This window comes from Bemisia tabaci, chromosome 1 (genome assembly GCF_918797505.1).
Source record: "Bemisia tabaci chromosome 1, PGI_BMITA_v3".
NCBI classification, from domain to species: domain Eukaryota; kingdom Metazoa; phylum Arthropoda; class Insecta; order Hemiptera; family Aleyrodidae; genus Bemisia; species Bemisia tabaci.
Window position 1 is genome coordinate 4797103 of NC_092793.1, and position 141478 is coordinate 4938580.

Below are 141478 nucleotides of genomic sequence, written 5' to 3' on the forward strand. Positions count from 1 at the left end.
GCATGGTCTTCGATGCGCTACCTCCCTCCGCTTTACCGCTTTCCTACTTTTGTGGCTGCAGCTATCTGTCTGCTTACTGTCTCTCTCTCTCTTTCTGTTTTTTATGCAATTTACTTACTAGTACATTTTATCAATAATATTTGCTACAATTTAAAACATGTGATAGGTGTAATTTTCCTCTTCTTCTGAAATATTTGGGCAAGCAGTGCTTGCCTTATACATATCCGGACCGCACGCCACTGACAACCCCCCCCCCCCCCCCCTCATTTTGTGTCATCATATATATTAGCATAGGTTTGGTCATTAATTAATGAATGTTTCGATCCAAATACCATTAGTTTGCGAAGTTTCAACACGAAAGTCTACCAGAACGAGTACAATCCATCGTCGAGTACCTTATTTTCATTTTACCCCCGAGATCATTTGTTTGTGTCAACAAATCAACAAAGGTAAGGTCAAAAATGAATTATCCAATCCAAAGTCCCTCAAAATACCGAGTTTCAATACGAAATGCCCACAAGAACGAGTAAAATTTATCTTTGAGTAGTTATACTAATATTTTTATGTTCCTACGAAAAGTTTGAAAGAACGCTTATAATTGTGTATTTGCGTCATTAGATTCAGAAAAGTAAGGTCAAAAATGAATTCTACGATCAAAATAACCAAGGAATCATCATTAATATAAACTTCGAAGGATTCAGACTTTCAGCGATTCTACCTTTTTCTATTTCACTCGAGAGGTTGTCAGATTGTGCGATAAATATGAATATTTTACATGGATTGGAATTGGAAAAAGTGTTAAAAAAGCAACTTATCTGGCAACAATAGAGTCCGGGAGGGACGAGAGGCTGCTTTCCTGGAAAACCCATGATTTAGCCGGAAATGTCATTAAAACAATTGATTCCGTTCGAAGCATCAATTGTATACTAGGAGAAAGCTATTTTAAAATAATAATTGTAAATGAATACAGATGCTACAGAAAGGGAAAAAGGAAAGGGAAAGGAAATGAAATGAGGATATGATTACCTACTAATATGCAATCAGAGAGAATAAAACAAAACCATTGCATCAGAGAAATTTATATGCGATGAAAGTATAAGAAAAAAACACGAGTGGAATCATTGCGATTCGGAACTGGACTGGAACTATAGTATCGTTGAGCAGTTTTTAGACCCCTTCCCCACCGCTAATCTTCTTAAGAGGTAATATAAAGTTGAACTTTAGCTACTTCAGCAAGTCAAATCGCGGAAGGAGATCCATGCATTGTCTTTTTCCGCGCCACCCGATGGGATGACGTCCCAGTCAAATGCGTTTTTGAAGAAATGATCGATCCATATCATCGCCTTATCTCCACACATCTACCTATTCATGTGCAAATGATGGCACGCTCCGGCAACAAGGTTCTGTGAATATTATTTTTTCGAAAATTTTGTGTAATGAACCGATAGGAAATTTTACGGCCGTTATTATGAGTCCTATAACATTTTCCTCTAAAACTGAAAGTTTAAAAGTAAAATGAGGAGAAAGGTCGCTGATCATAAGAATTTTTGCCTGCGCCCTTTTTAAAACCCTTATTTTTGGTCATGAATATTATTTTTTCGAAAATTTTGTGTAATGAACCGATAGGAAATTTTACGGTCGTTATTTCGGGTCCTATGACATTTTCCTCTAAGATTGAAAGTTTAAAAGTAAAACGAGGAGAAAGGTCGCTGATCATATGAATTTTTGCCTGCGCCCTTTTTAAAACCCTTATTTTTGGTCACGAAAATTATTTTTTCGAAAATTTTGTGTAATGAACCGATAGGAAATTTTGAGGTCGTTATTTCGGGTCCTATGACATTTTCCTCTAAGATTGAAAGTTTTAAAGTAATATGAGGACAAAGGTCGCTGATCGTAAGAATTCTAGCCGCGGCCTCTCTCCACAGTGAGCCGGTGCGAGAAAAAGGGAATCCAGTGGTTGAGGTTGAGGCGGATTTCTTGGCAAACTTCGTGAACGATCGACTATAGCTGTGTCCCCGTAAGAAGCTATGGTAAAGAATCGATAGTGCGATAATCGAACAATCGCATTCGATACGATATTCGATATTAAATTCGTCCACCTGTTTGAAGAATGCAACATGGCGGCCCGACCATGCATTTTCCTACTCAATCACGAATTCACGACCGGACCCCAGATCGCGCGTTCAATTAATTTTAATTTATTGAATCATTTGCCGTTAAAACTGTCATCTTCTCTGCTCATTTAGAAGTATTTCATCAATTCGAGACGAAGCTTTAACCCCAGGGCCAACGAGAATCAAGAAGAAGCCATGGGAAGTGCGGAGGAACCGATATTCAGAGTGGATCTTTACAGGTACGAGTCGTTTTTCTTGTATGTATTCCCTTCCATCGCTTCTCCCTACCAAAGCGCGGAAGCTTATACTACTGATTCTTCTATGAGAACGTAGTAAAGTTCCCACATCTTACGATGTTACGACAGAGTTGTCATCAGACTCCTGTGAAGGAACATGTCTTTTTGTCTGTCTCTGTCACTGGACTTGTCTTGGGGACTCCGCTATGGACCAAGATCAAGAGGCATCTCTTTACCTCCTCGTACCTTATCTAGTCAATCAATGAATACAGACCGGTTCTTGAAACTCAGTTCGCACGCCAGGACAAGATAAGGAATGTGTGAGCTTTGCGCCTGGAAGTCCTTGGTCCCCTCGGCCTAGGCGTGCTGAGAAGAGTTTCAACGATCGATTCCTGTGTGTGAGACTGAAGCTAACTTTAAAGAAGGAACCTCTGAGCACAGTGAAGAGTGTTTTACAGGTTTTGTTTCCCAATCCCTTGCAAATGGCACGAACTGTGAATACTGTAGCTACACCTTATGTGATCATCCTAGTTCGGACTCCATTGCCAGGTATTTCCCTCCTAAATTTCCTCCTCAAGAATTGTAACTTCCTCATTCCCTAAACGTCCTCTAACTCTCTCCTTCTTTCACTTTCACGTTGTTTAATCTCTGAAGGAAAGAGTTGGTTTGTCTGCATGTAGTCTTGCTGTGATAATGAGGCTAACTTCATCATTTTGAAAGCTCACCCAGACCATCTCTTCCCTGCAAATCGATAGCTTAGCCTCTGTTTCACCCTCTCATTTCTCTTTTTTAATTCAACGGGCCAGTTGCACTGGTAACAGAATCATGTTTTGATGCTTGTCTCTAGTTGATTAGCTCTAAATAGAAAGATCTGTCCCAACAGCAACTCTCTACCTTGAATATTAACCGAGATATCTTGCCCTGAAGAACTCCATTTATGACGTCATCCACTGCTGTAGTGCATAACATGATACGTCCTACTGCGGTGGATGACATCATACAACGAGTTTTTCTAGGCGAGATACCTTGGTTAATATTCAACGTAGGAATTTGCTGTTTGGCCAGATCTTATCATTTTTAGTTGATCTGCAAGAATTAAGTATCATAACACGATTCTGAGACCAGCACAACTGACCCATTCTTCCACTCCTATGTTTTATTTCCATTGTTTCCAGTCTAAATTTTTCGCAATTACCTGTTTACTCTGCTCACTAGAGGTGTTGTCAGCTAAGTAGGCACTTGTTTACATTCCACTTGGAAACAATAGACGCCGTTAGTGGCGATGTCATCATATGGATTCTCCATTATATCAAATTGGATCCAAACAATAACATTGGAGTAACCTCTTTCAATGCTACTAATGCGTATAAATCGATAAATATCGCTTTTTTGTGATGTGCCACCAATAGCGTCTATTGCGATGCAATTGTCCAACAGCAATAGGGGATTGACGGCAGCCTGACGAGCATTCATTGAGGCTTAATCGACACCGGTTTTGGTCATTTTAAAAATTCAGAGCTTTGTCATGTTGTGAATTTGAAGTTGTCAATCTACTAATCCTGTAAAATATCCATTTGTAATGCTCCAGAATAAACTGTTGGAAGATGGCTTGGAACATGCGGTCATGCTGTACACGTGGCGATGTTGCTCTGGAGCCATACCGCAATCAAAGTCCAATGAGCAGCCGAACTGGGTGGAAATCTATGAAAAGACTGTTGAAGTATTAGCTCCTGAAGTGAACAAGCTGCTTAATATCATGTATTTTTAGGTGAGCATTCTAATTTTGTTAGTTTTCGACATTCAGTAGGCAATTGGAGTGGTGTATTACAGGTGAAAACTTGCATCACGTTCTCTACCAATGTGTCTAAGATGTGTAACTGATCTTGCCGGGCCAGAAAAACATGCAAGAAAAAAAGGGATATTTGAATGCTTCAAACCACAATTTCCACTTATTGCCACAATGCTAGAACTTGGTTTAGGTTACCCACCTGACACCTGTAGTCTCTAGTTATATAATTAAAAGACAAGTAATTAAACGAAAGTATATCAATTACACTGATAAAATGATTAAATTAATTTTCTTTGTCTTTAATATTAAAAATTTTAATAAAAATATTTACTTAATTAACTAAAATTACTTCCCTCTGCTTTTTAGGTCCGTGCAAAAACTGGTGATGGTGTCTATATTGCACAACTGTGTGATCTTTTATTTATTTAGTATGAATTGGTACAATTGAAACAATGAAAATTGTTATAGTACATGCCAAATACCGGTCACGGTCCCTGAAATTACCTGGCGCATTTAGCAAGAAAACGGTCTTGGCTGTGGACTTGTCAAAGGTCTTAGTCTTTTTGATTTTCATTCAGTTTTTCCGTCTATTGACTTCCATCTTATTTTTGCCAATATTCATGGGAAAATTTCATTTTTTCTAGGATTTATGCCACAGGGTTAGATCTCAATTGATTATACAATGATAAATTCTCGCTTGCCAAATGAGAATTACTTTTTTGAACTATTGCCCTGAGAGACGTTTCATGCTTTCAGAGAGGAAACTATCGTGTGAATCTTCTGAAAATTTTCATCTAGAGAAATATAAAATCATGAAGAATATTCAGTCGGAGTTTCAGCGAATTACATACATTTGCTTGATCATAATGGATGAAAAATTGGTGAAGATTCTGAAACACTACAACTGAAGAGTGTCCTTTCTGTGCTTTGATTTTCTCAAAAATTGGAATTACTTAATAAATCCTAATAATGAATTTGAACTTCACTCCATCACTCTCTCCATACTTTACTTTGATTATTCCTCAATTTATTTACTCCTATCAAACCATACATGACATCTAGAAAAGTCTTACTTTCTACTTACAAACCATGTTTTACGCTCAGTCCGCATTTCAGCAGCTTCTGTGGTCACAATCATCAGTTGATTGTCAATGTTGATGGCGGCTAGGAGGGTAGTCACTACAGCGCATACTGATCATGAAAAACGTAGGTGATAGAGTTTTCTAAGTTTGGTGCACATTTTAATCACATAACTTTTACTGTCAAGGAATAAATCAATTTAGTGAGATCATTAATTTTATATTTAACTCCAATTATTTCTTTCACAGCGAAAAGCTATTGAAAGGTTTTGTGCAGAGGTAAAAAGGCTGTGCCATGCTGAAAAGAGGAAGGATTGCGTCGGAAGCCTACTTGCTCACCCTAGGAAAATTTATCAGTATGATTGCGGTGCTAGATAAACTGAAAAACATGAAATCATGTGTGAAAAATGATTATTCTACCTAGTGTCGGTAAGTTTATGTCTGTAAAGTAGTAAAAGATTTCTCCATTTTAAAGTTTTCTCCTGTGTACTTGAATGGAGATTATTTTTAAAAAATTATGGTACAGAAGTAATATCGCAAAAGTCTCTACAAGAGCTGTCCGAAAATAAATAATTAAGTCTTACGTTTTAATTAGAGTTTATTAGGACTGGGGAAAGAAAAGAAGAGTCAAAAGTCACATCAGTCTGAATGCATCAATCATCAGTGGGTCCATTGGTTAGCATGTAAGTATCTGTTGAATGGTGCAATTTTTGGATGTGACATTTGTCTCTTCTTTTCTTTCCCTAGTTCTATGTCTTTCAGCCATCTGGCATATCTTCAATTGTCAAGAAATTTTACCCAAATTAGTCAGGAAAATTCCTTTTCTAAACTCTGTGGCAACCCTGTGTTGCATTGTGGAGAGTTAAGTCCTTTGTCCTTGACATCGAACAGTTTTCTCCCTTCCTTCCGATTCATATCAAACCTCCGTTGTAGCTCAGAAGTATCAAGACAAGTCTCTACACCATTGCCTCTTTTTTCAGTGCCGCCCAGTTCTCGAAAGTTATGGCAGATTCACACACCCTGCAAGAGTCGCAGAATTCATCCATGTTTCTCGCTTCACAGAACAAAATTCGAGACACGGTGAAAGAGAATTTGGAAAAAATAATCGGTTACAAAGAGCTTCTGTCCGATGTTGTCAAACTGTGTGTGCACATGTTCGAAACAAAGATGTACCTGACACCCACCGAAAAGCACATGCTGGTTAAAGTGAGTATCATGGCATCCCATCTTCACGATTCGTTCTACCTTCGTAAGGGATTGGTTCTGACTTTTTTTTCAAGGCCTTGGAAGTGCTTGAATTCTTCTCTACTGATAAGAGTCAGCAGTTAATTTAAAGAAATAAAGAAACATTTTTTGATATTTCGTTGAATGTAAGAAAACATCTTGTTTACAAACGAAATCGCTGTCTTTCTGAAACGAGAATCCAAAATTGTGAACTCAAGCTCTTATCACAGGGAAATTACTGTGTTTTTGAAAAAATTTGGAAAAAAAGTGAATTGTTGTTCCAGTCATAAGCCAGTTAAGACTCTGAAGATCTCAAAATTGAAGTTTTAACACTACTCTCAGAAAAGTGTTTTTTAAAAATTCTCGCTGCCATTAATGTTCTTAGATTTTATACTAAACTTTTTAATTCAAGAAATGTAACTGAAGTTCAGGCGATTCGTGAACTTTTAATAAGATTTTGTATTTTGGCCATGTGTCTCATTGTCAGTCCGTCTGCGCTGTTCTTGACTCCATAGCAAGACGGTTCTAAGTTAATCAGTATTTTTTTCTCAGGTTTCACAATTATTTGAAATCTGCCAGATGTAAGTATTACCACTTATCTCTACGGTCACTAAATATTTTTTCATGCCCTTTTAAGACTATCGTAGGTGAAGAATCTTACGGTGCAAACCAGGTATGGAAAGCAATGAAACACCAGGGGATTGTAACATTAACTGTCCGAAGGGTAACAGTTGATCTAAGTATATGACCAGGGGCTTGATTCTGTGTTGCTCTCAGGCAATGTCATAGGCATGAGGTACGCACCCATTGCACTGTTACACATCTTCTCTTTCCATGTGATGGTGAGAGATCGTCAGACTAGAATGTAATTAAAATGCTGCCTTCAATTTTGTTGATTAGAGGTGAGATTGTTTGGCGAAATATTGAGAATTTGTTTTTCACGACCCTCTGCAAGCACCCTCTTAATGTTTTGGAATGTGACATGTGAGGCAAAACTTTTGTTGCCTATTTGTTATTAATTTTCTTCACGTCTAAAAATGTTCATCTTGAAGAGTTTTTAGTTTATACCGGAATTGGTGGGCAGTGGCTGATAGCAAGAGCAATTACTACTAGCTAATACTACAAGTCGGGAATGACGAAGAAAAACTCTTAAGATGAGTGAAGAAACTTAAAAATTTATTATCTTAATTTTTAAGCCTTCCTCACCCACCCATCATTCAAATTTTTCATTCACTCCCTTTACCCCATTTCCAGCTATCGAGTCCACCATATGAGTAACTAAATTTCAATGTTAGTACCTCTTTGATACCTGTCTCTAAAATCTCTCACTCCTCTTGAGTGCTTGGAAATTGAGGAACTGACAAAAAGTGTTCTTCGATTCGTCTCTCCATGATGCATCATCTAAATGAAGGAGAAGTGATGATTTTAAATCTAAAGGGGTATCCTCTGGAACTTCAGTAACCAGTGAAAAACTGCAGCATCAAATAGTTGGCGTTGCTTAGATGACAGTAGAAGCTTCAGGATAATTAATGAGCCTCCTGCTCGGTGAATGATGATCATTTTTTGTCTGTCTTCAGCACCATTTGCAATAAATGTCTGCTTTGATTTCTAAAGGAACCTTGATTTGCTCCCTTTCTTCTCTTCTTAGATGAGAGAATACGCAGCACAATGTTCTGACACCTTTATGACGCAGTTCCATGTGGGGGTTACAAGTACTGTCTCATATTTTGTAGTTTTACTAATGGTTTTAATGTTTGATTTTAGGTTGTCGGAAAATCGGAAGCTACATTTCGTTCGTGCGTTAGTTATTCGCTTGGTTTTTGTCTGTTTTACTAACTTAATAAATTGGAAGATGCAAATATCCAGTTGGACGCGAATATTAAGTGTGAGTTATGTATTATATATTTTTCAGATGGTTTTTCATATTTTCTTGAGACGGAATTTCTCTAAGTTGTAGCTGAATAAAGTCAACAAGTGAGAATATGAAAATGATAGCATTTTGTGCAACTAAGACTTCTCACACACACACGGCTGCTGATGTGTCAGTTCTTATAACCCTTCAAAACATTTTTCCTTCATCATTTTTCTATTTTTTAGTCAATTTTCTGGATTGTTATTTCGAATGATGAAGTAAAAGTTCAGCGGTAAACGCCATTCACTACAACATCAAACTGCCGATCCAACAGTGGTTCAAACAATAACATTAAGAAATTCAAAACATGTACTGTGCATGAAGTGTGAAGTTAACCTTTAACGTAGCACTATATATTAAAGTGTTGTTTACTCCCTTTACTATAATTGAATTGATGTTTGATTTTATCACCTGGGAACAAAGTCTTCTCATCTGAGGGGAAAAAGTCCTCCAGGCGAGGACATGTGGGGAGGTTCGTGTGATGGAAATGTGAAAATAATCAGAGCTAGATTATTTCTGAAAATGGAACAACTCTTATAAATCATACAACACAACAGGTGATTAACCCAAAGAACACCATTATTTCTCTGAAGGATGGAAAGCAACCATTGAAGGATGTACAGTCTGATATGATATTGCTTCCAAATCAGTCAATCACAGAAGGAACGATATTGATTGATGTATTAGGGTTCTAAGTGCGGTCACGAAAAAGTTTTTACTTTCTGGCGCCACCATCTCTATCCCTTTCCAACTGTCCGAAGTCTCTAAATTTGTAATTCTAAATTTGAGATTTATTAGGATTTCAAATTAATTGATACTCATCAGGAAATGATTTTTGAAATATGAAATTTTCCAACTTTTTCCTTGGAGGAGGAAGGAGGTTGGATTTAATGAATATCATCAATTAAGGTGAATCCAGGGTTCGATTAGGGATAATTCAAGATTAGAGATAGCGCCACCAGTCCCCACTGAGAATTTCACTTTCCTTCGACGATAACTGAAATAATATTTCTCGAATTACCAAAAGCAGATCCACAAGATATAGATTAATTTTTGCTTGATTTTTTGAGCCAAACATTTTGGCACTTAGAATTACAAGCGCAGAGAAAGTACGGCTGAAACTTGAGAAAGTACGGCTGAAACTTTCAAGTCAGAGGCGGTGGCCGAGCGCAGAACGGAATCCCTCATCAGGTGTCTAGCGACCGGGAAAGTCAGGGAAGAAAAACGCAAAACCGGGGGAGAAGCGAACTCCCGTCGAAGATCGCGATTTTTTGCATAACTTTATGGCGCTTCGATACGTTGTGCAACAAAAAAAATGACAAAAATGTCTCCCGGACGAGATAAGGTGATAACTATGTATTTTGAGGCGCTGAATCCGAATATGACCTCCGTTTTTTCCCATCACCCTCCAGTTTTCCGAAAAAGTCAATTTTACCCGGAAAAATGGCCATTTTGGGGCATTTTTGGTGTTTTTGCGACTATTCCCCCCTGCAGAATGTAGGTAAAATTTTTCTCTGGTACAAAAAACGGCTATTACGATGTATTTTGAGCCGCTGAGTCCGAAAGTGACCTTCATTTTTCCCTGTCACCCCTCAGTTTTCCGGGAAAGCGACTTTGCCCTGGAAAATGAGCAAATTTGAAGTATATTTTTCATGCATGCCATTTATTTGTATAAATTTTCCTTGACCCGTGGTACAGTCATTCTTATGTGTTTTAAGCCGCTGGATCCGAATATGACCTCGGTTTTTTTCCATCACCCCCGAATTTTTCGGTAATGTCGATCTTTCAGAGCCTAAATTTGTGTATAAGCTTTCCCGGACTCAAAGAGGATCAAAAATGTATTTTAAACATGTCTGCCACGTGTGATACGTCGATTCGCTAAACCCGAATATGATCTTGGATTTTTCCGATCACCCACGATTTTCCTTAGAAAACTAACTTTCTAGGTGTTTTTTGGACGATTTTCCTGTTGCGAGGAGTCTAAGAAATTTTCTGAGATCCTCTCTAGATCCCTCCTGCTGTACCTATTAAGAGCAGCTGAATCCAAATTTGATCTCTATTCATCTCTGACAACCCCCCGTTTTCTGGAAAGTCCGATTTTTCCGGGAAAAAAGCTTTTCCGAACCGTCCCCACCTCCAGGGAAATTTGAAAAATTTTCTGCATGTGTGATACATCGATTATTATGTAATTTGAGCTGGAAAACCCGAATTTGACCTCAGAAATTTGTAATCACCCACCATTTTTATGGAAAACTCGATTTTTTGGAAAAAATGGTCATTTTTGATCATTTACGGTGTTTTTGCGACTGTTACACCTTGTGGAATGTGCGTAAGATTTTTCTTGGCTACAAATTAGATTATGCATTAGGTATTGTGAGTCCCTGAGTCCGGAAATGGCTTCTATTTTTCTCTATGAGCCCTCAGTTTTGTAGAAAATACACTTTTTGCAGGGAGATTGAGTTAAATTGACTCATTTTAGTCGGGCATGAAAGTCTTATTTAAATAATTATCCTGGATCCGTGAAGGGGAGATTCCTATGTAGTTTTAAATGCTGAATCAGAATATGACCTCCAATTTTTCCTATCACCCTCCATTTTGTCGGAAAAGTAGATTTTTCTTGGAGAACGTGTTTTTTGGTATATTTACAAAATTTTCCCAGAAAATCGAGTTTTCCGTAAAAATGGTGGGTGATAATGAATTTCTGAGGTCAAATTCGGGTTTTCCAGCTCAAATTACATAATAATCGATGTATCACACATGCGGAAAATTTTTCAAATTTCCCTGGAGGTGGGGACGGTTCGGAAAAGCTTTTTTCCCGGAAAAATCGGACTTTCCAGAAAATGGGGGGTTGTCAGAGATGAATAGAGATCAAATTTGGATTCAGCTGCTCTTAATATAGCAGGAGAGATCCAGAGAGGATCTCAGAAAATTTCTTAGACTCCTCACAACAGGAAAATCGTCCAAAAAACACCTAGAAAGTTAGTTTTCTAAGGAAAATCGTGGGTGATCGGAAAAATCCAAGATCATATTCGGGTTTAGCGAGTCAAAATACATGGGAATCGACGTATCACACGTGGCAGACATGTTTAAAATACATTTTTGATCCCCTTGGAGTCCAGGAAAGCTTATACATAAATTTAGGCTCTGAAAGATCGACATTACCGAAAAATTCGGGGGTGATGGAAAAAAACCGAGGTCATATTCGGATCCAGCGGCTTAAAACACATAAGAATGACTGTACCACGGGTCCAGGAAAATTTATACAAATAAATGGCATGCATGAAAAATATACTTCAAATTTGCTCATTTTCCGGGGCAAAGTCGCTTTCCCGGAAAACTGAGAGGTGACAGGGAAAAATGAAGGTCATTTTCGGACTCAGCGGCTCAAAATACATCGGAATTGTTGGTGATCATACGTGGTAGACTTGGTAGATAACACGGTGATGAATGAGGAAGTAACTGAAAGAAACTCATATTTCCAATCACACGGTGTATTTTGCAGTTTTTTTTGGCACAAAGGGATGCGCTTCAGTGGAAAGGCAGTAACTAATAGAAAACAGTGGCGTGGCGTGACTATATCCGGTGGGCGTTCGGTAGGAGTGTTAACTTTAGGGGGGGGGGGGTGTCAGAAAGGTTCACTCCCCTTCCTTAAAGGGGGGTTCGGGGGGCCTCCCCCGGAAACTTTTTAAAAAATGAAGCCGCAAGAACACGATTTTAACCCTTTCTGGTGAAAATTTTGTCGGTAAATTGTCATTGAAATTTTGTTCTTTTTACCGATCGGTTTCCTGTAATTTATTTTGTTAAATGATAACGTATTTTTGCAACACGCACCTGCAGAGAGAGGTGGGAGAGGGAGACTGGGAAACTGGGAGATGCGGCCCGCAGGCGCAAGGGGGGAGGCGGAGGGCGAATCGCGGCATAGAGGAAATTCGGCGGTTCGCAAACCCCTGCGGACCACTGCTATAGGAAACAGCTGGACTGATGAGCGGCTCTCCTCTCTCGTTCTTTTCCCCTCCCTTTTCTCTCTGCTGTGTTCCTTCCGCGAGCACGGTCCGCACTTGTCTCCGAACCCAATGCTCACGCTCCGCTCTGCGCCGCGCGCCGGTGCCTCTCCTTTCTCGTGTACCCTTTGCCCCTTCATCATTGCACCTAGGTTCTCTGTCCTCACCGTACGCAGATCATCCAGGTTCGGTAGCCGGTGCGGACCACGCGTCAAAGGATTTTCTCTCTCCGCCGCGCCACATGCCGCTGTCGGAAGCCAAGCGTTCGATACTTATTTGCGATCTACTATTCTGTATTCCTCGAGTTATTATATATTGCTTCCCACATTCTTAGCCATAATTTATTGTTTCAAAATATTTTAGGGTGTTCGGCGAACACTGCGAACCTATGGACGCCACGCCACTGATAGAAAAGCATGAAGGGGGAAATGACGTTGACACAACTTGAGACGGAATGCATAGTCACTCCTTCAAAATATTCTCTTTCAAGGAAGTACCCAATTTGTGGTTGACTATGGGATCGCGATATTTCTGAGGATTTCTTAGAAAAGGAAGGTTGTAAAAAAATGCTTGAACTGTACATCCTTCAATTCTGATGAAGAAGAGGATAATTCTGGTTTGTCATCATTAACAATCATCTGATAGTAATTAGTGTCCTAAGCAAGTAAATAATTAGTTGAAAGGTTATGTTATTTAAAGTAGATAATTTTCCAGTTGCCTCCAACTTCGTAAAAAACATGAAAGTGTATTAGTCGTTCACTGTAGGAAAAATAGGCAGTATTGGGAAGTTATTTCTGGTCCTCCAAAGTGCTTTTATTGTTTCAATTTATTTATGAAAACTCATCTTTTGATCAACTATTGGATTCTCTCTTTCAGACATTCCAATGCGTGGGAGGAGGACAAGCTGGGGCCGTGGGCATGTAGGACCACCCACCGAAATAATTGCTCCACAACCTGCACAGCAACCTCCACTGCAGCCTCTACCACAACCTCCACTGCAACCAGCACCTGCATCGATTCCTCCACAGGAGCCATGATGTCTGGGTAAGACATCTTTTTAATATTATTGTGGAAATTACTCACAGTGTTAATATTTCCCATTCCTGAGGGGGAAGCTAGGGTTAGGAATTAAAATTTGCACCGTAGATAACACATTCCGTATCACAAGGTTGGTTTAGACTTGGTCGGAACAGTGGAACTGTTGCAGGAACAAGTTGATGAAGAAAAATGTTACAACGGTGAATGAAACCTTCAATGTTAATGCTAAGTAAATATAAATGGTATGTGAATCCAAAGTAAATGCTAGAAAGAAAAAATTTGGATACTTGAGGCTTCTGACGTAGAAAGATTTGTTTACAGTTAAAACATTTTTGTTCATCACCTCTTTCCTGCAACTATCAGGGTCTGTTCTCTGAGTCGGCCAAGGCTCATGGTCAATAGGGTGAAATAGTAGAACAAACTTGAATGCAAAACCACTATACTTCTCCCAGAAGTTTAGGAGTGGTAATTTTAAAGAAATTAAAAAAGGGGCAGATTTCAAATAGAAGAGACTTCCAAAAGTAAGTATCTTTTTGCTGAAACTTCTACACTACTGCATTAAATTAAAATCTGTAAGAAACCGCTTATTGGTCATAATGTCAGCTTTTTAACGAGCTATAGTATTTTAAATTTTGTTCAGTAGAATGGCAGAAAAGTTATTTTTTTGTGAACCCACCTCACCACCAAACGGGTTTAAAATTCCATGTTGGTACATTGGCGCAACAACTACTCAGTGTCAAAGTGCAATCACGATTTTGTAACATCAGACAGCCACAATTCTTAGCTAAAGGTTCCTTTTTTATAAGATCACCAAAAATGCACCACAATGTGGACATCAGCGCGGTATTAGTTGTATTTCAGCTACTTTTTGTGAAATTGCTTCACAAGCTAGGGGGCTTTTGTATCAAATCATGGTGTTACCCAAAAATCTCGTTCATCTATAAGGAGTTGTATGCTGAGGGGATTAATAAGCTTGTCCAACATTACATTTTATCTCACGTCTTGTTTAAATTTCGGACGGACTGGTAGCGTGAAATTTTGGACCCATGTGGTCCGGAGGTGAGTTCACAAAAACAACTTTTTTGACATTCTGCTGAACCAAATTTTAAAGGAAAAATAAAACCTTGCAAGAAAGGGGACATCATGACCAATGAACAGTTTTTTTCAGACCTTTATTTCATGCAGTAGTAAAGAAGTTACGGCAAAAAGATACTTTTATTTGGAACGACCCTCGTACATAAGTAAAGTTGCAATGGTTACAGTCGAAAAAAAATTACAAGTGAAATAGGATGTGCACTTCATATTCCTATTTTCATATGTTGGAATGTAGTAGGTCCAATTCATAGCAGTTCAAAAAACAAATCTCAGTTAAAGAGGCTGGCAATTTGTCAACGATTATGATGTACTTGAGGGGAGGTAAGGAAAGACTCAATACATCTAGACTATCCACAGCACAAAGGCTGCCATAACTTGGCTTAGAACCTCATTTTCTCTCCCTCTCCTGATATTTTCTGAGAACCAGACAATGATACATGTTTTAGGGGTATTTAAGAAAGGCAGTTCAACGTCTACTTTTTTGATTGGTGGCATTTTCCATCGTGAATTGTCATGATAAGCAATCATAGTTGGCAACAGGGGAAGAACTTTGATAATTCAGGTGCCCTTTTCATCGTCGCCGTTAGGGAATGATGCACGTCTGTTTTCTAAAAGGGAAAAGAGAATGTCTTTAATTTATTCTCTCGTAAGAGGAACTGTAGGATCAACATTCCTCTGTCAGAGAATTAACACTGTTTAGCAGTTGCAAGGATAACATTTTAATTACAAAACTACAAGGAGTTTTGCCAGACCATTACTTCAAGAGGAAAATTGACGTGAAGTTTCTTTATCTGAGTTCAATGAAGCAGGACATTTTGGGGTGTAAGCTCCTCCATCTTGTGGCATTTTTGTCGAGGAACCTTTGAGCATTTTCAGAGGGGGTTAAATATTAGTCTCCTTCAGGTGCTTTCAGAGGATTAAGAAATCACTTTGTTCTTTAAGGAAACTGAAAATAGGGTTATATTTGATCTTCAAAATAAATATGTATAGGAGGAAAAAAAAATAAATGATGCAGTAGATTTGCAGCTGATAATTAAGTTTAATTGTTTGCACAGTCTCCTAAGTCATTGTTATTGGACTGTGTCCAATTGATCTTGTCCATTGTCTTTTGGAAGGAAAAATCACAAGAAAAATTGTAATTTTAAGCAGGCGTTGGTTCCAGAATTAGGTTTGGCAATTGAGACGAAGAATTTTTACCTCCAACAAATCCGTTATCTAAGTTTTCGAACTTGTTATCAAAATTTATCAGTATTTTGGGAATCTCGCCCCTTTTTGTTTTTCATCTAATCAAATTTTATCTGAGAAAAGTTGTTCAACTTAGCGGAAAATCAAAGTTTTTTTTCAAAGTTGGTCCAGGAAGAGCTGAGTGTGTTTCGGCATTCTTTTTTCATGAGTGTACACTCCCTACCAAATGAGGTTATGTTGTTAAACAGGATTACTGTTTTTAGGGGTTATTGTAATTTTTTTAGTAAAGGTTCCTTCTTTTAATTATACTATTGAAAATTCGTGTTGCAGGAGAAATAACAATCAGTTCCGAAGAGGAGCCGCCATCCGCAGACACATTGAGAACTGGTAAGTGAAAGTATTTACAACATCGGAACTTGGCAACCATAAAAATACAGATTTTATCACTATTTTATCAGATGAATAAAGGAAAGAAAGGCACAGTAATTAATTTCAAGGTGTATTTGTTTGGATCCAAATTGTTGATGGGTTGCAGAAACACAGAATTTTCAGAGGACAGTAGACCAATTGCAAGTCTCTGATAGCGTATCTGCTAGATGAACCAAGCTCAAATTGGTTGTATCAAAAAGAGAAAAAAGTCATTACAAGAAGGAATGTAATTTTCTAGGTGTATTTTTAGGGCTGATCTCGAAACTTACGTTGGGTTTTCTGGATCCTCACGGTATGCTTGGAAAAATCAAATTTTGCATGTACTCCAAAAAAAAATCGCAGTTTACCACAGGAAATTCAGTTGTTTGGGAACTGAGTAAATAATACAGGACAGGGGAAAGGAAAGAAGAGCCAATCATCGCATCAACCTGAGTGGATCAGTTATCATTTTGTTACCATCTAAATTTATGTTGAATTGTGTGATTCTCGGATGTGACATATGTGTCTTCTTTTCTTTCCCCAATTGGAAGTAGGTGATTGTCAAATGCACCTTTTCAAAATCATTGCGAAAAACCCACCTAGAATCAGTGACAAATTTTAGGCGATCCGAAGTGTCTGTTGACCAGTAGCCTGATTATTGATGCTCATGTCAGCACAAAAAGACTTAAAAAATCGATCAGTTAAAAGATTATCATGTGTTAGCCTGCTGACAAAGCCTGATAAAGCTTTAACAATCAGGCTGTAGTGTCTCATGGTTGCTTGAATGAATTCAGGGGAGAATTACATTTTTGCCGGTAAATGAAGAGCAAAGAGGAGACTTGGATATCAGAAGTGACAACAAATTTATTAAGGATATTTTGGTAAACAGGCATTAGTGCCATTAAGCCCATTTTCAGGAGTACAAGATTTCTGAATCCTCGTAAGATGGCGTATCCAATAAAATGAATGTAGCTTATACATGTTTCTGTAAAATAGAAATGAACTAAAGATCATAGAGAGAGAATGGAATGCGAATTTTACAAAGTTTTCATGTTTATGGGGGAACATATAACCCTGATCCACTGTATAGTCGTCATCTCTACCCCTGCATCATCCATGCGTTGGCAACTAATGGACAAAGACTTCAGTACTCTAATTTTTCTGTTTAAAATGAGAAAGGCGACATGTTTTTAGTTACAAACCCACCCCTCTCAATTACCATTCATGTTGAAAAAAAAACTTAAATAATAAGGAACATATCATCTCAGCAGCAGAAAGTCTCTTGCCAATAAAATAACTTGTGCATGTTTTCAAACAAAAAAAACAAAGAAAAAAAAATATGTTAGAAACCCGCACAGGGTAGCCATCTGCTGTTTCCCATACCCCTTTTCAAAGGTTCAGCAAGTCACAAAGGAATTAGAGTTTAGGCGCAGTTTAAGTAATGGAGGAAGTACATGGTGTTCAATCTTCAATTAGGGATTTTCTCCGAAATAAAATTTTCGGTATACAATCTTTTACTTTCGAATACTCAATGCTGAGGTTCAAAATTAAACAAACTCTACTCATTAGGTGCTCGTTATGTTATCACAAGCCGGAAACATTGACTAGAAAAGCATGATGATAGATATATGTAGTTGTGTCTACAGTGAAATATAATCATTGACTGAAGTTTACTGTTTTTCAAATTTGTGATTTCGAAATCACACTTATGTACTGAACTGTACGAAATTCCCTGATTAGTTAACTTGGACGTTTTTTTTTTTCATTCACAGATGCAGTAGATTATACGGGATGCAGCTCTTGCGACAAGCCTGATAACTAGGTGAGTTTTCAATTTTTTGCCAGCACACTTAAAAATTGTATACGTAGTAAATCATTCTTGGAAGTGAAGGGTTTTTCCTTAAGATTTTACTCCTCCTTCAGGTTAGCCAAATCAGATTTTTTACAAATTTTGTTTTTACCCATCTTTTCAAGTATGGTCTATGAGGACAAGATTTAAAAAGTTCCCTGAGAAAATCTGCTTAAAAAGTTTTTCAATAGTGCAATTACCAAGCTGTTTATTATTTTTGTTGTTTTAAATTTTCTGATACTGAGGACACTTTTCTTATTCGTCAACTAAGATATGTTTCGAAATAATGCGGTGAGATGAAACGGATGCTACAGATACAAATTTTCGGAAGTGAGAACTTGTCAATTGGAAATGTGGAGCTTGTGGTGACAAAACGGTTGCAAATGAGGATTAGGTACGAAACTTGTGTAAATTTAATGATGATGGTATTATCCTCCAGAAAATTTTGAAGAGAGATTTCATGCATGTTTTGCCCCCTTCATATCCTTGAAATTGAGATAAGAGAAGCTTTCAAAGGTAAAATGGCAAATTATAATACAAAGACCTCGAATTACTAAAGGTTATAAGCCTTAGCCTGATATAATTAAGTCAAGTTTTCAAAACGTCAATGAAGTCCTAGACTATTTGCATTCCTCTAAGATGATGTTTTGAAGCCAAAGCTGAAGGAGGAATAAAACTAATGGAAGATTATTGAGTTTTTTCAAAGAGCGTACCGGTATGTCAGTTCATTGTCCAGTGGATGCAGAAAACTTCATCCAACTAGAAATAGGCAGATGACAGTGAATGGCATAAGAGACACGTATGTTCTTTATAGGAAGAGAAAAAAAAATTTTTGGTGAGGCAGCCATTGGTAAAATAGAAATACTTTTTTGGATCTCAAGGTACGTGGTCCTCTTGACCAGTGATGTTTTTAATCTTTGGCTTATCATGAGTTACACAAATTTCAATCGTTTCATGCAGAGGCCGCTCATGTCCATTCTTCCTGTCTTGAGTTTTTTTGAGTTGATAATACATTCGAGAGTTGAATTTAATGATGAATGTGGCATTATTACTTGTTTTACACTTTGATGGTGGTGTCAAATCTTGAAAATTATTATGAGCACAAGAAAACTAAAAGCTGGAAAAATATACATTACATACTTTCGCACAACATGACTCAATTATGAAATGATAAACGCCAGAAAAGATGAATTTTGAAACTTAGAATTATGGTTTACATAACTTGGCAACACCTCATAAGGGGCAGGGTTGCCACAGTCAGGGAATTTTATAAAGTCAGGGAAAACTGGGAAATGTCAGGAAAAATTTGTTGAATCTTCTTCATTTGCTTTCTATATTGGGTTTGATGTTTCAAACTACAAATTTTTGTCAAATTATGTCTTCTTAGCCATTCGCCATATCTTCATTTGTCAGGGAATTTCACCAAAATGTATCGGGGAAATGTCGGGGAATTTCATTTTCTAAATTTTGTGGCAACCCTGTCTGATCGAATGACTATTACTTTAATAACCGTAACTTGCTCTGCTATTCCACTTACTTGACAGTTGATGATTATTTCTTTTCTCATGTTTTCAGATGCTTGAATCAGGCAGCCTAGAACACATGTCTTGAAAGAAAATGCCAACTATTTTCGTTCCTCAATGATTACTTTTAGACGAAATTGACGCTGCTCAAAATTGTTTTACTTCTCTCTTACTGCCTTTTTTAAACAATATATATTTTTTTTTAATTTAATGGTCATTTTGTTTACTTGCTAATTATAATATTCATTTACTAGTGTTTAAATACGTTAGTGAGTTGCTTGTCTAACACTGATTTTTGTTCCTTTTTTTGGAAACTTGAATGAATTTCATGCGCTCATGTAAACAAGCTCGTTCTTAGACTAACAGTACAAATATGGCAAATTTCACCTAAGCCTTTCTTTAGCATGTTCAACCCATATTTTGTACTTGTATCTCCTTGAAATATCATAACGTTAGTGAGTCAACAGAGTAATGCTGATTTTTATTCCTATTTTCGGAAACTTGAATAAATTTCATGCGCTCATGTAAACAAGCTCGTTCTTAGACTAACAGTGCAAATATGGTAAATTTCACCTGAGCCTTTCTTTCGCATGTTCAACCCATATTTTGTACTTGTATCCCCTTGAAATATCATTACGTTAGCAAGTCAACAGGGAATTACTGATTTTTTGTTTTGTTTTCAAGAACTTAAATAAATTTTCTTTTTTCTACTACCTTATGTCTATTTATCAACATCTCTTTTTTCATACACCATTTTTTCTCATGACTAATATTAGTGAGTGAAATATTTTTTCATGTGTGTTTTAAATTCTTCCAGTCATTTATTGACTAATAATAGTCGCATTTTGTTCCTGAAGGCCACAAATTTTTTATTTCTCCCTATTTTCTGAATCTGATTGTCTTGAGATGGCTTTATGGCGAAAGTCTCAAAACACTTTCCTCATTTGGAATGTTTCAAGAAGAGCTGATGATGTTTCATTTTCATTTAAATTTTTTCCTCACAATGAAAATCAGTGAATTATTCATAATTTTACCAAATATTCTGCACATGATGCAGGACAACCAGCAAAAATGTCAAGAAATAATGTTCCTTAGCTTATCGTCAGTAATACAGGCAATGTGTCAAGAAATCATCAACGTTGCAAAAAGAGACATTCAATTTTCAACAACGACTAACATTGGTTGAAAAATAAGAGTGACCATGAGTGGGAAACTCATTATTTTTAAACCATGAACGTTTTGCAGGATTTAAAACAGATTACTGAAATCTTAACCTCTTTACAAAAGAGAGATGAAGTTTCGCAGATTTTGAATCACTAAGGGGCTACGTCCCAGTAAATAATCACTGAAAGAAAAGAAAAATCTTAAATTTGCCGCCAAGAAGTATTCTCTCTTGAATCAAGAATTCTGATCATAATCAGCTCATTACAAACTATATACATGCTTAATTGGCGGCCAATTCAAGAATCATCATGCATCATAATGGATACGGCAACATTGCTCGTGATACCCCCCTTTGTTTTTCTCGAAATTTTCTGATGATGATTCTGGGTGTCCATACTCAATATAAAATCTTTCAAATTGGATGAACAAATGAAATTAATGAAACGACAGTCCTGCTCCGAATTTACGCGACTCGCGAATTATGGATGATGCAGCAATTCGGCAACATTGCAGAAAATTGCCCCCTTGGATTTTCTCGAAATTTTCCAAGGATGAATCTAGGTGTGCATACTCAATATCTCATGTATCAAATGGGATGCACAAATGAAACTTTGAGAACCTCAGAGCCTGCCCTGAATTTACGCGACTCGCGAATTATGGATAATGCAGCAATTCGACAACATTCCTAGAGATATCCCCCTTGGATATTCTCGAAATTTTCCAAGGATGATTCTTGATGTGCACACTCAGTATCTTATGCGTCAAAGGGGATGCATAAATGAAAATTTGAAAACTTCAGAGCCTGCCCTGAATTTACGCGATTTGCGAATTATAAATGATGCAGCAATGGGACAACATTCCTGGAGATTTCCCCCTTGGATATTCTCGAAATTTTCCAAGGATGATTCTGGGTGTGCATACTCAATATCTTATGCGTCAAAGGGGATGCACAAATAAGGAAAATTTGAAAACCTCAGAGCCTGCCCTGAATATACGCGACTCGCGAATTATGGATGATGGAGCAATTCAACAACATTGCATGAAATTTCCCCTTTGAATTTTCTCGAAATTTTCGGAGGATGGTCTTCGATATCTATCCTCAATAAATATAATCCGTCAAATGGGATGATTTGATTTTCTTTTTCTCATAAAAATAGAGGACTTCAAAATGGATTAATTAATTAATTTAATTAATTAACGGTAAACATTGATCCCGGAACAAATTCCGCTGGTTTATGAAGGTTCCGGATCTTTTCCGGATCTCTCAGAATACTACCTGTTCCGAGAACATCGGACATCAACTTTGTAGGTAACTCTGTCTCTGTCTGTAGTTCACTTCAGTCACCTCATTCTGCACACTGATTACTGATAAGAAATTTGATAACAATATATCAACAAATAATAATGAGCATCCGGCAACGTTGCAACACGTTCTGTTTATCAATATGTTTAGGTTAGGTTTTTAGACGAAAGATGCTGTAAAGTTAACTTCACATAATTTTTGAAAATCTGACCGAATCCACTTTGAATTTGTCATTTGATCCCCGCAACTTCAAATTCTGAATCCAGTTACCTTCCCAAATCATCAGTCAAGCATCACTATGCCAAGCAAGAAAAAAAAATACAACGCCAGATTCCCTGCTGTGAGTACTTATTTTTTTGTCCAATTCCTCTCATAGTTGTCAAGACCTGATTGAAAGTAAGTAAGTAATCAACTCATGTTTTTTTCTGTTTAATTTCACTCCTTCAGTTGATTTCACTGTGTGGGATTTTTTCCAGTCTTAGAGATGCAGTAAGAATCTTTGCACTGACTCCATGTTGTAGAAGATTGACTTTGCTATTTAGCTTCGTCTCAAATTAATTCCTTTAAGTGGCCAACGAATTGAAAAATAGTTTTAGCTCCATAAACTTGAAGAGTTTCTTCTAGCACCTTTTTAACACAGCTTGAGTGTAGAATCAAGTGCCAGGCAATCTAAGCGGACTGATAGTTAGGGCGTGAAATGAAGCCAGTAACTACAGCATTAACGTGGAACATCAGTATCTTTTCCTTCCATGCATGGTTAAAGAATATCCATTGCTCACCTGCCGGCCAATTAATGATACTTTAAAGCAGCCTGATAAGACATGGAAATGGGTACCATTGCACGGTTAAGATAGGTCTATGCCCTGTCTTGTTCTGTTGACATAGTTTCAATTATCGGCTCGCTGTGTAGCTTTTATCTTGGATTTTTTTTTTCACAGCAGAACTTTTCATTAAGTAGCCACATATATTTTTGAAGAGACACTCTTCTTTTGAATTGGTTACTTTAAAAATCTGCCAGGTGATCACTATCACTAATTCTGGAAAACATCACACATCTCTTCATTCATGGGACCATCTGCAAGTCAATTGTAACTTGTATAATCTATGGAACAATCATCACATGTAGAACAAAGGGCTAATTCCTATGGCATCTTTGAAAGAAGAAGCTAGATGCGGAAATATAGCACGCCAACTTTTTAATCCATGATTGTTTTGGTTTTCAGGGACGCATTAAGAAGATAATGCAAACAGATGAAGAAGTCGGAAAAGTGGCGCAAGCAGTTCCTGTCATTATCTATATCCTTTTAACTGTGTCTTTGAGCACTGACTTTTTGAAACCTGCATTTGCCGGGGGTTGTTTATGTCTGGTGATGACGGGCGATGCTGATGTTGTTTTGTAACAATCCTCATCTCCTGTAGTTTCCCTTAAGAATAGGATTTATTTCATGGATGCATAATTATCTTATGAAAGTTACAGGCAATTTAACAACCGAGGATTCCCTTTCCGTCGCCTCAATATTGGATTTGAAAAGTGACTTCCAATTCTTTTAGGGAAGTGCCTCTTGAATAATGAAGAGACCAGGTTTGACATGGTGCATTACATTGCAATTGCACCAGATCTGCTGCTGCCCAAAATCGTCCATTCTGAAAGTCTGAATTTTTGGGCGCTTTTATGTTGATTTTTGGAGGGTTTATGGTGGTCCTAAAATCCGCGTAAATTTCTGTGACATTAAGAGCCTTGGTTTTTTGGATGCAAGCAATAAAAACTAATTGTGCAACAGGTCAATTGGACAACATTTTGCAATCAGGAATTATCATTTGGACTGCATTTTGCAATTCGGAACTACAATTTCTGGCTCATCAGAAAAAACACTTATGAGCGTAGGGAAACTAATGGTACATTCGTTGGGCCAGAATTTATAGCTCCAAATTGCAAAATGTAGTCAATTTTTGACCCATTTCAGAAACAGCATTTGTGTCATATGTTTCATTATATTTTATGGATGAGCCAGTAAGTAATTCCTCATTGAAAAATGTAGTCCAATTATACCTCCACATGACATGTTTCCTTATCAAAATTTCAGGTAAAACTCATAAAACATATTGGAAATTTCTTAAGTCAACCCTTAAATAAATAGGTAGCATCCGCAGGTTAAGCAAGGATCAGTCAATTCCAACTCCTTGCTTGTAGAAAAACCAAAATCAATTTTGGTTGAAAAGAGTGATGAAGAGCATGTTATTTCATTGGCAAAAAAGCAGCTTTTGGTTTAACAAAATTTTTATCATTTCTTAATTCATAAAGCTCGTAAACTTGTCTATCTCATTTCTTCAAAGCTATTAAGGCTCAGTTCAGGAAGAAGGAAATTCAAATGTTAGCCTCAGTCTATTTAAAAATCAAGATTTTTTCCTTGTATACCCAAATTCCAATGATTTTATATCATGGGGAAACTGAGTCAAGGCGACTGGAAACGAAACAAGTTGAGAGGTGCCTATAGGGCAAAAAAGTTATTCTTAATTTTCTGCTTAAAGTTTAGTCCTTGACAGAATATTCACCTCGCACTCTGGAACTCTTTGTTGAGTCTTTGTTGACCAAAGCTGTTCAAATAACAACATCCAGGAATGCCAAGACTTTAAGTACATCTCACATGTAAGTTTCGTACTTCATTGAACCCATTATTCCATTAATTATGCCAATTGTGCCACACTATAAAAGCTAGTTTTCCAAGATTCATCTGAGTTATGAAAAGTATCAATGATCAGACCACTCCCATTTTCTGGAAAAAGATTCAATACCAGTCAATCTCTTTTGAGTTGAAAAGCAAATGATTAAAATCTTTGGCTGTTGGCCAGCTCCGGAAGCCAAGCAGTGTGTCAACATAGGACAGTAGGATATCAAGCATGCCTCTTTTAGGAGGCGTCATCAGGGTGGGCCGAAAAATAGCTTCTTTTTATAAAAATCAAAACGCAACAGTGCATCACCGCTTTGAAGCCTACCAAAGGGTTTTTTTTAAAAGAATTTGTTGAAGTTGCATCTTTTGGTTTTGTGAGAAATAACTTTTTCAAATCATTCACTGCCTGCCGATTTTATGGTACTTTTTAAGCATGCTAGAAATTGGCTAGGGCCCTTATATTTAGAGTCTACATTCACATTTGGTGGTATTAATAGGCGTGCCAATTAGTTTTTGAATGAAAATCATTTTTGTGCCAGACATGCCCCTAGGAATGATGGAACTTGTGTCCTCATTTGGTATCAAATGAAATCTCTAAAAATTCTTGATGATTCTAACACTTCGTTTCTCTACCTAAACTGAAAACTACTCTCTACTCTCTACTTGTAATACTGAATTTTTAACAAGAATATTCCATGATAATTACTTCTAGTGCTCTGTTTTAATCTTCATTGCTTTACGTTTTTTTTTAAAATGTAATAAATTAATTTCTCTGTATTTTTCTGTAATTGTACAGGAAACAATGTATATTATCAGAAACCAGATTTGATTTTTTAAAAGACTTAGTGAAATCATTGCCGGACATATCAATTAGTGAGGATGATGGAGCTCAGAATGAAACTAGGTAAGAGGTACAACATCATTGAAGAATGCGGTTGTTCAAAAGTATGGATTCATGTTTATAAACAATTAACTTTCAAAAGTGAAGTTCTCATAAAATATGAATTTTTCCTTTAGTTTTTTGTCTTTTACCCCAGCAACCTTTTTCATTCTTTGGAATGTATGAATATCAGACTTGAAGGGAGCATGCTGTAAAAGTGTAGGGGGTTCCTGTCCTTACTGAATGTGGAAAAATCGAAACAGACTTATCTTAATGTTTGTAATGCTTAATCAGTTAATGCCTCATTCTTGGAAGTAATGATTGCAGTTAGACCAGTTCAGATCTATAACTTTGTACGCAAGTTTGGTATCCAACAAGCTCTTGTGTACTTTATATTGCATGTGTGAATTGGTTTGGTCTACTTGCCACAGAAAATGAGGAGTCGAAGAAAAGGCCACTTCAATTGCTGCGATCGCTTCTGTATTCAGTGTTCCTCATTGACTTGCGCTTCTATCATGACTCCAATTCGCTGACTCTTCTCTGTCTGTTCTAAAAGTTGATACCTTGTGTAAACATTACCTTAGTACATACCTCAGTACAAATTTTAATAATTTAAATAAGAGTCATTTTTAGTAATTTCTAGTGTATTAATCATGCTCTATGTGAAATTTTGATGAGAAGGGACACATCATAACATTAAATACACACCTTGTCAAGTTAAAGCAGGAATAAGTATGTAATTAAAAAACTAGCATCAATGTAACTGATCTACCTGTATAATGAGAAGGTAACACTTGGTGGAAATTTTATGTTCTCATAAATTTTTAGTGTTAATTTTTTTTTTTTTATTTTTCGCAGTTCGAGCTCTGGTGTTAGAAGACAGTCGAGTAGTACAACAAGTGAACCTGTGATGGTACCTGAACCAATAGCCGTCAGCTCAAAGCTGACCAGTCACAATAAACCAAATTTCTACAGAGAAATATCAACTTCTGAAGCAACTCCTCAGCCTGTGCTTCAACCTCCTGTTGTCTCCTATGCATTAAGCAGTAGTAGTTCATCTCTTCTCATTGATGAAGACTACGATACGTAACAACCATACTTTGGCTAGCTTTTCCAAACTATTCATTTCAGGTCATGCCAGTCAGTCAAAATGTGTTTCCACTTTATGTCCTCCTCTCAAACCTTTGCTTCTAAGCTGTGTGAAAACTTGAGATCTTTGCAAACTACGCTCCGGTGAAAGAAGAAAAATCATGATCAGTGAAGCAAAATTCTCATGCCGTTTTATTTGCCTTAGTTATTCTCTTGTCTGAAACTTTTACTTGTAAAATATATGAATGAGCATAACTGTAAGTATTTAATGATTTAGATTTCTCTTTAAACTATCGAGGTTCAAAAAATGAAAATTTGATTTCTTGACTTTTGATACATGTCTTTACCTTTTTTATGAGTCAAATAAAGTAACAATAGAGAAATAAAAACACAAAACCTGTACTTGTAGTTTTTTTTTTCTTGCTTGCCTATCTTTGACAGCCTCAATGCCAACCATGAGCAGGAATTTTAAAACTTTGTAAAACTTTTTTTTAACACACACTTTACCTTGTAGCTTAAAAATTAGCCAACATCTAACTGTAAAATTGCAGTTCCACCTATAGGTAATATCATCAAAAACAAGTTAATGAATAACAACATTCAAGGTAAGAAGTTGGTTCCATCTGAATCAATGTAAAATCCGTTCAACTCCTTGGTGCACTTTTCTGAGAAACTTCTTGACTTTTAAGCCCGAAATTTTGCAGACATGCAGTTACAACTGTTGGATACATCTAGAATCAGAGGTATGAAGATTTGTTCTCATGAAAGTTCTTTTTTAAAAGTTGAAAGTTTGGCGAATTTTTTTGCAATTTTTTGAGCTGAATTTTGGCATTTGAAAATTTACATATGTGTATACACTTACAACTGTAATTCCACCTGTAGCCCTAATTTTAAGGAAATACATTTTTTAAAAAAATTTTATGAAGTCAGTTTAGTACTTAAAGTTTCCAAGAAGAATGCACCAGAAGGTAAAGAACATCTTTTTTTTCTTCAAAATCATGGAAAAGGGAAAAGAAAAAAGGACTCAAGTAGGATCAACCTAATAAGTAAATAAGCGCTGTTCATTTTTTAAAAATTTGTCATCAAAAGAGTGATTTTCATAAGTGTATGGTGTTTTACATCATGTTGAAGCATGAAAGCATCCCCTCCTCACTAAGTCAGCTAGGGAAAAGTCAAATTTTTTATTTGACTCCTACTTCTTACCTTAAGACTTTTTCAATTATACTTTTCTGTATGGTTTTTTCCTTTCTTCTTAATAATTTTTATTTTCTTTTTCTCAGACACAAGCTAAGTGCAAGAATATCCGAGCCCAGTCAGAGACTTTTGCAACACAAAACTAAAAACTATTATAAGTATTGCAAAACTGAAGCAAAACAAATAAATAACACACTAAAATACATGCCTGAACGGAAAAAATTCAATAAAAAATCAGAAATAGAAAATCCAACATAAAGTCCAGTATATTTTTAAATGAAGAAATTCAACGAAGTGGAAACATTTTAAGTGAGAAAAAAAGGAATATAAACATCCTCTATCAGCCCACTTTTGTAGCTCACAGCTCAGTTCGTTCATCATTGGTTCACTGACCAATGTGGACACTTAGTGATGTTCGCCATACTCTCTGCTTGCTTGGGACAAGGTGACTTGCCAGGGACTAACTGTAAGCCTAACACAGATATGTTTATAATTTACCGCAATTCTTTATGCCATTTTATTGCAATTCCTTTTGCAATTTTGATTGCAATTTTTGTCACACCCTAAAATTGCGATATTTTTAAAATCTCATAACAAGTTTTTCCCAAGGCACAGTAAGTAGGTAGGTACTTAGGTAGAAGGTGTTTGAATTGGCGGAGATTATAGAACCTGTTGTCTAAAGCTGTTTTAAGTAGATCGTTCTCGTTGTGTACCTGCATCATGGCTTCAGTGCATAAATCGTTCTTTTTCGAAATGAATAATTTATTTACGTCTATGAATCATTACAATGTCAATGCTACCCTAGTCAATAAATAAGGAAGGATACAGATATACAGTGCTCTAGCTCTGAAGAGGCTTTTCCGGTCACTTGTTTGAATTTCCGGTTCCCGCTTGAAACAGGTTCGCCAAACTTATCATCAAACATCGGGATTCCCTTCCAATTCCTGTGTCAATAATTAAATTGATTAACTTTAATTATACTGCACAAAAAAGAGGAGCAGGAATTTATTGTGCTGCAGAATTTGGATTTTTTCATTTTTAATCGATTATAAATCCATATTTTGAGTCCTTAATGAGAAATAACCACACAGAAAAAGAAATCAATACCGTGGACGGGAGGTTCGCGCTGGGATCCTGAGAAACCTGCCGCCAGCTCATTCTTTCGGCAGGCACGTCCATCGCCAGCAAGTTGTGTCTTTTCCTTTCTTTGTTTTTGTGAAAGTTTTATCTAAAATCATCTACCATGGTATGTAATTTTATTTGATTCTCAATCACAGTTTTACGTATTTGAGGATGTAAACTGTATGTCCGATCTTCTAAATTGATACTTTACACAGTACTTAAATTTATTTTCTCGGCCTGGTCACAGCCTCTTCATCGATGCTCCTCTCCTTTCACTGGTTCACGAAACCCTCAATTTAATCTTTTTTATGGCTTTTCCGGTCACTTTGCTTTCATTTGATCTCCCATTTATTCTCTCTACTGTTGCTTTTGCAATTCTGTCATTCTCATCACTCCCGACGCATGTGGGTTTGACTGATTCTGCCCATACCTAACCCACTTATCATTTCAGGCTCACTCATGTCCTGCCCTATCCTCAAGCCCAAGATGGTTGATACAACGGGCCATGTCTACCGATAGTTTCGCCTGTTCGTTGTTACTTGCGATTCCCTACTCCCATCTATTGCCAAGAACTTCCTACCCTCTTGAACTTAGCAGCTCATTTTCTGCAAGCATTGCACTATGCAGTGAAATTCCTTTCCCTCTTCTTTCCCTAACCGCAGTATGCTACCCTATTGATAGCATTTGGCTGCACTCTCCTAGCTTAAAGTTGATTTACTGCCACTTGTCTCGGAAGCATTTATGAGTTCTGCCAGTAGCTAGTTACCTTCTATCTTTTACCAGGTATCAACCTGTTATAAGTAAATCGTACCTTTTCTCAACACGATTATGCAATACCCATACGAGTGAATCTGCCAAGCTTTGCCCTTCCAGTCGGCTGATTTCAATGCCGTTAGTAGCATTCATCACCTCCAAACATTTTGGTACCTGACGTAACAGAAGCAAGTAAACAGGAGACCCGAATTTCAATCCCACCGAGGAATGAAATCTTGATCTCTTCAGTTAGCTCCTTGCAACTGCATAATATCAGCATTTAAATTCTCTGCAATGAGAGCTCTGCATTATTATGGATTACTGATGGGATGATCCATCACTACTACTGCCAACAACCTATTGACATTGGGGTTATGACACCATGTGACTGCAGAAAGACAATACCACCGGGCCAAGAAGAGTTCCTATAAATTCAGAACATTGGTCCTTAGATAGAATGGTCCCTGTGTTAGTAAGTTTGAGAAATTTCTGCTCTTCTGTTGAAGGGTATGACTCATCTGAAGACGGTCCATGTATAATTTCTGATGAAGCTGAGATCTTTAGTTGCAATTATTGGACTTTTAATTTGCTTATACAAATATTTGGTTTTGGCAGGTAAAAACTAGTTTCTCGTAGTAAGTTGTTTCATGATTCACACAAACTTCACAGAGCTTTCCATGGGAAACCTATGACAAATGTAGTGGCAGGTTGTCACTCACTGAGGGCCTGTTTTTGTCTTTTAAGAATTAATCTATGTTCAAATAAGCCGAGTTTGTTGCTGAAAAGAAAAAAATCAATGAAGCTAAAGTTATACCCGAGTTGCACCACCAACTTCATATTTCACTTATTATTTTGAAGTGTCCTTTTGTTATGAGGGAGCAAAAAAAACTTAGAATTCTGTATAAATTCCTTCATAAAGCATCTAGCACGTATTTTATCAGAGTCCTCTCCTATTCCGATTTATATCGTATATCTCTCTTTACAGGTTAACTTTACGGTAGATGAGATCCGGGTCATGATGGACAAGAAGCGGAACATCCGTAACATGTCCGTCATTGCCCATGTGGATCATGGAAAATCAACGCTCACCGACTCGCTGGTTTCTAAGGCGGGTATCATTGCCAGTGCCAAAGCTGGAGAAACCCGTTTCACTGATACCCGTAAGGATGAACAAGAAAGATGTATCACAATCAAATCAACGTAAGTTTGCTAAGTTTTAAGTCTGTAATTAACTGTATCACTGTTTGTCACAGTTATTAAGAGGAACGAAAGAAAAACAAGGAATTGATGGTGGACTGTGACATCAATCAATTAGTGACAATTATTTAAACACCACCTATGGTCAAAGCATTTGACATGTGATCAAAGTACCTGTTAATTATTTTTCAAATTTACCCTATTTCAATCCAAATTTGACTAGGACTTTGTGGTAACAAGAGGTGATGAAACGCTTCTCTTGTGTTTATGCTCTTATCAAATGTAGCCAGCAGTTTGACCAGAGGTGGTAGAACCAGCCCTGAATTTTACCCATAGTCTAAACTTCATCAACCACAGGAGATGAGTCTTGAAAAACATTTATCTTTGTCACGATACTTTAACTTAGGACAGAACTGTTTTGGATGGGATTTTATTTCTTTGGTATATCCTTTCAGAGCCATCTCTATGTTCTTTGAGCTTGAAGACAAAGATTTAGTCTTCATCACTAACCCTGACCAGCGTGATAAGGGAGAAAAAGGATTCTTAATCAACTTGATTGACTCTCCTGGGCACGTCGATTTCTCCAGTGAAGTAACTGCAGCTCTCCGTGTGACGGATGGTGCTCTTGTCGTCGTAGACTGTGTCTCAGGTAAATTTTCTCCTACATCTAGCCAACTCCATTCGCAAACTCTCTCAAACTCCCTATCAGCAGATAGATAGGAAGTAGAACTGACCGTACCAATCTGTAGGATCCTAATTAAACTGAGACTAAAGCTCAGATTATTGATCACTCAATTTAAGAATCAACTTGTCGACGGTGAAACTTCCAAACCATGTATCTCGTTTTGCAACATTTCAGACCTCCTGTCATAGGTACTTCATTTTTTAAACAGCAAACTGCTCAGCATCAATTCCCCAAAACTTCAGTGATCATTCTTCTCTGTGCGAAGAAAATTCTGTGAAAACTTCAAGAAATTATGTTGATTTATTCTCTACCTCTAAAGTTAAATGTGAGCGGAGTTTTGTTAACACTACAAACAAGGTACATGATTGAGGAGTTTCACAGTCTATGTGCTTTTTTAGGTGAAAAAGTTAAAATATTTATAAAAGTTTAATAGTAAAAAACAATTTCAAATCTCATTGATTCTTACAGGATTATCAAGATCTTGCTAGTCATGAAGATTCCACCTCTTCAGAACAAGCAACTTAGTTTCTTCCCAAAGAATATAAAATCTAACAGATTTTTTTTGCGAGGGGGTGGAAGTTAGGTTTTTATCTTGCCTCTATGAAGCTGCAGAAGTTTTTGACAACGGTATTTAATGCAAAGTGCTCACTGACTAGTTTCATCTCAAGCTTATCTTATGCCATGTAGTCGAAAGCTTATCAGTTGTGCCCTCTGAACTCTGGCATACCAGCTTTACGAGAGCTGTAGCGTCAACATCTTTTTTGATGACTCCTCGTTTTCTTGCTGGTTTCAAGTCATATTAGATGGAATATTAGCCACATGGTTCTCTTCCTCTGAAGCATAGACCTGATAGAAGTAATCAGACTTATTGCCGTGTATCAATAATGTTCTCCAGCAGACACTGGCCCATTCTGAAGTAAATGGAACCAGGCATCCTTCATTCATGAATGTGGTTCCTTGTGTCTAAGGAATTAGAGCTGTAGCAATAAATTCTGCAGATCACCCCTTTGTATGCTTGACGTTGACACAAGCTTCTTATTCTTATTTTCATCTAAGTTTCTGCCAAATAGTTATCATCTACTCGGTCCCTTCCAGCACATTTGAGTTTTGCAGCAGTATGTGTCCAGATTATTTCTTTACATGTCCGATGACTGCATTTACAGTGCTCATGGAAGGAGAGAATTTGGCTAAGATGAAATACAATCACTGAACCTCTATCCTTATGTTCTATAGTGATTGTTAAAATCTGAGTCGTACATTTACCTACCACCCAATATTCTGTAAGATGTCCAGTTTGATCAAAGCAACTCATTCCAAGTTGCTTCTATGTGCTGAGGTGACATTCAGCATCTCACTAAACAGGGTTGCCACAGTCAAAAAATACCAGAAAATGTTCGGGAATTCTAAAAATTTAGGGAAAACCTGAACATGTCTTATGAAAAATGATGAAAGTGACAAGGAGAAATAGTTGAGACACATTTATTTACTTTCTTGAAATGGTGTGATGTTTCGACCAATAAATTTTGCTTTAAAATTATTCTGAATGATGAGTTTTTAATCATCTGGCATGTCTGCAGTTGTCAGGGTAAAAAAGCATTCCAAAATGTGTAGGGAAATGTCAGAGAATTTAATTTTCTAAATTCTGTGGCCAAAAGCCAAAGTTCAAGTTGGTGCCTTTTCATCTTATCAGTTTTACCAAATCCTCTTTCCACTTATTTTCATAAAATTACGCACCTAAATAATGACTTTGGTTTTGTTCAGGTGTGTGCGTGCAGACTGAAACTGTGTTGCGTCAGGCTATTGCTGAGCGTATCAAGCCTGTATTGTTCATGAACAAGATGGACCGTGCTTTGTTAGAACTTCAGCTTGACAGTGAAGATCTTTACCAAACTTTCCAGCGTATTGTCGAAAACGTCAACGTCATCATCGCTACCTACAATGATGATGGTGGTCCCATGGGTGAAGTCCGTGTAAGTTATCTTAATATATGCACTTCTTCATTTCAGACCAGACATATTAATGTCAATATTTTCTCACCATTTTCATGAAATCATTTTGTGAGGTCCATCCAAATATTAAGTATCTCTTCTGAAATGGAAAATAAAAGAGTAGTTTGTTAAATCATCAGAGTTTTGCATACTGACAACAGTCAATCAATCTCAGTTTGTTTATCCTTTGGCTAGAAGGGTTTGCGAGTAAGCTTATTTAGTAAATCGGATGATCTTGAAGGGTTTGCGAGAAGCTCATTAAATATACCAGAGAATCCCCTGCCTTGTGAACTGTAGTTTCTCCAACATAAATGCATGAACTTCAGCCTATTACAACGCCTACATCATGAGAAATGTATGAGTTTTCATCTCTTTTTACCAATATTTTGTAGGATTTATTACACTTTGAATGGCCCCTGTGATGGTTGAAAAGTTCAAAGTAAGAGTTATCTTAGCTATACTTGCTGCCTGTCATAATCTGATTTTACTTTCTAATTCTTTTATTAGGTTGACCCTAGCAAAGGTAGTGTTGGTTTTGGATCTGGTCTCCACAGTTGGGCCTTCACCCTCAAACAGTTTGGTGAGATGTACTCAGAAAAATTCGGAATTGACACTGTCAAGCTCATGCAGAAGTAAGTCCCAGAAGTGATTTTTACTTTCATTCCCCACCTAACCGTTGTAATCAAAATGAATGCCGTAAAACAGATTGGCTGGCAAACAGCCAGCAATGCATATGTCCATGTATTCACAGAGTTTGTGCTTCAATGATGATTGTTCTTATCACAGACCTGTTCTGATTTTTGATGACAGTTTAAGAACGGCCAACTGAGAAGTCCTAGTATGTTTTATTTTACTTATTAACTCCTACTATTGAAGTAGAAGCTTCAAATGTGAGGAGAGCTTAATAAAAGCATTCAAAATTGGGCTTTCCTTCACTATCTTCTCACAGATAGCATCCTTTAAAAAGAATAACATAGAACCACGCATGAATCTTTTGAGGAATCCTCCACTTTCTTTAAACTTTCTGGCACACCGGGGTTTCAATTCGAAAGCTCATGTTCTGAAGTGGCCTTAAGGAACATCATCTCGGTTAATGTCGGAATTTAGGTGGAATTGAATTTCTTGGTATCAGTGCATTGTAGTTTCTCTTGATGTTTAAATTTTAGAAAATGCAATCATAGCTAGTGCCATGTTTTTTAAGTGTCGAAACAATCGCTAAATTCTGTCAATCTTCAGTACAAGGAGTAGCAGAACAAATATTATGTATATTCACATTCATGTATGTCCAGTCTCATGAGTAGTATCTTCTTTGTCCAGGTTGTGGGGAGAGAACTTCTTTAACCCCAAAACGAAGAAGTGGGCAAAGAAGAAGGATGCTGACAACAAGCGTTCATTCATCATGTACATTTTAGATCCTATTTACAAGGTTAGTTATTTTCTTGATGTCTGAATATTTCTCTTTCACCATACTTCAGTTGTCAAGTGAAGCCCTGGGATTACTGTCTGAATGCAGGGTTGCATTTTCATCTGAAATGCACACCAGGTACTGGAATCCTTAGTTTTAGTATGAGGCCGGTCACCCAATTCAGCTGCCTTATGCTTCCAATTAAGTTTATTGAAAAATGTGTACATTAAAAGAAGCTAATTAGTAGGATTTAATGTGATTTTTATTTTTCGTTATTTGAGAAAACAGTTATCCACACGTAGATCACAGATATTTTGCACCCCTGCCTAAGTGCCTTCTGATTTGGATAAAGTAAAGTTCATTTGACCTAAAATTTTCCAGCTCTAAGAGGATAGTTCTGGATCCTTCGTTTTTTAAGCAGATGATTTCTTCAGTTGATGAATTTAGTTAAATTCTATGATGAATGTTCTTTATCACAGACCTGTGCTGATGTTTGATGACATTTTAAGAACGGCCAACTGAGAATCTTGCCAATCAGAATCAGCTAAATATATTGATTTCACCATCTAAATTCACTCCTCAATCTTTGATAGTTAACATGCTGCAGCCAGTATCTTTCCATGATGAATGTTCTTTATCACAGACCTGTTCTGATGTTTGATGACATTTAAGAACGGCCAACTGAGAATCTTGTCAAAAATTGAAGGATGGATCATCGTCTAAATATATTCTTTTTATCATCCCAATTCTCTCCTTTCAATCTTTGACGGTTGGTATGCTGCAGGCAGTATCTTTCAATGATGAATGTTCTTTATCACAGACCTGTTCTGATGTTTGATGACATTTAAGAACGGCCAACTGAGAATCTTGTCGATGGATCATCGTCTAGACGGTTGGTATGCTGCAGGCAGTATCTTTCAATGATGAATGTTCTTTATCACAGACCTGTTCTGATGTTTGATGACATTTAAGAACGGCCAACTGAGAATCTTGCGATAAGTAGAGGAATCATCATCTAAATTCACTACTCTCAATCTTTGACAGTTAACATGCTGCAGTCAGTATCTTTCCACGATGAATGTTCTTCATCACAGGCCTGCTCTAATGTTAAATGACATTTTAAGAACGGCCAACTGAGAATTTTGGCATGAAAACCCCTTCAATTTCTTCAATAATCAAATTTTTCCTCCCAAACTTCTCCATTGACGTCATATGAAAGGGATAGATGAGAAAGCTTACTTAGAGTAAGGAAAGAAGAAAGGAAAATAAAGAGAATGTACCTAAAATGAGTGTCTCTTGGCAACTGCAGGCCAATGGTGTTCTAATTTTAACTTTTATCTATGCTCCAAAGCGTGCATCAATCAATAAACAGGCTGAAATCCCTCTATTAATCTACATGTGCCCCACTCCGTATTTCATTAATTGATGTAAGCATAATCTCAAAATTGAATTTTCAATCATTGGTTCTGAAAGTTACCACCGCCGAAGCGCGAAAAGCGAACCATGAGACTTTTCGATGCTCAGTAATTGGTCATTAACTTTTTGTCATAGTGGCAATGTTGGACAGTTAATGTTACTTGCAAAAGTGACAGCAGTCATGACTTTTCTCACCAACGTATCGATGCCCTTATTGTGAGAAAAATGAAGCTGCTATTTGATTCTATTCATCTGAATGAGAATTGATATTTCTCTGTTGACAGGTTTTCGATTGCATCATGAACTTCAAGAAAGAGGAAACTGCCTCACTTCTGGGTAAATTAGGCATTGAATTGAAACCAGAAGACAGAGACAAGGACGGCAAAGCTTTACTCAAAGTTGTAATGAGAACTTGGCTGCCAGCTGGTGACTCACTTCTTCAAATGATAGCCATCCATTTACCCTCACCTGTCGTTGCTCAAAAATACCGTGTTGAAATGCTGTACGAAGGACCTCAAGACGATGAGGCTGCTCTTGGAGTTAGGGTATGTATTTTAGTCCTTTTTTTTCCTCCATCAGCTCGTAGAATCGAGAACAGATCATGATCTGTTTCCACCCCATTTTTCTTCCACAAGTGTATCAGATTAAATGATGATGCATTGTATCAGATAAAAAATGAAGATTCACTTTCATTTAAACCCTTCTCCGTCTGATAATTTGATACGCACTAGTTTCCTACATTTTTTTCGTTAAAAAGATTTTTTCTCTTATTCCTGTTCTAATGGGATCAAATTTTACAGGTTTCTGAAGAGGATTGTCACAGTCAAGGAAATTCGGGAAATGTTAGGGAAAATTATAAAAGTGACAGACAAAAATTGTCAAGTCTTGGTTATTTGCTTTCTAGAGAATGAGTTTGACGTTTCGAACAGCAAATTTTGTCTGAAAACCATTTCAAATTATATCCTTTAAACCATCTGGCATATCCTCAATTGTCAGGAAATTTTACCAAAATGTGTTTGAGAATTGTTAGGGAATTTTATCTCGAACTTTGTGGCATTCCTTTAAATTAATTATTGCCTTCTGAGATTGGAGCAGTCTCAAGGTGGATTTTTTTGCGATGCTCAGAAAGCGGCAACAATTTTTTTTTCTGTTGAAATGAAAATGTCTCCGAAAGTAGACTTTCCATCAATAATCATATTTTCCTGGAACAGAAGAATTTAAATTTAATTTACCCTAGTGCATGATGGGGAGAGAACTAAGACAATTTTTTTTTATTCAGACATAAATATGCTCCCATAGATGTACCCACAGCATGTCCGAGAGTTCTTCAAACTCTGCCAAGGAGGAGAGTTATTTTGTTTGGAAGACCTAATCTGACTTTTTATCCCAGCTTAGAAATTCGAAGTGCTATTTTTATCCTGAAAGTAGGGTTGATTGATTTCATATTCTTTACAAAGTTTCTTATGCTGATTTCAGAACTGCGACCCCAACGCTCCTCTCATGATGTACATCTCCAAAATGGTACCGACTTCTGACAAGGGTAGATTCTACGCCTTTGGACGTGTTTTCGCTGGCAAGGTATGTTTCACTTATTTTGCTTTGTCTATATTTTATGGGATATTATAATGTCTTTTACATGCTGATCGGTCTCCTGGCGGAGAGAGGCTTTTTTTAGGTGCTATTCAGGGGCTCTTTTTAAAAAGACCGTTAGCAGAGGAATCCAGAAAGCTCTAAATCGCTGTGGAACTTCCTGCCATCTGCATCCCTTTTCTACACCATGCTATACAACGTAAATCCCTAGTTTCGAATTGGTTTTAAAATTGGTTTTCAATTTAAAACACTCGAAGTACCTATTGAATTTAAACCGAAGATTAAGACTCTCAATCTGTTTGAGGTTCCATGAGAGCCAAAAATGTCCTTTGGACCATTAAACTTTTCGTGCTCTCCTCATAATCCTCGGATTGTAGTGTTAATGCATGGAAAGAAAACTCTACTAGATTTTTCCCACACTGCAATTTCACCGATTTTTTTTTCTGAATTTAGGTTGCATCAGGTATGAAGTGCCGTATCATGGGACCAAACTATGTCCCTGGCAAGAAGGAAGACTTGTATGAAAAAGCAATCCAAAGAACAATCCTCATGATGGGTCGTTATGTTGAAGCCATTGAAGATGTACCATGCGGTAACATCTGTGGTTTGGTCGGAGTGGATCAATTCTTGGTGAAAACCGGAACTATCTCCACATTCAAGGATGCCCACAACATGAGAGTCATGAAATTCAGTGTTTCCCCTGTTGTGCGAGTTGCTGTGGAGCCCAAGAATCCAGCTGATTTACCTAAGCTTGTGGAAGGTAATTATGCTCAGATATCAGTTCATTTCTTTTTTAGCCCGATCAGTACCACTTACAAAGGTGCCAAGTTCAATTATAATTGAATTGGTCCTTCTGAGAAAGACTTCATATCCAGAATTAAAAAATCTGTCAAACACTAAAAACCGTTTCATTTGTCCTGTTCCAAATCTCGTAGCTCCAAAGTATCAAAGCCTCTAATTGAATTAGTACATTATCACCGAATCTTAGATTTAAAAAAGGTCAATCAGTATAGTTCTTACTGTTTTTGTTGTAGTTTAATTTTCAGTGCCCAAGTCCTTTTGATAATGAATGATAAATTGCCAAGTTACATAGTTATGCCTGAGAATAAAAATTGCACTTATGAGGGCCTAAAACCATGTTTCTTGACTTATGTTCATGGTGTTTAATAGTGATTTAACGACTCTCAAAAGAACCAATTGTTTCAGTACGCATGGAGAAAAGTTCTTTTTGCTTAAGTACCCTCAATGTCTTCAAAGAATTATCTTGTCATTGGAGTTGAATCCATGGTGATCTCCCTGCAGCAGTTTATTGAAAAGATTTACCGCATTTATCTGCGTATCATACGCACCTTTTTTTTAAAAAAATTTGGCCCTCAAATCAAGGGTGCGTACAATACCTGAGAATTGCCCCAAGATAAGATGCCCCTGGTTTTTTTTTTTTTTTTTTTTGAAGGACCCCAAAACTTGGGGTGCGTACCATACGTGGGTAAATACGGTATACTCAACCTTGATATTATTTGGTAGTTTCAGTTTCATATCTGCTAAGTAATTTTTTGTTGTTTGATGTAGGTCTCAAACGTCTAGCCAAATCAGACCCTATGGTACAATGTATAATTGAAGAGTCTGGTGAACACATCGTTGCTGGAGCTGGTGAGCTACATTTAGAAATTTGTTTGAAGGTAAGAAAATTTTCCCAATACAGTTGCATTTATTTTCGTGTGCTCCCTCTCTTTAGACCGAAAGTGAATGTCCAGTGACGTACTTTAATTCAAGGAGGCCAATTTCACGGATGTAAATCTAATGTTGTGATTTTTTTTGGAAAACTTGGGTGACTTATTGAATATTTATGGGTTGTAGTTAGATCGGCACCTATTTTTTTTTTAAATTCAGTATTTGAAATTATGAAAGAACTTAGCTTTGAGGAATTTTTTCAGATTTTTTTAAACCTTTATTGGCAAAGATACCCTGTTTTGAAAATGCCAAAATTAGAACCAGTTCAAGGGCAGATGGTCATAAGCTGTATTCGTCTCTGTTCTATTTAGCTAGGAATCGTCCCATCAAAATTCAGGCTGAATACGCAGAGTAGTCTGCCGAACCCAAAAAAAAAAAAATTAGCTAGTGTTGAAGCTTCTGAGGCCGCTGGACAAAACAATATTATATGTTGGCATCTCTCTGCTGTAGTCTGCCGAACCCAAAAAAAAAAAAATTAGCTAGGTGTTGAAGCTTCTGAGGCCGCCGGACAAAACAATATTATATGTTGGCATCTCTCTGCTGTGCTTATGTGTTTGTTCACATTTAAAATTTAGATCATGTCATTTTCTTTTTTGCTCCGTAGGATTTGGAAGAAGATCATGCCTGCGTCCCAATCAAGAAATCAGATCCTGTTGTGTCATACCGTGAGACTGTTTCGGAAGAATCCGACCAAATGTGTCTGAGCAAATCGCCCAACAAGCACAACCGTTTCTTCATGAAGGCCCAACCTTTCCCAGACGGTCTTGCTGAAGATATTGACAACGTAAGTTCACTGATCATCATTTTTCTTTGTTGCCTCATCATTAAACTCCTTTCTACTGCTTTAGTTTCATGAACTACTAGTTCATCTTTTTCCTAGTTTTTACTCTTCCATGGACACAGTCTCTTAATGTCCAACTCAACGCCACAAGCCTAGGTTGAGAGCCACAATCGCCAGGTTCAAATACTTTTTTAGATATCCTCCAGTCTAGTCCACCTATCCTTGTTTCTCGATCTCTTGAAATTCCTCAATTCTCTTTAAATTTATATTACCAAAACCAATTAGTTTTCAATTACCTCATTTTTTTTTTTTTTTTCAAGTAGTTGCTGTTTTTTCTCTAATTAACCGGTATTCTTGTTCCTTATTATTTATTTCAGTCCTGTTAGTTCCTCTGTTTTCTTGGATTGGAAGGTTATTTTTGGACACGGATATTGAAAGACATCTCTCCAAAACTCCGTGTAGGACATTCTATTAATTGAAAGAGAGAAAGAATGTTTTCCCCTCATGAATATTTTACCCAGGAGGAAGAAGTTTAGCTTATCCGGTTTTACAGCTGGCAGTGCTTTGTTCAGCAGGGCTCTTTAGATTTAGATCAATGAAGATGATGCATAGCCAGTTCAGGCCCTAGTTATGAGTGAGGCTATTTCAGTTGTCTACAAGCCATCCAAAATCGATGATAACTTAAAACATCAGAAGTAGCTAATATGCCAGATAGGTTGCTCATTGCACATGTGTATTATTTATCATTTGTTGTATCTCCTCCCCAGGGTGAAGTCAATCCAAGAGACGATTTCAAGAGTCGTGCTCGTGTGTTGTCCGAGAAGTATGAATACGATGTGACTGAAGCACGTAAAATCTGGTCTTTCGGTCCTGACGGAAGTGGTCCCAATCTTCTTGTGGATTGTACTAAGGGAGTCCAGTATCTGAACGAAATCAAAGACTCAGTTGTGGCCGGTTTCCAATGGGCTACAAAAGAAGGTGTACTTTCTGAGGAGAACTTGCGTGCCGTTAGATTCAACATTCATGATGTAACACTTCATGCTGATGCCATTCACAGAGGAGGTGGTCAGATTATTCCCACCACCCGTCGTTGCTTGTATGCGTGTTTGTTAACAGCTTCGCCCCGTCTTATGGAGCCTGTGTACCAGTGTGAAATTCAGGTAATTAATAGTCTCATCCTTGTCTTTTTTATCCCCCCCCCCCTCCTCCTCCTGGTGTCATTGTACTAGCCTTTAAAGATCATCCTTGTACGGAGTGAAACTCTTCTTCCTCTATGTCAGCAGCGCATCTGTAACTCATCTTCAATTCAATCCCTCTTTGACTTCTTTGATAATTAATTTAATCAATATTGCTTACACTGGACTTATTTACGCAATAAAAGAACTATCTCATAGGGAACTCATTGCAGATACACGAAAAAAAATTAAATTGCTGATTCAACAATTCAATTGCTAGAAACAGTGAGTGCAATGTTTCAATGTAGATTTTACAACAAGAAAATGTTACTTTACCCACCCCTGTGGTTAAATTAGTTTACAATGTGGTTAGAGTAGCATTTTTTTGTTGTAAAATCTACATTGAAACATTGCACTCACTGTTTTTAGCAATTGAATTGTTGAATCAGTAATTTATTTTTTTCCGTGTAGTCTTGTTTGGTGTAAATGCATCAAACTCTCCCTCAGCGGACAAGCTTCAAAATTTTAATTGCACGGAACATTAGAAAAAGTCAAATCAACTTTATAGTCCATCCTTGTAAATTGAGCGATATTTGGCTGCTGTAAGGACATGTATAAACTTCAAAGTTGATAAGGAGTAAAAGTTGTCTTTAGGTGAGCAATTGGCACTCGAGGTATTTTTTAACTCCATGTCCGTTTTTTATGTCTTGCAAAAGATAAATAGTGATTTAGTGACTTGTGTTAAAACTGACCTGGTGTTAGGAACTTTATTGGTCCAGGATAACAATTCTATCTCTGTGTGAACTTAGATTACAAGCTGAAAAATATACACTATAACTTAAACTTTTAGAGACCTCTGTGGCGTTCCTGACTCTCAATTCGTTGCTTATTACTTACCTAAGCTTTAATTTTGTTTCAGTGTCCTGAAGTAGCTGTTGGAGGTATTTATGGTGTATTAAATAGAAGGCGAGGTCACGTATTTGAAGAAATGCAAATAGCTGGTACTCCTATGTTCATCGTAAAGGCGTATCTACCCGTAAATGAATCATTTGGCTTTACCGCTGACTTGAGAAGTAATACTGGAGGCCAAGCTTTCCCACAGTGTGTATTCGACCACTGGCAAATCTTACCTGGTGACCCACTCGAACCCAACTCTCGTCCACACGCCGTTGTCAACGAAACAAGGAAGCGAAAGGGATTGAAGGAAGGACTTCCTGATTTACAACAGTACCTAGACAAATTATAGGCTTGTTATTTTAATTTTTGCCTTCGATCCAGGCATAAAAATCATTTTTGTTCGAATTTTTGTAAGCATGATTTTTTTTATTTGACACTTTCCATGTTGTACTCTGTTATATATATATATTTACATAGATACGAATGTTCATAATTTTCTTTTTTTGTAAGAGAAACTCTCTTTTAACTCCTGGTAATGTTCATTCTTTCTTCTCGTACATCTTTAGGTCATCAGATGCAATGTTGTTAAGTCGATCTTATCAAAAAAAAAATTTCAAATCCTCTTACAAGTTGGGCAGCAAAATGATTTTAATCTGTGAATTTATTTATTTTTTATGCTGTATATTTTACCCAGTTTTTTTAATTTTTTTTAAGTATATATATTTGTATTTTTCTATATGAATATATATATATACAAACCTTTGATTATGGAATGACCGTACCCATCATCTTTGCGGTGTCTCACACATCAACCAACGCGTACTGAATAAATTTGGAATTTCATATTTTTTATTTAATGAAATTATTATCGTTATTCTTTCCTCTTTACCTCCCCCCAAGTCAATTAATTGCCAGTAGATATCAGATTTTCAACCTCCATTTGCTAAGGGACCAAAAAGTTTATCTTCACCTGAGTTGAAAAGAAGTGAGGCTCCTTTTGTAAGTGGCAAGTGTTGCATGGTCACAGCATTTTTGTCAAGGTTCAGAGTATTCTGTATTTTTCATCCAATGGTCCAATACATTCTCATTCGTTTGCCTCCTAATGTCAGCTGTTGTGCTGAGGAATACATCAGCATTGCGAATAGAGTCTGGCTAAAGAGCTCTTATAGTGAGAACTCAAATTGTTCCATTTATGTTGTGTGGAAATCTGTCTCCTAGTATTTGGTTCTCAACACTTGCTACTATACTCAGAAACACTAGGTCAAATTGTCCAGCTGTAATTTGCGCTCTCATTGTCTTATTAGTGTTCAGAGGAACAAGTTCTCACGATTTGCAATTGCAAATTTTGAATTACTTCTTAAAGTTTTTAGGTATATGGAATTTTTGGGCATCTAATGATAAACAACAAACCTTAGCCTCTGGTACAGCTCTTATTAAAGGGGCTTGGTGGCCAAGGCATTTAAGTACAGTTTTTGCTATTTTGAAAAATTCTTGAGGAAAGTTTCAAAACTGCATGAAGCCTTGTAGCCAAAAGATGGTTCAAACTCTCTTTTTGATGGTTAAAAATGGAAATTTGAGAGTGAATTTTTCAGAGTATATATTTTACGACTAGTTTTAGTTAAATTTATTAGTAACTCAATTCGTTTAAAATCTGCACTTAGTGCACTTTATCCTCCAAGCCTCTATACCCCTTACTGTAAGATCCCTTTCGCCTGACACTACCACAAAATGGACGCTAAATGGGACTAGTGCTGCAAATACGTGAAATAAAAAACCCCGGACGTTTCAGAGTAGTATTAAAACTTCATTTTCAACTGGAAAACGAAGCTGTAAAAGAAAAATAACTGAGCCTCACCGCTGCTCATATGAGACCGTGTTTTTCATCACCACAAATTGTAACTCCTAAAGCTGATGTTCTGGAACTTTGAAGTCAGGTCCACTTTCAAACTTGCTGGAATAATCTTGAAACGGCCTCTCTCTTCCTGCCTCAGCGGATTCTGCACAAAGTGTAACCTACTCAAACCCTGATTGACCAAGTTCTACCACGAATGTTTCCTTCTTGAGAATGTTCTTGTCTGCCTCTACAGTTAAGAGACATTGGATTAATAAATATTTCGGCGTCATATTTGACCTGAGGTACAGACGAACAAAGTCTTACATTCAGAGGAACTTGAGCCATGACTGATTTTGTGCTTTGCTGTGCAGTGTCCTATTTTCTCCTGCCAAAAAATCGGAGCCCTTGAATAATATTTGATGTTCTAAACGAGGACTTAGTGTATTCATATGTCTCGCTTAACCCTACACAGAAAGAGAACTTGGAACCTCTCTGTCTTATTTTATCCATTAGTGACTCGGTTCCTCTCTGCTGAACTCATCAATTCATCATCAGTCCATTTGATCCTGATGATGCGAAATTTTACTCTGCAGCCGACCTTGATTTATACCATTTCTGAAAGATATTGAAAGTATGAAGCCTTACATCAAGAAAAACAGTAATTGGAACCATGTTTTTGAACGTTGTTTTGATATCAGTTGGAGAAAATGTTTCGAAATTTTGCTTCACGCATGATTTTAAGATGAAGTTACAGAAAAGTATGTCACTAAAAATATGAACTAAAACTATTTTGGTAGATGTGTAGTCTCTTTCCAGACTAAAAAGAGAGAGTTGATAGAAATTTAGTCATATCGATACTGCTTTCCCCTCCCTTATTTACTGACATGCTTTCAACTAAAAGACAAGATTATTGGGTCACTTGTCTCAGTTCAGAATTCAACATGCCAAGCACTTGATACTTCCTTTTCTTCTTCGTTCAGGGCCAAGATCTCCAAATATGATAAGAAGCGTTGTAATGCAAACATTTTTAACAGTCTACAAGGAATTTAGAGGGGACTAAAAAAAAGTCCAACCTTGTGCCTGGACAAATTGTCTGGTGAAAGACAGCTGCATCTTACCATACCCTCCCAAGTAACCCAGGTTGCAATTTGATCATAGCATGTAACGCAATTTGAAAGACGTCCATTTATTGCAATATACTACGATAAAAAATTGCGATTTCATCGCACAAGTTTGCAATGAAATCGCAATATTATCGGACCAAAAATTGTGATAAATTGGGGTAAGATTTTGATTATATTGAACGTGATTATTAGGAGATAAAATTGCAATGAGATTGAGGATAATCGCTCAGATGATGATGATCCTAGCAAGCTAACCGCCAAAAATTTTATCCTCAAATTATCGCGATTTTTCCGTCGAAAAATGCTTCTTACTGAAAGCTTGGAAACTTTATCCTTCACTATCATATCATTAAATAATAAACGATACAGCCTCCATATAGCGGTTGGGTGTCACTGCCAACCCCTCACATTATTTCAACTGGTCATCTTCTCTGATTACCTCTTCCGTCAGGTGGTATTTAGAGAGCACCTAATCTTCCCCTCACAGATTCTTCCTCTTCACTTTGGCTGAATGTCATCATCATGTAGTTCAGTCTTCCTACTTCGAAGTCAAATGATTTTTTGGGAAGTTGAAATTTTGTTGGAACGAGAGAGAGAGAGAGAGAGAGAGAGAGAAAAAAAAAAAAAAAAAAAAAACGCTGCGTGTACATGAAAGTTTGGAAGTCTTTATTAAATTGAACATTAATACTAAAAATAGGAGATTTGATAAGTCGATAACAAAGAACAGTTTAGATAAAAAAATTTTAGTTTTAAAGAAGAAACTAAAAAAATATTAAAAGAATTATAAAACATATTAAGAAAATAACAAAAATATTCTCAATTACATACCTACATATTTAACAGAATTTGCGTTAGCATTCATTTGCAAGTATTTTCTTCCTTCTCCATAATAAAATTTATTACTTTGAGACACTTCCTTTGAAAGAAAGCACTTTGAAAGTGCACTCGTTTCTGAATACTTTTATTATTTACATTTTTTAAGATGAAAATTAAAAGGGGAAAAAAAAGATTTGCTTCTAAGACCTGCTTATACTTAATCACATTATGCAAATCTTGGGCTATATTGCGGATTATTTGCATTACCTATCCTAATTCAATAAATTAAGTTTCGACGATCTACACAACTTGATAAGAAATAAATAAATGAGATATATTTACAACCTCAAGTAGATTACATAAAATATATTTCACGAGACAATCATCAGGGATAGGTACATTTTAACGAAGAAAGTTGCTAGATTATATACACATCACCCTCAGGGCAAGCAAACCTATTGCAACAACAGGAGAAGCTAATAAAAGAACTTCCTCACATATTCCTAACTATCAAATCCAAATAATTGATTTCAACCAAAAATTCTTCTATTAAAGCACTTGAGTCGGAGCCCTTCATTAACTCAATGATCGGAGATATTTGAAAATGGAGTGACCAATTATGAGCCAATGTCGCTCATTCCTTAAGAATTCAAGCAAGAGATGCTGTGAACACACCCAAATGAAGCTTATTGCAGGTGGATGAGATGAGTGACAATTTTCAAAAATATTGTGATATTGGTCATTTTGAAGGAGTCTCGTCCTAAAATGCATTTTCTGAAAAAGTTGAGTAACTTTATTTTTTAGATTCAAGGCTCATTTAAGGCCAGAGCTTCAACATATTAGCATCTCATCGTTTGTCACTATTCATATATTTCTATTACTTGTTTTGGGCTAGTTTAAACCGCACAGCAAGAAAAACTAAAAAATGACTCATGGAATTTCCCAGCCTCCAGGAGAACTTTTCTTCTGCATGATGAAGAAAGTGAAACATGCATAAGTTATATCAAAGTCGACCAGAAGACAAGAAATTCCCCTAGGAGGCTTGCCGATTCCTTTTGTCTTAGTTGACAGAACATAATTTGACAATAATGAAATAGAAATGTAGCAATCATTGTTTGAATCTTGTTACTTGCTCATTGGATTGAAATTTCGACTGAAATCAACTAAACTAGAAAGAACTGATAGCTAGCTTAATGTCATCAAACGATTTTAATGGATTATATTAGGTTCCATTGACTAAGAAAAAATTTCAATCATGGGTTGGTTGTGAATTCTGTCTAAGCACTAACCGATTACAGTTAACTAGAGTAACTGAAGCATCAATTCTACAATATTTGGCGAGAAATAACAATATTATGTTTGTAGATGGCTGAACTCTGAATTTACATACCTCAGTAAAAGACGTTGCAAATTGCCAGTGGTGATCATCCTTTTTTTTTCCAGATGCAAATTGATTCACATAATTTTATTTAAGAACTTCCATAATTTCTTTTTTCTCTGTGAGAATTTTTCTAAGACAATTGAATTTATTTCTTTTCTCATAGAAAATTCGAACAGCAGAGATTTTGAGACACTCCAACCGATGTATGTCTCCAGGAATAGCCATAGGTTAAAGTATCTTGACATATTTCCATGTTCAATGATTAAGCATTCTACAAACTATGAAGAGATGCCTTTTTGCTTGCCCCAAAAGTAGGTAGGAAATTTAAGATTTCTTTCTCAAAAAATTAGAGAGAAAGCCAAGAGAAAGAAAACTTGTCTTGAAGGAATTCGGACTTAGACCCTGTCTTTAATATAAAGAAAGCTAGAAGTTAAGGAAATGAGAGAGCTACTTTAACGTTCTCCTTCACTTTCCACACAAGAGGGTATGTACAAAAAATCTTTTTAACAATTACTAAAGGATGTATTATGTACAAGCATAGATAATTACACAGGGATATTTGCTTAGAGTATTTCGAAATTGTTTACAATTTAAGTCACTGATACACAACACAAAAACCTGGCTAAAGCATGGATCTTGATTTAATATAGCTGTAGCAGATGGTAACACGAACATTTCTCATTTGAAAGTATTGAGTTTCAGGAGAAAGTTTGCATTCATTTGTTATAAATGGACCAATTAGCAATACTTACCGATCAAGGATTCTGAACTACTACGAACAAATCACAACAGCTTAAAATTACAGCCTTGAGAGGGAAAAATTGGATGAAAAATTTTATCTCCAGTACTAAATTGCACAGATATATTTTACACCCTGATACAATTAAGTAATTTCCTATTTACATTTAGTATTAATATTTACAATGAAATAATCATAGCACTGTTCAAATTCATGAGAAACTAAGTATCAGTGATAATAATACTTAACTAAGGTTAAATTTCCGATAAAGAGAAAAGTACAAAAACTATAATTCGTCTAGAGATGATTGTAACAAGAGATTATTCACTCCTTTTGGGATTTCCAGCAAGGTAGAATTTGCATCTGATCGGTTAGCAATCGTTCACTTTTCACTGACATGCACAGTAGACAGATTTGGCAATATCCCCGCTCAGGAAGGTTTTGGTTTACTGTATCAGCGCACAACGACACAAGGGCATCGTTGTGGCTCCTGGTCAATCCTTGCTTGCTGTAGGACAACAGCAGCACAGTTGCTTGTGAACGGAAAGTATGCAACTGCCAACTTATCTGTCGCGAATTCTACAAATGAAAAAAAATATCCTGTATTGATTTCCAGATATTTTTGCAACATAATGCATCTCTTCTTTTAATTGAAAAAAAAAGCTGAAGTCTTTAAATTTCACAATCATTTTCACTTGCAACGTTTTGCTTTTAAACTGAAAAAAAAAAAAATAGAATGAGGAGAAAATGTAATACAAATAAAAGTAATTTAAGATCGGAACAAAATGAAGGTAACTAGTAAATAAGTGATGAATGATTTGTGGCCTACTGTCTTAGTACATACATAAAAATGATTCAAGTTATTAACTTGCAACAACCTTGTTTCAAACATATTAAGCAGAGTTCCTCTTTCATTTGCTTTTTGCATCAGAAAGACACTTGTTACATAAAAGGAAACTGAAAAGACATGAAGTTTGCAAATTGACCGAAAGGCTGGCTTGTTTGGTAGCTCCGCAAACTTTGTCTTGGTCTTTTATCCCTTAGGCCTGTCCCTGTCATAGCTCACTTACAGGCGTACACTGAATTGAGAAATTTTGAGCTAAGCCTATGTAAGGGAGAAGTTAACAAAATGGCTTTAAGTATTTGGACAAAGTTGTGAATTCTCAAACAAGCCGACCAGCCAGTCCTTGGAATTGGAAAAAAATTAAATCTTGGTCATAACTTTTACTACTAATGATTAGTGGAGTGATTTATTACCCTCATCAATTTGCACCAGAGTTAATTTTTTATTCTTCAGGACATACTCCTGGAAAGGTTTACATAATTACAAAAATGAGTTTTTCGCCATTTTCTTTTCATGGTTTAATTTTAATGAGGTGTCTACTAAAACTTACTTACTAGCTTGAAGTCTGTTGCAGCTTGGAATTTCAAGTGCTCTAAAAATGAAACGAACTGCTCCATTACTCACTTTACTTACTTCAATTATCTATTCATATTTTGTCTAAGGATAAGTTACTTTATGGTGTACTTCTCCTGATGGATGGATCTAATTTAATCAGGATCAAAACCGGGATAGTTGTCTCATGACTTAAAATGAGGACCAATTTTCAGGAATATTCTTACATGCTAACCGGGGGTAGTTATTGAAGAGAGTTAAACTAGCAAGTTTAGGAGGAAAATCTCATAATCGCATATTTTGCTTCATAAATACATTAACTTGAAGATGGATCAGATCTAAATTACGCAAATGTATTTCTAAATCAATGACTTGGGTAATATAAACCCTGCATTTTATTCATTTTGAATGGCACAATTTATTAGTGAAATTATAACATTGATTATTTATAATTCTGGCATTTTGAGTCAATTGAGAACTGCTTCTACCTGGTTTGAAAGTAAAATTGATTACAGAAGAGAGAAAGAAATTATTGACAGATGGAGGTACAACAATTGAGACATTATGCTGCTACCAAACATTACTGATCGATAAAATGCTCTGAAAATTTATTTTAAAAATAAATAAAGAAGGAACAAGGGTTCAAGAAAAAATAAATAAGAAGTAATGAGAATTAAATATTCAGTTTTTAACCTTTTTGGATTTAAAATCAAGTAGCCTTAAAAAATAATAGAATTATGTACAAAAAGAAAAAAAAAGATAATAAAACACTAGGTAAACTAGAGATAAGAATACTGATTTTTCTCTTATTTCCTTCTCTATCCTACAGAAAACTAAAACTTGTAGCACCATAAAAAACAAAAGAAAAAAAAGAGACAACACTGAATAATGTTGAGAAATAAATTACTGAAGCTTTAAAACTTCCTCATGGAGTCTCAAATACTTAAAAAAATTGCCCTGACGTGCTTCATATCATGCATCTTTTACCTAGCAGTACCAATTTTACTCAGGCAGCAAATCAGACGGACCTTGCACAGTGTCATGTTAAGTACGAGAAGCAGAGTTGCTCATCACATTGAAATAAAAGAAATGAAATGAAAAATCTTGTCGTATGAAAAGACCTAAGCAAACCAACTTTAAAGCAGGATTTCTTCTAGATTACAGTGAAAGATGAGTTGAGTGTAGCAGAGGCTACAAAGAATCTCTGGATCTAAAAACAAAGTGAAACACTTTTTTTATTTTCTTAAAAGAGAGACGTAACCGTTCATGCTTTCAATTGTTACACTTTGTACGTCCTAATTTTAGAGCCCCGCTCATTAAATACATCTGGAAGAAGTACATAAGGGAGAGAGAGAGAGAGAAAAAAAAAAGGACAATGGCGAAAAATGAAAGCAAACAAATAAAAACTCACCTCACTTTTTCCAAACAAAAATGCAACCTTGAAAAGGTTGGCTGGTGATTTTAAAAAAAATGTTGCAAAATACTTTAAGTTTTGAATAAATATGAACATGTTCAGGTAAAAGTAAGTCTTTCAAGCTGGTTGAAAATTTCTGTTTGTTCCTGAACCAACTTTTATGTGTTGTAATAAATTCAATCAGACAAGATTTTAGGGAGAAGATTTAATAATTCTCATTGAATTAAAAAAACTCAACTCTATCCACTGTTTAACTGAAAGATACCTCATAGCATTTTTGAAATTTTTTAGAACAATTCATTAAGAGACAGTAGACTTGCATTATACTAGTTGCAAGCTTCCTGCAAATAGGCTGGAAAAAGGAGCTAAATTTTATGTGTTTCTTCCAAACCAAAATAAAATGGATTCTATACAAAGCCAGAAAAAAATATGAAAAAAATAGTTAAGTATTGGGATTACCACAATCAAGACACATTTTGCGATGAAACAACAATTTTTTATACCTGCTTCTTAACCAAGAATGACAGAGCTGCTTAAAATGCTCAACACTGAGCTCCTACACATTCTATGATTCAATGAAATTTTCAAAGCGATACTATAAAATGTAAAAAAAAAATTGTAATGCTTCATTGAAGAATAACATAAGTGAAGAAAAATTAACTGAATACAAATAATGAGACTGTATAGCACGATGATAGAATAAAAACGAAAACAATGATTAAGGGGAGAGCAATCTTTGTCAGTTAAGATGCAGCGCGAACGGAAGAATAGATAGGCCAGCAGGCCGATTACTTTCGGGTCGATATCCGAATCATATCGTTAAAAGTCGTGTTATCGCCATGATCAAGAACCGAGTGATTATTTTCGCCGCGTCGGTCGATAAATGCGTCGTTAACTAAAGGTTGCCCCCCGGGCTATCGTTCCGTATCGATGTAAACATAACCTCAAAATAGAGTTAGTTCTGAAATTCGCCGCAGCGGCTCCAAGCCGCAGCGCTGGCAGCCAATCACGTGACCAGTAGACGGTCTGTGATAGGCTGATTATTTGTTTGCACGACGGCAACGTTGCAACCGTTTATCCTGTTAACGATATCGATAAATGCGGCAAAATAATCACGTCGACTATGAGTGGTCGATCGTTAAATGAATTTTGTCAAGTTATCGATTCAGATATCGACGCGAAAATAATCAGCCTGCTGAGCAAATGATAACTGAGTCTCTGGTACATGCGGAGAAAATAATTACAAATGCACGATAAACTCCTTAAGTATAAAAGAGTAAGGGCTGTAGGTGTTCATAGTCGTTCCTCTAACAGCTTTTTTCCTAAGGAGGTGATATACATTGCGATTAAGGGAGGTTGAAGGCGATCCTTAACACAGTATCATACAATGGGCGATTTATGCAAACCTCAGGTTAAATTCAGTGGAGTGCGGTTCTCATAACTTGTCCTTTTCCGCCGTAGGCGTAGAACAGGGAATTCTCTCTTCCATGCATACAACAAGGAAAGACAAGTTATCCAAAACGGGCTCTAGAGTAACTGAGGGAATGGATCTTTACAAGAGATCACGATGATTTGCCATTGCAAAAAGTAGAAAACACGGAAGAAAATATAATGCAAGTTTTGTAAGTGTTAAAGTAGATTTGCACTTATCTTGAAGTTCATCAAAATTGAAGAAATTTCCCCTTCCGTATGTTGTATTTTTTGCAATGGCGAACCATTTTAATCCCTTCTAAGGATCAATTTCCAAAGTTGTAGTGCTGAATTTAACTGGATGTTTGCAGAAATTGTCCTTTTTAGGATGCTGTGTTTAGGATATCCTTCAACCTTACTTAATCGCAAAGTAAACATATGGGTTTCCTTAAGGGAAGGAGTTGCACAAGGAACAACTATGAATATGGCCCTGACCTGCAGTAACATTGTATCAATTGACTCTGACTTCATCTATTCATAACTTCTGTTACATCAATTGTGTCGAAACACAGTCAAAGCTAAAAAAAAAAATCAAAGGTCAGAGAAGGAGGCAAATTCTATTTCGTATGACACTAGAACTTGCTGCTGGACTTGCATCCTGACTATGGGGTAATTATTGACCACAAAATGCAGTTTCCTCATGAAAAAAGAGGAAACTTGAAGATTAAGTAATGTTTTGATGACTCCACTACGATTTCATCAGTTTCAGCGACCTTATTTTCTCACAAGATTAACTTATGGCGTTCAAATTTAATGGAAAGAAATATTCCTGCTCGTAGCTTGCTACAGTTTTAGGTAAAATGTAATCACCAGGAAATGAGATAGTAAGATAAAATGTGATATCGCAAGTTGGCTTATTTCAGCATCCTGAGATTACTCCTGAAGTCAGCGTAGCTAGCTTGAACAGAGCCTTAGATTCCACTTTGGTTTTTGCTCTTCAGCTCCATTAAATCTATTTCAGCCCAATTTCTCTGCACCTTTTTGAACAACTGTGAACACATAAAAACAGACAAAATAAAATTGAATTTCAAATTCATAACAAATGACACTTAGCCATAGTTTTATAAGAACAAATCATAAAACTTGCCAATTAAACAAACATTCAATGTCTTAGAAGATCATTAATTTGATGGAAAAGTACATTCAAGATTTAGTACTTAACTTCCATATTTCTTTGAGTCAAAGATCACATGAAAATGTTTCTTTTTTTTCATTACACTACCTGCGGATATTTATTGTATACACAATGTAAAACTGAGAAATTTACTTTACTGCAATGATTAAAGTTACTCAATTTTTTTTTAACTTTGAAATTTGGAAACATCCTTTATTTTTGTAAAACTTTACTTCCGAAAGTTTTAGCCCCAGACCTGTGAAAAGGTGAAAAATAAATTTACGACAATTAAGTATTAGCCTTCAAGAGATATATGTTGCAACCCCAAGGGTGATCGCTGGAGAAGCAACTTTCTTACTGAGCCAAGAGCATTTGTACTTTTCTTGCTTTGTAGACGTCCCAGTTCCACTGGAGATGCAACTTCTGTTTCTAAAAGAGATTTTCAAAATTCTCATTTTCCCGGTGTTTTTGCAATGTTTTCTAGTCTTCTACACATTGAACCAGGATCAAACTCAATTTTCACAATTTTCCGAATTAAACTTATGTTGCAACAGAGCAGAGAATGTCCATAGGACTTGTCTAAAAAAATAAAGTTGGGCCCTTACATCAGCAAAGCGTAAAAATAAGCAGAGTTGGTTCTGCAGATTTTTATCTTGCATTGAAGCCGACAAATTTTTAAATTACTTATTGCTGTTCTTTTACTGTAAAATGAAAAGTCAGGAAGTGTATCTTATCCTTTTTTTGTATATATTGACTAAACAAATAATAATAAAATTGAGTGTAAAAGATTCATGACTTTTCTAGACACAAGTTTGAAATAAAAGCCTGGACTGATGTCATGGAGTGCAGCAGGGACGTAAACCTAATTGTCCATTCAGTCTCAATACAGCCACAGTGGTGAGCGTGGAGCCAGTAGAGTGGGGTGACAACCTACGACTTATCGCAATATAATTACTTATAATGTCCTGCAATGAATTGATATATGTAAAGTACTGTGGCTGCATCACTTGATGGTATCATATTTCCTTTGCATTCACTCCTCTCACGATAAACACGTACCTGATGTAACCATTCTTCATCTGCCAGTAACTCGTTCAAAATGACTGCTGTATCTTTGGAACTATCTTCTGCTTTTTTGGCAGCGACCATTTTGGAGGATTCCATGAACATCAGGTATTTTTGATGTGCAACTTTGTTGAAGATACGTAACTTGCCATCACAATCTTGACACATGAGATATTCCTAGGGAGCGAGTAAAATAAAAGGATTCATCAAATAATGTGACAGGAGAAAAAATAGGTTGTGCAAAAGTTACTACGATTTATTATGGAAAATTTTTATTTATTCTAAAGACAGTCTCTTGCAGCCTTATTGAGATGAATTTTATGCTGCCTCAGATCAGATCAAATTAACCGTGAGACTGCAGAAACGCTCATCTTGATTGGCAGCAGTGCATACTTCCAGTCATAATTTATTTTTTAAATGAAAACAAATTAAGACATTTCTTGAAAACTACCCTGATTTTTATTCATTGTAAGAAGAAGATTCCGAGAAAATTGCAAGCAACAGTTCTGGTTGCTTAATTCCCCTTTATTGTGATAAAACAAAGGCGATGATTTTGGGACACTGTAAACGATATGCACCTTTTAACAGATCCACTATTGGTAAACTTTCAAATCACAAGATAAATTGGGGGGGAAAAAAAACCTGCATCTTTCACAAAATTATATGCATGAGCTGTGAATGCATCAGGCGAGATGCACAAAATGAATTCAATGAGATTATAAGCTCTTCATGGTGTTTTTCAATTTAAACCACAAAATGTATCACATAAAAACTTTAGGGTCTTCTTTTACTTGGTTGAAGGCTTGCTAAATTTGCGCCAGTTTTAAGAATTTGACAACTAAGAAACGATGTATACCCTTATAAAGCTATTTTTTAAGAACACAGCTACAGTTATTATCTCTGTGAAATGGAATCTCTCGAGGAAAGTAAACAATGAAAGATAAGAAATAAAGTGGTGATGGACTACTGGACATGATGAGAGGCGATGTTTTATGATACATGTTTATTAATATAAATTTTGACTAGAATATGGGAGATACATTGAGAGATTCCAAATTTAACTCACAAGTAAGTAATTAGCATTGTCGTGTTTGATAACGGGGCTTCTGTGTGTGTCAGGAATTTACAATTTAAGTACTTATATGTAAAAGTGCGCAAGAAACACGATATTGCCACTGGTGATCTCTGAAACAAACTTTCGAGCTCAGAAAAAACTCTCAAGGCTCCAGTGGTCCATTTTTTTAGACACTTACAAATCAGATTTTACACCTTTTGCAGTTTGAGACAAAGGTATTTTACAGAATAAATCAGCAAATGTAGACCATTAAAAATCATACTAGTGCAACATAAGAAGAAAGAAATCTTTGATAATACCAAAATTCAAAGGACTTAACATTGATACTTACTTTTTTTGTTGCAGTGCTTGTTGATGTGACTCCTGCTAATGTTATATTATCATATGGTAGTCCATAGACTACAATGCGATACATTAGAAGGTCGCTAGAGCACCCCACACACATTCTGCTTTCTCGGTCTTTTTGAGAGAGATTGGTCAATTCGTTGAAACAGGGGTAAGTTTGTAAAGCTGTTACCAGATCGTTCTTCCAATTGAGCTGTTGGATGAGTTTTTTAGTTTTATCTAGGGTGATTTCATCGATTGCGTTCACACTGGTCAAGAAATATTCATCTGTAAGGAGGTAGAAAGAAAATTAATCAAATTCACTTCTACTTTGATTGAGTTGTACCTCGTTCAAACGTTTATGAGGGGAATCAGAAGTACATAGAAGGTTAATTTCGGAGAAACGTTACGTTACTTCGAGCAGCTCCTCAACAAGAAGAGGCTGAGCAGGACTAGAAAAAATGAACGTTGTTCCCAGGAAAATGTAGTTTTGAGAAATGTTATGACAAGGTGCGGCTGTGCTAAATAGGAGACAAAAAGTTAGACATTTTAATTGGTAGATTAAAATAACTGCAAAATGAGCCAAATGAGAAACTATATAAATATGGCTATATAAATGGTTTTTGGAATTCTTTTCGATCTTAACATGTGATTAACTAAATTCTTCAATTTAAAGAACTGCTGAATTTACCAGAATTTTTAGTGGCTCAAGCTTAATCTGATAGATTGAGATTTTACTCTGTTATAATTAGTATTTTCCTTTTTGCTCCTTGTTCACGAAACAGTTTTCAAATATCATCCGGTTATACAGTGATGATGTGGATGTATTTCTATCAAACGGAACTATGTGCATTATGACGTGAGCCCTGTTACGCACATATTCTTATGGGTCCCAGGGCTCATGTCTTGATGCACATAGTTCCATTTGATAGAATTACGTCCATGTAGGAGGAGTTAGAGTGCCAGTGCTTAGAATTTTTAGAGATAGTTGGCATGACTCCACAGGGAGCAACACAAAGATTTAACACTGACAGGCATCCTCAACTGAGAAACGGAGAAAACGGAAAGAAGTAATGATAAAACAATTGATAATAATTAAGTGTGGGCTAAAACGTATATGTTACCTTTCTCAGAGAGAATTTCTTTCAAAAAACTTGAATCTAAAGCTTGAGAGATCAATGTCTGAATATACACTTCAAAATTATCTTGAAAGTTGTTTGTTATTTTCATTAGTTCTTCAATTTTTTGGCTGAAAGAGAAAATTAGAAAAGAGTTAGAATATAGAAAGGAGGAACTGGAAATAAAATTCCTTGAAAAATATAGTAAACATGAGACTCTCCAAGTATAATAAACGTTGAATAACCGGCAAATATGTTCTACATCTGTTGACTGAACTACAAAATTTTCTTCTGTTCAAAACGCACTTCCGCAAAAAAAAAGAACACAAAGCATTGGTAATAGGGCTGTGCGAATATTCGCAATTCCGACTATTCGCGCCGCGAATATTCGGCGAATATCGCTTCGTCTGCTTCGCGCACTATTCGCAAATTGCGAATAATCGCGCCGTCGCGAATAGTGAATTTTTGAACTGACATTTCCAAATATTCGCGCCGTCGCGAGGAATGAATTTTCAAAAATTCGCGCCATCAAAAATAACGAATTTTCGAGTGGCAATCGTGAAACGTTGCGAGGACCTGCGCAAGGCTTCCGCTTCTACCTGAGACATCGCGAACGGCGGATCTCCTGTGATCTGCACCGACTTTGCCGAGTTTACGAACAGCGAGCGCGATTGCGATTGGGGGAATAAGCAAAGAGCTCAAATTAAGGATTGAAAGACACAGAAATGTCTGAAATGGAAAAAAAAAGTTCATAAACACATTTTTATTTACACCAAAAAAAATAAAATACTAAAATGTGTCTGGTGATCCTTCGATACTACCTTGACTGCCCGTGCAGTTACCCTCAAATCCTGGAAATGCATACGTAACTGCAGGGACAGTCAAGCCAGCATCCAGAGATCTTCAAACAAATTCTTAACAGCCTAGGCTACTATCATAGCATTTCATTGTTTTCTGTGCAGACGTATGAGCAAATGGAAAATTCTTAAAAAATTAATCACATTTTTTTTGTCGACTTTTGTAATATTCGCGAATTTTCACACTTCAAAAAGTCATTTCCAATTATTCGTTTTACTATTCGTAGCTGTGAATAATTGACATAAATTATTCGTTATTCGCTTCCTATTCGCGAATAGTTACCGAAATTATTCGCTATTCGCTTCGTTCGGAAAATTCACTATTCGCACAGCCCTAATTGGTAAATTAGTATGATGCAACGTAAAAGCAATTCAAACAAGTGAATAAGGACAAAACGTCATACCAAGATGTTAAAAACTATTAATTACATCACATAATTATAAGAACACACCATGATCTTCTGGTATGTTTTGATCATTTTGTGATGTATAAATGAAACCTTCGCATGACATTTTGTCTTTTTCATTCACTCGCAATACAGCTTGTAAACTCAAGAACCTAAAAATGGTGAATTGCTAAAGCTGTTGAAACATAGTTTTGAACGGTTTTCCAGTAGACAGGTTTGGAAGGAGATGCGGCAAATGAAATGAGTGTTAAAGCGAATAAGATAGAAATAAAATAGCAACTCTCCAGATCGTCCGAAATACATGTTTTACTAAACACATAAATATACGGTTTTAACTTTCAAGACATGCCACTGAGGCCCGCTTCTATCACCTCTGGTAATGCTGCTGCTTAAATCATGCTGCAGAGACATAAATTACGAATAATCCCTGACCAACATCAAAATTCCACAGCTTTTCCCAGTCTTTTGGGTTGCTAACAAATTTGCAGAAGGACACCAATTTTTAAGACGCGTCCTTCATTTACGCATGGTGAAGAAAAATGGTGAAGTAAACAAATGACTTACTTATCTGCAGCTGTGTATTTTCCAGTGGGACGAATAAACTTTACTATCGTTTCCAGTTTAGTGACTTGCCTTATTTTAACAGATACTGGCTCATAGTTGTGTTTGTTGTGAAGAGTCCATCCTGAAAACTGAAGGGCAAAAAAGATCATAGATTAAGGGTCATATTCAAAGTCGTTCCTTAAACAACTCCTTTTCTCAAGGGGTCCCATGAGGTTTACATGGTAATTATAGAGGCCTTCAGCATAACATATGAAGGACAATTTTTACGAGCCCTTGGTAAAATTAAGTGGGTTGACATGGGAAATAGACCTCTGTAGGGGACTGCAATGATTTGCCACTTCGAAACGTGTGAAATACAGGGGGAAAAAAATCGCTAATTTCGAAAATCTGAATCAAAACTTGAAACTATTTTGAAGGAGGGAAATAACCTTCACTTCATCCTAAAAAGGCAAACTTTTTTACGACTGAAATTGTGTTCTCGACAGACTTTGGCTTTCTTTCCTTCATTTTCAAAGACTCAGATTGGTTAAGGTAAAAAAATATGGGTGAAAAACAGTTCTCTGCAAACATGGGTCCGTTCTTAATTTTACTAATTTTAGCTTATGTCTTCATCATTTTTCTCGCTTCTCTCGAGTACATACAACTTTAAAGTACTCAACAATAAGACTTAGGACGTAGTAGGGATAGAATAAGTTATTACTTACCGTGGAAATATTCTTGTGCAACCATTCACCATTCTTTTCAAAACTTTCAAATTTCTGAAGCAACATTTTGCCATCTGCACGCCACAGTGGGGGATGATCTAGTGGAACATCAGATTTGACTATTACAAAGTCTCCATTCTGAAATGCAAAATAATTGTGAAAATCGATTCTTCATACAGTACATAAAACTTGGAGAAAAGAGGGAGGAAAAAGTAATTAAAAATAGCAACAGAGTGACACTAGAAGAGCAATTCAACAGCCATTTCCGATTTCATAATTCTTTTCAGGAAAAAATTAGCCACAAATCATGAGCTCTTCAGGAGTTTCTCTTTATAACAACAAACATTTCTCTGATAAAGTCTCTAGAACTTTCAATGTCGGATGAGCGGAGCTTGTTATTAAAAAAAATGTCTCTTCAATGAAAACTCAGTCCGTTTCTTGCGGATTTGTTATATGGAGAGAGGGTGTAATTAATTCATGAAATCCTCATAAAATATGAAGGTAAAAGTATTATGTGATAATTTTTAAAAAAGAAAAGAGGATGAAAAGAAAATTTAAACAAGGAATGTGTTGTGACAGTTAAACATTTTGAAATTTACATGAATTATTTATATTTAGTGAATTGGGAGGCAAAAATTTTCAGTTAATGGGTCAGTTGCGCTGGTCACAGAATCGTTTTTTGATGCTAGATCCTTGTAGATTAGGTGGATGACCTCATAAACCGAATTCTTCAAAGCGCAATATCTCCGTTGATGCTTAGCATAGAGTTGCTGTTTGGACAGGTTTTATTATTTTTAGCTCATCTACAAGAATCTAGCATCAAAACACAATTCTCTGACCAGCACAACAGACCCATCATGCTCGACATCGTCTATTTTTAAGTTATTATACATGCATACGCTGAACTAGGGGAGCTGGCAAAAATACTCAAATCTACTTGGCCCTTCTGAACAAACTTGAAGAGTCTTGCTTAATTAATTTGACGGGACATCTCGATTTTTCAAAATTTTCCGATGGCCCCCCCCCCCCCCCCCAAGATCCCCCATCGAAGTTAAGGAGTCCCACTGATCTCCCTTGGTGGATGGACTGTTTTCTAGTGCCTTCCAGATACCTTCTTGATGGGGAGGGGGCAGCGAAGGCCCCCTCACTGAGAACTCCTGATTCTGCCCAGGTACAAATATAAGAAAACTCGTAGTAGAGGAAAAGAATAAAAGAAAAGGTAATGATCATATCACTTACACCGAAATTACAGGCCTCAAGACTGTTATTCCTTGCATCACCAGTCTTTTCGCCTGAATTTTTAGTAGAAGCTGCATTTTTGTCAATTTTGGACTTCATATCACCGGAAGTGTTTTTGAAGTTACCTGGAAGAAATTTGAAAAATCTTTTAATGAATGAGATGGTGAAAAAAAAAACTGAGGTAATCCAGTTGCAGAGTAGAATATTTCAATTAGATAGAGGCTGGTCAAGTGGGTGGCATGATTTACCGGAACATCAAATACCTCCAACTGAACCAAGTCAAATTTCATATGTTTGGACTATTCTGGACCTTGATCAACCTTTTTGACAGTTTTCAGGACTTATTTGGTTAATCATAAATCTAAAGTCACTGAATATCAGCTAGAATCCTGTACATGTTTGCTGATCAAGAGGAAAAATAATTACTCAGTACAAAAAACTTTCAGAAAAATTATCAATAATCTAAATATCAAAAACGTACTTTTACTCAAGTTTGAGAGAAGAGTTTTAGACATTCCACATTCCTAAATTGCCGAGGATGAAGCAATCTTTCGCCAATTGAGAAAATATTCCACTTCAACGTTTTACGTATCTTTTGAGGAAAGAACTGCTAGACCATCAGAGGTTGATAAATAAATTTACCCCTCTACAAATACCCTAATCTTGGGTACATGCGCACCGAAAGAGGCCCGATCCAAAATTGCACTTTGAAATATAGTGCAGAAAAATGGGGCGACATAGGGATTACTCCGATGTTTTTCCCATAGAAATGATGAGTAAGACCTTTGATAAAACTCCCATTCCAAAAATAATAAAGTAAAGGGTCACACAGCCTTTAACAATACTACTATGCTAAGCAAGAGCGCTGTAAATCCATCAAGATTTTCTCACGTCTTTTGGAACTTAACACTTTACAAAATAGAAACTATTTTACCAATGCACCTTAAATTTTCAGGTTACCTAAGTTCCTGATAGTATTTGCAAAAGAGGTCTGTAAAAAATTGTCCCCAGGTGCACAAGTTTTTCTGCTATGATATATTGTTTCCAAAAAATGTAAAGTGGCGTTTATGGCGTTTTTGCGCTGCACGGCAGAATATGCATGGCAATCCTCCCTAGAAGTGAAATGAATATGAGCCCCTAGATACTTACCAGATATTTTAACAGCAGATTTCCGTTTTTTAGAGGAATGAGCTGCATCACTTTCATGATCAGAACTGCTATCTTCGATAAGATGACTGCTTTTCTTTGTCAGATTTACGGACAGTCTCAACTTCTTCCTGCTAGGCTTCTTCTTCTCCTCTTCATCAGATCCTTCATCCTATGGCCAAAAAAAGGCATGGTTAGGTTGCCTCAAAAAAGGAAGGTACCTCGACAGATTATAAACACAGATAAGTACATGATACTGTTTCTAAACTACAAGGTTACTTATCATTGATGGACGTTCCAAACTGCGTATCTTGTTAGCTGCTCCCATTATTTTTTTAAGATAGAGCAAATCAACATGATGCCTTGAAGTTTTCAAATAATTTTCTTGACACAAAGAAGATAAATCACCAAGTTTGAAAGAATTGGACTGCGTTCAGCACAAAGGAACCAAGGCATATCAGCTATTGCCAAATATAATTGGGCACTTTAATTTTTAACATAAAAACGGTTGTGCAGATTTTTCTGCAAATTCCAGTGACTTTCCTACACGGTACAAAGAAAATTCCTTAAAATTTTTGAAGGAATCCGCACCAACGTTCTCTTGTAAAAAATAAAATTGCCCAATTAAATTTGGCAACGGCTGATATGGCTTTGTTCCTTTCTGCAACATGCAGTCCCAATAACGTTGAGTAGTTTTCTAGTTGAGTCTTACCTACATAGGCTCAAGATTAGTAAAATAATTAAATAGTGGCAGAGCTAGAATGACCGAGGATACAGGACTAGGATTCTGAAAACACTTAAAAGCTCATTTTAAAGGCAGAAAAAAATAAACCATTTCTGAGTACATGATTTAAGTACCTTTGCTGCCTTCGGAGTCCAAGCAGGATCTTCATCCGAATCGGTGAATTCTGGATCATCATCTTCATCGTCTTTCATCGCTAGGATGATATTTGTTTTCTCTTTTGCTCTTCTACCCACTGTTTCTCGCCTTGGTAAATTAGGTGATGTAGCTCTCGGCACTGAGAAAATAAAAAAGGACATGAAGTACACACTAACATTCCTTGTCACAAAGAAAAGGAAGTTCAACGGTTTATATGAGTAAATAAGTAATAAGTAAGTAATAAGAATAAGTAAGTTCAAGATTCATGAGATGAGAGTAAAGCAATCTTTTAACCTTATTTTGATACTTGCCTCTTCATCAAAATTTAAATGTACTGGGAATAAAGAAATGACAAAATAGTTTAGGTAAGGTTATAACAAACGGAGACCACTTAAAGTGAATAAATGTTGAGTCATACTAAAATTCTAGAGGCAATCAATGACTGAATGACAGTGGTAGGTGGAAATAAAGTAAGTATTTGACAAGAGTGGTTCCAAAAAATAACAGGTGCTTGGATAGTCATGTATTTAGTAGACACTCACCTTCCTTTCCTTGGACTTTAGAACTGACGGGTTTTTTGCCTTGAGATATTTTCTGCTTGAAAGGTTTTTCTTTACTTTTATCACTTGGGATGTCTTTTATGACAAGTTTAACACCTATGTTTTCACGATTGATTTTTGCATTGTTGGATACACCTTCATATTCATCTTCTGAGCCTTCATCAGAGCTTTCTCCTTTTCGTCTGTCTTTCTTCTGCTTTTTCTTCAACTTAACAATGGGTGCAGTGGGTTTAGGTTTTGGCTGAGGAATAATCTCTTTGAGTTCCTTCTTTTTTGGCTCTTTTGGTAGTTTTGGTTCTGTAGGAGGCACTCTGTCAGCTTTTTTCACGTAATATTTCTTCTTCGGTGGTAATTCTTTGGGTTTACTGTCCACGGGGGCAGCAGGAACAGCCTTTGGGGTTTGAGATGGTGGTGATTTGGGTGCAGGAGTAGCTTTGGGTGTGGTTTCCGAGTCAGAGTCTTCACTGGAACTATTTAAGGACTTCTTGGAGGACTTTGGGAGTGGAAAGTATCTTAGATCATCTCGAGGGTCAATGGCTGGTTGGGAAGACACATTGCTCGTAATACTTTTTTGCTTTGAAGGAACAGTTGTTCCTGTAGGGTAGGCAGCTTCATTCCCTACTCCGAGAGTAACATTTTGCTCGACTGAAGATGTAATCTCCGGCTTTTTGGGGGGTTCAGGCGGCTGATAGAGCTTGGCTCGTGGGGGGCGACTCGAGGGGGGTGGTGATGGTTCTCTTTCACCTTGGAGAAACTTTAAAAAGCTACCAATAAAACCAGGAGAGGCAATCTTTGGACTTAATTTAGCTACAGGCACGATAGACTTCTCAACCATGTTCATGATGCGTTTTTCAGTAGATTGAGGGGGAGGATAGCTCTCCGAGTTTTCAGCACTTTTACTCCCTCCATCTAAATTTGTAGCATCACAATCTTTGGATGGTGGAATAACACCTGCTAAATGTTCTAATTCCTCATCAACATCAGGAACAATTACTTTTGAAGATTCACTTCCTCCTCCAGTCTCGAAAACAGTCTTTACACCTCGATCATTAAGTTGCTTCTGCGATACAGGAGAGAGAGAGTGTAGAGTTGGTCGATGTGATAAAAACTGAGCATTCTGATACTGTTGTAGTGAAAGTAATTGGTTTTGCTGATTTTCTCCACCTCTATTGGCAAACTGAGGAACAAACGAAGGGTCAAAACCAGGCTTGAAAAGGTTTTGAGGATTCGGTGCATTCCATCTCCCATAATCATAGTAAGGGTATGGATAAGGTTGTATACCAGTGGAATGAGGAGACATCTCACTTGAGTGAACAAAAGCAGATTGCGCTGACAGGTCACTTGCCTCAGAACTTTTCCTCTTCTTTTTTCCTGGCTTGGTGCCTCTGACAGGACTTCGTCGCAATTCAGTCTCCACATTCTTCTTTGTTAACTCGGCAGCACTTAGATTTTTAGCGGTATTTAAACTATTGATCCGGGAAGTATTGAGATCTTGATATGATAATTGGCTGCTTCCTTGATTATCATACGATACTGGGCGTGGGTCATTACTTGTCAGAGCTGTTCGCGATTGGACATGAGCTCCAAAAGCGGCTTCTTGATTATACTCATTGGTAAAATTCCCTCTTGAACTTTGCTCAGGGCTGTTCCAACATGCTTTACTGCTAAATTCAGGCGAGTTGTATGTTTTAGCATTAGCTATGGCTGATGGATACGCTGAAGAGTTTGAATAATTGTGACCAACAGTTCGAAGATTCGAAGAGTCTTGGGGTGAAATGGGTGTGGGAGTAGATTGTTTTGAAGCATAATTACCATTTAAGAAGTTACTCGTAGGATCACATAGCTGCTGATGTTGTAGTGTGTTAGGGGATGTAAGAGTTGACATAGTGTTGCTATACAGAGAGTATGCTGGATTGGTGATATGACGACCAGGGCTGGCTTGATTGGGATGTGGACTTATTCTCTTAGAGGTGTTCACACTGCAATCAGACCCATTCTGGGAGGAACTAGATGAATATGGGGAATCGCCAGAAACAGACATTGTTTTATTTCTACTATTATTTACAAGAAAATCCGTCTCTGAGCAACTTCCAGGGCTAGCAAACTGACTGTAATTTGATGCGCTTGGATTCTGCTGAGTAACGGGACGCTGACATTGCATCCGCTGTGAGTCAGACGAAACTGACCCTGAGCTGCAAGGAGACAAACTGAAGTTCTGGGCACCAGGACGACAATTTTGCATTTTCTGGAAGGAGGCTTTTGAGGAGGCAGATTTGTTCGACTCGATGACATTTCTTGCATCGACAGATCTCAATTCTGTGTAAACCTTACTTTGAGGCTCTGATTGTACTTTATTTGTGACATTTTTCGATAAATTAGCTTTGCCAGATGTTTTTTCAGGGCTGAGAGAGGCGAAATTAGCTACTGAAGACGTCTTACTGCTCACACCAGAAACATGTCGATTTGGGTTAGTTGATGTGACCGATGATGTTGTCGGACAACTTTGTTGCGGGTACTGTGTGCTTCGACGGGCATTTTCACTGGCGGGACTGTACGCACGATTGTTGGATTGCTGATAAAAACTTGAATTCACTGAACTATAATTGGTGGCAAGAGATGATGTAGTTTTCGGTAAGGCAACTTGAGGTGAATGACAGCTTGACTTTTTGGAGTCATTTCTAGAATCATCAAGAAAACTTCGAGACTGAGTATTAAGTTGGTTAACTGCTTGGGCAGACAAAAAATTTGTACTGAATGCATTTTCATAGAGACTTTTGGAACTTGTCTCGTGGGGCAGCAATCCGAAAGGACTTGGGTATTGGCTGTTTCCTTGAGACCAAGGTGTGCTAGGCGTAGATGAAACTGATGGTGAATGACTGTAAAAATTGCTGCCTATGGGATGAGCTAAAGCTGGATTCTCTCTTAGGTACGGCAGATCTATTTTAGGATCCTCGTGCTTGGATGTTTGCCGCTCTCCTGTTCCACCTGAAGTAACACTATTGAGCGGTACTTTGGAATTAGCTTGGAAAAAGGAAGAGAAAACTGAACCATAGTTATTGGGTGATAAAAAGCCTCCGACATTGAAAGAAGAAACATTTGCAGAGCTTCCACCGGGATTTCCTTGCGCTGCTTGCAGTAAAGATCGAGCTTGTTGTTGGGCATTGGACGAAGATCCAGCACCACTTTGGTTCATTGATCCAGGATTGCCACTAGCTGCCAATTGATGATGAATCTCACTTGCACTAGCATTCAGGCCAGTTACCCCGGCCAGGCTATTGTAAGAAGTGGCACAGGCAGACCATGGTCCGACAGGATCCATAACTGCTTCCTCTGATTAATGTAATCATTCAAAATGCTTTTTATGGCACACTCCTTTCCTCGAAAATATTCATTGCAAATCAATAGGACTTACGGTGGAATGCAGTTTCACATGAGTTTGGATTATTATCACTCATCCACTTACTAATGTTGATATGCTGTTGGTCCACCAGTGGAAGGATGCACTCAACACTTTTTAGTGGCTCTGGGGAGGGAATGTCTAACCAAGAGAGTCCTGAGATGAGGGTCAATAGGACTTCATTCTGAGGACCATGGAAAACTAATAACAGAAATAAACCGTCTGTAAAAACAATGAGAACGAATCGCACTTGGGTGTTAGTCTAATTTAAACAAACAATCCAATACAGACTAATGATCACAAACAGGGAGTGAAACGTCGATGATACACGAAAAACCTAGGTAAAACGGAGGTATCACAAATTATTAACCGTATTAAAGAAAAGTGGATAGTCATTCGAAACAACTGCACAGTTGAATTTTAGCCATTTTCTTCACGAAATCGGGTAAATATTTATTGCGAAACAGGCAGCTACCGACAGAGCTCCATTCTTCACGAACGGATCATGTCATGCCAAATTCCCCAAAGTCGACAAGGAAAATGGTTCATGGAGCTCCGAGATGAGAAGGAATGTATTGTTCGCCGGTCAAAGAACTCACACAGACACACAGACTCAGACACATCTCTAGACGAGGACGACTAGCTAGAAACTCAAAACCTTTGCTCGAGACTGATTAGTTTAAGTACAGCTGTAAAAAGAATATGATATGGATGCACTGACTCGTACTAAAGTCTAAAACGAATACCTCCAATGAAAATTAAGCAGGGATCTAGTCAATTTATTCCGTCGCACTTTGTGAGGCACGTATGATTGAATAGGTGGATTCGCTCGAATATATCTGAAAAAAAAAAAAAAAAATAGGTACTTATTTTATTTTCTTGTCTTTTACCTATTTTAAGGTAATTTTTCCCGAATTTTAATTGTGAGCCAATGTGAACGCAGGTTCCCACCTGGCCCTCTACCCTTCACTTAAGCTACCCCCCCCCCCCCCCCTGACGATCTTGCCACAACGATTTGATCCGAAAGCTTCTCTGTTTATCATCAAACTAAGTTGATAGCTCAATATTTTGAAGTATATTTTATTGTTGGAGGCAGAACAATGTTCATCCGGACGAAATAACGACAGAACTTTAGTTTGTCATAATTATTGTTGTCCATGGTATTTCCGTGGCAAATGATGAGGGGAGGGTGGGTGAGGGTGATTGATGGCAGCTCCTATCTGGCTCTGGCTTAGGTGATTGTGAGTTCGCCCCCTCCCCCCTCTTCATCCGCTCTCGTTTCAGACTCCCACCCGCGCCTCTTATAACCACCACCCTCGTCTCGTCATCCCATTCAATGTACGAACGAAAGACCATGAGACAAAAAAATACGTACTCGAGCGCCAAGCTACATCAAGCTCGAATGCATTGGTCGATTTCAATTTCGTTACTAGGAACTTGAACGAAAGGAATCCGAAAACGTGAACCAAAGTGGCTGTCTCCCCTCCCCCTGTCTGGAAGTCCTGTTGTGTGTCAGGTTGTGTGTTTTGTTCTGCGTGGTCTTGCGCTCAACAATTTTTCAACTTGTAACGCTCTCTATCGGCAGTAAAACCGATTACAAATACACGGAGGCCATCGGCTTATTATTTGTTTGATGTTTGTTTGACAGCCGCCATCTTCCAAGTCGACCGAGAGTGGCCAATAGAAAATGCTCTTTCTAGCAAACTCACGTTCGTTTGATGGTCAAGGTGTGACGTCAATGAATGTAGCTTGAAAACAAGTCTGCCCAGTTCCTGTTGTTTTCAACTTGTGTTTTCGGTAAATGAAATAAATGAATTAATAGTGTGTTATCACTTATCTACAATTTCATTACCAGTTAGTACTTATATTCAAATGTATAAAGTTCGGAATTGCCTTCGGTGTCTTACGAACGCGTTTATTTTAAACCAATACCACTAGTCAATCCAGATTTCTTTTATTGGCACCAAATGAAGACATATTTACGGTGTGCCAGTGATTCTCACTCTTTGTTTTTCAATTGCTCTTCTAATTGCAGTGCCCCTAAATTTTTTTCTTTCTAGCTTTTTCTCAGAACTCTCACAATGGTTGACAACTCGAAACTAGTCTGTGCCGTTCTGTTTCTATTCTTTGCTGCTTTTACCATGAAAGATGTATTTGTTAACTCTGCAGAGAAGGAAATTCCTGTTTCCAAAGTCAGTCTAGCAGCTAATAATGTAGGACCTTCGTTACAATTTTTGTACTGGTAAGTGGAGAAGTTCTCCCTCATTATTTCTTTTATTTTATTTTGGTAATTTTCCTAAATCCTGGGACTTTAGCACATCAGTGGTGATCCTGCAGATGTAAGTATCCTGGCTTAATGTATGTTCCTCTGCCCAGACTGGGGTCCTAAGATAGTGGTTATAACCTTATTTTTTCACCCGAAATGTTCAGAAAATATTTTCATTATCAAGATGAAGTGAATCTAAATTTCTGGAAACAAGATGCGTTCTCTGGAGGCAGCAGAGAAAAAAATGTTGCTGATTTTTCATGAATCACCTGATGACAAACTTTCATCATCTGGCTATCATGGCAGCTCAACCAGACATTGAGGTTATCTTAACGCTCAGCGGCCTTGCCAGAGACAAGAGACCCTCCACTGGCCTCCTAGCGACAGGCGGAAGCTTTTACTTTCGGGGTTTTAACAATTCCTTATGGACAATTATTAGCGAGCAACAGTCATCACCCTATTTTCGGCTGTTGACTTACCTACATGGTCGATGATGAGCTTCGGATGACGTCATGAGCCAAACAACTTTCCCAAACGTCGGCCATTTTCGGCTTGTTTGCAAAACGAAACTGCCAACACGTTGTTGAACATCAACCATGTAGGTAAGTCAACAGTAGAATGCTGAAGTCCCGAAAGTAAAAGCTTCCACCATGGCCAAGATACTAGTGGAGGGTCTCTTGTCTCTGGGCCTTGCCCAGCATCTTTGAAAAGCATCCAGTCCACTTTCAAATTTGGGGCTTCTAAGAGGTTCATTGATGGAACTGTTGGCTGTTGCCTTTCAAAGTTCGTCAGCCTGACAATATTTGAAGATGAACAATGTGTTCAGGACACATCACAGAGCAGATCTTGAAATTTTCAACGATTTTGTGCCGAAATGGTTGAGAAATTAAAGAATCAGTATCAGTTTGAGAGCCTCAGTCTGGCAGTGGGCTGGACACTAAAGGTGCTGGATGATTGCGTTGGCCGATGACCCGCCATAACAGTCATCGAGTAATTAGCGAGAGGTCAGCAAGTTTTTAGGAACAATCGTCAAACTCTTAACGGTACTCGTCAGGTAACCAACAGTTGACCTGACACCTCCGGAGAACGCATCTGTAGCAAAATTGAAACTTTGCTCACTGGAGGAAAAAACATTAAAAAATGTAGATTTTTGCTGAAGTAGGTTCTATTCTAATTTTACCCTTGATGTATTTGCCCTCATTAATTCATCTCTTTGTGTAAGCTGAAGTGCAGACATAGTCCTAATAGTATTCTGTTAACCTAAGGGCTTTTTTTTATCGAGTAATCGCCGGATATTTGTTGAGAAAAAATATAGGGTTTCCTAATAACAAACTGGACAAAAAAATTTGCGCTTCCAGGAAGTATTAATTTTGCTGAAAGTTATGCATTTTCCACAAATGCCTGCAAATAATCCTCACAACTCATAATTCCTCATATTCTGTGCATTTCATTAGATTCTTCACTATTCAGCAGCACTGCTTAATTTGTGTGTACTTTCACCCCAAAATTGTGTACGTAAGTTTGCTCCATTAGGGGCTGTCCATAAATTACGTCACCCATTTTTCCAACTTTTTGACTCACCTCACCCTCACCGTATCCAACCATCATCCTCATCCACTGCTAGACCCCTCCCTAAAAATTACGTCATCCTCAGCGTATAGTCTGCAGCGTCAAGAATATGATTAATTTATTTTATCAAGTATTAAATATAGGTTGTGTTTTTTTAAAAAGGGATGGAATGAAGGCTACAATATATTATTAGCTGAACAGTCAAACAATGCAAATTGTATTGCTTTGAGAAAAATTGGAATCATTTATAGAAAAAATTGTCAAAATTGAGTAAAACTGAACTACAAATTTTCAAAAATAAAATAAGAAATTAAATCACAAGGTAGTGTTTTCAGCCTTTTTGCCTTCAAGGAAGCTTAAATCATCGAGGGTTGACCCCCTCTTTCCCCCTCCCTGTCATCCACCGCCAGACCCCTGCCCCTCCCCCCTACTTGGGTGACGTAATTTATGGATGGCCTCTTATGACATCACACCCAAACATTACTTCTTTGCAAATGAAAATAGTATGGGTCTTGCAACAACAGCCGAACGATCAACCCAAAGACATCTGAAAACTGGCACCGATCATGTTTGATCCCGCTAACTAAGACTAACATGGAGAGTTTAAATAACTATCAATTTGCAATTATAAATATGGATCAAGGATCGCAAGAAATGAAATTTTGTTGCAATTTTCGTAGGTAAGCTCTGCCAGGAACTAAACTATGGGAACAGGTGATGAATAATGTTACCGACTTTACTGATCCGGTACTGTTGATGATTCAGCTTGAATCTGCTAAAAAAAGCTAAGCGTACTTTTGTTTCAGACTTTCCTTTAATCCCACCTACCCTAGACACTTTGAATTTCCTCAGTATTTAAAGTATTACAAGCTTATTTTTTTGTTTGAAAAATCTAGATTTTTTAATTTTCTTTCTTGCATGTGTTACAGCTATTCATGCGGCTATCGAAAAGCTTTCGATGAATACTCAACTATAATACAACAAAAATATCCGGAGATAAATGTTTATGGTGGCAACTATGAGCCCTCTAGTTTTCACATGTACCTAGCCAAAGCATTTGTAAGTACAAAAATTTTTCAGCAACTATCAGTAAATGTTAGCTATTACTTTCTCTTTTTTCATTAATTGAAAACATTTGTCTACTGCAAGTGCTTTGTAGTCTATCAATTTTCTTCATATTTTTCTAAGCAGAAGGAAAAAAAATTGTAAGTATCCAATATCAGAAAATTAATTTATAAAGCTGTCTAAAAGTTTCTGTCTCATGGAAAAATTCCGTATTAGCCAATCAGCACTTTATTGAAATTTTTGGTTTGCGCAAAAATGAAAAATCAAGGTAATAATCTCAAATCTTAGTCAATAGTTACCAACGGTAATTTTTGTTGCACAAATCGTGTTCTATGTGAAATTTTGATGAGATAATATATCATGTAGTGATAAAATTTGCTCCTTTTCTGGGGCTCAATTGGGCAGAATATTCTTGTGAATACTCAGAATCTGCAGTTAATAATTTTTCAAGGTCACCCATGATTCACGAGCTTCTCTTTCTCTCGCCTACTTAATTGTTTTTTATCTCTTCGTAACTTTCATTTTTTCTCTTTTCTCCAGGGCATAGGAAAAATTTTACTCATAATTTGCGTTCTTTGTAACGTGAATCCATTCAGTATTCTAATACCTCAATCAGTATGGCTTTGGTGTGTAAATAATAAAATCTACGCCTGTAATATGATATTTTTCCTGACCAATGTCATTGAAAGTAATTTAGTCTCTACCGGTGCATTCGAAATATTTTTAAATGGTAAGCTTTTTTTTCCAATTGTTATTCGTTCTGTTTCTGTATTTCTGTAAATGTGGTTTTTGGGAGTAGGGTATTCAAAATGAAGGAGTTGATAAGCAGTCTGTTTTCAGTATTTTGGATGGCATAATATATTCTTTTCCTATTAAATCTCTGTCAATCATCAACAGAGATCGTCCAGTGTAACAAGTTCATCGGGAAAAATTGGTTTTAACAAGAGAGCAGTGAGGATTAGTTTTTGAATCAATTTTCATAAGTCAAATTTATGTAAAACAACTGAAATTCTCAATTATGAGTCTGCTCTCAAAGTCCTTATAATTTCCTCATTTCATAATGCCGTAGCTGTACTGCGGCCTCCCAACAGATGCTTTCAGGGGAAAACAATGCTATGGCCCACATTAAATTGGTGTTCAAACAACAGAAACCTATTTTGACATGATTTTCAGCTGTATAGAAACGATGCTTCTTCAATGTTACCACTGAAACAATCAGATAAGGTTATTTTAAACAGTGTAAGCAATTATGTATCGGAACTTGTCAAGAACATTCCAAAATCGCTCAACTTGTGTCATCAGTATACTGCCGTGCTAGGGAAGAAAGCCGTATGAACCTTCAGGAGTTGCCAAATTTCCTTGGAAAAATCTTTAATTTTCAAGATCATTTGTGAAGATTTGTCTCCCAATTTCTCAGGTAATTTAGTCTGCAAGTTGAGCTAAGAAGTCTGAAAATTTCAAGAAAAAATACTGATAACTTTCTTCAAAAATGAATATTTTCCGAGGGGAAACTTGGCAACTCTCGAATGTTCATACGGCGTTCTTTCTTAGCACGGCAGTATAGATAACGAGCATGGTTCCAATAATAAAATTCTTAGGGATGCTCATCATTGATCTGAGATCTTGGAGTTTGGATTGTAGCCAAGTGCTAGAAATAATGTAAAATTTCTTTAAAAAACTTACATTTTATTAACAAATTTATACGGAAGCTTTTCGAAGCGAACGCTTCATCGTCAGGGTCACAAAATCAATATCATAAAGGCCATAATTTAAATTTCAAACAAGGTAACAGATTTCATTGAATGGTAACAAATGATAACAAGCTATCAGATCAAATCACTCTTAATGCTTCACGAAAAGCTTCGGTATAAATTTGTTAATAAAGTTTTTTAAAGAAATTTTACATTATTTCTAGCACTCGGCTACAATCCAAACTCCAATATATTCAGTGCTACTACCTTTAGACATTGCATTACAATGTTCGCTGATTTTGATCTGAGATCATTGTAAGTATAGATCTTCCAAGGCAATCTACTATGGTACCCAGACAAGCAAGCAGAGATACAGAGATTTGCTTGCCCACCTGCTTTTCAAATTAGCCTTCCCATTTTCAAATCCCCTTTTTTCTATTTTCAAAAAATTTGTGCACTTCACCTCAGTTTAGCAAAAAACTTGCAATTTTCGCCTCTATCATGTAAAAAATAAGCAATTTTTACTCTCTTTCATGGAGGCTTTTTCATTTTTAAAACCCTTTTCAGGGACCTCCCCATATTAGCATGCGATCAATTGTGACCATCCGGTCGCATGGTCTGGAAGTTTCTACTTCCTTCCAAGCAACCGTATCATTCTTGGAACATGCTTCTGTTCCTGTAATGATATCTCTCATCTAAAGTATGCGATGAACTTTTGTCAGCATAAATTGGCTAAAACGGCTAATCCTTGAAATCTCAAGTTTTAAATTGTTTAGCAAAAATCGCAAGCTGAAGGCCGATAAAAATCGGACTTAACTTTTTAGAGATGTCTTGCAAACACTTTACAATACTACTCCTGAGAACAAAACGATAACTCCTATAAGGACATAAGCTTTAGGGACGGCTCATAATTTAGTATGAGTAGGATGGAAAGGGACAACCCATTTAATAATTATGATGGATCGAACCGCACAACATCCTGAAGGGCTTTTAATATCAGTAAGGTTATTGATCTTTGTAACCTTTTGGCAGATGGGCCTGTCGCAAGCTTCTGCAGCAAAAATAAGGGTTGTTTCCATCAGTAAATGTCTTAAAAATCACGATAAGCGCCATTGGCAAAGTTTGAAATGCACTTCTAACTTCACGATCTGCATCAGAAATTTGCGGTTTTTTTACCTTCTCGCTTCCAAAACGATACTACGGCACAGGTAAACATTTCGTTAGAGGTGTTGTTCGATACAACCTCTGTGCACTAGGATACCATACAATATTCAACATGGCCGACACCAATCCGCCAAAACACATATGCCGACGAGATTCTAACCATTTGTTAGCAACCCAGCGTGTCTACATTCACGATTTCTTCGCGTTGATAAAGATCTGCTTTGATTGACCTTGTGCTCCTGACTGCGATTTGCGCGTGGAAGCCTCGGCTATGTTGGGTATTACTATTGCGAAAGGGTTGAATGGAACGACTCCTCCAACGAAATGTTCACCTGAGCCCTAGTATCGTTTTTGAAGCAGGAAGTTAAAAAATAAAGCAAATTTCTTATGTAGATTGTGAAGTTAGGAGTGCGTTGCAAACTTTGCCAATGGGCTCATCGTGATTTTTGAGACATTTAGGGATAGGCACAACTATTATTTTTGCTGTAGCAAAAGTTTGCAACAGTCCCATTGTCTGGGAATTCTCATGCTGATTTACAAGGCTCAAGCCTTTTCAACTTTCAAGGAGCCTCTGAAAAAGGAAGTCATTAATTTTCAGTCAGTCTTTGCAGCATATTTTGTAGAAAATGGTGGAGAACCTTACCTAATGGTTGTTCTGTCTTTTCTTTACCAGGTGTGATAATTGTATCAGTTGATGATTTTTCATCAGCACATATTGCTAGTTTTTCTCAAAAACTTTTTTTTTTCAAACCAGAAACATCAGTAACAAAATAAGCTTTCTCTTCATAATTTAATACATTTTAGCAAAATCACTAACACTTAGTCTAAACGATCCATGCATTGAACCGCAGTTTGTTTGTAATGTACAGAGAGTTGAGATTATTTCTTCAATATCAGAAATGTATTTTCCAAGTACCTATTTTGCGGTCAGTCAAATTTTTTCCTCTTGCTCCTGCCATTTTATTTTTTATTTTTATTTTTCTCTTTTTAGATATTCCGGTATGGTCAAAATTAGAAACAGGAAGAATACCTCAGCCTCCAGAATTATTCCAGATAATCGACTCACATCTGCAGTTCAAAGACACGGTTGAGTTCAAGGATAGCTTCCCTAAATAAGATGTTATTTTAAGTTAGATTGTTTTGTTTTGTTTTCCTTAATTGTGCTTAATTTTGCACTTAGGTATTAATCTTTCCTATTTTCTTACTTTTATCAAGCAGTTTTATACCATTTTCACTCGTTGCAAGTGGGAGCTGAAAAAATAGTCATCATTTACCTGTTTGCCTTTCTGGTCAATAAGGGGACTAAGAAAAGAACAATGTCTTCATTATTTTTTTCCATTAGCCACCTGTAAAAATGACATTTTTCAAATACCTGTCCCCAAAGTTGGGTCGGATATGCAGCAATTCATGGCAATTATTTTAATTGGTTGGTTACGGCATACAATTTTTTCCAATATCTACATCCAGCTGGATGTTGCCATTATTTTGCTGAAAATACAGTGTATTACTTTTCTTCCTCCATGGCCTTTGTTGTATAGTAAAACTATTAAAAAATTGAGGGTTCTGCAATGACATTTCCAACTATCCAATGAATCACTGATGCAATTTTGGATCATTAAAGTGATTTGTCCTGTTTTCTGGCATGCAATTTATTGTGTTAATTAAATTCAAAATCTTGGCAGATTTCGAATTTTTAACTAATAAAGGACGGCAGCTCCAGGGCATGAGCCTGAAGAATCATTCTCAACCAAAAAACCGTTGAATTTCAGAGAAATGAAAGCCTGACTCATTTGGAAAAAACCTTTTATTCAATGTAGGAGTTAATTACTCTATCGAATGCGAGGTTGTTTTCCGAAAAAAATCCCGCTTTCATTCCTCTAAATTTTGCCAATTTTTTGGTTGAGAATGATTTTTTAGACTCACACGCAGGGGTTTTCATCCCTTTTTTGGCTAAATATTAAAAATCTGCCAAGAGTCATTACTTTATTGATGCAATATATCGCATGGCCCATGCCAGTTCGATTGCGCTGAAAACCGGGATGAATCACCTTAAAATCTCATATTATTCAACGAAGAAATTTAAATAGGTGTGATCGCCTTAAATAGCTCAGTGCATAGTTTCATTTTCATCAAGGTCTCTCTTGTGTAATTTATATTTGCTCATTTTTACCTTGTCATTTCTTCGTAAGTAATGAGATTCTTGTTTATTGTTGTTATTATGATACTTTGCAGCTGGCTTCTTCTCTGTTTTGGAATTTTGCTCTGTTCAACCCTTTGAAATCTTGACTTCTCAATTTATCAGAAAGTCATGCTTATTTAGATCTTTCAAAAATTTGCCACCTGCTGCCCCCCCCCCCCCCCCCCCCCGCTTTGAGCGTTCTGTTTTTTTATTATCTTTGTGATCATTCATCTTTGTTTTTATATTGTAATATAATTACTGAAAGTTCATTCACTCACACTGTGTTGGATCATGAAAAAATCCTACTCAGTCATGAGCCGCATTGATTTTTTTTTGGTGATGGTAGAGTAGGATCTATTTCCTTGTAAAAGTTTCCATTCTTTCTGATGCAACTAGAAATTAAATAAGTCATTTTCAGAAAGACTTTAAGCGTCAAGATTAAAATTCAAGAAAAACACGCAAAAAAATTTCAAATAGACCCGTTCCAAATCTCATAGCTCCACAATTTTATAACATTTTATTGGTCAAGCTTATTCATACTTATCCTTAGATTTGAAACGGGTTGATTAATACAGTTTTTACTTTTTTTTTTGCATTTTTATTTCTGGTGCTTGAGTTTCTTTGAGAATGGCTAATTCAAGTGTTGAAGAAATGAGTTTTTTGTAGAACTTTTAGTTATTTATTATATTTTTGTTTGTTTGTTTTGTTAATGGTACATAAGTATCCAGGAGGTTCTGGTTTTAATTTAGAGAAAATAAATGTAACAAAACTCTACTTTTGATGTTTTAAGCTATTTGTATTAAAGGTTTATTCGGGAAAATAAGTAAATAAACACTTACTTGGTTAGGCCTGTCTGTCTGAAATGAAAGTGAAATAAAATTAAAAATTTTATTGAAATTCTTTCACCCGGATTAAAGTACTGATCTAACTTGAAAAAAGAAGAGTTATGAGGTGTTATCAGTTTTCTAATCTTAGTAGCTTAGTCTTTATCTATTTTGAATCTTTGACAATGCATTTTTGGTAGCATTTTTTTGCCTTTATCTTTTTGTAATAAGATGAGTAATTACAACTCTCTTTTTAAATATGCACTTAAAGCATTCCATGTACTTATTAGAATTGAAAAAAAATTCCCCAGCGATGAAGTCAGCATACAAGTGGGCCGTTCAGGCAGTGAGTTTTCCTATCAATGTTTCAGCGCAGTAATGCCAGAAAAATGTCATACACATTCTTTGAAAGTTAAAAATTCCAGCTCTCTGTCAATGTAATATTCTTTAACTTTTGAGAAATCAAAAGCAGAAACTGTCGTTGAATGGCTACAATGTAGGCTTGTAGGCATGAGCCTTACAACCGTATTTTTAAGGCTCTCTTATTCAGATTATTTTCTGAGGAAATTAGGGAAACTGTATTTTTGAGCAACCCTCGCATCAGCAGCAATCTGGTTTTTAATCTCTAAATTGGACAGCTAATTGTTATGATCTGACGGTATGACAAAAATGCCTTAGTATGTGTGTGAATGTGATGGTTTGACAACATTGTAAGATGTTATTGGCAGTCTCTTTGATATACATAGGGTGTTCAAAAAGTTTTGCACACTTCCGGGTTTTGAGCGAACAAAAGCAGCTATCGATTTGCGGTTTGTGTGTGCTTAAAGTAGACGCAATTACCAATAAAACAAGACCAAGAACAACTCTCTAGCTTAAAAAATGACAGAGATACAGGGTTTTGAAAATGACTTGTAGCGTGACCCCCTCCAGGATTTTTAGCACCAAATATGTTTGTCAAGAAAAAAAAATTAAATGAGAATTGAGTGTTTTTATTGAAAAAACTTACATAATCTTACGGAAATTGACGAATTCCAAGCTTCTACATCCGATGACACGGCTGACCATACATTTGGCTGTTTTTCGAAGTATTTTCCACCACTTTGAACACAAAGCTTCAGCGGTTCTGCCCACTTCACAAAGATAGTTTTTTCAAAGTCTTCTTGGCGGAGGGTTTTGAAGAATTTTTGAACAGCGGTTTTGATCTCGGCTGTGGAATGGCTCTTTCCTGAGTTAAGACATTTCTGAGAGGCACACGGTTTGATTCCATAGCCAAGATCAAAACCGTTGTTCAAAAATTCTTCAAAACCCTCCGCCAAGAAGACTTTGAAAAGACGATCTTTGTGAAGTGGGCAGAACCGCTGAAGCTTTGTGTTCAAAGTGGTGGAAAATACTTCGAAAAACAGCCAAATGTATGGTCAGCCGTGTCATCGGATGTAGAAGCTTGGAATTCGTCAATTTCCGTAAGATTATGTAAGTTTTTTCAATAAAAACACTCAATTCTCATTTAACTTTTTTTTCTTGACAAACATATTTGGTGCTAAAAATCCTGGAGGGGGTCACGCTACAAGTCATTTTCAAAACCCTGTATCTCTGTCATTTTTTAATCTAGAGAGTTGCTCTTGGTCTTGTTTTATTGGTAATTGCGTCTAAGCACACACAAACCGCAAATCGATAGCTGCTTTTGTTCGCTCAAAACCCGGAAGTGTGCAAAACTTTTTGAACACCCTATGTAATATTGAGTACTCTAAGTACTGTTGCAATGTAGGCTCAACATCATTTTATCTCCATTTGAGTAAATTTTTCCTAGTTTCATTTGCTGTACTTTCAGTAACTACATCATCACATTGGGCTATTAAGATTGTACATAACGGCATCATAACATTGAGATATCATGAATGCCTCACGGTATTATCAAATTTAACTAATACACACAGCGATGGGATTTGTTCTATTATCATACCAGTACCTTGCTATTAGTATTCTACTTTCTTAATCTCTCTATATTCAATTCCCATCATATTAAATCACGAGGAAAATTAAAAAATGATTCCACTTTAAATCCTATATGTGTGAATGTCGTACAATACATTGACTGATTTTGTGTTATCGTGTAAATTAATTTTTTAATTTTGTAACTTGATGTTAGTGTTAACAGAAATATTTTTAGACAGAAAAGTGAGGATATCATGATTTTTACATTTTATTCATCGTTCCTCCAAACTTTTTCTGCTTTTCACTGCTTATCAATTATACATAAAAGAGAAATACTTGTGCCCCGCTCTGTAGAATTTAAAATGCTTGCCTTCATTGTAAGTTTTCCAAGTAAAACTGGTCAACTATTGTCCATGACACTAAAAGTGGTGGCTGAGAAGCGGAGTTAGCGACTGGCATGGGGTATTCTCTGAGGATTGAAACGCAGGTATATTAGCACATCTGAAGGACCCGGGCTTGCCAAAGCGAGTCAACCCTCATACAGTAGATTGAGCCGTGTATCTGCCTTATTCCGAGATGTAGACTTTAACAGCAGAAATAGATTGCTGGACAGAGGAAGAAATTAAGCTTCGTACCTCTCAGTTGCTCATCAAAATTTTTTGTGGAATACAGTTGGCACATTGAACATTTTAAAATTCAGTGCATAAGTAAAGAATAATAGTGTGGAAAATTAGCATTTTCTGTTCTCGGCAATTCTAAGTTCCCACTCGCTAAAAAACTAAAGTGCCCTTGAGTGAAACTGATCACAAAATTAACGTCAGGGTGCTTTGCAATAAATTAATTTATTCAGTGTTCTGAAATCTTATCAGCAATTTTCAAAATACTCATAATCAATTCTTTCCAGTTATTTCTGTCTGTCCTCTATAAGTCTGTTTTAATGGTTAATCGGACCCACTCTGATGCTGATCTTTTCGCAATCAGGAAGACTGAATTTAATGATTCTAAACACCGAACGCTAGTTTCTTATTCACAACTTTACTTTGTTTTTTTTGTACCTTTTCCTTGTAAAATTTTTACGAAGAAATATCCTGTGGCCCTTTAATCCTTGCTCTTGCCAGTGTTCATCGACTGAAAATTGTCATTGGAATGATTTAAATTAAATATTGTTGCATGAAGCATCACAAAAGGCGTGATAAAATTATTTCACTTTCAGCATGCCAATTTTTTTTATAGTTTTCTCTGTGGTAAAACTGAAAAAAAAGAAACTGACCGAGATCAAGATCATACTGTTCAAGATCAAAGCACAAAAATGCAGTGCTGTCTCTAGATGGGTGGAGAAATATGTTTAAAACAATCCGTATGTGTGTCTAGTCCTACAAACTAATTTTAAGTTAATGTGTCTATCAATAAACCCAAAATAAATAATGAGCAAAAAATTAATGTAAGGAGAATATTTAAGTAAAGAAAAAAATCTGCATCAGAAAAAATAAAATAAAAAGTCTGAACTCTGTTTTCATGCTCTTATGTCTTTGTTGCACCTTATAGCATCCCTATGTTTGTTATTTCAGTCTGTCCTAAATGCCTCACTTGATTTTGCTCTCTTCCTCTCTCCATTTGAACTGCGTTAAGTAGAAAGAAACCAAGCCACATCAGTTATTGCCAAATTTAATTCGGCAATTAAATTTTTTACATGAAAACGATTGTGCGAATTTTTGTTCAAATTTTAGTGAATTTTCTGCATAGTAAGAAGCAAATTCCTTAAAATTTTCAAAGGAATCTGCACAAACGTTCTCTTGTAAAAAATTAAATTGCCCAGTTGCATTTGTCAGTAGCTGATGTGACTTGGTTTCTTTCTACTAAAGGCAGTCTATTTATCTTATATCCATGGTGGACAACAGGATTTTACTTTTATAATCCATAATAGCAACCCGAATTGATTCTAGAAGATTACTTAATACGCCAAGACATTGAACACATGAGCACAAGTTATTGAGATAATATATTATTCGTTTGTCGTTGGATAAAACTTTTTGTACTGGCTTGCCCCTTTTATTTTCTTTTTAAAAAAATAATGGCTGTTTCAGGCTTGCGCCCATTTTAAAAACGAGAAAATGACATTAAAATGTTATCAGGACTTTTGGTCACAACTGCGGGAATTGAGAGGAAAATTACCTACTGCAATCGTTACAGGAAATCTTAGTCACGTTTAAGTTTCATTTTTTTCTGTTTTAAAACCTGACGATGGCCGTAGTTTTTAAAAAGGGAAAGAAAAGTCTAAAGTACAATCAGTAAGTAAAAGTTTTATACTTTCAGAAATCAATGAAAGCCAATGAAATTAAAACTCACTATTATAAATCAATCGAGTCATTGGTGCATTAAGTGTAGATCAACCAAAAATCACTGAATTCACATGACTTTTTCTCTTTATCTAAACTGTCCAGTACCAGTTTCACCGGGATTGATTCAGCCTTGAACTAAACAATTTTTGGCACAATTGTTTTCTTATGAGAGCCCTGGACAGCCTGACTGTAACAAGGAATCAAGGCTCAACCTATCTTGGTCCACATCGACGGTGAAAGTCGGCAATCACATAACTCGTTTGCGGTGTCTGAAAATCTCCGCCTCTACGTCATTTTTTTAAAGGAGAACAAATTGATATTATTTCTTGAAGTTTTTGCAGAATTTTCTTCGCATTGAGAAGAAAAATCATGACAGTTTTAAAGAATTGCCGTTGAGTAGTTTTCCATTTAAAAAATAAAGTATGACAGGAAGTCTGCGACGTCGCAAACCGAGTTATGTGATTGCCGACTTTCACCGTCGACATATTATTTTGTAGTCTATCTCTCTCGCACCCATCGATCAGTCACGGCTCTGTGTCGGCTCCTCGAAGGGACACCAAGTGCTCACACACAGTCTCAAAAATACTGGTTCAGGCTCGTCTCTCTGCGAGGGTGGTAGTTCGAATTCGTGACGGCCAAACGAACTTATCGATCATAAACGAGAGCCCCGGAAAGAACGGCGGTAATCGAGGAGCTACGCTCAACATATGGTGCGCTTTTATGATCGAATTTATGGAATGATTTCCGTAAACTACTTGGGTGGGGGTCCAAATTTCGGAAAAAACAGGTGGGGGATCAGGATCACCGAAAACAAGGGGGGTCACAAAAAACAAGGGTGTCCACTTTGCGAAGAGCTAGAATCGTGTGCGGTCTCCCAGTCTATTTTCTGTCTCCTCCGCACACTTTTCAAAGACTCACACGGTGAGTGGCGACCACCAAAAGGGCAACCGAGGGTCAAACCGATCTTGGAGGGTCGCGGGCCAACGTGATTTATGACTCCTTTGACGGAAAGATGCCACCTGTTCCCGTCAAGCAATTTTCTGTCTCACTTGCACACTTTAGCGGGCTTCCTGGCTGCTTTCTGTCTCTCTCGCACACTCAAGCGTCCCGCCAGGCGATCTTCTCTCTCTCGCACCCACCCGTAACCCCCTGTGCAATTTTCTGTCGCTCTCGCTCACAAAAGCGTTCAGCCAGGCGATTTTCTTTCTCTCTCGCATATTTAAGCGTGCTGCATGGCTATTTGCTGTCTCTCTCGCACCCGCACTAATCCTCTGGGCGATTTTCCGTTCCTCTCGCACACAAAACCGTTCAGCCAGGCGTTTTTCTTTCTCTCTCGTACAGTGAACCTAAAGGGATACTCCAAGAATTGCGCAATGCGTGAAGTAGCCCCTTAGATTTGTAGGCGTCAGTGCGCGTTTCACGCCGGCAGCACGCCGCGGCGCAGGGCGGCTCATGAAATTCTCCCCTGCGCTCTGTCGCTCAACGAAGGTGACGTCCGTCAATTCGAAAGTTCCCGCTAAATTTTGAAAGGAATACAATCCCGCGCGCGCGTAAAATTCCAGCGATTTCAACGTTGCGAAGGGGCTATTTCCCATTTCCAGAAATTGAAAAATTGCGTGTTTTGATTGTCACATTCGGCAACTGAGTATGGAGTCATAACTTCGGACCCCATATTTGTTTATCAAAGAACTACTATCGTTGAACGAAGTTAAAATTTTTGTCATCCGAAAGTTTTGCCTCCGGTTACGGTTTATCATTACTGTAGTGCATGAATGTTTACTTTCGGGTAGTGGAAACCTCAAATCTGTAATCAAGTAAAGTTTATCTCGTCATCACCCTCTTTTCTTGCGGTCTCCGCGCCTGTGCCTCTTGAGCTACGGCCACGCGTCACTTTTCTCACCAAAATATTTTTTTCAGGGCCGAACCCTAAAACTTACTGCTGAATTTTCCTCGACCATCCTTGTGAGCTCCGCTCGAGGTAGGCAGTTGACTTTTCTGAACCATTGTGCCATTGATTTTCATCACATCAGGTTGCGGAACTAAGATGGCCATTCAAGTGGTGATAACCGAGTTCCATTTTCATCCGTAATACAGAGCTCTACTTTTCTTCTAAAACCTCTTTTAACAGCCGTCCAAAGTGGGCTCAGCCAGAGGAGCAAACATGTTGCTTGTCCTTCTCTTTGCACTGTTGCATACTATCTCCGGATTCTATCTGCCCGGTCTCGCGCCTGTCAACTATTGCCGAGCCGAGTTAAAGGCCATCAAATCATGCAAGGTGAGCACTCTCTTCTATTTAATTTTCATGAAGTAAGTATCACATATCATTCAGCTTGGGCACTGAAGTTCCTGCTCAGTCTTTGGTGCGTCAAAACTAAAGGGCACTGCTTTTATCAGCCCGGAATCTAGTGTCGCCACTCACACGGGATTGATTCCAATCCAGCCATAGTGGTGTCAATGGGCTGTTTTTTCATGCACTTGAGTAATTTTCTTTTCAGTAAACTCTTACGATAGGTAGCTAGCAGGAAAGTTTTCCCCAGGTCATTTAACTCTCTAATTGAAAACGTGTTGAATGTAATTTTAGTATATGTCATTGTAGGTACACATCTAACACATCTAACCATCAGCGCAATGCAGAAAGAGCAGATAGCACACTCACACTCTTTTGTTTTCAATCAGATGTCCAGTCTTGCTCTTCTATATCTGTGTATTTATATTAAATTTCCAGTTAAATGCTCATTATCAGTATTTAGGTTAGTTTTTGAAGACTAGAGCTACTTACAGATTACTTTTCCTCTTTTGCTGTATGAGCGGAATAGGAAATTCCATACAATAAAAGTGGAAGAGTAATCTGAAAGGGGCTCTAGTTAAGTAGCCTTGGTTTCTCCAATTTAAATCAAAAGCGTTTCTCCTCCCTAGTAGCCACGACCGTTACACAAACTTTTAAAAGACTCCTAAATTTCTAGAAGACAACTCTAAAAAAAATGCTAAAATTTTCGCATTAGGAAACCCTATTTGGCTAGTTTCCTAAGTGAAATTTACAAGCAGTGAAGTTGAGTAAAAAAGTGTCAAAACAACTCTTAAAATATCAACTGTAGTTTTTCAACACTTAAAATGTTTAAAAACTACAGTGACATTTTGAGACTTTTTTCCTTTAATTCTACTTCTCGCAAAATTTACTTAAAAAAATAGCCGAAAAGGGTTTCGTAATATGAATATTTTAACAATTTTTTAGAGTTTGAAAATGTTTTTAAAGGTCATTGCTACTTGAGCAGTGACAGGGGCTTTGGCTGCATTCTTATTTTTGTCAGTGGAGAAATGTAATTTTACAGAAATGAAATCTGATATAGATGTGTCGTTTTTGACATATCTACGTCTTACAAGTTCAGCTGTAAGTACCTTCCCGATACCTACTATATTATTTTCCAGGATATTTGGCTTTCGAATGAAATTTAATAGTAGGAGGGGCCTGCTACTCGTTGTGATTTATCGTGTTGTAACTTCTATGTTCCCTTGAGATTTTTTTCTCTTTGTTTCAGTCGGATGTACCACTTTATGTCAATCGCTTAAACACAGAGGAACTGATCATGCCATATGAATACCATTAGTAAGTTTGTACCCTTTTGTCAGTCTCTCTTTTCCATATTTTCATCCTTCCAACTTTCATTGTTGTCCTTGGAGGTCAAAAATAGTGCTTACAAAACATTATATTTCTTTAACTAAGTATGAGGCTCTTTCTTGTCATAAGTTGACAGTGAAACCGCAAAAATGCGTATCTCTGTTGCGTTGTTTTGAAATCTCTGCTCCTATTTTATTTTTTGAAAAGGAGACCGAACCAACATATAGGCTTGAACTTTTCACAGAATACTCTTCATAAAGAGTAAAAAAATCACTGAAATTTCAAAGAATGACATTTAGTAGTTTTCCATGCAGAAAATTAAGTAATATTGGAATTCTGCAACGCCGGAAACGGATATAAGTACACATTTCTGCAGTTTTACCATCGAAATGCACTCAACTGGTGAAACTTTCAACTATGTTTGCCCTTCATCACATTTTGAAGTGCAACAGATTTTTGACATTGTGAGAATGTAATTGATATTGAACATTCTACAGATCTATTTATTTCAGAAACCAAATACATGCTGGTAAAAAGATGAAAAATTGAAATGAAATGATAATAATTTAACTGCAATCAGACTCAAAGGTGCAAACTCATACTGCAACCCTTACCGAATCAACTGGAAGAAATAAATGCCTCAGATTCAGCAACTGCTGCTTAAAACTCTCTTCAAATTGTTATTATCATATTATCATCCGTCCAAACTGACCTCTTCCAAACCCTGATCGACCACAGGCTTGAATGTTTATTATTTTCCTTTTTATCCTCCATCACTCTCTTTTTAATTATTGTTGTTTTTGTCCTACAGCTTTGACTTCTGCACAGGAAATGAAAGCTCTTCACCAGCAGAAAATTTAGGGCAAGTCCTCTTTGGTGAAAGAATCCGGCCATCACCATATAAGGTACTTTAGAAAACTTCAATCTCAAATGTTTTGTGTACTTACTGATTGTTTTCAAGTTTAGCTTTGTAGTCATCATGGGCTTGTTAGTCAAATTTGATGAAATTGATCTAATGAGAAAATTTACCCTCCATCTCAGTTTGCGAGCTCCTCCTAAAGGCCTGAAGTGAATTTTCAATAGATTAGCAACCAGGTTTGAATTATGAACAAGACACAGAAAGTTTTGAGTTGTCATATACATCTACAAGTAGGTATATGAGTTTTTACTTAGTCTATTTACTGAAAGTAGTAAAAATTTCTATTTCCCTCAATATTGTAACTTAAAGGGCACTCCATAAAAAAATGGGGGGGGGGGGGCAAATGGTTATTTAAACAAGAATCGACGCAAATATTACATTTGTGTCTTTCAAACTTTTAGAATTTTATGTTTTTCCCCCTCTTCCAGCGCAGCAATTCAGGTCCAGACAACTCTATGTGGACTTTTTTTTTGTCTATTCAAGCTGCATCATTGGTGAAAATCAAGCCATTTTACAGTTTTAGGCAGGTCCTTGAGAAGGACTAGGATTATCAGGTAATTTGGTGTCAAATAAATTAAGCTATATTATTTGATATGATGTTCCTCACAGCCTCAACTAGCTCAATGAGCTTTTAAAATCTAAATTTTATCTGGAAAAGTGTATTAGAAATTGAAATTAATTTTTCGGCTCTTTTACACGCATCTTCTATTGGAAGTGTTGGACTATATGTGTACAGTGTGCTACATGTTGTTATCATTTGGAATTTGATTCTATTCCATCTGTCTTATCTTCTTGGCTTGTGAGGAAACAAAAGATGGATGTTGCAACATTTTCTCCAGTTATTGCGTGCAAAATGCCAAAATATTAACTTTTCAGCCCCATTTTTCTTGAGACTTGCCCGTAGAATGTCCAATTTTTAAGCTCTTTATGCTCAGGAGGCTGTAAGGAACATCTTATCAAATAGTATCGAAATTTCGCCAACGCTAAATTTCTCGGTATTCTGTGCGTAATCTTTTAGGATTTACGCCTCTTATTCATGGTTGCTTTGTTGATTTTTCTGTAGCAAGCAATTATTTTCTGTTTTTAGATTGAATTCTTAAAGAATACAACATGTGAGCTGCTGTGTACAAAGAAGTATTATCCAGGAAATCCAACTTCAGACAAGGCCTTATCTTTGCTCAGACGCGGGATCAGTCTCAACTATGCTCATCACTGGATTGTTGGTAAGACTTTATGTGAATTTTAGAATTTCTAATATTTCGTTATCAGGATTGCCACAGTCAGAGAATACCAGGAAATATCAGGGAATGTCTATAAGTTTGAGAGAACTTGGAATGGTCAAGGCAAATGAGGAAAATGCCAAGTAAAAATTGTTGAGCCACCTTTATTTGCTTTCTAAAACGGGTTTGACGCTTCGAACTTCTGAACAACAGATTTTCCGAGAAAACTGCTTCAAATCATGTCTCTTTAAACATCTGGCATATTTTAGGAAATCTTACTAGAATGGGAGAGGGAAATCAGGGAAATGCCAGGGAATTTCATTCTTAAAATGTTGTGGTAACCCTGAATTATATCTAAGTGATCAATTTTGTAATGTTGAATATTCATTAAACTCCTTCAAGGAAAGAGTCTTTAATAGAGTATGGGACTTTTTTGTTTTCAGACAACATGCCTGTAACTTGGTGCTACTTAATTGAAGGCCTGCAAGGACAGCAGTACTGCCAGACAGGTTTCCCGATGGGCTGCTACACTGGTGGATACATTGAGGAAATTTGCTCTAACATCATTGGAGTAAGTGTTCATTTATTTTACTTTAAAACATGATTCTTGCATTTTAAGGAATAACAGGTGAATGTTACTTTTTTAATAAATTTCTCAGTGCTATCTTGACAAATTTTACTATCCCTTTCTCATCTCAGAATGCAGCAATACCCTTAACTCTTAGTTTGCCAAAAATATGACCTAGGCGGTATTCCTTTTCAAGAAGATGATGAATTATCTGCTCACCAAGCAATGAGATTCTCATCACATGTCACATCCATTTTATAAAATTTTGTTCAAGTTGTCACAGATTTTTCCTCTTTTTTTTCCAGCCAAGTGCACAAAAAAATGCCTACCACCTCTTCAACCATGTTGACCTACATATCACGTACCACAGCGGTGAAGGGGAAGATTGGGGAAACTCTTTTCAACAAAATGGAGGACGCATCATCTGTAAGTGCATTTCCCTCCAGTTTACACATTTGCCTCTTTATCCAATCTCTTTTGTATGATTTTTTTACCCTATCTCTCTCATTCTCTGAACAAAACAATTCCTCTGCCTAGTTTTCTGTTTTCCCACTTTTTTGATCTTGTTAAAATTGCTTAAATACCACTGGGAGTGAATAATTGCACCTTGATTCCTCATAGGTTTTAAGAAAGAACCAATCAACTCTGTTGCTGGCAACAAGTCGAATATTTTCTTTTTCATGGTTTTTGATTTGAATACACTCCTAAGATTTAAAGATTTTTTTGAGTTCTGGTAAAGAAACTTACTTACCTTTCTGTGATTTCCAACAGCAATCAAGGTCATTCCATCATCAATCAAGCATGTGACCGAAAATGGTAAGCTGTCTTGCAGCCCTAAGGAGCCCATGACTATTCCAGAGAAGTTTACCCAACCCTTTGACATCACGTATTCCTACACCGTTAAATTTTTTGTAAGTCACTTCTGAAACTTGTCAATATCTTCTACATATTTCCAGAGAAGTCAGATTGACGCTGATAGCTGATAGCTGTGTAAATTTTAAGACTTTGTCTTTCAATATTGCCAATGTATGAATAATGATGAGACATGCATTTCTCACAGCAATGTCTGAGTTGCCACAGTCAGGGAATACCGGGACAACTGGGAAAAATCAGGGAATATTAGAAAAATCAGGAAAAACCTGAAAATGTCAGGGAAGTATAGAAAGTCAAGGAAAACCGAAAAATGTTAAGGAAAGTGACAAAATTTTTTTCGTGTTCGGGAAAAATTGTCAAATCACCTTTATTTGCATTCTAGAATAAGTTTGATGTTTCCAAACACAAATTTTTGTCAAAAACTATTGCAAATTATGTCTTTTTAAGCATCTGCCGTATCTTCAATTTTCAGGGAATATTTCCAAAATGTGACGAGAAATTTGAAGGAATTTTATTTTCTAAATTCTTTGGCAACATTGGTTTTACCTTATTTTCAAATAATATTTATGTTAGTAAACTGTATTCAAATTTGTGAACCCATTCAATTTTATGCTTGTAAGTAAATCTTATTGTTTTTCTCTTTTTACTTATTTTTTATTTTTTTATTTTTAGAAAAATAACACGATCAAATGGTCATCAAGATGGGACTACATCCTGGAATCTATGCCAAATACAAACATCCATTGGTTCAGTATCCTTAACTCACTGACAATTGTTCTGTTTCTTTCTGGAATGGTCATCATGATCATATTGAGAACCCTACACAAGGATATTGCCCGCTACAATCAGGTACTGTAACCTCTTCATTAAGGTAACTGTACCAGTAATTAGCACTCTCAATTATTAACCCAAATAACAAGCTCTGTTGGTGATATTATGAACTGGTGATAATTTAGTTTCAAATCATACCAATAAAGGGAGCTGTTAACACACCCATGCTGACTTTGAAGAAGTGGGAGAAGGAAATTATTAGTAAACACAAGCACCTCCGTGCACCATCAAAGAACCGGCATTTCTTATCAAAAGTCGTAAGAGTAAGCACCTCTTCCATTAAGGGTTTGCAGTTTTAATTTTGAATGAATCATAAAAGTTGAAGTATTGGCGGATTCTACACTCTATGCTGCCTTATTCCATTTAAAGCTAAGCTAGAAATTTTATTTTTTAAGGCAACAATTTTGTACGGTGAAAACATGGGCATAACCAGTGTTCGGCAATGGCTGCCAATTGCTGATGAACTCAATTTTTGACCTGTTCCAATGATTGGCACTAGGAGTTCTGAGGTTATTAAATTGAAATTTTGGATGACTAAGAAAAAAAATAATAAAAAAGCCCAACATTCATACTATGAAAACACAGGCTTGCCAATTACTGGTGCACTCAATTTTTGACCAGTTCCAATTATTGGCACAAGGTGTTTTTAGGTTAATAAATTGAAATTTTGGATGACTAAGGGGGAAAAAATGAAAGACTTCAAACAAAAACACAATAAAAACAAAACAAAAAAGCAAAATTAAAAACACATCGAAATTAATGCATAAAATAAATGCTTTGCCAATTACTGGTGCAGGGCCTGCCAATTACTGGGAAATCCAAATTTTCGGGTGCCAATTACTGGTACATTTCTCATTTTCCATGAATATCAATATTAAATCTAGTAAAAGCATGGAAATTGTTACTTTGGACCATTTTTAAACAGAGGAGTGTATGCTCTTCTGCTAAAATCCAACATATCAACAATAAGTCTCAAATTTTCAGAGAAATGGACCTTCAAAGTTGAAAAAATCCTTAACGTGCCAATTACTGGTACAGTTACCGGTCTGGTTATTGAAACTAAATCGGCAGGACAAAACTAGACGTAGCCTATCTTCACCACACAATATAATGAATTTCAATGTCTTGTGGTGCTGCTTCAAACTTTCAATAATTTTAATACAATCTATTGAAAATCCATTATTTTTTGTCTTTGGGCTTGCTTATAAATTGCTTTAAATTGTTCTGGAGGATCATAAATGTTTTAAGTTTCCGCATGTCACAACTTTCCTCTCAATTACCTCAATCTCTGGAATGTTAGAAATGTTTGCAAATATACTCTACAATGCTGACAAGTAGACTTTACAATGCTGTAGTGAAAAGAATTTTCAACTATGGATGTGAAGCTGGGCAGTTGAAGAAACAGACACAAGATATGCTAAGAGTAACAGAGATGGATGTTTAGAGGAGGGCTGCAGGAATTTTTAGAAGAGATCGGGTGGGTCATGATAGAGTGCATTTAGATCATGGAAGTAGAAAATAATGTTGCATTTGACGTCACGACAAACAGCTGGTCTGGTATAGTCATGTCACCTAGACGATGGAAGAAAGGCTGCCAAAGAAGATGCTTGATTAGGTTCCTCTTGGGAGGAGACAAAGAAGATGCCCAGTGAAAGGACGATGACAGGGAGTTTTCTATGAAATGAGGGAGTGTCAACTTCCCAAGGGCTGTGGGCGGTTAGGCTACAGGGGCAGTGTGGCGTCGCAGAACGTCAGAGAGCACCGTGAAAGCGGCTCTTATGTACGTAAACTCAGCATTCAGGTATTGGTAATAAGAACCAACAAAAGAAAATGATGTTTGCCGCTGGGTTAGTTTGTATAGGCTCTGTGTTTTGTTGGTAATAGCACTTCTTTTGCTGATGCTAATTGTAAGTTTAATTCTTTTGTAGATTGATTGCGGAGAGGACGTACAAGAAGAATTTGGATGGAAGCTGGTGCATGGTGATGTGTTCCGCCCTCCACGAAAGGGAATGCTCTTGTCTGTCTTTGTTGGCTCTGGAATTCAAGTCTTGTTTATGGCTTTGGTTACTTTAGGTATGCCTTACCCATGAATTTTGTTTCTCTATAAAATACTGTTGAAATTATTGTTTTGTATGCAACTTTTTTTGTAAAAAGAAATAGTGAGATGTCAACATGGAGATGTAGAGTATGTAGGTAGTTGAAAATTTTTTATTCCTCCACATGAATTATTAACCTTAAAGAATATCTTTTGGAGTAATTTAATGAAGTGTTATCAGTTATTGATGAAATCTCTGATAGAGGAAGACCAAAATCAGCCTTCTTAATGAGAGGTTTTAATTTCTTGAATTTTGAGCTGTGCCGAAACAGTCACATCGTCAAAGCATTCATTAATACCTTTAATTTTTCCAAGTTGTGTTTTTATTTAAGAATGTAAAACTTAAGTTACAGCATAAAACAAAAGTTGCAGGTTCCAACTGAAAGATTCATTTTCTAAATTCATTTAGAATATCAATTTGTGTCAAAAAATCGAAATTGCAATCTCTGCTCAAGCAAGAAACAGTATTGCCTTGAAAAAATTCAGTAAATGCAAAAGCCTACTATCTCACAATCTTAAAATCTTGGTAGAATGGTGAAGGTTCTCAGAGAAAAGAGCGAAGGTTGCCAAAAAGGTGCGTTTGAGTATATGGAATCCTGAAATAGAAAATGTGTTTATTGAATGTCAAACTTCATACCGTTAGAACTTTGTATATTTTTATATTTTGGAAACTTCTACTTGCAATGATATCAATATTACTGTTTCTTACTTTTCTGCACCAACTTCTATTTGAATCAGTGAGAACGAAAACACACCAACTCGAAAAAATGACAATAATCAAGACCTACACAAAACTGCACAGTAGGTGAAGAAGTTAGTTAAAGAAAAATATTTTGCTGCCGAAAGACAAGTCGACGGTGCAAGTCGGTAATCACCTATCTCGTCTGCGGTGTCCGAAAATCTCTGTCTCTATGCTATTATTTTGAAGGAGAACAAATTGACATCATCCCTTGAAGTTTTTGCAGAATTTTCTTCGCACAGAGAAGAGAAATCACGGCAGTTTTAAAGAATTGCCGTTGAGTAGTTTTCCGTTTAAAAAATAAAGTATGACAGGAAGTTTGCGACGTCGCAAACCGAGTTATGTGATTGCCAACTTACACCGTCGAAGTGCTTATAGACTCTTTGAAGGTCCAAGTTCGAACAGTTGCGCTAACTTCAATGAATTTTATGTAAATTAAGTGTCTGCAATGGAAATTGAGTATTTTTGAGTTACCGAGTTGCTATGTTTTTGTTCTCACTGATTCATTGATACTCTTCAGGAAACACACCTAGTGGTGTCAAAAAGCAAAAAAATTATATAATACATGAATATTCAAACAGGAGGTAGATTGAAACTGTCAGTTCTTCTCACAGAAATCTATAAATAACCGCAAAACTAGACTTGGCTAGCCCTTGATCAAATCAGCAAAATTAAGTTTCTTTAGATAATTTCGTAAACAAATATTTTTTAAGAATTATTAATGAGCCTTCGAAAATTTTCATATCTAAATAAACTTCGTCTGACTTTGTGCAGCTTTTGCTTGTCTTGGTTTCCTGTCACCGGCCAATCGTGGAGCTCTCATGACGTGTGCATTAATTCTGTATGTGTGTCTCGGTACGCCTGCTGGATATGTCTCAGCAAGGTTGTACAAGAGTTTTGGAGGTGAAAAATGGAAATCCAATATTCTCTTAACAGCAATGCTCAGTCCTGGGTAAGCATATAATTTTTGTTTCAAGTGTCATGGCTTTGTCTTTTTTTCTTTTTTTTTCTTGTATTAAATGGCTCAACTTAGTTTTTTTGAGAAAAAAGATAATCATTTCATCTCAATATCAAGTCTCAAAACTTCATACAACCTGTATAGTTCGAAATTGTGAAGAGTGTTTCGTTATATGTAAATATGTACGGTAGTATTAGCACTAGGCACTATTGTTCAAAACTTGAAGATGAACTGTTTAAAATAATTCTTAGGAGACGTGCAAGTGTATTAAATACCACTAATCAGAAAGATTTCAGCTGCTTTTGAAGCCGTGCTCTCAGAATTATTTACACAAATTGTCCTCATATTTTGCATAGTGATTCTTAAAAAGTTGCAAAATGTGAAAATATATGAACTCACTAGTCATTACTTGCAAATGAGCCTAAAATTGAGCACTCATAATTGTAGTGCTGTGTAGAATCAAGCAAAAAATTGCAGCACAGCCGAAGATTTAATTGACATTTCCCAGTTGTCCGACTTATTGGATAGAGCAAAAATTTTCCTTGCTATTTAATTGGAAATGTTAAAAGAGAGATTCGCACATTAAATCTCTTTTAAAAACAAAGAGATGTGTATGAAGGAAAAATTTCAAATATGTAGATGTAGATTACAAATTGGGCAGTACTTAGCGGTGGGCAATTTTTTAATGCCAAGCAACTGAGCGAAGGTTTGCTAAGCATTCATTCTTACACCCTTTATGCTTCTAAAAGGTTATTTTCTTGATGACGGTGACTTCCAGTTTATGGTCACTTTGATAATGGAGGAAATATCATAATTCTTGAAGAAAACACCTTTGGATTTATGTAGTTTTCAAACTTATTGGGCCTTATTCATCATATTCTGATAGAATTAACAATGTAAATTCATATTTATTTTTCAGGATTGTGTTTGGTATCTTCTTCGTCATGAATCTTATCTTGTGGTCTAAAGGAAGTTCTGCAGCTGTTCCATTCTTTACATTGCTTGCTCTCCTGTCCCTTTGGTTGTGTGTCTCGGTCCCACTTACATTCATAGGCTCTTTCTTTGGTTTCCGTAAGAGGGTAAGTCACTCCCATCCGTCTAATTTATTACTCAGATCATATGAAAGTACGTGGGGGCTTTCCCTCCTGGCTGCTATAAAGCCCAACCTCCAGAGCACGCTTAGCACACTTTAAGGCCCATTTTACTAGCCTTCATAAGTTAATCCCAATTGAGCAGGCCCATGTAGAATTTAAAAGACTAGCTCCTACAGATAGTTGCAAAAATTATGAACATCGACCCTGTAGATCTTTAAAACGCACTTTGTCAAAAAATAAATATTTAATGTACATTCTTTAGTTGAGAGAATTCACAACTTTATCATGTAATGTAAAAAGACCTGGGTCATGTTTCCGAAATCTGAAAAGAACGGGTTCATCTTGGGACTATCACCTTTCGAAAGTCGCAAAAATCGTGGAACTTGGCTCAGGAAAACAATAGAATGAACTGTGACCAAAAATGAAAATGTGGAGGGCGTATTCTAATGATGGTCGAGTCTTTACTTTCTATTTAATAAAACTATAACTGAATAGCAGGCTGCAGCAAAAGACTGTCAGATTTTTAAGACTTTGCTGCCATCAAATGCAAGTCAAACTTTAATTTAATCTTTACAACCACACATTCATTGGTAATTTACAGCTGAAATTTGCTTGGTATAAAATTAGATTACAAGTAACCCAACCGTTTTTGGTGTTATTTTCCTTTACAGAGTTTGAATTGTACAAAGAAGAATGAAGAAAAACCATTGGTCGATATAAATCCCCATTTATTGAGTTCAATTTGTTTTTCAGGCAATCCAACATCCGGTGAGAACCAATCAAATTCCCAGACAGATTCCTGAACAAAGCGTTTACACGCAGCCTATTCCTGGTATCGCAATGGGTGGAGTCCTCCCTTTTGGTTGCATCTTCATACAGCTCTACTTTATTCTCAACTCTCTTTGGTGAGTCAATTTAAAACACCGTCAAATTCCTTACTGTCATACGTACTTAAAAATGATACTACCTAAATACACGGCAAAAAAAAAAAATTTCTGAGTACTGCTGCCCATTTGAATTGTTTTTCTCAAGTGAAGAGCTTTTATATTTTAGAAAGATTTGATTAAAATGTGCTCCATTGATTGTTAAAAATGACATTTTTAAGGTAATTTTGGACCAAAAATCAAATTTTCATCATACCTACCTTTGAAATCAATCGTTTTTGAAGCAAGCATATTTTCTATCCTTGTTGCCAATGGAATACATTGCAAACCTTTCAGAGCAACAAAAAAATCTCTTTTTTTTGCAGAATTTAGGTAAGAATAAATGAAGGAAAATCAAAATGACCACTATTTTAAAGATACAGAGGTTAAGATACAATCCATTTACATATGTGAAAGCAGATATATTCTCAATGTTTTAGCATTCATTTTTGTCTCTTTTTGAAATTTCTGTGATTGAAAAAAAAAACACAGTGAGGCAGTTGCAACATAGTGTTTCAGTTTTTGCTAAAGTTTTTTTTTTTTTCTTCCTCCAGGTCGAGTCAAGTGTACTACATGTTCGGCTTTCTGTTCCTTGTATTTTTAATCTTAGTAATTACTTGCTCAGAAACAACCATTCTGCTCTGCTACTTCCATCTTTGTGCAGAGGTAAGTGACGAACATTTTTCATTATTCCTTTTTTTCGTTTGCATAAATGTCAAAATATCAAATCATGACTTTTCAAAATTATTCAAGCCAACGATTCCATTCCCACCACTCTGTATGTGTCGATTTTCAAAATTTTAATATCATTTTGCAAGTGTGACAAAGTAATCAAATTTGACACATAAAAGAGATTTTAATAATGTTTTTGTATTCCCCCAGTCAGGCAAAGAGGAGAAACAGTGTTCGAAAATGAGCCAAAATTAGCTATTGCTTATCGATAAAGGTAATAATGTATTATTCAGAACCTGTCAATCGGTTTAAGAAATGGTAGGTTATAGTCTGTTCGCTGGACCTCAACTTGTAAAATTTGAAAATTTGTTATCTTTTGGCCTCATCATGGAGGGCTAAAATAACCTAAAACTCAATAAAAGACCCAAATAAAAAATATTTTGTAGCATTTTCCTATTCCCAAGGGAAACTCTGTCTGATGTCCTAAAGAATAAGTTTCAAGTTATCAAGTTCATTTTTGTACCCATAGAGGCGCAGTAGCATATCAGTTTTGTAGCCTGCACATGGTAAATTAGAATTCTAAGTATCTTTTTCTTAAAACTAAGTCTTCCGAACCGGAGACCTCAAACCTACATAACTTTGGTTTGATTTAAAATTGTTTGTCTACTCTTTAACTAAAAGGTCATTAAAACTCTCCTTTTTACAGTTATGTCAAAATCTCAATTTTATATTTTTTATGGACGATTATTCCTTCTATGGACAGTCACCATGGGGCAGTAGCAAATAATTTTTGCAGAGTTCTATTAGGGTTTTTTCTTAGTAAAATTCTGTGGAAAAACCTTGAGGTTCATAAAAAATTAGAAAAAAACATTTCTAAAGGGAGGAAAAGCCAATCTAATGAGGACAGTTGAGTTGACGTAGCAAGGCGATGGCTGAAGTTATGTTCAGCAAATTAGCAAGCCCTGTTTGGTTATGTCATCAGAGCCTGCCAAAATTATTGATTCAAACCGGCGCTATGTTTGGTATTTTTAAAATGGGGTTCCCTCACCATTTAAGATTATCAAAATCTGAAAAATTCCTTGATGCTTAGATCTAGCCGTACTTTCCGAATTTAAATGAATGGGTGCAATGGGCCTGTTGCAAACTTTTGCTAGAGCAAGAATAAGAGTTGTTTTTATCAGTAAATGCCTCAAAAATCACGATGAGCAGTGACAAAGTTTGAAATGCACTCCTAACTTCACAATCTGCGTAAGAAATTTGCGTTTTTTAAAGCTTCCCGCTTCAAAAATGATACTACGGCACAGGTGAACTATTCCTTAGAGGTGTTGTTCTATCCAATCCCTGTGCACTAGGGTAGTACACAATATTTAACATGGCCGACACCAATGTGGCTGGACGAGATTCTAACTACTTTTTAACAACTCAGCGTGTATACATTCACGATTTCTTCGCATTGATAAAGATCCACTTTGGTTGGCTTTGTGCTCCCAATTGCGATTTGCGCGCGGAAGCGTCGGCTATGTTGGGTGTTGCTATTGTGAAAGGATTTAATAGCACGACTCCTCTAACGAAATGTTCACTTGTGCTGTAGTATCGTTTTTGAAGCGGGAAGCTCAAGAAAACGCAAATTTCCAATGCAGATTGTGAAGTTAGAGTGCATTTCTAACTTTGCCAATACGCTCATCGTTTTTTTTGCGACATTTACTAATAGAAACAACTCTTGTTTTTGCTCTAGCAAAAGTTTGCAACAGGCCCATTGAATCATCGTCAGAAAAAGCAAGCAAAGCACCATAATGATGATTAATAAGGAGGAAAAGGTAGGACACTCTAGATCCTCTTACAAATTTGTAAGAGAAAAAAAGTAGAAGTGGCCATACTCACAAAAGTGGCTAATAGATGTAAACTTTCTTACTTAAATGGATGTATCCATGTTTAAGCGTATGCGCATCTTTTCACTCTTCAATGGCAGATTTAGCAGAAATTGCCCATTTAAACTGCTTCATATTGAATAAAGCATTGCTTTTCCTTTTTCCAGGATTATCACTGGTGGTGGAGAAGTTTCTTGACAAGCGGGTTCACCTCAGCATATTTATTTATTTACTGTTTCCATTTCTTCAACACACGACTAAATATTGAAGATCTAGCCTCAACATTCCTCTATTTTGGCTACACGCTCATAATGGTTTTCTTGTTCTTCTTAATGACAGGTACTTATTGCTCTCATTTACTTTATTTTCATTTTCATGTCAGAATGGACTCAATTTTTATCAGGAGAGAAGGCAAACCCTCTTTAGGCGCTGTTCAAGTATCAAATGGACGTATTTATATCAAACAGATCTATGTGCTGGTGAGAAATATGTTATGTGCTCACCAGTTCTCTGGCCGTAAGAGTGAATGAGAATAATGAAGCGCCAGTGACATCAACGGAAATGGATGCGGCTCCTAGGTCGCGGCTCCTCGTAGTGCGTTTTAACTCATGAGCCCTGTCCATAACAATCTCGTCTCATCCCTGCAGCTCATATATCCTGCATGCAGTTGGCACAAAGTTCTGTTCGCTGAATTCAAAATCCAGCTTTTCCAATTCTTCAAAAGGAATCACGCCCACTTTTACATTGTTTCTTATGCAGCTTTCTAGACCTCACCCCATGTTTTTCACCTGCACATAGTTCTGTTTGATAGGAATACGTTCAAATAAGCCATTTACAGGAGGGATCTGAGCTCGGCTGTCAGGCTTTTACAAGGGAGGGTTGGACCCAGGCTTACGTAAGGCCCAACTTAAAGAAAGTATCTTCCATTCCAAAAAAAAAAAATCAACCAATTTTACAGGTATCTGGCGTCACTTTTTTGAACAATTTAAGCTCAAAAGGGGGAATGAAAGCTTGGATCAGGTGGTCTACAGAATGGGGGGCTGTTTAAACTTCTTCTGTATTGGCTTATGTAATACTTGAATATACCACTGAATAGGATAGGACATACATTCAGTTTGGATCTGTAATGAGTATAGTTGCAGGTAAGATTTGATTTTTCTCATATCTGATGAGTCTGCTCTGATAGGTTTTTTTTTGGAATAGGTGTAGTCAGTCAGATTATTGCCATTTCCTAATTTCTTGAAGATCTAAACGTGGATAAGAGGATCCTCAAATTCTCCTCTACTACTAGCTAACTCCATAAGATTCTCACCTTCAAATTCTCCCTCCTGTGTTTTTTGTCAAAGCTCATGCAATCCTAGTAGTTTTTATTCAAGTTAATTCTAATTTTAAATAGCTTTTTTGACAAACTCTTTTTCTAGATTTTTAGGTTACCACTAATGTGGAAAGGAAAGAGAAAAAAATTCATGCCTAAGCATTAAGTAATGCAAATCATTCGTTGTTTTCTTTGCTTTTTTAACTTTATCTTAAAGAACTTTGAGATTGAGTGATTTTGATTTAATTTAGAGTGGTAAGCATGATTGGTGAAGTGCATTTTCTTGGTGGCTTAAGTTTTTTTTGTACTTGTCTGCACAGGCTCTATTGGATTCTTTGCCTGCTTCTGGTTTATTCGCAAGATTTACAGTGTCGTAAAAGTGGACTAAGTTGGGCAGCATTACATTTTCGAGAATCACACAACATATGATAGAGTATTCATTTCCTGGAAGAACATAACGTCCATCCTTAAACAACTTTGCATAAAGTGTCAGCCTTTGTTAGCCTCAAATTATTTTTTGGATTAATTTTTAATTATTTTTTTTTATATAAATTTGTAACTGTGTATATTCAAATAATTAATTGTCCGTAAGATTTGTGATTTTAGTCGTAAAGTTTGTAAAATTACTTTTGCAGTTCATTTTGCAATTGCAAATAATGTTGATCACTCTAGGTGCTGATTGTAATGACATCTCTGAGAGTAGTGGCTTGCTTTTAAAAAGAAAACCAAACAATTCTGTGAAGGTTGAGTTTTCCTTAATAATTCGCAACCAAGCAAGGTTTGCCAGGTCTGTAATCAAAACAATCACTGTATATTATCCATTTTAATTGATAATAATTTAACTCAAAGTTAAATGGGGAGAAATGCGCTGAAATTCCAGCGCAATCTGGCAAAGATGCAACCACGGCAAGTGAATCATTCATATCCTGAACGCAAGTCCTTTAATTGTTAGGGAATTTTTTGAGCAAAGAGCAAGCCCACAAACCAAAAGCATGTAAATAACATAAAGTCGCCCGTGACTTCAAAATAGAAAATGTTATGATGTAACTTAATGGTGAAGAGAAAACACAACCTCTCATAAAATGAAAAAAAAAATGTTTGCCTTTAAACTACATCCTTACATGCCAGAGTTAAGGAAGTGAAACATAATACCTGAACATACGGGACTTCAAGGACCAAGAATAGCCTCAAGTCAAAATATTTCTACTGGGATCTCTGTATGAAAATTTAAATTTTCAAAAGCAATGTGTAGAATATTTTTAAATGGAAAATTGATTGTCTGTCAGTGCTAGGTTTTGATAGTCTTTCCGACAGGCCCGTTGGGCATTGGGCAAAACCTGCTGCACCCTTTTAAGAGTATCTTCTTTACCAAAGTGGATGTGTTGTAATTAATTTTTTTAAATCATGCTTATATGATTACTTTTGATTTTTTTTAATTTTTAAGAATGTCTAATCTGCTTTATTTGATGACTAATCTTAGTAATGCTTTGAAGTATGAAGATTGTTTGAATGATTTTTCATAAATTTATTTTACTCTTATTTTTTAATAAAATGAGAGAATTGAATTTTGCATGGAGCAAGTTATCAATTTCAAAATTGTTTGTCACGTCAATGAAACTATGTAGTAAAAATAGACCCTGAAATGGGATAAAAATTTACATCCTGCACTATTTACCTCTTTGCGCAACGAAGTTATCTTTAATCAATTTTGAAGCAAAATATTAACGGTTTCAAGTAGCCTAGGGCCTAGAAATTTAGTGTCTTGTCTGCAAGACGCTCAAATTGTATACGAGTCAAATCTATCATTTATGATGAAAGTAAGCATGTATCATACAAATTACTTCACCAAGTTTTGCAATACTTTTATTCATTTTTTGAAGGAACTCTTTTAAAATTTAATACATGTCCATTTGTACTCCACAAGGCTTATAGACCTTGAACTATGCCAACATTTGTTTAATTTGCCGTTCGATGCTAGTAAATTTGGGTTTTCTCAACTCAGTCTTTGAAAAGAATAGGTAAACTAAAGTAGGCTTCTAATTCTTGTTTTTGTGGAATTCTTTTGAACTAACTTCATAGTCTGTGTTAAAAACCAATTCCTGTGCCCCTCACCACCCCAACATTTCAACAATTTTCTTTGTTATTTGGAATTTGCCAGATTTACTTAAAAATTCCATTTCAGCGGTAAATTTTGATGAAATTGCACCAAAAAACTGCAGGTATGGAAACATGGACCAGTCTCAATTTGAATTCTCTTACCTTCGTTGGCAATCATGCAAGAGTAAATAAACTTCAAAGTTACATGCTTGCAGGGTTTTTTATGCAAAATCATTGGAATTTCAAGCCAAACTGGAATTTTTGGAAGATGAAGCAAATAGGTGGAAAAGTGGGGTGATACACAGTGCATTACTTTTGGTGGTACTGAGATTAAAAAAAAAAAAAAAAAAAAAAAAAAAAAAAAAAAAAAAAACCTCGGCAACAATGAGCAGCAACCGATCACAGGAAGGCCTCCTCATATGATAATTCAGGTTTTTCAATGCCTATTAGAGCTGCCAATTTGGCCGTCTGGAAGAATAAGTTGGAAGCGAATATGAAAGAACAATAGGTTCTTACTTGCTCTTTTGATCTCTTACCCACCTTCTAGTTTGCAGCTTCCTCCTCATCCTAGTGGTTGATCCAAGAGTTGGGTCGCTGATCCTCTAAACTTTATCTTATCAACTTCTGTACGGAATTTTACCATTTAAATGGAACTAGTGCGTTGCAATCTTCTCAAGATTGTGTAGCTTCCCTCCAATATGGGAATAATGTGTGTAGAAAAGTGAAATTCATCGCATTGTTTTCTACTTTACTTGAAAAAAAATTGTTAGTAATAATAATAACTGTTCAAACTTTTGGGCTCTTTGTTATGATAAGAAATGGAGATGCTGCATGTGTGAGGAATTTGCGATTTGACGACTGATTCTTGTGTAAAAGTTCGCAAGAAACACGATGGTGCCACTGGTTTTCTCTGAAATTTACTCCCAAGCTCAAATAAAGCTCTCAAGTTGAGGCCAAAATGGAGGGGATATCCCACGCTATCCTGAGAGTCTACCTCTACATCAAGACGAACTCTCCATGCAAAGATAGGGAGCAAATACATTAGCAGTGATGCCACTTTATTTGGGGACTCTACAACTGAAAACACAGCAACTCTGCTAATGTAGTTGTTCCCTATCTTTGCATGGAGAGTTTGTCTTGATACAGAGGTGGACTCTCAGGATAGCATGGGATATCCCCTCCATTTTTGGCCTCAACTTGAGAGCTTTTTTTGAGCTTGGGAGTTGATTTCAGAGAAAACCAGTGGCACCGTCGTGTCTCTTGCGAACTTTTACATAAGAATCAATTGTCACATAGCAAATCCCTCACACGTGCAACATCTCCATTGCTCAGGCTGGAAGCGTAGCGATGCCGTTGGCTTTCTTCTTTTTCATTCTGTCCATTTTAAAGATCAGTGAAATGTTTTCTGCAAGCCCAATAATTTACTTATAACGATTCATAGAAAAAAATTGTTTTTATATTCTCATAAGTTTTAAAGACATCTCGTCCACTTTGTTGTTTCTTAGGTAGGTTTTTCATTTCTTCTGTGGGTGTTTCTTAACGTTATGAATCTTTATAAATTTGAAATAGTGCACCTGTTTTAATCATAGGCAAGCTTGCACAAATTGGAGAATGTGATCACCAAATTTATCTTTTTGTTCCTTCAGTTGTATAGTATTACTTAACACGTACCATTTTTAGTTTCTTTTTCCCTTATTTTGGAGCATTTTTTGAACGGACTTGCTTTTTTTTTTTTCTCTTGCAATGATAGTCTCCAGTGAGATCATGTTTTGTTATAACTTCAAGTTTAACACTTGTAAATACTGTGAAAATAAATTGCTAAATGAATAACCCTTTGTTCTGAAATCCATACCCCTACCCGACAGTGGTTTTTTAAAAAAATGAATTGATGAATTTTCAATGTCTCATTTTTTATTATAACTTCACTGAAGTTGATTGATTTAAGATAACAATGATCTGCCGGCTAGAGAATTTGGAATGAAAATTTCATTGGATGAATCATGTTGACTCGGAGGAATTCCAATGTCCATTTCATTGAATTTTGAGAATTTTTTCTTCTTTTTTTTTACCCCTGCCAACGCGGACGCCACACTTTATACTGTAATAAAGTAGCTTTTGACACAGAATCAAAATTTCAGTGCAATATTTTTCTGCTGAAAAAATTCACTTTCTTATTTCTTAAATTTTTCACATCAAATGTTGATGAGGAAACTCATGCAGTTTATGACAAATGAAGTGCGTTCTTATTGTTGGAATCTGCTCTATGGGTTTCAGAATAGGTATCTTGAAAAGTCCCTGAATTCTGTGTCCAGAGACTCAATTCCTAAAATATCCTAAGTTTTGAAGAATAGTAAGAGTGCATTTAAGACTCCATTAATATTTCACTTTCTAATGTTCACCTCTCAGCCATTCAACCTCATCGTAGAAGTCAGTGCAAATAGCGGAGGTATCTAAAACGTAATAGAAAGAGACTCATTGCCCTTGTTGCATTGCTCGTGAAAAAAAAGTAAAAAAACATTTAAGTGTCAAAAATAAAGCTCTTGACAATTGTATTTATGCAAGTGAGGAAACCCTTTATGTTTTTTATGTAAAAATGCCATCATCCATGGCTTTTGGTTCATTCCCATGGCAGCAACGACTGTTATAAAAACTTTGAAAAAACTATTAAATTCCAAGTAGACAACTCTTAAAAATTACTAAAATGTTCATATCAGGAAACCCTCTTTGGGCATTTTTTAAGTAAAATCTTAGTAAAATACTGTCAAAAAAACTCTTAGAATATCAACTTTATCAACTGTAGGAACTGTAGAAGTTTGAGGGACCCGTCCCTTCCCCTATCACTTCTTTTTCAAATGGGAATTGTAATTGTTTGAGAAACCAATACCAATCATGTTACTGGTTATATCAAGCCTACAGTCTCGTTGAATACCTACAAGTTTTTTTGCACTCCTGAATTTTTGAATTTTTGAGTTTTTTTTCTTTTCTTTCCTTTTTTTTAAACGGAAGAATGGTAATGGAAGAGCGGTTGCACCCTCGGTCGCCCATTATGGCGGGACGCTCTGTTGTGCGAGAGAGATAGAAAATCGCCTGGAAACACGCTTGGGTGTGCGAGAGCGACAGAAAACAGCCAGGCAGCCCGCTTATGTGTGCGAGGGGGATAGAAAATCGCCTGGAAACACGCTTGGGTGTGCAAGAGAGACAGAAAACAGCCAGGCAGCCCGCTTATGTGTGCGAGGGGGATCGAAAATCGCCTGGAAACACGCTTGGGTGTGAGAGAGAGACAGAAAACAGCCAGGCAGCCCGCTTAGGTGTGCGAGAGAGATAGAAAATCGCCTGGAAGGACGCATGGGTGTGCGAGAGAGACAGAAAACAGCCAGGCAGCCCGCTTCAGTGTGCGAGAGAGATAGAAAATAGCCAAGCGTCTCGCTAAAGTGTGCGAGAGAGACAGAAAATCGCGGAGGTAGGAAGCGTATAAGTGCGAGAGAGACAGCAAATAGCCAGGCGGGACTTGGGTGGTTTTTCCGTCAAAGCAGCATGGCGTTTCCCCGCGACCCTCCGAGAGTGGTTGCACCCTCGGTTGCCCCGTTTCCAGTGCGAGAGAGACAGAAAATCGCGGAGGTAGGAAGCGTATAAGTGCGAGAGAGATAGAAAATCGCCTTGCACGACGCGATTGTGTGCGAGAGAGACAGAAAATTGCCAGGCGGCTCGCTAAAGTGTGCGAGAGAGACAGAAAATCGCGGAGGTAGGAAGCGTATAAGTGCGAGAGCGATAGAAAATCGCCTTGCACGACGCGATTGTGTGCGAGAGAGACAGAAAATAGCCAGGCGGCTCGCTAAAGTGTGCGAGAGAGACAGAAAATCGCGGAGGTAGGAAGCGTATAAGTGCGAGAGAGACAGCAAACAGCCAGGCGGGACTTGGGTGGTTTTTCCGTCAAAGCAGCATCGCGTTCCCCCGCGACCCTCCGAGAGTGGTTGCACCATCGGTTGCCCCGTTTCCAGTGCGAGAGAGACAGAAAATCGCGGAGGTAGGAAGCGTATAAGTGCGAGAGAGATAGAAAATCGCCTTGCACGACGCGATTGTGTGCGAGAGAGACAGAAAATAGCCAGGCGGCTCGCTAAAGTGTGCGAGACAGACAGAAAATCGCGGAGGTAGGAAGCGTATAAGTGCGAGAGAGACAGCAAATAGCCAGGCGGGACTTGGGTGGTTTTTCCGTCAAAGCAGCATCGCGTTCCCCCGCGACCCTCCGAGAGTGGTTGCACCCTCGGTTGCCCCGTTTCCAGTGCGAGAGAGACAGAAAATCGCGGAGGTAGGAAGCGTATAAGTGCGAGAGAGATAGAAAATCGCCTTGCACGACGCGATTGTGTGCGAGAGAGACAGAAAATAGCCAGGCGGCTCGCTAAAGTGTGCGAGAGAGACAGAAAATCGCGGAGGTAGGAAGCGTATAAGTGCGAGAGAGACAGCAAATAGCCAGGCGGGACTTGGGTGGTTTTTCCGTCAAAGCAGCATCGCGTTCCCCCGCGACCCTCCGAGAGTGGTTGCACCCTCGGTTGCCCCGTTTCCAGTGCGAGAGAGACAGAAAATCGCGGAGGTAGGAAGCGTATAAGTGCGAGAGAGATAGAAAATCGCCTTGCACGACGCGATTGTGTGCGAGAGAGACAGAAAATAGCCAGGCGGCTCGCTAAAGTGTGCGAGAGAGACAGAAAATCGCGGAGGTAGGAAGCGTATAAGTGCGAGAGAGATAGAAAATCGCCTTGCACGACGCGATTGTGTGCGAGAGAGACAGAAAATAGCCAGGCGGCCCGCTAAAGTGTGCGAGAGAGACAGAAAATCGCGGAGGTAGGAAGCGTATAAGTGCGAGAGAGACAGCAAATAGCCAGGCGGGACTTGGGTGGTTTTTCCGTCAAAGCAGCATCGCGTTCCCCCGCGACCCTCCGAGAGTGGTTGCACCCTCGGTTGCCCCGTTTCCAGTGCGAGAGAGACAGAAAATCGCGGAGGTAGGAAGCGTATAAGTGCGAGAGAGATAGAAAATCGCCTTGCACGACGCGATTGTGTGCGAGAGAGACAGAAAATAGCCAGGCGGCTCGCTAAAGTGTGCGAGAGAGACAGAAAATCGCGGAGGTAGGAAGCGTATAAGTGCGAGAGAGACAGCAAATAGCCAGGCGGGACTTGGGTGGTTTTTCCGTCAAAGCAGCATCGCGTTCCCCCGCGACCCTCCGAGAGTGGTTGCACCCTCGGTTGCCCCGTTTCCAGTGCGAGAGAGACAGAAAATCGCGGAGGTAGGAAGCGTATGAGTGCGAGAGAGATAGAAAATCGCCTTGCACGACGCGATTGTGTGCGAGAGAGACAGAAAATAGCCAGGCGGCTCGCTAAAGTGTGCGAGAGAGACAGAAAATCGCGGAGGTAGGAAGCGTATAAGTGCGAGAGAGACAGCAAATAGCCAGGCGGGACTTGGGTGGTTTTTCCGTCAAAGCAGCATCGCGTTCCCCCGCGACCCTCCGAGAGTGGTTGCACCCTCGGTTGCCCGTTTCCAGTGCGAGAGAGACAGAAAATCGCGGAGGTAGGAAGCGTATAAGTGCGAGAGAGATAGAAAATCGCCTTGCACGACGCGATTGTGTGCGAGAGAGACAGAAAATAGCCAGGCGGCTCGCTAAAGTGTGCGAGGGAGACAGAAAATCGCGGAGGTAGGAAGCGTATAAGTGCGGAGAGATGCCAGAAGCGTAGAAGTAAGCCGAGACAGCAAATAGCCAGGCGGGACTTGGGTGGTTTTTCCGTCAAAGCAGCATCGCGTTCCCCCGCGACCCTCCGAGAGTGGTTGCACCCTCGGTTGCCCCGTTTCCAGTGCGAGAGAGACAGAAAATCGCGGAGGTAGGAAGCGTATAAGTGCGAGAGAGATAGAAAATCGCCTTGCACGACGCGATTGTGTGCGAGAGAGACAGAAAATAGCCAGGCGGCTCGCTAAAGTGTGCGAGAGAGACAGAAAATCGCGGAGGTAGGAAGCGTATAAGTGCGAGAGAGACAGCAAATAGCCAGGCGGGACTTGGGTGGTTTTTCCGTCAAAGCAGCATCGCGTTCCCCCGCGACCCTCCGAGAGTGGTTGCACCCTCGGTTGCCCCGTTTCCAGTGCGAGAGAGACAGAAAATCGCGGAGGTAGGAAGCGTATAAGTGCGAGAGAGATAGAAAATCGCCTTGCACGACGCGATTGTGTGCGAGAGAGACAGAAAATAGCCAGGCGGCTCGCTAAAGTGTGCGAGAGAGACAGAAAATCGCGGAGGTAGGAAGCGTATAAGTGCGAGAGAGATAGAAAATCGCCTTGCACGACGCGATTGTGTGCGAGAGAGACAGAAAATAGCCAGGCGGCTCGCTAAAGTGTGCGAGAGAGACAGAAAATCGCGGAGGTAGGAAGCGTATAAGTGCGAGAGAGACAGCAAATAGCCAGGCGGGACTTGGGTGGTTTTTCCGTCAAAGCAGCATCGCGTTCCCCCGCGACCCTCCGAGAGTGGTTGCACCCTCGGTTGCCCCGTTTCCAGTGCGAGAGAGACAGAAAATCGCGGAGGTAGGAAGCGTATAAGTGCGAGAGAGATAGAAAATCGCCTTGCACGACGCGATTGTGTGCGAGAGAGACAGAAAATAGCCAGGCGGCTCGCTAAAGTGTGCGAGAGAGACAGAAAATCGCGGAGGTAGGAAGCGTATAAGTGCGAGAGAGACAGCTAATAGCCAGGCGGGACTTGGGTGGTTTTTCCGTCAAAGCAGCATCGCGTTCCCCCGCGACCCTCCGAGAGTGGTTGCACCCTCGGTTGCCCCGTTTCCAGTGCGAGAGAGACAGAAAATCGCGGAGGTAGGAAGCGTATAAGTGCGAGAGAGATAGAAAATCGCCTTGCACGACGCGATTGTGTGCGAGAGAGACAGAAAATAGCCAGGCGGCTCGCTAAAGTGTGCGAGAGAGACAGAAAATAGCGGAGGTAGGAAGCGTATAAGTGCGAGAGAGACAGCTAATAGCCAGGCGGGACTTGGGTGGTTTTTCCGTGAAAGCAGCATCGCGTTCCCCCGCGACCCTCCGAGAGTGGTTGCACCCTCGGTTGCCCCGTTTCCAGTGCGAGAGAGACAGAAAATCGCGGAGGTAGGAAGCGTATGAGTGCGAGAGAGATAGAAAATCGCCTTGCACGACGCGATTGTGTGCGAGAGAGACAGAAAATCGCGGAGGTAGGAAGCGTATAAGTGCGAGAGAGATAGAAAATCGCCTTGCACGACGCGATTGTGTGCGAGAGAGACAGAAAATAGCCAGGCGGCTCGCTAAAGTGTGCGAGAGAGACAGAAAATCGCGGAGGTAGGAAGCGTATAAGTGCGAGAGAGACAGCAAATAGCCAGGCGGGACTTGGGTGGTTTTTCCGTCAAAGCAGCATCGCGTTCCCCCGCGACCCTCCGAGAGTGGTTGCACCCTCGGTTGCCCCGTTTCCAGTGCGAGAGAGACAGAAAATCGCGGAGGTAGGAAGCGTATGAGTGCGAGAGAGATAGAAAATCGCCTTGCACGACGCGATTGTGTGCGAGAGAGACAGAAAATAGCCAGGCGGCTCGCTAAAGTGTGCGAGAGAGACAGAAAATCGCGGAGGTAGGAAGCGTATAAGTGCGAGAGAGACAGCAAATAGCAGGCGGGACTTGGGTGGTTTTTCCGTCAAAGCAGCATCGCGTTCCCCCGCGACCCTCCGAGAGTGGTTGCACCCTCGGTTGCCCCGTTTCCAGTGCGAGAGAGACAGATAATCGCGGAGGTAGGAAGCGTATACGTGCGAGATGGATAGAAAATCGCCTTGCACGACGCGATTGTGTGCGAGAGAGACAGAAAATAGCCAGGCGGCTCGCTAAAGTGTGCGAGAGAGACAGAAAATCGCGGAGGTAGGAAGCGTATAGGTGCGAGAGCGATAGAAAATCGCCTTGCACGACGCGATTGTGTGCGAGAGAGACAGAAAATAGCCAGGCGGCCCGCTAAAGTGTGCGAGAGAGACAGAAAATCGCGGAGGTAGGAAGTGTATAAGTGCGAGAGAGACAGCTAATAGCCAGGCGGGACTTGGGTGGTTTTTCCGTCAAAGCAGCATCGCGTTCCCCCGCGACCCTCCGAGAGTGGTTGCACCCTCGGTTGCCCCGTTTCCAGTGCGAGAGAGACAGAAAATCGCGGAGGTAGGAAGCGTATAAGTGCGAGAGAGATAGAAAATCGCCTTGCGCGACGCGATTGTGTGCGAGAGAGACAGAAAATAGCCAGGCGGCTCGCTAAAGTGTGCGAGAGAGACAGAAAATCGCGGAGGTAGGAAGCGTATAAGTGCGAGAGAGACAGCAAATAGCCAGGCGGGACTTGGGTGGTTTTTCCGTCAAAGCAGCATCGCGTTCCCCTGCGACCCTCCGAGAGTGGTTGCACCCTCGGTTGCCCCGTTTCCAGTGCGAGAGAGACAGAAAATCGCGGAGGTAGGAAGCGTATGAGTGCGAGAGAGATAGAAAATCGCCTTGCACGACGCGATTGTGTGCGAGAGAGACAGAAAATAGCCAGGCGGCTCGCTAAAGTGTGCGAGAGAGACAGAAAATCGCGGAGGTAGGAAGCGTATAAGTGCGAGAGAGACAGCAAATAGCCAGGCGGGACTTGGGTGGTTTTTCCGTCAAAGCAGCATCGCGTTCCCCCGCGACCCTCCGAGAGTGGTTGCACCCTCGGTTGCCCCGTTTCCAGTGCGAGAGAGACAGAAAATCGCGGAGGTAGGAAGCGTATAAGTGCGAGGGAGATAGAAAATCGCCTTGCACGACGCGATTGTGTGCGAGAGAGACAGAAAATAGCCAGGCGGCTCGCTAAAGTGTGCGAGAGAGACAGAAAATCGCGGAGGTAGGAAGCGTATAAGTGCGAGAGAGACAGCAAATAGCCAGGCGGGACTTGGGTGGTTTTTCCGTCAAAGCAGCATCGCGTTCCCCCGCGACCCTCCGAGAGTGGTTGCACCCTCGGTTGCCCCGTTTCCAGTGCGAGAGAGACAGGGAAATCGCGGAGGTAGGAAGCGTATAAGTGCGAGAGAGATAGAAAATCGCCTTGCACGACGCGATTGTGTGCGAGAGAGACAGAAAATAGCCAGGCGGCTCGCTAAAGTGTGCGAGAGAGACAGAAAATCGCGGAGGTAGGAAGCGTATAAGTGCGAGAGAGACAGCAAATAGCCAGGCGGGACTTGGGTGGTTTTTCCGTCAAAGCAGCATCGCGTTCCCCCGCGACCCTCCGAGAGTGGTTGCACCCTCGGTTGCCCCGTTTCCAGTGCGAGAGAGACAGAAAATCGCGGAGGTAGGAAGCGTATAAGTGCGAGAGAGATAGAAAATCGCCTTGCACGACGCGATTGTGTGCGAGAGAGACAGAAAATAGCCAGGCGGCTCGCTAAAGTGTGCGAGAGAGACAGAAAATCGCGGAGGTAGGAAGCGTATAAGTGCGAGAGAGATAGAAAATCGCCTTGCACGACGCGATTGTGTGCGAGAGAGACAGAAAATAGCCAGGCGGCTCGCTAAAGTGTGCGAGAGAGACAGAAAATCGCGGAGGTAGGAAGCGTATAAGTGCGAGAGAGACAGCAAATAGCCAGGCGGGACTTGGGTGGTTTTTCCGTCAAAGCAGCATCGCGTTCCCCCGCGACCCTCCGAGAGTGGTTGCACCCTCGGTTGCCCCGTTTCCAGTGCGAGAGAGACAGAAAATCGCGGAGGTAGGAAGCGTATAAGTGCGAGAGAGATAGAAAATCGCCTTGCACGACGCGATTGTGTGCGAGAGAGACAGAAAATAGCCAGGCGGCTCGCTAAAGTGTGCGAGAGAGACAGAAAATCGCGGAGGTAGGAAGCGTATAAGTGCGAGAGAGACAGCAAATAGCCAGGCGGGACTTGGGTGGTTTTTCCGTCAAAGCAGCATCGCGTTCCCCCGCGACCCTCCGAGAGTGGTTGCACCCTCGGTTGCCCCGTTTCCAGTGCGAGAGAGACAGAAAATCGCGGAGGTAGGAAGCGTATAAGTGCGAGAGAGACAGCAAATAGCCAGGCGGGACTTGGGTGGTTTTTCCGTCAAAGCAGCATCGCGTTCCCCCGCGACCCTCCGAGAGTGGTTGCACCCTCGGTTGCCCCGTTTCCAGTGCGAGAGAGACAGAAAATCGCAGAGGTAGGAAGCGTATAAGTGCGAGAGAGATAGAAAATCGCCTTGCACGACGCGATTGTGTGCGAGAGAGACAGAAAATAGCCAGGCGGCTCGCTAAAGTGTGCGAGAGAGAAAGAAAATCGCGGAGGTAGGAAGCGTATAAGTGCGAGAGAGACAGCAAATAGCCAGGCGGGACTTGGGTGGTTTTTCCGTCAAAGCAGCATCGCGTTCCCCCGCGACCCTCCGAGAGTGGTTGCACCATCGGTTGCCCCGTTTCCAGTGCGAGAGAGACAGAAAATCGCGGAGGTAGGAAGCGTATAAGTGCGAGAGAGACAGCAAATAGCCAGGCGGGACTTGGGTGGGTTTTCCGTCAAAGCAGCATCGCGTTCCCCCGCGACCCTCCGAGAGTGGTTGCACCCTCGGTTGCCCCGTTTCCAGTGCGAGAGAGACAGAAAATCGCAGAGGTAGGAAGCGTATAAGTGCGAGAGAGATAGAAAATCGCCTTGCACGACGCGATTGTGTGCGAGAGAGACAGAAAATAGCCAGGCGGCTCGCTAAAGTGTGCGAGAGAGACAGAAAATCGCGGAGGTAGGAAGCGTATAAGTGCGAGAGAGACAGCAAATAGCCAGGCGGGACTTGGGTGGTTTTTCCGTCAAAGCAGCATCGCGTTCCCCCGCGACCCTCCGAGAGTGGTTGCACCATCGGTTGCCCCGTTTCCAGTGCGAGAGAGACAGAAAATCGCGGAGGTAGGAAGCGTATAAGTGCGAGAGGGATAGAAAATGTCCTTGCACGACGCGATTGTGTGCGAGAGAGACAGAAAATAGCCAGGCGGCTCGCTAAAGTGTGCGAGAGAGACAGAAAATCGCGGAGGTAGGAAGCGTATAAGTGCGAGAGAGACAGCAAATAGCCAGGCGGGACTTGGGTGGTTTTTCCGTCAAAGCAGCATCGCGTTCCCCCGCGACCCTCCGAGAGTGGTTGCACCCTCGGTTGCCCCGTTTCCAGTGCGAGAGAGACGGAAAATCGCGGAGGTAGGAAGCGTATAAGTGCGAGAGAGATAGAAAATCGCCTTGCACGACGCGATTGTGTGCGAGAGAGACAGAAAATAGCCAGGCGGCCGCTAAAGTGTGCGAGAGAGACAGAAAATCGCGGAGGTAGGAAGCGTATAAGTGCGAGAGAGACAGCAAATAGCCAGGCGGGACTTGGGTGGTTTTTCCGTCAAAGCAGCATCGCGTTCCCCCGCGACCCTCCGAGAGTGGTTGCACCCTCGGTTGCCCCGGTTCCAGTGCGAGAGAGACAGAAAATCGCGGAGGTAGGAAGCGTATAAGTGCGAGAGAGATAGAAAATCGCCTTGCACGACGCGATTGTGTGCGAGAGAGACAGAAAATAGCCAGGCGGCTCGCTAAAGTGTGCGAGAGAGACAGAAAATAGCGGAGGTAGGAAGCGTATAAGTGCGAGAGAGACAGCTAATAGCCAGGCGGGACTTGGGTGGTTTTTCCGTGAAAGCAGCATCGCGTTCCCCCGCGACCCTCGAGAGTGGTTGCAACCTCGGTTGCCCCGTTTCCAGTGCGAGAGAGACAGAAAATCGCGGAGGTAGGAAGCGTATAAGTGCGAGAGAGATAGAAAATCGCCTTGCACGACGCGATTGTGTGCGAGAGAGACAGAAAATCGCGGAGGTAGGAAGCGTATAAGTGCGAGAGAGATAGAAAATCGCCTTGCACGACGCGATTGTGTGCGAGAGAGACAGAAAATAGCCAGGCGGCTCGCTAAAGTGTGCGAGAGAGACAGAAAATCGCGGAGGTAGGAAGCGTATAAGTGCGAGAGAGACAGCAAATAGCCAGGCGGGACTTGGGTGGTTTTTCCGTCAAAGCAGCATCGCGTTCCCCCGCGACCCTCCGAGAGTGGTTGCACCCTCGGTTGCCCCGTTTCCATTGCGAGAGAGACAGAAAATCGCGGAGGTAGGAAGCGTATGAGTGCGAGAGCGATAGAAAATCGCCTTGCACGACGCGATTGTGTGCGTGAGAGACAGAAAATAGCCAGGCGGCTCGCTAAAGTGTGCGAGAGAGACAGAAAATCGCGGAGGTAGGAAGCGTATAAGTGCGAGAGAGACAGCAAATAGCCAGGCGGGACTTGGGTGGTTTTTCCGTCAAAGCAGCATCGCGTTCCCCCGCGACCCTCCGAGAGTGGTTGCACCCTCGGTTGCCCCGTTTCCAGTGCGAGAGAGACAGATAATCGCGGAGGTAGGAAGCGTATACCGTGCGAGATAGATAGAAAATCGCCTTGCACGACGCGATTGTGTGCGAGAGAGACAGAAAATAGCCAGGCGGCTCGCTAAAGTGTGCGAGAGAGACAGAAAATCGCGGAGGTAGGAAGCGTATAGGTGCGAGAGCGATAGAAAATCGCCTTGCACGACGCGATTGTGTGCGAGAGAGACAGAAAATAGCCAGGCGGCCCGCTAAAGTGTGCGAGAGAGACAGAAAATCGCGGAGGTAGGTAGGAAGCGTATAAGTGCGAGAGAGACAGCAAATAGCCAGGCGGGACTTGGGTGGTTTTTCCGTCAAAGCAGCATCGCGTTCCCCGCGACCCTCCGAGAGTGGTTGCACCTCGGTTGCCCCGTTTCCAGTGCGAGAGAGACAGAAAATCGCGGAGGTAGGAAGCGTATAAGTGCGAGAGAGATAGAAAATCGCCTTGCACGACGCGATTGTGTGCGAGAGAGACAGAAAATAGCCAGGCGGCTCGCTAAAGTGTGCGAGAGAGACAGAAAATCGCGGAGGTAGGAAGCGTATAAGTGCGAGAGAGACAGCAAATAGCCAGGCGGGACTTGGGTGGTTTTTCCGTCAAAGCAGCATCGCGTTCCCCCGCGACCCTCCGAGAGTGGTTGCACCCTCGGTTGCCCCGTTTCCAGTGCGAGAGAGACAGAAAATCGCGGAGGTAGGAAGCGTATAAGTGCGAGAGAGATAGAAAATCGCCTTGCACGACGCGATTGTGTGCGAGAGAGACAGAAAATAGCCAGGCGGCTCGCTAAAGTGTGCGAGAGAGACAGAAAATCGCGGAGGTAGGAAGCGTATAAGTGCGAGAGAGACAGCAAATAGCCAGGCGGGACTTGGGTGGTTTTTCCGTCAAAGCAGCATGGCGTTTCCCCGCGACCCTCCGAGAGTGGTTGCACCCTCGGTTGCCCCGTTTCCAGTGCGAGAGAGACAGAAAATCGCGGAGGTAGGAAGCGTATAAGTGCGAGAGAGATAGAAAATCGCCTTGCACGACGCGATTGTGTGCGAGAGAGACAGAAAATAGCCAGGCGGCGCTAAAGTGTGCGAGAGAGACAGAAAATCGCGGAGGTAGGAAGCGTATAAGTGCGAGAGAGACAGCAAATAGCCAGGCGGGACTTGGGTGGTTTTTCCGTCAAAGCAGCATCGCGTTCCCCCGCGACCCTCCGAGAGTGGTTGCACCCTCGGTTGCCCCGTTTCCAGTGCGAGAGAGACAGAAAATCGCGGAGGTAGGAAGCGTATAAGTGCGAGAGAGATAGAAAATCGCCTTGCACGACGCGATTGTGTGCGAGAGAGACAGAAAATAGCCAGGCGGCTCGCTAAAGTGTGCGAGAGAGACAGAAAATCGCGGAGGTAGGAAGCGTATAAGTGCGAGAGCAGAGAGAGATAGAAAATCGCCTTGCACGACGCGATTGTGTGCGAGAGAGACAGAAAATAGCCAGGCGGCTCGCTAAAGTGTGCGAGAGAGACAGAAAATCGCGGAGGTAGGAAGCGTATAAGTGCGAGAGAGACAGCAAATAGCCAGGCGGGACTTGGGTGGTTTTTCCGTCAAAGCAGCATCGCGTTCCCGCGACCCTCCGAGAGTGGTTGCACCATCGGTTGCCCCGTTTCCAGTGCGAGAGAGACAGAAAATCGCGGAGGTAGGAAGCGTATAAGTGCGAGAGAGATAGAAAATCGCCTTGCCTTACGCGATTGTGTGCGAGAGAGACAGAAAATAGCCAGGCGGCTCGCTAAAGTGTGCGAGAGAGACAGAAATCGCGGAGGTAGGAAGCGTATAAGTGCGAGAGAGACAGCAAATAGCCAGGCGGGACTTGGGTGGTTTTTCCGTCAAAGCAGCAACGCGTTCCCCCGCGACCCTCCGAGAGTGGTTGCACCCTCGGTTGCCCCGTTTCCAGTGCGAGAGAGACAGAAAATCGCGGAGGTAGTAAGCGTATAAGTGCGAGAGAGATAGAAAATCGCCTTGCACGACGCGATTGTGTGCGAGAGAGACAGAAAATAGCCAGGCGGCTCGCTAAAGTGTGCGAGAGAGACAGAAAATCGAGGAGGTAGGAAGCGTATAAGTGCGAGAGAGATAGAAAATCGCTTTGCACGACGCGATTGTGTGCGAGAGAGACAGAAAATAGCCAGGCGGCTCGCTAAAGTGTGCGAGAGAGACAGAAAATCGCGGAGGTAGGAAGCGTATAAGTGCGAGAGAGACAGCAAATAGCCAGGCGGGACTTGGGTGGTTTTTCCGTCAAAGCAGCATCGCGTTCCCCCGCGACCCTCCGAGAGTGGTTGCACCTCGGTTGCCCCGTTTCCAGTGCGAGAGAGACAGAAAATCGCGGAGGTAGGAAGCGTATAAGTGCGAGAGAGATAGAAAATCGCCTTGCACGACGCGATTGTGTGCGAGAGAGACAGAAAATAGCCAGGCGGCTCGCTAAAGTGTGCGAGAGAGACAGAAAATCGCGGAGGTAGGAAGCGTATAAGTGCGAGAGAGACAGCAAATAGCCAGGCGGGACTTGGGTGGTTTTTCCGTCAAAGCAGCATCGCGTTCCCCCGCGACCCTCCGAGAGTGGTTGCACCATCGGTTGCCCCGTTTCCAGTGCGAGAGAGACAGAAAATCGCGGAGGTAGGAAGCGTATAAGTGCGAGAGAGATAGAAAATCGCCTTGCCGACGCGATTGTGTGCGAGAGAGACAGAAAATAGCCAGGCGGCTCGCTAAAGTGTGCGAGAGAGACAGAAAATCGCGGAGGTAGGAAGCGTATAAGTGCGAGAGAGACAGCAAATAGCCAGGCGGGACTTGGGTGGTTTTTCCGTCAAAGCAGCATCGCGTTCCCCCGCGACCCTCCGAGAGTGGTTGCACCCTCGGTTGCCCCGTTTCCAGTGCGAGAGAGACAGAAAATCGCGGAGGTAGTAAGCGGTATAAGTGCGAGAGAGATAGAAAATCGCCTTGCACGACGCGATTGTGTGCGAGAGAGACAGAAAATAGCAGGCGGCTCGCTAAAGTGTGCGAGAGAGACAGAAAATCGAGGAGGTAGGAAGCGTATAAGTGCGAGAGAGATAGAAAATCGCTTTGCACGACGCGATTGTGTGCGAGAGAGACAGAAAATAGCCAGGCGGCTCGCTAAAGTGTGCGAGAGAGACAGAAAATCGCGGAGGTAGGAAGCGTATAAGTGCGAGAGAGACAGCAAATAGCCAGGCGGGACTTGGGTGGTTTTTCCGTCAAAGCAGCATCGCGTTCCCCCGCGACCCTCCGAGAGTGGTTGCACCCTCGGTTGCCCCGTTTCCAGTGCGAGAGAGACAGAAAATCGCGGAGGTAGGAAGCGTATAAGTGCGAGGGAGATAGAAAATCGCCTTGCACGACGCGATTGTGTGCGAGAGAGACAGAAAATAGCCAGGCGGCTCGCTATAGTGTGCGAGGAGACAGAAAATCGCGGCGGTAGGAAGCGTATAAGTGCGAGAGAGACAGCAAATAGCCAGGCGGGACTTGGGTGGTTTTTCCGTCAAAGCAGCATCGCGTTCCCCCGCGACCCTCCGAGAGTGGTTGCACCCTCGGTTGCCCCGTTTCCAGTGCGAGAGAGAGACGAAAATCGCGGAGGTAGGAAGCGTATGAGTGCGAGAGAGATAGAAAATCGCCTTGCACGACGCGATTGTGTGCGAGAGAGACAGAAAATAGCCAGGCGGCCCGAAAGTGTGCGAGAGAGACAGAAAATCGCGGAGGTAGGAAGCGTATAAGTGCGAGAGAGACAGCAAATAGCCAGCCAGGCGGGACTTGGGTGGTTTTTCCGTCAAAGCAGCATCGCGTTCCCCCGCGACCCTCCGAGAGTGGTTGCACCCTCGGTTGCCCCGTTTCCAGTGCGAGAGAGACAGAAAATCGCGGAGGTAGGAAGCGTATAAGTGCGAGAGAGATAGAAAATCGCCTTGCACGACGCGATTGTGTGCGAGAGAGACAGAAAATAGCCAGGCGGCTCGCTAAAGTGTGCGAGAGAGAGACAGAAAATCGCCGGGGTAGGAAGCGTATAAGTGCGAGAGAGATAGAAAATCGCCTTGCACGACGCGATTGTGTGCGAGAGGAGAGAGGCAGAAAATAACCAGGCGGCTCGCTAAAGTGTGCGAGAGAGAGACAGAAAATCGCGGAGGTAGGAAGCGTATAAGTGCGAGAGAGACAGAAAATAGCCAGGCGGCTCGCTAAAGTGTGCGAGAGAGACAGAAAATCGCGGAGGTAGGAAGCGTATAAGTGCGAGAGAGACAGCAAATAGCCAGGCGGGACTTGGGTGGTTTTTCCGTCAAAGCAGCATCGCGTTCCCCCGCGACCCTCCGAGAGTGGTTGCACCCTCGGTTGCCCCGTTTCCAGTGCGAGAGAGACAGAAAATCGCGGAGGTAGGAAGCGTATAAGTGCGAGAGAGATAGAAAATCGCCTTGCACGACGCGATTGTGTGCGAGAGAGACAGAAAATAGCCAGGCGGGACTTGCGTTGTTTTTCGGCAAAGGCGCATCGCGTTCCCCCGCGACCCTCCGAGAGCGGTTGGACCCTACCCTCACACGCTTGGGTGTGCGAGAGAGACAGAAAATAGCCAGGCGGCTCGCTAAAGTGTGCGAGAGAGACAGAAAATCGCGGAGGTAGGAAGCGTATAAGTGCGAGAGAGACAGCAAATAGCCAGGCGGGACTTGGGTGGTTTTTCCGTCAAAGCAGCATCGCGTTCCCCCGCGACCCTCCGAGAGTGGTTGCACCCTCGGTTGCCCCGTTTCCAGTGCGAGAGAGACAGAAAATCGCGGAGGTAGGAAGCGTATAAGTGCGAGAGAGATAGAAAATCGCCTTGCCGACGCGATTGTGTGCGAGAGAGACAGAAAATAGCCAGGCGGCTCGCTAAAGTGTGCGAGAGAGACAGAAAATCGCGGAGGCAGGAAGCGTATAAGTGCGAGAGAGACAGCAAATAGCCAGGCGGGATTGGGTGGTTTTTCCGTCAAAGCAGCATCGCGTTCCCCCGCGACCCTCCGAGAGTGGTTGCACCTCGGTTGCCCCGTTTCCAGTGCGAGAGAGACAGAAAATCGCGGAGGTAGGAAGCGTATAAGTGCGAGAGAGATAGAAAATCGCCTTGCACGACGCGATTGTGTGCGAGAGAGACAGAAAATAGCCAGGCGGCTCGCTAAAGTGTGCGAGAGAGACAGAAAATCGCGGAGGTAGGAAGCGTATAAGTGCGAGAGAGACAGCAAATAGCCAGGCGGGACTTGGGTGGTTTTTCCGTCAAAGCAGCATCGCGTTCCCCCGCGACCCTCCGAGAGTGGTTGCACCCTCGGTTGCCCCGTTTCCAGTGCGAGAGAGACAGAAAATCGCGGAGGTAGGAAGCGTATAAGTGCGAGAGAGATAGAAAATCGCCTTGCACGACGCGATTGTGTGCGAGAGAGACAGAAAATAGCCAGGCGGCTCGCTAAAGTGTGCGAGAGAGACAGAAAATCGCGGAGGTAGGAAGCGTATAAGTGCGAGAGAGACAGCAAATAGCCAGGCGGGACTTGGGTGGTTTTTCCGTCAAAGCAGCATCGCGTTCCCCGCGACCCTCCGAGAGTGGTTGCACCCTCGGTTGCCCCGTTTCCAGTGCGAGAGAGACAGAAAATCGCGGAGGTAGGAAGCGTATAAGTGCGAGAGAGATAGAAAATCGCCTTGCACTTACGCGATTGTGTGCGAGAGAGACAGAAAATAGCCAGGCGGCTCGCTAAAGTGTGCGAGAGAGACAGAAAATCGCGGAGGTAGGAAGCGTATAAGTGCGAGAGAGACAGCAAATAGCCAGGCGGGACTTGGGTGGTTTTTCCGTCAAAGCAGCATCGCGTTCCCCCGCGACCCTCCGAGAGTGGTTGCACCCTCGGTTGCCCCGTTTCCAGTGCGAGAGAGACAGAAAATCGCGGAGGTAGGAAGCGTATAAGTGCGAGAGAGATAGAAAATCGCCTTGCACGACGCGATTGTGTGCGAGAGAGACAGAAAATAGCCAGGCGGCTCGCTAAAGTGTGCGAGAGAGACAGAAAATCGCGGAGGTAGGAAGCGTATAAGTGCGAGAGAGACAGCAAATAGCCAGGCGGGACTTGGGTGGTTTTTCCGTCAAAGCAGCATCGCGTTCCCCCGCGACCCTCCGAGAGTGGTTGCACCATCGGTTGCCCCGTTTCCAGTGCGAGAGAGACAGAAAATCGCGGAGGTAGGAAGCGTATAAGTGCGAGAGAGATAGAAAATCGCCTTGCCTTACGCGATTGTGTGCGAGAGAGACAGAAAATAGCCAGGCGGCTCGCTAAAGTGTGCGAGAGAGACAGAAAATCGCGGAGGTAGGAAGCGTATAAGTGCGAGAGAGACAGCAAATAGCCAGGCGGGACTTGGGTGGTTTTTCCGTCAAAGCAGCATCGCGTTCCCCCGCGACCCTCCGAGAGTGGTTGCACCCTCGGTTGCCCCGTTTCCAGTGCGAGAGAGACAGAAAATCGCGGAGGTAGGAAGCGTATAAGTGCGAGAGAGATAGAAAATCGCCTTGCACGACGCGATTGTGTGCGAGAGAGACAGAAAATAGCCAGGCGGCTCGCTAAAGTGTGCGAGAGAGACAGAAAATCGAGGAGGTAGGAAGCGTATAAGTGCGAGAGAGATAGAAAATCGCTTTGCACGACGCGATTGTGTGCGAGAGAGACACAAAATAGCCAGGCGGCTCGCTAAAGTGTGCGAGAGAGACAGAAAATCGCGGAGGTAGGAAGCGTATAAGTGCGAGAGAGACAGCAAATAGCCAGGCGGGACTTGGGTGGTTTTTCCGTCAAAGCAGCATCGCGTTCCCCCGCGACCCTCCGAGAGTGGTTGCACCCTCGGTTGCCCCGTTTCCAGTGCGAGAGAGACAGAAAATCGCGGAGGTAGGAAGCGTATAAGTGCGAGGGAGATAGAAAATCGCCTTGCACGACGCGATTGTGTGCGAGAGAGACAGAAAATAGCCAGGCGGCTCGCTATAGTGTGCGAGGGAGACAGAAAATCGCGGCGGTAGGAAGCGTATAAGTGCGAGAGAGACAGCAAATAGCCAAGCGGGACTTGGGTGGTTTTTCCGTCAAAGCAGCATCGCGTTCCCCCGCGACCCTCCGAGAGTGGTTGCACCCTCGGTTGCCCCGTTTCCAGTGCGAGAGAGACGGAAAATCGCGGAGGTAGGAAGCGTATGAGTGCGAGAGCGATAGAAAATCGCCTTGCACGACGCGATTGTGTGCGAGAGAGACAGAAAATAGCCAGGCGGCCCGCTAAAGTGTGCGAGAGAGACAGAAAATCGCGGAGGTAGGAAGCGTATAAGTGCGAGAGAGACAGCAAATAGCCAGGCGGGACTTGGGTGGTTTTTCCGTCAAAGCAGCATCGCGTTCCCCCGCGACCCTCCGAGAGTGGTTGCACCCTCGGTTGCCCCGTTTCCAGTGCGAGAGAGACAGAAAATCGCGGAGGTAGGAAGCGTATAAGTGCGAGAGAGATAGAAAATCGCCTTGCACGACGCGATTGTGTGCGAGAGAGACGGAAAATAGCCAGGCGGCTCGCTAAAGTGTGCGAGAGAGACAGAAAATCGCGGAGGTAGGAAGCGTATAAGTGCGAGAGAGATAGAAAATCGCCTTGCACGACGCGATTGTGTGCGAGAGAGGCAGAAAATAGCCAGGCGGCTCGCTAAAGTGTGCGAGAGAGACACAAAATCGCGGAGGTAGGAAGCGTATAAGTGCGAGAGAGACAGCATATAGCCAGGCGGCTCGCTAAAGTGTGCGAGAGAGACAGAAAATCGCGGAGGTAGGAAGCGTATAAGTGCGAGAGAGACAGCAAATAGCCAGGCGGGACTTGGGTGGTTTTTCCGTCAAAGCAGCATCGCGTTCCCCCGCGACCCTCCGAGAGTGGTTGCACCCTCGGTTGCCCCGTTTCCAGTGCGAGAGAGACAGAAAATCGCGGAGGTAGGAAGCGTATAAGTGCGAGAGAGATAGAGAATCGCCTTGCACGACGCGATTGTGTGCGAGAGAGACAGAAAATAGCCAGGCGGGACTTGCGTTGTTTTTCCGGCAAAGGCGCATCGCGTTCCCCCGCGACCCTCTGAGAGCGGTTGGACCCTACCCTCACACGCTTGGGTGTGCGAGAGAGACAGAAAATAGCCAGGCGGCTCGCTAAAGTGTGCGAGAGAGACAGAAAATCGCGGAGGTAGGAAGCGTATAAGTGCGAGAGAGACAGCAAATAGCCAGGCGGGACTTGGGTGGTTTTTCCGTCAAAGCAGCATCGCGTTCCCCCGCGACCCTCCGAGAGTGGTTGCACCCTCGGTTGCCCCGTTTCCAGTGCGAGAGAGACAGAAAATCGCGGAGGTAGGAAGCGTATAAGTGCGAGAGAGATAGAAAATCGCCTTGCACGACGCGATTGTGTGCGAGAGAGACAGAAAATAGCCAGGCGGCTCGCTAAAGTGTGCGAGAGAGACAGAAAATCGCGGAGGTAGGAAGCGTATAAGTGCGAGAGAGACAGCAAATAGCCAGGCGGGACTTGGGTGGTTTTTCCGTCAAAGCAGCATCGCGTTCCCCCGCGACCCTCCGAGAGTGGTTGCACCCTCGGTTGCCCCGTTTCCAGTGCGAGAGAGACAGAAAATCGCGGAGGTAGGAAGCGTATAAGTGCGAGAGAGATAGAAAATCGCCTTGCACGACGCGATTGTGTGCGAGAGAGACAGAAAATAGCCAGGCGGCTCGCTAAAGTGTGCGAGAGAGACAGAAAATCGCGGAGGTAGGAAGCGTATAAGTGCGAGAGAGACAGCAAATAGCCAGGCGGGACTTGGGTGGTTTTTCCGTCAAAGCAGCATCGCGTTCCCCCGCGACCCTCCGAGAGTGGTTGCACCCTCGGTTGCCCCGTTTCCAGTGCGAGAGAGACAGAAAATCGCGGAGGTAGGAAGCGTATAAGTGCGAGAGAGATAGAAAATCGCCTTGCACGACGCGATTGTGTGCGAGAGAGACAGAAAATAGCCAGGCGGCTCGCTAAAGTGTGCGAGAGAGACAGAAAATCGCGGAGGTAGGAAGCGTATAAGTGCGAGAGAGACAGCAAATAGCCAGGCGGGACTTGGGTGGTTTTTCCGTCAAAGCAGCATCGCGTTCCCCCGCGACCCTCCGAGAGTGGTTGCACCATCGGTTGCCCCGTTTCCAGTGCGAGAGAGACAGAAAATCGCGGAGGTAGGAAGCGTATAAGTGCGAGAGAGATAGAAAATCGCCTTGCACGACGCGATTGTGTGCGAGAGAGACAGAAAATAGCCAGGCGGCTCGCTAAAGTGTGCGAGAGAGACAGAAAATCGCGGAGGTAGGAAGCGTATAAGTGCGAGAGAGACAGCAAATAGCCAGGCGGGACTTGGGTGGTTTTTCCGTCAAAGCAGCATCGCGTTCCCCCGCGACCCTCCGAGAGTGGTTGCACCCTCGGTTGCCGTTTCCAGTGCGAGAGAGACAGAAAATCGCGGAGGTAGGAAGCGTATAAGTGCGAGAGAGAGAGATAGAAAATCGCCTTGCACGACGCGATTGTGTGCGAGAGAGACAGAAAATAGCCAGGCGGCTCGCTAAAGTGTGCGAGAGAGACAGAAAATCGCGGAGGTAGGAAGCGTATAAGTGCGAGAGAGATAGAAAATCGCTTGCACGACGCGATTGTGTGCGAGAGAGACAGAAAATAGCCAGGCGGCTCGCTAAAGTGTGCGAGAGAGACAGAAAATCGCGGAGGTAGGAAGCGTATAAGTGCGAGAGAGACAGCAAATAGCCAGGCGGGACTTGGGTGGTTTTTCCGTCAAAGCAGCATCGCGTTCCCCCGCGACCCTCCGAGAGTGGTTGCACCCTCGGTTGCCCGTTTCCAGTGCGAGAGAGACAGAAAATCGCGGAGGTAGGAAGCGTATAAGTGCGAGAGAGATAGAAATCGCCTTGCACGACGCGATTGTGTGCGAGAGAGACAGAAAATAGCCAGGCGGCTCGCTAAAGTGTGCGAGAGAGACAGAAAATCGCGGAGGTAGGAAGCGTATAAGTGCGAGAGAGATAGAAAATCGCTTTGCACGACGCGATTGTGTGCGAGAGAGACAGAAAATAGCCAGGCGGCTCGCTAAAGTGTGCGAGAGAGACAGAAAATCGCGGAGGTAGGAAGCGTATAAGTGCGAGAGAGACAGCAAATAGCCAGGCGGGACTTGGGTGGTTTTTCCGTCAAAGCAGCATCGCGTTCCCCCGCGACCCTCCGAGAGTGGTTGCACCCTCGGTTGCCCCGTTTCCAGTGCGAGAGAGACAGAAAATCGCGGAGGTAGGAAGCGTATAAGTGCGAGGGAGATAGAAAATCGCCTTGCACGACGCGATTGTGTGCGAGAGAGACAGAAAATAGCCAGGCGGCTCGCTATAGTGTGCGAGGAGACAGAAAATCGCGGCGGTAGGAAGCGTATAAGTGCGAGAGAGACAGCAAATAGCCAGGCGGGACTTGGGTGGTTTTTCCGTCAAAGCAGCATCGCGTTCCCCCGCGACCCTCCGAGAGTGGTTGCACCCTCGGTTGCCCCGTTTCCAGTGCGAGAGAGACAGAAAATCGCGGAGGTAGGAAGCGTATAAGTGCGAGAGAGATAGAAAATCGCCTTGCACGACGCGATTGTGTGCGAGAGAGACGGAAAATAGCCAGGCGGCTCGCTAAGTGTGCGAGAGAGACAGAAAATCGCGGAGGTAGGAAGCGTATAAGTGCGAGAGAGATAGAAAATCGCCTTGCACGACGCGATTGTGTGCGAGAGAGGCAGAGAAAATAGCCAGGCGGCTCGCTAAAGTGTGCGAGAGAGACAGAAAATCGCGGAGGTAGGAAGCGTATAAGTGCGAGAGAGACAGCAAATAGCCAGGCGGGACTTGGGTGGTTTTTCCGTCAAAGCAGCATCGCGTTCCCCCGCGACCCTCCGAGAGTGGTTGCACCCTCGGTTGCCCCGTTTCCAGTGCGAGCGAGAGAGACAGAAAATCGCGGAGGTAGGAAGCGTATAAGTGCGAGAGAGATAGAAAATCGCCTTGCACGACGCGATTGTGTGCGAGAGAGACGGAAAATAGCCAGGCGGCTCGCTAAAGTGTGCGAGAGAGACAGAAAATCGCGGAGGTAGGAAGCGTATAAGTGTGCGAGAGAGATAGAAAATCGCTTGCACGACGCGATTTGTGTGCGAGAGAGGCAGAAAATAGCCAGGCGGCTCGCTAAAGTGTGCGAGAGAGACACAAAATCGCGGAGGTAGGAAGCGTATAAGTGCGAGAGAGACAGCATATAGCCAGGCGGCTCGCTAAAGTGTGCGAGAGAGACAGAAAATCGCGGAGGTAGGAAGCGTATAAGTGCGAGAGAGACAGCAAATAGCCAGGCGGGACTTGGGTGGTTTTTCCGTCAAAGCAGCATCGCGTTCCCCCGCGACCCTCCGAGAGTGGTTGCACCCTCGGTTGCCCCGTTTCCAGTGCGAGAGAGACAGAAAATCGCGGAGGTAGGAAGCGTATAAGTGCGAGAGAGATAGAGAATCGCCTTGCACGACGCGATTGTGTGCGAGAGAGACAGAAAATAGCCAGGCGGGACTTGCGTTGTTTTTCCGGCAAAGGCGCATCGCGTTCCCCGCGACCCTCTGAGAGCGGTTGGACCCTACCCTCACACGCTTGGGTGTGCGAGAGAGACAGAAAATAGCCAGGCGGCTCGCTAAAGTGTGCGAGAGAGACAGAAAATCGCGGAGGTAGGAAGCGTATAAGTGCGAGAGAGACAGCAAATAGCCAGGGGGACTTGGGTGGTTTTTCCGTCAAAGCAGCATCGCGTTCCCCCGCGACCCTCCGAGAGTGGTTGCACCCTCGGTTGCCCCGTTTCCAGTGCGAGAGAGACAGAAAATCGCGGAGGTAGGAAGCGTATAAGTGCGAGAGAGATAGAAAATCGCCTTGCCTTACGCGATTGTGTGCGAGAGAGAGAGACAGAAATAGCCAGGCGGCTCGCTAAAGTGTGCGAGAGAGACAGAAAATCGCGGAGGCAGGAAGCGTATAAGTGCGAGAGAGACAGCAAATAGCCAGGCGGGACTTGGGTGGTTTTTCCGTCAAAGCAGCATCGCGTTCCCCCGCGACCCTCCGAGAGTGGTTGCACCCTCGGTTGCCCCGTTTCCAGTGCGAGAGAGACAGAAAATCGCGGAGGTAGGAAGCGTATAAGTGCGAGAGAGATAGAAAATCGCCTTGCACGACGCGATTGTGTGCGAGAGAGACAGACAAAATAGCCAGGCGGCTCGCTAAAGTGTGCGAGAGAGACAGAAAATCGCGGAGGTAGGAAGCGTATAAGTGCGAGAGAGACAGCAAATAGCCAGGCGGGACTTGGGTGGTTTTTCCGTCAAAGCAGCATCGCGTTCCCCCGCGACCCTCCGAGAGTGGTTGCACCCTCGGTTGCCCCGTTTCCAGTGCGAGAGAGACAGAAAATCGCGGAGGTAGGAAGCGTATAAGTGCGAGAGAGATAGAAAATCGCCTTGCACGACGCGATTGTGTGCGAGAGAGAGAGACAGAAAATAGCCAGGCGGCTCGCTAAAGTGTGCGAGAGAGACAGAAAATCGCGGAGGTAGGAAGCGTATAAGTGCGAGAGAGACAGCAAATAGCCAGGCGGGACTTGGGGGTTTTTCCGTCAAAGCAGCATCGCGTTCCCCCGCGACCCTCCGAGAGTGGTTGCACCCTCGGTTGCCCCGTTCCAGTGCGAGAGAGACAGAAAATCGCGGAGGTAGGAAGCGTATAAGTGCGAGAGAGATAGAAAATCGCCTTGCACGACGCGATTGTGTGCGAGAGAGACAGAAAATAGCCAGGCGGCTCGCTAAAGTGTGCGAGAGAGACAGAAAATCGCGGAGGTAGGAAGCGTATAAGTGCGAGAGAGACAGCAAATAGCCAGGCGGGACTTGGGTGGTTTTTCCGTCAAAGCAGCATCGCGTTCCCCGCGACCCTCCGAGAGTGGTTGCACCCTCGGTTGCCCCGTTTCCAGTGCGAGAGAGACGGAAAATCGCGGAGGTAGGAAGCGTATAAGTGCGAGAGAGATAGAAAATCGCTTGCACGACGCGATTGAGTGCGTGAGAGAGAGACAGAAAATAGCCAGGCGGCTCGCTGAAGTGTGCGAGAAAACCGAAAATCGCGGAGGTAGCAAGCGTATAAGTGCGAGAGGGATAGAAAATCGCCTTGCACGACGCGATTGTGTGCGAGAGAGACAGAAAATAGCCAGGCGGCTCGCTAAAGTGTGCGAGAGAGACAGAAAATCGCCGAGGTAGGAAGCGTATAAGTGCGAGAGAGACAGCAAATAGCCAGGCGGGACTTGGGTGGTTTTTCCGTCAAAGCAGCATCGCGTTCCCCCGCGACCCTCCGAGAGTGGTTGCACCCTCGGTTGCCCCGTTTCCAGTGCGAGAGAGAGAGAAAATCGCGGAGGTAGGAAGCGTATAAGTGCGAGAGAGATAGAAAATCGCCTTGCACGACGCGATTGTGTGCGAGAGAGACAGAAAATAGCCAGGCGGCTCGCTAAAGTGTGCGAGAGAGACAGAAAATCGCGGAGGTAGGACGCGTATAAGTGCGAGAGAGACAGCAAATAGCCAGGCGGGACTTGGGTGGTTTTTCCGTCAAAGCAGCATCGCGTTCCCCCGCGACCCTCGAGAGTGGTTGCACCCTCGGTTGCCCCGTTTCCAGTGCGAGAGAGACAGAAAATCGCGGAAGGTAGGAAGCGTATAAGTGCGAGAGAGATAGAAAATCGCCTTGCACGACGCGATTGTGTGCGAGAGAGACGGAAAATAGCCAGGCGGCTCGCTAAAGTGTGCGAAGAGTGCGAGAGAGACAGAAAATCGCGGAGGTAGGAAGCGTATAAGTGCGAGAGAGATAGAAAATCGCCTTGCACGACGCGATTGTGTGCGAGAGAGACAGAAAATAGCCAGGCGGCTCGCTAAAGTGTGCGAGAGAGACAGAAAATCGCGGAGGTAGGAAGCGTATAAGTGCGAGAGAGACAGCAAATAGCCAGGCGGGACTTGGGTGGTTTTTCCGTCAAAGCAGCATCGCGTTCCCCCGCGACCCTCCGAGAGTGGTTGCACCCTCGGTTGCCCCGTTTCCAGTGCGAGAGAGACAGAAAATCGCGGAGGTAGGAAGCGTATAAGTGCGAGAGAGATAGAAAATCGCCTTGCACGACGCGATTGTGTGCGAGAGAGACAGAAAATAGCCAGGCGGCTCGCTAAAGTGTGCGAGAGAGACAGAAAATCGCGGAGGTAGGAAGCGTATAAGTGCGAGAGAGATAGAAAATCGCCTTGCACGACGGATTGTGTGCGCGAGAGGCAGAAAATAGCCAGGCGGCGCTAAAGTGTGCGAGAGAGAGAGACAGAAAATCGCGGAGGTAGGAAGCGTATAAGTGAGAGAGAGACAGCAAATAGCCAGGCGGGACTTGGGTGGTTTTTCCGTCAAAGCAGCATCGCGTTCCCCGCGACCCTCGAGAGTGGTTGCACCCTCGGTTGCCGCCGTTCCAGTGCGAGAGAGACAGAAAATCGCGGAGGTAGGAAGCGTATAAGTGCGAGAGAGATAGAAAATCGCCTTGCACGACGCGATTGTGTGCGAGAGAGACAGAAAATAGCCAGCGGCTCGCTAAAGTGTGCGAGAGAGACAGAAAATCGCGGAGGTAGGAAGCGTATAAGTGCGAGAGAGATAGAAAATCGCCTTGCACGACGCGATTGTGTGCGAGAGAGGCAGAAAATAGCCAGGCGGCTCGCTAAAGTGTGCGAGAGAGACAGAAAATCGCGGAGGTAGAAGCGTATAAGTGCGAGAGAGACAGCAAATAGCAGGGGCTCGTAAAGTGTGCGAGAGAGACAGAAAATCGCGGAGGTAGGAAGCGTATAAGTGCGAGAGAGACAGCAAATAGCCAGGCGGACTTGGGTGGTTTTTCCGTCAAAGCAGCATCGCGTTCCCCGCGACCCTCCGAGAGTGGTTGCACCCTCGGTTGCCCCGTTTCCAGTGCGAGAGAGACAGAAAATCGCGGAGGTAGGAAGCGTATAAGTGCGAGAGAGATAGAAATCGCCTTGCACGACGCGATTGTGTGCGAGAGAGACAGAAAATAGCCAGGGGGACTTGCGTTGTTATTCGGCAAGGGCGCAATCGCGTTCCCCGCGACCCTCTGAGAGCGGTTGGACCCTCCCTTCACGCTTGTGTGCGAGAGAGACAGAAAATAGCCAGGCGGCTCGCTAAAGTGTGCGAGAGAGACAGAAAATCGCGGAGGTAGGAAGCGTATAAGTGCGAGAGAGACAGCAAATAGCCAGGCGGGACTTGGGTGGTTTTTCCGTCAAAGCAGCATCGCGTTCCCCGCGACCCTCCGAGAGTGGTTGCACCCTCGGTTGCCCCGTTTCCAGTGCGAGAGAGACAGAAAATCGCGGAGGTAGGAAGCGTATAAGTGCGAGAGAGATAGAAAATCGCCTTGCACGACGCGATTGTGTGCGAGAGAGACAGAAAATAGCCAGGCGGCTCGCTAAAGTGTGCGAGAGAGACAGAAAATCGCGGAGGTAGGAAGCGTATAAGTGCGAGAGAGACAGCAAATAGCCAGGCGGGACTTGGGTGGTTTTTCCGTCAAAGCAGCATCGCGTTCCCCCGCGACCCTCCGAGAGTGGTTGCACCATCGGTTGCCCCGTTTCCAGTGCGAGAGAGACAGAAAATCGCGGAGGTAGGAAGCGTATAAGTGCGAGAGAGATAGAAAATCGCCTTGCACGACGCGATTGTGTGCGAGAGAGAGACAGAAAATAGCCAGGCGGCTCGCTAAAGTGTGCGAGAGAGACAGAAAATCGCGGAGGTAGGAAGCGTATAAGTGCGAGAGAGACAGCAAATAGCCAGGCGGGACTTGGGTGGTTTTTCCGTCAAAGCAGCATCGCGTTCCCCCGCGACCCTCCGAGAGTGGTTGCACCCTCGGTTGCCCCGTTTCCAGTGCGAGAGAGACAGAAAATCGCGGAGGTAGGAAGCGTATAAGTGCGAGAGAGATAGAAAATCGCCTTGCACGACGCGATTGTGTGCGAGAGAGACAGAAAATAGCCAGGCGGCTCGCTAAAGTGTGCGAGAGAGACAGAAAATCGCGGAGGTAGGAAGCGTATAAGTGCGAGAGAGATAGAAAATCGCCTTGCACGACGCGATTGTGTGCGAGAGAGACAGAAAATAGCCAGGCGGCTCGCTAAAGTGTGCGAGAGAGACAGAAAATCGCGGAGGTAGGAAGCGTATAAGTGCGAGAGAGACAGCAAATAGCCAGGCGGGACTTGGGTGGTTTTTCCGTCAAAGCAGCATCGCGTTCCCCGCGACCCTCCGAGAGTGGTTGCACCCTCGGTTGCCCCGTTTCCAGTGCGAGAGAGACAGAAAATCGCGGAGGTAGGAAGCGTATAAGTGCGAGAGAGATAGAAAATCGCCTTGCACGACGCGATTGTGTGCGAGAGAGACAGAAAATAGCCAGGCGGCTCGCTAAAGTGTGCGAGAGAGACAGAAAATCGCGGAGGTAGGAAGCGTATAAGTGCGAGAGAGACAGCAAATAGCCAGGGGGACTTGGGTGGTTTTTCCGTCAAAGCAGCATCGCGTTCCCCCGCGACCCTCCGAGAGTGGTTGCACCCTCGGTTGCCCCGTTTCCAGTGCGAGAGAGACAGAAAATCGCGGAGGTAGGAAGCGTATAAGTGCGAGAGAGATAGAAAATCGCCTTGCACGACGCGATTGTGTGCGAGAGAGACAGAAAATAGCCAGGCGGCTCGCTAAAGTGTGCGAGAGAGACAGAAAATCGCGGAGGTAGGAAGCGTATAAGTGCGAGAGAGACAGCAAATAGCCAGGCGGGACTTGGGTGGTTTTTCCGTCAAAGCAGCATCGCGTTCCCCCGCGACCCTCCGAGAGTGGTTGCACCTCGGTTGCCCCGTTTCCAGTGCGAGAGAGACAGAAAATCGCGGAGGTAGGAAGCGTATAAGTGCGAGAGAGATAGAAAATCGCCTTGCACGACGCGATTGTGTGCGAGAGAGACAGAAAATAGCCAGGCGGCTCGCTAAAGTGTGCGAGAGAGACAGAAAATCGCGGAGGTAGGAAGCGTATAAGTGCGAGAGAGACAGCAAATAGCCAGGCGGGACTTGGGTGGTTTTTCCGTCAAAGCAGCATCGCGTTCCCCCGCGACCCTCCGAGAGTGGTTGCACCATCGGTTGCCCCGTTTCCAGTGCGAGAGAGACAGAAAATCGCGGAGGTAGGAAGCGTATAAGTGCGAGAGAGATAGAAAATCGCCTTGCACGACGCGATTGTGTGCGAGAGAGACAGAAAATAGCCAGGCGGCTCGCTAAAGTGTGCGAGAGAGACAGAAAATCGCGGAGGTAGGAAGCGTATAAGTGCGAGAGAGACAGCAAATAGCCAGGCGGGACTTGGGTGGTTTTTCCGTCAAAGCAGCATCGCGTTCCCCCGCGACCCTCCGAGAGTGGTTGCACCCTCGGTTGCCCCGTTTCCAGTGCGAGAGAGACAGAAAATCGCGGAGGAGGTAGTAAGCGTATAAGTGCGAGAGAGATAGAAAATCGCCTTGCACGACGCGATTGTGTGCGAGAGAGACAGAAAATAGCCAGGCGGCTCGCTAAAGTGTGCGAGAGAGACAGAAAATCGCGGAGGTAGGAAGCGTATAAGTGCGAGAGAGATAGAAAATCGCCTTGCACGACGCGATTGTGTGCGAGAGAGACAGAAAATAGCCAGGCGGCTCGCTAAAGTGTGCGAGAGAGACAGAAAATCGCGGAGGTAGGAAGCGTATAAGTGCGAGAGAGACAGCAAATAGCCAGGCGGGACTTGGGTGGTTTTTCCGTCAAAGCAGCATCGCGTTCCCCCGCGACCCTCCGAGAGTGGTTGCACCCTCGGTTGCCCCGTTTCCAGTGCGAGAGAGACAGAAAATCGCGGAGGTAGGAAGCGTATAAGTGCGAGGGAGATAGAAAATCGCCTTGCACGACGCGATTGTGTGCGAGAGAGACAGAAAATAGCCAGGCGGCTCGCTATAGTGTGCGAGGGAGACAGAAAATCGCGGCGGTAGGAAGCGTATAAGTGCGAGAGAGACAGCAAATAGCCAGGCGGGACTTGGGTGGTTTTTCCGTCAAAGCAGCATCGCGTTCCCCCGCGACCCTCCGAGAGTGGTTGCACCCTCGGTTGCCCCGTTTCCAGTGCGAGAGAGACAGAAAATCGCGGAGGTAGGAAGCGTATAGTGCGAGAGAGCGATAGAAAATCGCCTTGCACGACGCGATTGTGTGCGAGAGAGACAGAAAATAGCCAGGCGGCTCGCTAAAGTGTGCGAGAGAGACAGAAAATCGCGGAGGTAGGAAGCGTATAAGTGCGAGAGAGACAGCAAATAGCCAGGCGGGACTTGGGTGGTTTTTCCGTCAAAGCAGCATCGCGTTCCCCCGCGACCCTCCGAGAGTGGTTGCACCCTCGGTTGCCCCGTTTCCAGTGCGAGAGAGACAGAAAATCGCGGAGGTAGGAAGCGTATAAGTGCGAGAGAGATAGAAAATCGCCTTGCACGACGCGATTGTGTGCGAGAGAGACAGAAAATAGCCAGGCGGCTCGCTAAAATGTGCGAGAGAGACAGAAAATCGCCGAGGTAGCAAGCGTATAAGAGCGAGAGAGATAGAAAATCGCCTTGCACGACGCGATTGTGTGCGAGAGAGACGGAAAATAGCCAGGCGGCCCGCTAAGTGTGCGAGAGAGACAGAAAATCGCGGAGGTAGGAAGCGTATAAGTGCGAGAGAGACAGCATATAGCCAGGCGGCTCGCTAAAGTGTGCGAGAGAGACAGAAAATCGTGGAGGTAGGAAGCGTATAAGTGCGAGAGAGACAGCAAATAGCCAGGCGGACTTGGGTGGTTTTTCCGTCAAAGCAGCATCGCGTTCCCCGCGACCCTCCGAGAGTGGTTGCCCCTCGGTTGCTCCGTTTCCAGTGCGAGAGAGACAGAAAATCGCGGAGGTAGGAAGCGTATAAGTGCGAGAGAGATAGAGAATCGCCTTGCACGACGCGATTGTGTGCGAGAGAGACAGAAAATAGCCAGGCGGGATTTGCGTTGTTTTTCCGGCAAAGGCGCATCGCGTTCCCCCGCGACCCTCTGAGAGCGGTTGCGCTCTGGGTCGCCCATTTTTGCGGGACGCGCAGGGGTGCGAGAGAGATATAAAATCGCCTGGAGGGACTCTTGGCTGTGCGAGGGAGACAGAAAACGAGCAGGCAGCTTGCTTAAGTGTACGAGTGAGATAGAAAATCGCCCAGCGTCTAGCGTATGAGAGCGAGAGAGAATGAAAATCGTCCGGAGAGACTTGCGTTGTTTTTCCTCCAATGGTGCGTCATTTGTACGATCTTGATTTGTACATTATGGATAACGATTATGAGTACGACTAGAGTCCCTTTATAACCCAGAGTTAAGACAACTCACTTTTGGTTAGGCTGAAAGTGGCCTAAAAAAAAATCCAATTCTGATTGGTTCTCGCTCATGGAGGCCGAAACGAGTGCACCAAGATGGCGTACCTCGAATGTGAACAAAAGTAATGAAAAATATAACTAAATTGTGGTTATCAAGAGTGAATTGTTATTTTAATCGCACCAAAATGAAAATATATTAAGAAATTATCCACTAATCAATCTAATTTTAAGGTTTTGATCAGTTTTTGTTGATGTTGTTGTTTTTGGATGACAGACATCGGAGGATTCCTTATCCTTATCCCTCAATATCGTTCGTTTGAGTGCACTCGTTTCGGCCTCCATGGCCAGCCAAGGCCGGCTGCCAGTCAGCTGATAATCGAGTTGTCTTAACTCTGGGTTATAAAGGGACTCTAAGTACGACGGGTTGTCGCGAAGTTGAGTTACGTAAAGCGTGAAGCAGTGGCTGCGCCTGCTACTTCTCAATGTTCATTGGCTGACAAGAGTCCATACATCTCCAGAATGCCCACAGAAAAGGTCGGGAGGTTATCCTCTTTACGTCTCTTCTGTCATAGTCTGTGGTACAGTTTGTTTTTGGTCGGTTCGTGTTCTATTCTATCTCTATCTTTTTTTCCATCTTGCACGGGGAATTCGCCAAAATATTTTGATGATTTTAGGCTTAAGTGATATATTTTACATTTCTCTTACGTTTTCTTTTATATCTTAGTGTAAACTGTGGTCAGTGGTTACCCTCTATTACTTTACAATGTTGTTGATTGTTTCCCTTAAGCCGAAGTGACAAGAAGGCTAACCAAGGTAGATTTCTTTTATTTACTTCATTTATTTTACTTCCATCTAGTTAGATCTATTGATATCCACATAATTTACGCATCATTGGAAAATATTCAGATCTTTTGGAATTGCAATCTTGCAACCACATAGTTCCACTCATGGATAATCTCCCTTGATGTTCTACCGCTGGGCACTTATAGTCTGTCCCAGATACGAAGAGCCCTGGAAAATCAGAATAATTTGCACTATGTAGAAGCAAGGTATTGTTCGTTCTATTGTGCCCGACTAATCACCGAGCAAACCCCGCACCGTACAGAGGGTTGGTTATGAGCTCCGCGGCGCGTCGGCGTCTTACGCTGGGAATCCGCTCCTGGACCTCGGGGAAAACCACCGCGGAAAGATGCGAAGGGAGTATGCGTTGCCTCGAGGTGACTTGTGGCCCTCTGTGCGACGCATGTGAGAGGCGACGAGATGACAGGTGACGAGGGTCGAGGCACCCCAACCCGCCAAATAGTGCTAATTACTCTGATTTTCCAGGGCTCTTTGTATCTGGGACAGACTATAATGATTTGTTATCTTTCATTCAGGCAGAATCCATTCAAAATGAGTTTCCACTCATGTTGAGTGGAGCGAAGATCTATGGCATTGCTATGGCCCAACAAATAGCATATAATAAAATATTAGAACCAAGATGAATTTTCTGTCTCGTTCTGATATTGTGTGTAGGTACCAAAATCCAATTCAGACTGTCAAATTTTTCATCCAACTAAAGTGGATGTAAAGTTGTATGGGAAGTTGAATGTAATGAAATTTGATTCAATTACTGTCGTCATCTAATTTTGTCTGTTACCACTTAGGTATCGTCATCAACTCCGGGTTTGCAAAGACGCAATTTTGGCTAATGGCGGTTGGAATATTTTGTTCCAACTTTCCGTTCAGCTTTCCATTTGATTTTTGTGTTCTTGTGTCAGTATTATTTAGAGAGTCCCACTTCAGAATATTAAGTACACTAATCAATAATTTAAAGTTTCCTACAATTTTAATCATAACCTTTTTACTCTGAGCTATTGATGTATTGAAATCAACTCACAGGTGCATTTTTTTTATTTATTTTTAGATGCCAGGTTGGATTAATAACTGGTGCTGACATTGATGAGCAAAACGCCATCAGAAATTAGGACCAGAAATGACTAATGGTGGTTGAACCTCTATCAATTGGTCACTATGTTCACTTTTTCTCTTGTTTGGGAGCTCCCTCTTGTTTTACTCTTAGTTCTACAACTTGTGATCGCTCAAACATGTGAGTATTGCTACTTTTCCACCATCTTAAACTCTCATCACTTGCTCTAAGCCAAGGCTTTAAATAGGCCTTGATAGCTATCTAAAATTTACCAAAGTTTTCGTATTCAATCAGGTTTTCCATGAATAATTAAAATAAGTTGCTCTTTGAGCCATGGCCGGATTAACGTAATGGCCACTCCTATGCTGTCAAAACTTTGTTGCACCCATTGTCAGGAGGGGGTCATGCTGTTCGTAAGCATATCTAACACATTTTTTGTGCAGAATTTAAGCCTCTCATTACCTATTTCTTGAGCCGATTACTTAGTCATCACCTTGCACCTACTTCCTCTGGATTGAATCGTCTCTTTGCCTCTCCGTCCTTCTGGCAGCAGGATGTTTGCTGCGGCGCCCAATTTTGTTTTTCTCTTCAAACATTTATTTTTGCCCTAGGCTGCAGCTGTGATGGCTTGTGTATAAATCCGGCTATGCCGTGAACCTTTATATTAGTTTTTACCTCCTAAAAATCAAACCTGAAGGAAGTAAATTAATAATAGAATTACCTGAGTATGATTCCTAAGTCTTGGAGAGAAAGATGGCGATATTACTATACACTTTAGAACTTAAATTTTAATAAAATCTTACTTCTTAATAAAATTTATTGGAGGAACGTTAACGCAATACACTACCCTTTTCACTCCTCAGCCTTTGCACCACCATTTACTCCATTAACAGGAGCATGTAATGTATCAATTTTCAATGTACTGTGTTGGCAAAAGTCTCAGCAATCAGCCTCAGGCAACAGGATGCCTTTGGTTTCAAAGCTGATATCGTCACCTTCTGGCCAAAGTTTTACAAGCGCCATACGACATATCATAATGTTCGCCGCCATTTTATTTTTTTACAGTGAAATTGTCAGTTGAATCTGTTTGAAAATTTCACTGAATTTTATCTTCAGCACAAAAAAAAATTCAGTGAAATTTTTGGACAGCTTCAGTGAACAATTTTTCTGTAAAAAAATAAAATGGCGGTGGAAATTTTTAAACATTGCATGGCGCTTGTGATACTTTGGCCAGAAGGTGACAAAATATAGAACAATGCACCTTTAACAGTTGCAGCAGTTCATTCTACCCAACAATTTTTTCATGCATAGCATAACAACCTCTTTAAATTAAATAGTTAGCAAGCATCTAATCCTATATAATAATGATTAAGCCTAGATGCCTGTGAATACTTTGTCACTTAAAATTAATCATATCTATGTTAATATACCATAGATGTACATTGTGGCTAAAAGCTGAAATTAAATCAATATTTTCTCTTGTGATTTTCATCTGAACAATTTTGCAGTAGATAGTGGGCAAGGTGATTTGAACCAGCCCGAAGGAATTTGTGCCACGTATGCAGGCAAAATTTGTAAAAACTACTTGGATCCAAATGTCTATGTATGGTTCAGCAACGCAGGCAAGAGCGAAGGTGGTCAAGTGAATGAGGACATTGTGACCGGTTTGTGGGATGAGTTGATCGTTCATTTGCCTGTTAATTGTCAGCATGCGGCCAAGGTAATTTTGTAGCATTTGAAAATTTAACTCAAGCCAAGAAAATAATTGGTGATTAAAAAATCCACCTTAATATTTTTTGTATGGGAAAAAATACAAATTCAATAATGGATCACTAGACAAGGTACGAATTTAAGCATTCCGATACATGTTTCTCAACCAAAATTTAACGTAGAACACGATTCGCGCAATGAAAATTACTGAAACAAATTCAAAACGAAGATATTAACGTTTTTATTTAACATTGGTTACGAGGAATTTGAACTGCCTGCTCACAAGAAACTCAAAGCTCTACGTTAGTCAAATCGCGCACGACAACGGTCTCAGCAAGTTTCTTAATCGAGCAATATTCATTTCCCACCATGTGTTGATCGAACTATAGGCAATTTGCTGTAGCTGAGCCAAAGTGTCAAGGTTGAGGTTGCCAGATGTTTACATCGCGCAGAGACTGTCATGATAACGTTTAGCGCGCGATGTGAATCACGTAGAGCATTGAGTTTTCATGAGCGGGTGGTTTGAATTCACGCATCAAGAATCATTAAATATCGTTGTGAGGAGTTGATTTCGATAATTTTCATTGTGCGCATCGTGCTCTACATGAAATTTTGGTTACGGAACATATATCAGAGTGCTGAAATTCGTACCTTGTCTAGTGGTCCATTAACTCACTTTTTAAAACTTAATTTTCGGTCATCCACTTAAAATAAAATAATAAAAAAAAGAACTCAAAGTATACTACCTAATAACATTGAGCTGCTTGGTTCTATTTTAGACTGAAATATATAGTCTTTTTTTTTTTTTGTCCCATTTGTCAGATCTTGGATTTGAAAAGTCAAGATTTTGACCGGTGGGATGATCTAATGGTGGGATAATGACTTAATTAAGTGTGCAAATAGTTATTTCCATTAATTCTAGGCACAAAAAAAGCTAAACATGATACAATTGCTTCAAGGAAAAATAACATTTGCTTTTGTAATGGCGTCCAAAATATGTTTGAACAAAACTGCTTGCGATCACGAACTTTGCTGTGGATAGGTTTATGTATCATGGATGGAAAATCACAGCAGCAGGGTTTAAGTGAACTTCTGTCACGTTGTCTCGTACATCATTGATATCACATTTGACTTGTGGTCTTAACCTGTTCTGTGTCATCATCATAACGTCAGATATATGATATTGCGTTGAGTAAGGAATATATCAGAAGAAATTTTAGGGAAACTTGCCTTGCTTGCCGGAAACTGCAGGCCTCTGCTCTCCATTTAAGTTGAAAAACCTCTATTAAAATAATGCCATTCTTTGTATTTTTCACTGTAAGAATTTTTATCTTACAACTTTTTTTATACTTTATCATTTCGTCAGAAATGAAGAAGAAAAGATATTTTTTCTACTTTGAAAGGTACGTATAACAAAGCCCTTTTCTCATGCCCTCATTCCTGAGTTGGAGCCTATCCCTGAAATATGCAACACATTAAAGAAAAAAAGAAAAATGAAAAAAAAAATTGACTTAAAAATGTGGTTTTTTCTCCCCCAGAAATTACTCTGTTTGTATGCTTTTCCTGTGTGTCAACAAACTGGACCCAGAAGGAGCTTGCCGCTATGTTATGAAGACTGCATTGCTGTGAGAGACCAGTTCTGCTACAATGACTGGGCTTTAATCGAGGAAAACAAGAGAAAAAATATTTTCCTTAGGAGTCGGAAACACTTTCGCCTTCCGGTTTGTGAAAATCTACCCCGTTTCCAAAGTGGAACTGCAGTCTGTTCTCATGCAAAATTGACAGAAATGAAGACCAGTGAAATTACCTGTAAGTGCATTTCCTAAATTTTCAATGAATCGTTGAAAATCTTTATTTATTTTACTTTTTATTTTTTTGGATGGGAAGTTGGATCAGGCCATTTGGGGACGCATTCTTCAAGAAAGGAAATCTAAATGGGATTCTTTGGGACCAAAGGATTTCCAAGGACAACAAAAAGAGGATTTAATACTTGGTTGTCAAGCCTATAATCACCTATGGCAGTGAAGTGTGGCAGTTGAAGAAGCGGACCCAAGAAATGCTCAAGGCAACAGAGATGGATTTCTGGCGAAGATCGACTGGAATCTTGAGGAGGGAACGTATCAGGAATGAAAGTGTACATGAGAGATAATGGGCGTTGAAGGGACAATTGTGCACAATATCATGACCAAGCGATTGGTATGATATGGGCATGTGCAGAGAATGGCTGATACCAGGTTGCCGAAGAAGGTGTTGGAGTGGGTCCCTCCAGGTAGGCGACGGAGAGGGCGTCCAGCCAAACAGTGGGTAGAGGACACCTATGAAGAGATGGAGAGATGCCAGCTTCCGGAGGATCTCTACCATGACAGATTCATGTGGCGGATAGGCGTCGCAGAGTGCCCTAGCGCGCCGTAAAAGCGGCTTATACATACTTACATTTTTCCAGTTCAATCTAGTCATTTTTGAATCCACAAATAATAATAATTGGTCATATTTAACAAGAATCTGCCAAACGACATACTGCCTAATTTCCCGTCATACTTTTTTATTTTTTTGACGGAAATGAAAACAACGCAATGCCTTAAAGCTTTTTGTGAATTTTCTAAAACTAATACAAAATACTGTTAAAAAACTTTGAGTAGGAATGTTGACTTTTCTATTTATCAGGTAAAGCATAAGGAGAAATAACGTCTGGCTTGGTTACTACTAAATTTACCAAATTTATGTTCTAATTTCTTATAATTATTTTTACAGATGATTGTGTGCAAGGAAGGGGTCGGTTCTATCAGGGATATGTTAATAAAACAAAAGATGGCTTACCGTGTCAGCATTGGGACTCACAAGAGCCCCATGAGCACATTAGACCTCCAAATGTCTTCCCAGAAGTGCAAAATTCTGAAAATTATTGCCGCAATGCTGGCGGCGAGGAGTCATCCCCTTGGTGCTACACAATGAACTCCACGATGCGTTGGCAGCATTGTGATATTCCAGCATGTGGTAATAATTTAGTTTGTTTTCTAATGAAAGTAAATGAGCATTTTTAGGTTATATAACAAGTCATTGTGGTAAGAATTAATGCACAAATTCAAGTCAAATAGAAAAATCACATTAAAACTTCAACTGAACTTATAAAATCAGGTCTAAACAGAGGCGCAGAGTTGCAGGTATAAACGCAAACAAAAGCAAGCAAAGAATTCACAAACAAATGACAGTTTCCTGGCCTGTGATCCTTTTTTATAGCATATGAACCAGTCGTGGATGAGAAGGAGAGAGTGAGAACCCAAGTGAAGGTACTCATAATCTCCCGTCCCACTTTTTTTTGCCCACAGAATCTTACCTCTATGTTTCAAAGGACCAAGAAGTTCCAGCAATAGTTAACTTCTCAAATAGCTTATAATAATACCTAAGACGAATTGGTTGCTCAGGGCCCATCAACGAAAATGAAAGTTGTATGCAGAATCATCTGGGTCATGCAAAGAGTAAAGGACTACATTTGTGCACAAACCAGCTCAATTGGTTGTCTCTTTCATATTTGCATTGAATAATATCATGATATTTTTTTCCTTTACATGATCATCAGACTTCTTTGACATTTTAGGAAATTAATATTGGTTTCTTTGCGTGTATTTTTGTTCAGAAAAAAAGACAGTCCCAACAGAGGCTCCAAATTTGTTTGAAGAGCTCCACAGCAAAATTTCTGGGACGCTAGTAATCCTCATGGCATCAGCAGTACTGGTTTTTCTCACATTTCTTTGTCTGTGCTGTTGCTTTTTCATTCAGAGGTTCTCATATCAACCTGCTCCAACACAAGTGAGTACCTTCTTCAAAACATACTGATTAACGTTAGATTTCACCATCCTAACTTTAATAGTGTAAAGCCTGTGTCCCACTATCAAAGCTAACCATCAAAATATCAAGGTCAGGAGCAGGGCCCCTGAGCACAAATATATATGCTCAAATCGCTGCTCAGGTCCAGTACTCGAGCAGATAAATAAAAACGCTCAGCGTTAACGCCTCAAATTGATTCGAATCGAATAGTGCTCAACTTAGTGCACGCTTTGCGAGAGAGCTGAAGGCTGTGGCAGGTATAGTGTTGAAGACGAGAGGAGCGTAATTCACTTGCCGCTGGAATTACGCTCAATGAGCATTATTTCAGCCCGGCGAATTATGCTCAACGACCACCGCTCATAAACTGAGATTTACTTGAC

At 40.4% G+C, this 141478-nt stretch overlaps 7 protein-coding genes and 1 long non-coding RNA gene across 23 annotated transcripts in view; 6 read left to right on the top strand and 2 right to left on the bottom strand.

Moving 5' to 3' along the window:
• The first annotated feature begins 1713 nt into the window (after positions 1-1713).
• Positions 1714-20166, top strand: LOC109039661 (cytoplasmic FMR1-interacting protein-like). 15 transcript variants are annotated; one of them, XM_072304774.1, is made up of 11 exons: positions 1946-2353; positions 3939-4118; positions 4506-4690; positions 5468-5647; positions 6199-6424; positions 7080-7238; positions 8207-8327; positions 13232-13399; positions 16004-16060; positions 17854-17903; positions 19506-20166. In XM_072304774.1, the coding sequence occupies exons 5-6, from the start codon at positions 6221-6223 to the stop codon at positions 7188-7190; spliced, it is 315 nt and encodes a 104-aa protein (XP_072160875.1). In that variant the 5' UTR covers positions 1946-2353; positions 3939-4118; positions 4506-4690; positions 5468-5647; positions 6199-6220; the 3' UTR covers positions 7191-7238; positions 8207-8327; positions 13232-13399; positions 16004-16060; positions 17854-17903; positions 19506-20166. The 15 variants fall into 15 exon arrangements, 13 of the variants coding, with proteins under 13 accessions (XP_072161009.1, XP_072161228.1, XP_072160964.1 ...); XM_072304908.1 differs by lacking the exons at positions 4506-4690; positions 5468-5647 and adding an exon at positions 5244-5345 and having other exon boundaries at positions 1714-2353; XM_072304734.1 differs by lacking the exon at positions 4506-4690.
• A 1866-nt stretch (positions 20167-22032) lies between these two features.
• Positions 22033-26960, top strand: NC2alpha (negative cofactor 2 alpha). Its single transcript, XM_019048818.2, has 5 exons — positions 22033-22260; positions 23144-23216; positions 24474-24567; positions 25386-25493; positions 26328-26960. Exons 1-5 carry the CDS (start codon positions 22219-22221, stop codon positions 26557-26559), a joined length of 549 nt encoding a protein of 182 aa, XP_018904363.1. The 5' UTR covers positions 22033-22218; the 3' UTR covers positions 26560-26960.
• A 1814-nt stretch (positions 26961-28774) lies between these two features.
• On the top strand, positions 28775-43354 carry eEF2 (eukaryotic translation elongation factor 2). Its single transcript, XM_019048796.2, has 13 exons — positions 28775-28998; positions 30613-30827; positions 31280-31473; positions 33271-33479; positions 34005-34129; positions 34815-34923; positions 36603-36863; positions 37795-37896; positions 38362-38668; positions 39478-39587; positions 40244-40423; positions 41188-41580; positions 42515-43354. Exons 1-13 carry the CDS (start codon positions 28996-28998, stop codon positions 42839-42841), a joined length of 2535 nt encoding a protein of 844 aa, XP_018904341.1. The 5' UTR covers positions 28775-28995; the 3' UTR covers positions 42842-43354.
• A 10094-nt stretch (positions 43355-53448) lies between these two features.
• On the bottom strand, positions 53449-67909 carry LOC109035231 (uncharacterized). Its single transcript, XM_019048795.2, has 10 exons — positions 63702-67909; positions 63138-63298; positions 62283-62451; positions 61134-61258; positions 59895-60032; positions 59191-59318; positions 57369-57493; positions 56252-56532; positions 54840-55022; positions 53449-53655 (listed from the first exon to the last, which is right to left on the bottom strand). Exons 1-10 carry the CDS (start codon positions 67036-67038, stop codon positions 53578-53580), a joined length of 4725 nt encoding a protein of 1574 aa, XP_018904340.2. The 5' UTR covers positions 67039-67909; the 3' UTR covers positions 53449-53577.
• A 958-nt stretch (positions 67910-68867) lies between these two features.
• Positions 68868-81318, top strand: SelT (selenoprotein T). Its single transcript, XM_019048798.2, has 4 exons — positions 68868-69358; positions 71881-72010; positions 72557-72746; positions 75863-81318. The coding sequence occupies exons 1-4, from the start codon at positions 69198-69200 to the stop codon at positions 75985-75987; spliced, it is 606 nt and encodes a 201-aa protein (XP_018904343.1). The 5' UTR covers positions 68868-69197; the 3' UTR covers positions 75988-81318.
• On the bottom strand, positions 72850-78012 carry LOC109035235 (uncharacterized). The gene is made up of 4 exons (XR_011900695.1): positions 77890-78012; positions 77329-77442; positions 76146-76217; positions 72850-73222 (listed from the first exon to the last, which is right to left on the bottom strand). It is a non-coding gene; the product is annotated as an uncharacterized lncRNA (long non-coding RNA).
• Positions 81319-83782: 2464 nt separating the features above from the next.
• TM9SF2 (transmembrane 9 superfamily protein member 2) lies at positions 83783-103763 on the top strand. The gene is made up of 15 exons (XM_019048797.2): positions 83783-84420; positions 85682-85749; positions 86573-86666; positions 87768-87903; positions 88344-88471; positions 88774-88894; positions 89240-89379; positions 90014-90190; positions 92101-92245; positions 93781-93958; positions 94884-95043; positions 95812-95963; positions 96536-96647; positions 98689-98860; positions 100157-103763. The coding sequence occupies exons 1-15, from the start codon at positions 84307-84309 to the stop codon at positions 100222-100224; spliced, it is 1965 nt and encodes a 654-aa protein (XP_018904342.1). The 5' UTR covers positions 83783-84306; the 3' UTR covers positions 100225-103763.
• A 30472-nt stretch (positions 103764-134235) lies between these two features.
• The window catches only part of Nrk (Neurospecific receptor kinase), a 13927-nt gene continuing 6684 nt past the window's right edge, over positions 134236-141478 (top strand). Inside the window, exons 1-6 of one of the 2 annotated variants that reach the window (XM_019058442.2) lie at positions 134236-134467; positions 135561-135743; positions 137075-137283; positions 138812-139082; positions 140025-140267; positions 140908-141080. In XM_019058442.2, the coding sequence (XP_018913987.2) occupies positions 135668-135743; positions 137075-137283; positions 138812-139082; positions 140025-140267; positions 140908-141080 (972 nt within the window). In that variant the 5' untranslated portion in view covers positions 134236-134467; positions 135561-135667. Of the gene's footprint in view, positions 134468-135560; positions 135744-137071; positions 137284-138811; positions 139083-140024; positions 140268-140907; positions 141081-141478 lie in introns of both variants that reach the window. The other variant, XM_019058441.2, reaches the window with a different exon arrangement.

What these genes read in the sequence shown, in the direction of transcription:
- LOC109039661 (XM_072304908.1), top strand. Translation starts at nt 6,221, where the DNA reads ATGGCAGATTCACACACCCTGCAAGAGTCGCAGAATTCATCCATGTTT. An exon ending in AAAAGCACATGCTGGTTAAA is followed by an intron (nt 6,425 to 7,079) that starts GTGAGTATCATG and finishes TGCCCTTTTAAG; the next exon opens with ACTATCGTAGGTGAAGAATC.
- NC2alpha (XM_019048818.2), top strand. Translation starts at nt 22,219, where the DNA reads ATGCCAAGCAAGAAAAAAAAATACAACGCCAGATTCCCTGCT. An exon ending in ACAACGCCAGATTCCCTGCT is followed by an intron (nt 22,261 to 23,143) that starts GTGAGTACTTAT and finishes TTTGGTTTTCAG; the next exon opens with GGACGCATTAAGAAGATAAT. An exon ending in GGAGCTCAGAATGAAACTAG is followed by an intron (nt 25,494 to 26,327) that starts GTAAGAGGTACA and finishes TATTTTTCGCAG; the next exon opens with TTCGAGCTCTGGTGTTAGAA.
- eEF2 (XM_019048796.2), top strand. An exon ending in TTTTAGATCCTATTTACAAG is followed by an intron (nt 34,924 to 36,602) that starts GTTAGTTATTTT and finishes CTCTGTTGACAG; the next exon opens with GTTTTCGATTGCATCATGAA. An exon ending in TGTACCAGTGTGAAATTCAG is followed by an intron (nt 41,581 to 42,514) that starts GTAATTAATAGT and finishes ATTTTGTTTCAG; the next exon opens with TGTCCTGAAGTAGCTGTTGG.
- LOC109035231 (XM_019048795.2), bottom strand. Translation starts at nt 67,038, where the DNA reads ATGGATCCTGTCGGACCATGGTCTGCCTGTGCCACTTCTTACAATAGC. An exon ending in TAAAGTCCAAGGAAAGGAAG is followed by an intron (nt 63,299 to 63,701) that starts GTGAGTGTCTAC and finishes TTATTTTCTCAG; the next exon opens with TGCCGAGAGCTACATCACCT. An exon ending in AAATACACAGCTGCAGATAA is followed by an intron (nt 57,494 to 59,190) that starts GTAAGTCATTTG and finishes TTTCTCTTTCAG; the next exon opens with CCAAAAAATTGAAGAACTAA.
- SelT (XM_019048798.2), top strand. Translation starts at nt 69,198, where the DNA reads ATGGTTGACAACTCGAAACTAGTCTGTGCCGTTCTGTTTCTATTCTTT. An exon ending in TCGTTACAATTTTTGTACTG is followed by an intron (nt 69,359 to 71,880) that starts GTAAGTGGAGAA and finishes CATGTGTTACAG; the next exon opens with CTATTCATGCGGCTATCGAA. An exon ending in ATTCGAAATATTTTTAAATG is followed by an intron (nt 72,747 to 75,862) that starts GTAAGCTTTTTT and finishes TTCTCTTTTTAG; the next exon opens with ATATTCCGGTATGGTCAAAA.
- TM9SF2 (XM_019048797.2), top strand. Translation starts at nt 84,307, where the DNA reads ATGTTGCTTGTCCTTCTCTTTGCACTGTTGCATACTATCTCCGGATTC. An exon ending in CCTACACCGTTAAATTTTTT is followed by an intron (nt 89,380 to 90,013) that starts GTAAGTCACTTC and finishes TTTTATTTTTAG; the next exon opens with AAAAATAACACGATCAAATG. An exon ending in TCTTTGGTTTCCGTAAGAGG is followed by an intron (nt 95,044 to 95,811) that starts GTAAGTCACTCC and finishes TTTGTTTTTCAG; the next exon opens with GCAATCCAACATCCGGTGAG.